The following is a 144,179-nucleotide window of genomic DNA, read 5'->3' on the forward strand; positions in this document are numbered from 1 at the left end:
CTGTGATCGGTGTAAATGGTGCACTTGGTACCGTACAGGTAATGTCTCCATATCTTAAGCGCGAAAACAACAGCTCCCAGCTCCAGATCGTGTGTAGTGTAGTTCCTTTCGTGAACTTTAAGTTGGCGTGAGGCGTACGCAATGACTTTATCCCGTTGCATCAACACACACCCAAGACCTTGAATTGACGCGTCACAATAAACCACGAAATCGTCTGTGCCCTCTGGCAATGAAAGAATTGGTGCGCTACATAGTCTATCCTTTAGGTGCTGAAATGCAGATTCTTGTGCATCACCCCAACGGTAGGTGACGCCCTTCTGAGTTAGTGAAGTGAGAGGTTGCGCAATCCTGGAGAAATCCTTGATGAACCTTCTGTAGTAACCTGCTAAACCCAAGAATTGGCGAATTTATGTTGGTGTCCGAGGTGCAGGCCAGTTCTTGATTGAGTCTACCTTGGATGGATCAACATGAATCCCATCCTTGTTTACCACGTGGCCTAGAAAGTGGACTTCACGAAGCTAAAAGTCGCATTTCGAAAACTTGGCGTACAACTGTTCTGTTTGAAGGAGTTCCAAAACAAGCCGTAGATGGTGCTCGTGTTCCTCCTGACTCTTATAATAGATTAGGATGTCGTCGATGAATACAATAACAAAATTGTCCAGGTAAGGCTTGCACACTCTGTTCATATGATCCATGAAGACTGCAGGTGCGTTCGTTAACCCAAAAGGCATAACTAGGAACTCGTAATGCCCATAACGAGTTCTGAACGCTGTCTTAGAGATGTCCTCGTCTCGGACTCTCAGTTGATGGTAACCTGACCTCAGGTCAATCTTTGAATAGTAGCTCGACCCTTGCAGCTGATCGAACAAGTCATCAATGCGTGGAAGTGGATAACGGTTCTTCACAGTCACCTTGTTGAGTTCACGGTAATCGATACACATTCTGAAGGTACCATCTTTCTTCTTCACAAATAATACTGGAGCTCCCCAAGGCAAAGAGCTAGGACGAATAAAACCCTTATCCAAGAGTTCTTGTAGTTGCGTGGACAGTTCTTCTAGTTCCGATGGAGCTAAGCGATACGGTGCACGAGCTATTGGTGCTGCTCCAGGAGCTAGCTCGATTTGGAATTCGACCTGGCGATGAGGTGGGAGACCAGGTAATTCCTCAGGGAATACCTCAGGAAAATCACGCACAATCGGGATATCTTCAATCTTCTTCTCTTTCTTCGAGGTGTCAGTAACGAGTGCTAAAATAGCAGTGTGGCCCTTTCGCAAACACTTCTGGGCCTTGAGAAAAGATATGATGCCCACCACGGTACCACTCTTGTCGCCATGAATCACTAAAGGTTCTCCATTTGAACGAGGAATGCGGATGATCTTCTCCTGACAGAGGATCTCTGCTCGATGTTGCGATAACCAATCCATACAAATAACAATGTCGAAACTACCCAGAACAATAGGAATGAGGTCGATAGAGAAGGTCTGACGAGCTAAGATGAGATTACAACCCTTAACTACGTGTGTGGCCTCTAAACTTTTACCATTTGCTAGCTCTACTATGTGCTTGGTGTTCAAAAGTGTTGGGACACGCTTTATCATTTGACTAACTTTTAGAGACACATAACTGGTATCGGCACCCGAATCAAATAAAAGATTAACATAAAAATCATCCAGTAGAAACTTACCCATCATGACGTTGGGATCATTCCTAGCATCACCCTAAGCAATCACGAATGCACGGCCCCGGGCGCCATTGTTCCCATTGTTTCCCCCGTTGTTATTTCTGTTGTTGTTCCCGTTTCCCTGATTGTTGTTGTTGTTCTGATTCTGGTTTAACTGAGGATAATTTCTCTTGAAGTGACCTTCAGCACCACACTGAAAGCATCCCCTGTTACCCTGCTGCTGCTGCGGCTGATTCTGTGGTGTTTGCTGTTGCTGTTGACGATTCTGATTCACAGGTCGTGCGCCCCTACAATCCTTCGCTTCATGACCAAACTTGTTACACCTCAGACAATGACCCTTGTTGCACTGCCCACTGTGATGCCTGTTGCATCGGTTGCACTTGGGGTGGTTTCCGCTGTATCCACCCTGCCCTTGACTACCAAACGATTGCTGACCAGGACTCTTGTAGTCGTCAGTCTTTCGCTGCTAAGACTGAGACTGAGCCGATGTTGAACCCTTGCTTGAGACTCCATCCCATTTGCGCTTGTTATCGCTGGGGGCATCAGAAGTAGCTGTGACTGTAGCAGTAGTACCAATACGCTTGGGCAGTTTGTTCTGTTCCACCGCCTGATCAGTGAGACGATGAGCAAGTCGAGTGACTTGCTGGATGGTGCAAAGATTAGTCGCGGTTACATGACTCTGAATTTCTGGCACAAGACCCATGAGATACAGCTCGATGCGCTTGATGGGAGGATCTACCATAGTAGGACACAAGATTGCCAGCTCATTTGACCTTTTCGTATACGCTTCGATTTCTGACCCCGTCATCTTTAAGTTGAAGAACTCGACTTCCAACTTGTGGATGTCGTCGCGACTAGAATACTCTTCCTTGATCAGTTCCTTGAAATCATTCCATGGGGTGGCGTTAGCAGCAATAATCCCCAGCATTTGAACCTGAGCATTCCACCACGTGAGCGCTAGACCTTCAAGAGTACCAGTAGCATACTTCACCCTACGTGCCTCAGGGCATTCACACATCTCAAAAACGGATTCGAGCTTCTCGAACCAGTGGAGGAGGCCTACAGCTCCTTCAGTGCCGTTGAAAGTAGTTGGTCGACAGTCCATAAAAGTTTTGAAGGTACATGCAGGAGGCTGAGCATGTTGACCTGTCGTGTGTGCAAGAAGTGACAAAGTTAAGCACAAGTGTTTGTTTACGAGAGTAGGATCTGAAGATCCTAGAGTAAGTTGCAATGGCAGGTTATACCTCCAGCCTGAGCGGCTGCTAGTGCTGCAGTAACTTGTTCATTGATTAGAGTCGTTAGCTGGGCTTGAGTTAGGTTAACGCGTCCACTCATGATCTTCATACCAAAGGAAACATGAGTGAGAGATGTTCGCGAAAGTATTTGATGAAGTTGAGAAGACTCAAGATGAAGAATCTCTTTCTTCAGATGATAGTTCAGAAAAGACAACAGTATTTGATCAATCATCATCTGATAGAAGTGATGATGAAGAAGAAAATCAAATAAATATTGGAAAATATGTATTATCTCCTGAAAGTTTTCAATTTTATTTTGCAGATAGAGTGAAGAAACTAAAGGAGAGGCGAGCAGCAAAGATTGAGAAAAAGGTTAGTTGCAAGAATGTAAGTCTGGAAAAGAAGCATGAACAGTGTGAAGAAGTTCAAGTTGCTGAAAAAGTGATTGAAGTTGAAAAGATAGTCGAAGTAGAAAAGATTGTTGAAATCACTAAACCTTGTTTAAAGTGTTTGGAGTCATGCAAGCGGTGTGAAGAAATAGATGAGAAGTTGGATGAGCAAGATATGATGAAAGAAAAATTATTGTTCGATCTCAATTATGTGAAAGAATCATATGATGTGTTGAACAGAACAGTGACTGGTCTACAAAAGACAAATTCTGAAAGAGAAGATGCTTTGAAAATGATGTGATGATGTCTAAGCAGAAGGCAATCAATCACTACATTGAAGAGTGTGCTAAGTTGAAGCAGGAGTTGGAGACAGAAAAGATTGAAAATGAAAGAATTAGATGTTTATTGCAAAGTTATTCTAGTTCTGATTATTTGATTGATCGAATTTATCCAACTGTTGCAGGTTTTGAAGTATTTAAAGATGAGAAGTCGGAGAAGAAGGATACTGGAACAAGTTCAGAGGCAGAAGCAAAGAGCTCATTCTGGAAGCAGTCGAATAAAGAGTTTATTGCTGAAAAACAAAAGTTTGCAAAGAATGGAGCCTATCAAAAAAAGGAGACAAGAACCTGTTACAGATGCAATGAAGTTGGACATATCGCTTGGAATTGTTCAATGGCAACCAACACAAAACAGGGAGTCTCTAAAAAACTCAAAGAAAAGGTTGTTGATGTTAAACCACCAACTGAACAATTTAAGGTTTTCAAAAACTCAAAATATGAAGTTGGTGAATGTTCAAAACGATTTTACAAGAGAAGGGTAAATCTTGACAACCAAAAGTGGGTTGTTAAGAAATCAGATGTGAATTCTGGTGATGAATCTGATTCCACAAAGTCAGAGGAGCCACAAGTTGTTCAAAAAGAAGAAAAATCAGTTCCACCAATGGATGATGAGAATTTTCCACCATTGCGGGCTGAAAATTTTAAACAAAAAGTTGGTAAAATTGAGATTTCAAATCAATTCTATTCTGAAAAGAAAGAATTTGATGTTGAAAAAGTGTTTAATGGAAATGTTAAAAAGATTTTTGGAAAGATGATTGATGGAAAAGTGAAAGGGGTAAAAGATTTTTATGAAACAAAGAAGGCAACTCACACCCCTAGTGAAAATGAAGAGGTCACATCCAAGTTTGGTCAGGCTTGGATGGCAGTTTTTCATAAGTAAAGTCCTGACTTGCCGGAACTCCCAGGTTGGTAATTGGGGAGTAGGAATCGGCATCTTTCTTGAGAAATTCACAGGTTGATAACTGCGATATTTCGATCTTAAAGTGGTTAATCAGGGACATTAAGTTGTACTTGATTTTCTACAAGTGGTATTTTTTTAGATATTGTCATATCATATCTTACAAGTGGTATGATTGTTGGAAATTGTTTCTGTGATAAACCTACAAGTGGTTGAAAACAAGGTGATGAAGTAACCCCTATTCTACAAGTGGTTTGTGAAATTCAACATAACTATTTTTCCGGAAAAAACCAATTTGATTAAAACAAACTTAAGTGTTTTGAAATCATAATGGGAAAATAGTTGGTTGTAAGGGGGAGTTCTGATTGTTTATGCTAAATGGATGGCGAATTGAAGCAATTCACAACAGTTGTCAAATTACTTGTACAGTTTGTCAAATTTTCTTTACATGATTTTGAATTTTAGGGGGAGTAAGAAATTTCAGAAAATCCAAGAACATTAGAAAATTTGAAAAAGCCAAAAACATGATAAAACAAAAACGAGTTTTGTTGTGAAAAAGAGGAAAGTGGACTATCACAACACGCTAAAGAATTGGAAAGTCAAATGTGATAAACAATCTCACTGCAGATATGCCAGTAGGTTTTTATACATTTAGTTGATTGTTTTCGGGATATAAACCTAAATTCAAATACTTATTTCGTGGTGAACATCTCTCGGATATATAGGTAACCCCTGAAATCTTGTTTGAAGGGCTTTCTATTTCTGACATACTAGGTCTTTGTGCGTGATGATATCTGGGGCATTATACCTGGACTTCTGATTTTGCGGAAGCAATAGCCTAGTCCTCGTATAATGCTTTGCATAGCTTTAATCATAAAGCCCACCCTCAGTACAAAAAATGATGAAACATTGAAAAATGCTAATCATGTGCTGTTGAAGAAAAGATCCCTAAACGGGACACATCTAAAGACGAGCCATCATCTCTCTGCACGAACGGAAGTTCTGAACATAGCTCTCATGGTCTCGCATTACCCGTTTACAGATATCATTAGTGAACATTCACCTGTAAGACTGAATATAGAGGTCTGGATAAGGGAGTATATTCTGAGGTGGGACACGCGAATAAGTTTAAGTGCTTAAAACATTAATCTCGTATCTCGGAACAGTTGAACTTTGTGTAAAAATTTAAGTGGATCAGAATACTAACAATCTAAGTGAATTGTTTAGAACTTAAAATGCCTAAAGCTTAACGATGTTAGTGATCTATCTCATATGATCCTCTTACACAAACTCTAAAAATTATTGTCTGTATATATTTCTTTACTGCTTTCCATTTATATCAAAAATCCAAAAAGATTTTAGTGAGTTTTAGCATAAAGTTTTGAAAATTCAAAAAGATTTTATTTCATTTTATTTTCGACAACTGATGTTGAAAAGCTGATTTTCAAAATTCCTAGTGCTAAACTTGATGGACAGCAAGTGAGGGGGAGTTTGTTTGAAAAAGATTTGAAAGAAATGCTATTTTTACAAGGGGTTCATCAGAGAGTATCACTCTAAAATCATTTATTAATTGATTGATACCTGCAAGTGATATATAAATTTGTCAAATTTTAAATTTGTGAAATTTATTATGAGGTAGAGATGTGTGCAGGTTATCTAAGCTCCGATACCTAAGAAGAGAGCCAGGTTTCGATCCTGAGCAGAATGTGAGCCAGTAGATCAACATCCGAGGGGGAGAATAGTTGATGATGCCGATGAACTTAAGGAATCAAGAGATCTGATCAAGAGAATTAGAGTGAGATAAGAGCCAGGTCGATATCCTGGAAGATGAAAGAGACTGGAGATTGAGGATGCTTTACATTGTTAGATACTTCAAAAGAGTTCGGGAGGACTGATAAAGACTGAAGATTGAAGACTCGACACTGAAGACTTCGTCAACATCCGAAGGGGAGTCTGTTGGTGCATACGTCTGTCGACTTCGTCTTGTATCGAGTCTTGTTTTAAAATAGATAGATCAGGCTACGTAGTACGAGAAAACAGATTTTGTAGGTTATGAAGTGATTTCGCACGAAATTACTTTTAGGGTATTTCGCACAAAATAGCAGTTGTCTGTTTCGCACGAAATGACACCTGGTCATTTCGCATGAAACACCCACATCTATAAATACCTGTCATGCCTTGTCATTTGTAACTTTCCGGTTTCAGTACCGAACTGTTGCCGAAGTGTCTACTCGCTGTAATTTGTTGTCAAATCGATCAAAAGACAGTTTAAAGTGTATATCTAGCTGAATTACCTTGATGCGTCTGTTTCCGCCTTTCGTATCAAGCAAAAACTCTTCTTAATGACTCGTTCGGGTCAGCAAACAATCCTACTGATGGAGAGTGTGAAATCTGGTTTTTAAAGTGCTTATCATGTGTGTTTTATTACATTTTAGGCGGTTAAGTGTTTCGAATGTGATAACTACACGTTTTTGTGGTTTTACAGATTAACCGTCTAATTTGGTAAAGTTGGAGAGTTTAAAGATGATGTGGAACACCCGTGGATGATAAACATAGCAAAAGACGTTATTCGGGACTGGTGCGGATCGGAAAGGTTGGTTGAATATATAAGAGATGCATGAGAATGAAGTCCAGGGGTTGATTGATAATTAAATGGAAGTTCATATTCAGCTAAATGAGTTCCAGCATAATTAAAACATAGTCTACGGTTTCAAAACATAAGTTACGTTGGGAATATATGCATTCACAACAGGTTTAAACCGTAAGCTACAGTCCGAAACCGTAGCCTACGGTAGAAAGAGACGGGTGCTACATGTTAACTTGTGGATGACATTTAAAAGAAAAAAATAAATAAATAAAAGAAAGGAATTAAATGGAGTTCAAGTGAACGAGAAGTCAACAACATCATCATTGGGGACTTGACTTTTGAGAATTGACGGCAACACTAGAGTTTTGTTTGGGGACTCTTCATTAAAAACATCACAACATCATCACATCTTTAATGGAGAAGACTTTTTGATGGATGGGTTGTTTTGGTAGCCAACATCAAAACAACAAATATCACAATTGAGAAAAGGCATCACGTGCACAAGGAGTTAACCTCATCATTTTTTTAATATAAATCATCCACCAACTTGAGACCTTGGACTACGAGTGACTGTGATGAAAAGAAAACAACATCACGTACACTTGGGCCGAGAGATGCCCATGTTGGCGGCCATATTCACAAGGGGTTTTTTGGGCAGCCACTTTATTATATTTTTGGGCTCTTATACCCACAAAACATCATCATTGCCACGATTTGGGGGACAGCCGTAGAACAATTTTGAACGCTCAAACTCATCATCACCTAACATCATCCTTCATCATTCATCACACATCTTCCGCACGTACCGGTTCGATCATGTTTTCAACTTTCTACAAGGTCCTTGAAGATCGTACGAGTATCATGAGCGGCTAAATCTCTCGTGAACACTTCGGGTGAATGATTCTTGTGAGACACTTTTAATTCTAGTTTCTGTTTTGTATTAAGATTTGGATTTGTAGTCGGGTGACAGCCGGCTATTTGCGTGATTATATAATTTGTGTGACAGACAAATCCTGAGTGACAGTCAGAGTTATAATTATGTTTTGAATCCAATTATGCTTTTGTTGATTGAATAATTCCTATGTATGTTTTTTTAATATTTATCTGATCAATTAATATTAGGATTTTGAACTGCATAGGTAATTGGTAGATGTGACAGATTTACTATTCAATCAATAGCATCCAATAAAATCAGAACTAGGTTATTAGTAATTACAGAATCTGAATCCCGGAGTGATCACCTTTTCTCATCATTGTTTATTACAACTCAATCTTTTTCTTAATTGCAACTTGTTTCATGTGTTTTTAATTTCATATCAGTTTTATAATCATCAGTTAGTTTAGTAAAATTTACAAACAAAACGTGTAACACTAACCACATGCTCCTCGTGGATTCGACACCCGACTTACCCTGTCTATAGGTAAAGTTAGGTTATTATTTTTTAGTGGCCCACGACAGCCTCATCAAAATGGTGCCGTTGCCGGGGAGCTAGTGCACTTAGTGGTGCTTTACTTTTGTTTGTTTTCGTTTTGCATAAAAAATAAATTAAAAAAAAATCCAAGAATATTTGTTTTTTTTCTTTCTAGTTAGTTTTTATTTTATTTTATTTTTTTTGTTCAGTACTACTGTTAGTTTGTTATTTGTGCAGAAATGATGGCATCGAAATATGATTATGACCCATGCTCATGTTGCGGGAGCTATTATCACTGGGCTCAAGATTGTCCACATTCTGAACAAGGGTATTACCAACCGGATTATGGCTCCAGAGGATATCCAAACTACAATCAATCCGATAAAGGCAGGGACAGGCACAATCGTAACCCAAATTCAGATTTCTTGGAAGAGTATGGTTACGAGGGCAGTGATTATTTTCAAGAACGTGATCAAGTAGCTTTCGCTAAAAACTCTCCAAATGAGGTAGATAAGATATTAGAAGTAATCAACACCATCGTCAAGCGTTTAAAGGAAATCTACCAGTCTTTCGATGAGCAACAGAAGATCAATGAATCACTTGCCCAACAAATTGGATAGCTAACTGACCAATTTAATGAATTTTTAGAAAGAAAATCTGAGAGGTTGGAGACATTAGGATAAATGCCAGTTGAGGAAGTAACTCCGGTAAAAGTAATGGTTGATGATGTTGCTTCAGGGTTCAAAGAGAATATTTCCATTGCTACAGTTGGTATGGTTGAGGATGTTAGAGTGGAGAATGATGGAAAGTTAGGAGAACCGCTTATCCCAATCCAACTTGGGGATTTCAAGACGGATAACGCTTTATTGGATTTTGGAGCTAGAGTGAGTATTCTTCCAGGGTATGTTTATGACAGGTATGAATTGGGTCCATTGCAACAGGTTAATGCTTCTATGGTGTTAGCTGAATATTTACGAAAGAGGCCCTAGGGGATTTTGAAGGGATTGACTGTCAAGGTGGGTGATTTTTATTACCCATAAGATTTTGTTGTGTTAGATGTTGAGCCGTATATAGAGAAGGAACAACCGAGAGTGATACTTGGTAGACCGTTCTTGGCCACTGCAGCTGCTCAAATCAGTTGCAGGAATGGTACGGTTGATATGACCTACGGGAGCCGTAAGCTTTCTTTTGATTTTCTTTCACATTGTTTTGATTATTCTCTTACAAATACTTGTCCATGGGCTTTTGTTACTTACAAGAGCCATTCTCTAATGTGTGACGATATCCCGAAAGAGAGTGTTGTTATGATTGACAGGTCGAAGGAGGAAAAGGTCGTGAAGGATAAAGTGGTCAAATCACTGTGGTGGCTCAAGATGAGAAACAAAAAGCGTTCGGTCAAGTTAGAAAAGGAGTCACCAAAGGATGCAACCAAATCCAAGAAGAGTCCACTTGAGGTGAATATGGGTGAATTCTCACAGTCGATAGATTTCGATAACCCGGATCATTTGGATGCCATATGGAATGAAGGATGGCAGTGGGATACTAACCATTCACCAGCATAAGTGTTCTTTGCACGAGAGATGCCATTTAAACCACCTTGAGCATATCAGGTATGGTTTGGCTGAAGACCTATAAACTTAGCGCTCTCGGGAGGCAGCCCAAGGATGTAGAGTAGTGCATATTTGTTTTGTTTTGCGTGAGTATTTTTTGCAGGTTAACAGGTTATTAATCTCTACAGATGCAACGATCCAAGTGTGGGGATGTTTGGTGAAGTCCTCGTTCGTTCTAGTTGCAATTGCGGACAATGCATGGATTAGAGTTCAGTCAGAACTGTCCATACTCAATCTCCATTTGGACAGGGATGATTTGCATACTAATTGTAGAGATTGACCCGAGTAATTGTTGGACACGGCCGCGAATGAAATGCTATACGGTCCTGGTGGAACATGACGTATGATGCTTCTATGCTTTAAATCAGGGGAGTCTGTTCCACTTTTATTATTACATTTCTATTGGTGTTTTTGGTGGTGTTAAACTCTATGTGTTAGGGAATGTGTTTTAGTTATTTGTGTTAGGGATTGGCCGCTTATGGGATGGTTTGGTTGTTATTCCCAGGTTTCTTTTAAAAGCATTATACATTGGGGACAATGTCGCCCAAGTGTGGGGATACGGAAACCCGGGAAGGGAAAGGCTTGGGTCAAGAGTTTGAAAGAGGTTGAAGGTGATTGAAAACAATGAAAAGCGAAAAAATTGAAAACTTTGAAAACTTTTGTCTCAAGTATGCCTGAACTTCATGAAAACCAACATTTTCAATAGCTAAAGGGTTCCTACTGATATTAAACTAACTTAGATCCCTAGTCATGGTTGTCCCTTTAAGTTTCATGAGAGTATTTCTGACAGGTTTTATGAAATAGTTGAGAAGAGATGCCTAACTAGGGGTAACATGCTTTAGGAATTACACATGCTACGTGTCGGTAACCCATATTCCTTTTGCTTTAGGAATTACACATGCTACGTGTCGGTAACCCATATTCCTTTTGTTCAGTGAGATATTTGAGCCTACTTCATTATTAGTTGAATTGCAATAAATGTTCATTTGCTGAGAGTAGGCCATATGTTGCTTTGTGTTAGAACTTGTGTGGTTTGATACATGCTGAGACTGTGGTTTGGCGTATGCACATAAATGATAAAGGCATTAGGATTCCTTCATTGTTTCATATGTTGATTGTGATTTCACCCACCTTAGTTAACCATGTTGAGGCTTATACCTTTCGTTTGCTACACCTTGTTTGACACGTTTGATTACCAATTATGAATGACAATTGTGTGTTACACGTTTGTTGAAAAAAAAAAGAAGAGAAAAAAAATGAAAAGAGAAAAAAAAAAGAAAAGAAAGAAAAAGAAAAAAAATCATTATTATATTCGTGTTAAGTAAATGGGTGAAAATAACCCAAAGTGTTGGTAGTTTTGTGAATAAAGTCGTCATGGTTTGGTATTCATTTGTGTTCACCAATAAATATAAAAAAAAGCCAAAAATAATTCCTTACCTTTACCCTTAACCCAAAACCCGTAAGTTCTTTTGATATGTGTGATGTTATTTGATAAAGTGGAGGTGTGATTGCTATACAAGCTTATAATTGCAAGGTAACATAGTTGGTTTTGAGTGAAATATATACTAGCACATTACACGCTAGTCTTGATTGAACCGAGGGGAGTGATTATTGTGAGGGGCCTGTGGCATGTGTGTAGTATCATGAGCATGTTAGTTTTAGTTAGGCAAGTCTTAAGTTGTTTTAAATGCGTATCATTTATCTGTCAGATTGTCAATCTCGATTGTGTCAGTCTATGGGACGGGTATGACTTAGGATCTTAAATTGTTAATTCAGTAAGGGATTTAATGGTGATTTGTTAACACGGTGAGTAATGTTTGTAATGGTTGCTTGAGGACAATCAATGTTAAGTGTGGGGATGTGATGGAGAGTGTGAAATCTGGTTGTTAAAGTGCTTATCATGTGTGTTTTATTACATTTTAGGCGGTTAAGTGTCTCGAATGTGATAACTACGTGTTTTTGTGGTTTTACAGGTTAACCGTCTAGTTTGGTAAAGTTGGAGAGTTTAAAGGTGATGTGGAACACCCGTGGATGATAAACATAGCAAAAGAGGTTATTCGGGACTGGTGCGGATCGGAAAGGTTGGTTGAATATATAAGAGATGCATGAGAATGAAGTCCAGGGGTTGATTGATAATTAAATGGAAGTTCATATTCAGCCAAATGAGTTCCAGCATAATTAAAACATAGTCTACGGTTTCAAAGCATAAGTTACGGTGGAAATATATGCATTCACAGCAGGTTTGAACCGGAAGCTACGGTCCGAAACCGTAGCCTACGGTAGAAAGAGATGGGTGCTACATGTTAACTTGTGGATGACATTTAAAAGAAAAAATAAATAAATAAAAGAAAGGAATTAAATGGAGTTCAAGTGAACAAGAAGTCAACAACATTATCATTGGGGACTTACTTTTGAGAATTGACGGCAACACTAGAGTTTTGTTTGGAGACTCTTCATTAAAAACATCACAACATCATCACATCTTTAATGGAGAAGACTTTTTGATGGATGGGTTGTTTTGGTAGCCAACATCAAAACAACAAATATCACAATTGAGAAAAGGCATCACGTGCACAAGGAGTTAACCTCATCATTTTTTTAATATAAATCATCCACCAACTTGAGACCTTGGACTACGAGTGACTGTGATGAAAAGAAAACAACATCACGTACACTTGGGCCGAGAGATGCCCATGTTGGCGGCCATATTCACAAGGGGTTTTTTGGGCAGCCACTTTATTATATTTTTGGGCTCTTATACCCACAAAACATCATCATTGCCATCATTTTGGGGGACAGCCGTAGAACAATTTTGAACGCTCAAACTCATCATCACCTAACATCATCCTTCATCGTACGAGCATCATGACCGGCTAAATCTCTCGTGAACACTTCGGGTGAATGATTCTTGTGAGACACTTTTAAATCTAGTTTTTGTTTTGTATTGAGATTCTGATTTGTAGTCGGGTGACAGCCGGCTATTTGCGTGATTATATAATTTGTGTGACAGACAGACAAATCCTGAGTGACAATCAGAGTTATAATTATGTTTTGAATCCAATTATGCTTTTGTTGATTGAATGATTCCTATGTATGTTTGTTTTAGATCAATTAATATTAAGATTTTGAGCTGCATAGGTAATTGGTAGATGTGACAGATTTACTATTCAATCAATAGCATCCAATAAAATCAGAACTAGGTTATTAGTAATTACAGAATCTGAATCCCGGATTGATCACCTTTTCTCATCATTGTTTATTACAACTCAATCTTTTTCTTAATTGCAACTTGTTTCATGTGTTTTTAATTTCATATCAGTTTTATAATCATCAGTTAGTTTAGTAAAATTTACAAACAAAACGTGTAACACTAACCACATGCTCCTCGTGGATTCGACACCCGACTTACCCTGTCTATAGGTAAAGTTAGGTTATTATTTTTTAGTGGCCCACGACAGCCTCATCACCTACACATATTCCTTACCATTGTTGCACTGAAACTGTTTAATTTTTCGCTCAAATTAGGTATTTGTATAATTATAAAAATGAGTAAAAGTTGCAAAGACTTGTGACTTGTTACTTATTGGATATGTCCACAAAAAATTGGTGTAATAATCAAGGAACAGTATGTAGTAACGATGCCCACCGGTACTAAGAACCGGTGCGGTCCATAAGTCACTACGAATAATATCAAAAGGTAATGATGTTTTATTAAATGAATCATAAAATGGAAGTTTAACACCTTTGCCAAAAATGCAAGGTTGACAAATAACATTACTAGGTTTTCCAAAATCAATACATGAAGAAGATTTTAACGAATGCAATAAATGTTGTCTCGGGTGCCCAAGTCGTTAATGCCAATGGTCCCGGGATATGGCAGCAAAAGTAGAAGGCTGGGAGGAGAGACCCTGGAGGGGAGTGGTGAGAGGATGAAGATCACTCGAGCTATTGCATCGTAGGATAGGAGCCTTGGTCTTGAGGTCCTTCACAAGAAAACCGAAAGGATCAAATTCAATAGAAATTAAATTATAAGTAGTTAGGTGACGAACAAAGATTAGGTTCTTAATTAGTTGTGGTGCATAGAGGACATTATTTAATTTTAGGGGTGGGAATGAGGGCGGTAAGGTGGGGTTGCCCTGTCCAAGAACGGGAATGGTCACGCCATTTCCAACTGTAATATTTTTAGAGGTGCAAGAATTAAAAATTGGGAAATGTTACCTCGCTGGTTTGTCATGTGCCAATGGCTCCCGTGTCCATAATGCCAATCGGGTCCGGTGTATTTAGTGATAAGGTGTAAAGGGACTGGGCAATGTCAGTAGGAACAGGGCCTACAGTGTAGGCTTGAGATGGGGATGAACCAGGAACTCTGGCTTCTGGATTAGGTCTGGGTGTCGACGGGTATGGGCAGGGTGGACTCGGGTTACCTGCAGGCCACTGTGAAGGCTGATGCTGCTGATTTTGCAAGAGAGAACTCCACCGGTGTGATGCCCATGACTGTGGAAAGACTATGTAGGGATGCTGAATCGAGGGGGAGTGGCCTCGTCCTCGCGGTTGATGTTTCCATGACCTCTACCCCTCCCCCAGAAGCAGCCACGGTTGCGTTCTGAGTGGCTACTAAGTGATTCGTTTGGGGGAGACGGGGCTGTTACAACTGCTGCCAGGGCTGTACCAGAGGAGGTAACCCTGTATTTTCTTTTGGATTCTTCCATTATCAAAAAATAACGTGCCTCATTGAAGTCGGGTAGTAGTTCTCTGTTTTGTAGGATAGTAGAGATGCCACCATATTGCTCAGTAAGACCGGTGAGCAGCTGTAAAACAGGGCGTTGGTTGTCGATAGGAGCATTGACACTTGCAAGTTGGTCTGACAGGAGTTTAACCTGTTGACAGTAGGTTGACATGTTTGGAAAATTTTCCAAACGAATATTGGAAAACTCCTATTGAAGAAAAACATATCTGGTTCTTTTGTTGTCCTGGAAAAGGTTAGCCAAGGTGGTCCAGGCATCATAGGCTGTTTGACCCAGAGTAAGGATGATGTGAAGAAGGTCAATCGATATTGTGCCATATATCCATTGTTTGACAATGGCATCCAGGCAAGTCCAAATCTTTAGAAGTAGTAGAAACAACAGCCTTAGCCGCTTCAGTATCAAAGAAGGTAGCAACCAGTGCTTTCTGTTTGGGGTTTATAAAACAACTCTCCTAAAACCCTTAAAACACCGCAATACATCCTAAAAGAGTTAACTGCCATTTTCGTCCCTGTGGTTTGGTCACTTTGGCCATTTCAGTCCATTTTTCAAAAATGCGCCATTTTCGTCCCCCACGTTCTGGAAATGTGCCATTTCAGTCCAAAAATCATAACCCAGTTAAGTCAGTGTAACACCAGTTCTTATAAATCAAGCTTTAACGTATATTTTGCGAAAACATTCATGTAATTAATGATTACATACATTGGAAATACGGGATTAAAGAAAACTTTTACAAATTATAGTAATACCACATAAAGTGGTTTAATTCGCCGTTTTAAAATAACGACGAAACAACATTGCGGAAGTTTATTTAACGCGTGTTCGGTTCTTGCTCGAAGCTTGATCTTCATCCGGGACTCTTGACATTCACCTGTGATCAAAACCAACTTAAAAGTTAGTTTTGATAATTAAACGATTAGTGCAACAAGGATGATTGAGTCGAATAATCGAATTAAACAAGGAAATCGAGAAATTCCAACATGGATGTCTTGATCCAAAAACAAGGATATAAAACTGGCCTCCACCGTAAGTAACTTACGGTGGCACCGTAAGTTACGGTGGCCCCTGGTATAAAGTGCCCCTACCGTAATTCAGTAGGAAGCTACCGTAAAGCTTTCAGCTCCACCGTAACTTACGGTGGGTACCGTAAGTTACGGTGGCCCCTGTATCAGAACTCCCATTTTTGCCGCTTTTGACACGAAAACTTCCGTATCTTTTAATCCGCTTGTCCGATTGACCTACCGTTTCTTCCTACATGATTGTAATTTGATTCTCCACATCATGGAGTTAAAATCTGACATCCGGCTTAATAAATTTTGAGACTTTTATATCTTCGGCTTATTACCTTTTTACAAAATTTTGACCCGTTTATGCATTTATCAAACAAGCATATTTGTTTGATCATTATTTCACATGAACCACTTCAATTCAATATTTTCTACCAAGTTAGATTCTAATTTCGGGTTTCTTATATATTCTAACCCGTTATCGCTCGTATGCTTATTGACCCGTTAAGGGTATTTAAGTACATCTTTAGACTTAAATCATGCTTCTATTGGGTTACATCATATCCTCTTTTTTTATACGAATTCCAAGGACTAAATTTAAACAAGACGCTTATTTCAAAACAACTTTTTAAAAGTTGTTTGCCCTACTTACCCCTCAAGGGCTTTTTGGCCAATTTTAGCCCTTCATTTATACGACGAAGGACTTCTACTATTATTTGACCAAAATGTCGCTTTTAGCTATAATTCTAAGCATGCGTACCTGGCTCGGGTCGTAAGATTGACCCGTTTGAATACCTTTCGCTATTACTTTCTAGTTAATAGCCATACGAACCATGTGTTAATTCCTGTGATCACAAACTCAACAAGCGATCATCAAATATTGTTAATAAATGGTGTTAACAACACCATTTGACCCGTTTAGTCGAAGTGACTAATTATAGTTATGAGATGGTATTTAATTACCATTTCATCCCTTTAACCTATTCCGATTTATTCTTTAAATTCATCTTGCTTAAAAGCCGTTTCTTGCTTTGTTTGACCCATTTTGACTTGTGTCAAATGATGTTCTTTCAAATCCTTTTTATTTATACGTTAACTCATGTCCGGATTACCATTCTATCGTTTTTGCCCTTTTTACCATAACTTATGGCTTCTTGACATTCCCACTTATTACGACATGCATTATAAGTAATTGGTAGTAAGAATAAAAAGGTGTAAGCTTAACTTACCTTGCATCCGTTACACGCTTTTTCCTTCACACTTGATTCGTTTGACCCGTTTCCTTTCCAAGCCTCCACCTAGCTTGTCAAGCGTCAAACTATCATTATAGTTCGTAAGACGGTCAAATTAGTCATTATTACCTACGACTATTCCACCTAATGAACTCCGTGTTGATTCTACCATTCGACTTCACCATTGATTAGTTTGACTTTTAGAAGTCAACTAGCTTTAATCATACTGTAGGCGTAATTAAGTTAAATCATCGTTATGATTAGAATCCGTTTTAACCCAAATTTCACGTAATTAGTCAAACTAGCCAATTACATATTTCTCTCATGAAATCTTCTTTTTAATATTCATTCAGGCATTTTAACAAACATCTTGTAGGCGAGATTTTGTACACATATTTTCTCTAATTATGGTCATCATTTTAACCAAGTTTTAGTATCAAAATCATGCCTCTATGTCTTGTGTACATGAACTACACCTAGAACTAGTATCACAACATCTATGTTCATCCATCTAACACCTTAATTCAAGTGTTTATCATATTTCTACAAAACCCATTTAACACATGATAGGGTAATTATCAAATCCCTAGTTTCGGCCTCAATTCATCAAGTTTTCAACTAGGGCTTGTTTCTAAACGAAGATTTCATCATAATAACACTTATATACATCAACATTCATTCCAGATTTTTGATTATGATTGTTCATCATAATCTCAAAGTATCACCAAATTACAAAATTTGACATACCTTTCGATCCTCTTGACTTGGTGATCGTTTATACGCGTTCATGCATTGATTTGGTCTTGAATTGATCCTTCAATTTGAAGATATTGTTTGAGCTAGGGTTTCTAACCCTCTTGTCCTGCTCCTGTCGTTTCCCACGCACACACACACACACACTCTATGTTTGTGTAGTGTTTTATGTTTTGTTTTTAATAAAACAAGTTTCTTTGTTAGCAACTTTAGTCCCGCATGTTTTGTAACTTTATAAAAGGGTTATTACCCATATTTTCTTCATTGTTTTAAGACACCTTTTTAACTAGGTTAATGTTCCTAGCTTCTTGGTGAATTCGGGAAAGTTATGACTTAGTTTATTTTAAGTCCCGTTAACTCGGGCCTCTTATAAACTCTACTTCCTTAAAAGCTCTTATTCACTTTTAATTAATATTAGGATTGTTCACTTGATTCCTAATATTTTCCGGTTTACTTTTACCGCTAACGGTACTTTCCCCGTCTTTAGTATTAACGGGGTTCAATTACCAAACCTGTTTTCAGGGTGTTACAGTCAGTTAGTAAATAAGGACTGACTGTGTAAATTTGTAACATAAAGGACCATTTAAGTAAATATTAAACACCACCACCACTAGCCCTGCCACCACCACCACTCCGCTGCCACCACCACCGCCACCACAGCCCTGCCACCACCACCACTCCGCTGCCACCACCACCACCACCGCCACCACAGCCCTGCCACCACCACCACAGCCCTGCCACCACCGCCACCACAGCCGGTTCATCATCATATCAGACGAGAGAGGGAGATGCGGGAGAGAGAACCGGCGACGGTGGGGCTGCCTTCCCCAGATGATGACGATGATGACGTTGATGGTGGTGGTTCCGGCGGCGGCGGTGGTGACCATGCTACTGTTCATCGTCTTCCCCAAAACGGTCAACAGAAGTCAAACGGCCTAATTCTCGATCAATACCGGATAATATTCAAATTAAACTTGCAGAAACATTGTACAAGTATAAACATACCGATTGGGTGATTAAAACCGATCCGGTATCGCGTGCAACGGCGTGGCGACAGTCTCCGGCGACGGGTATTCCGGCGAGACTTGCAGACGATGAACAGAGGGTATTTTCGAAGGGGTAAAGGATTTTGAAGGGTGTGAGAGTTTCGTATGGGTTCAGGGACTCTAAATAACACAACAATTTGACACTTAATCGACAAACTTCTATGGATTAATTCCACTTTGAATTTTTTATAAAAACTCCGATTTCACGTGGTGTCAGGCATGCTTATTGAACAATTACAAAGCGTGGGGAGTTGTTTACGATCTGTGAGAGTGGTGGTGGCAGCGGAGTGGTGGTGGTGGCAGGGCTGTGGTGGCGGTGGTGGCAGGGCTGTGGTGGTGGTGGCAGGGCTGTGGTGGCGGTGGTGGTGGTGGCAGCGGAGTGGTGGTGGTGGCAGGGCTGTGGTGGCGGTGGTGGTGGTGGTGGCAGTGGAGTGGTGGTGGTGGCAGGGCTATGGTGGCGGTGGTGGCGGTGGTGGTGGCAGCGGAGTGGTGGTGGTGGCAGGGCTAGTGGTGGTGGTGTTTAATATTTACTTAAATGGTCCTTTATGTTACAAATTTACACAATCAGTCCTTATTTACTAACTGACTTAACTGGGTTATGATTTTTGGACTGAAATGGCACCTTTCCAGAACGTGGGGGACGAAAATGGCGCATTTTTGAAAAATGGACTGAAATGGCCAAAGTGACCAAACCACAGGGACGAAAATGGCAGTTAACTCCATCCTAAAATACACCCCGTATATGAAAAGTGGGCCCGAAATACTTTCATTTTAATAAAAATCAAATAAAACGAAAATCAGGGATCGCTCGCGGGGCTCGACCATGATGGTGGTGTGCTTCGCGGGGCGCGACAAGCTGGCCACCAGGCTCAGCCCGGTTCCGAAACGTGGCTATTGCTCGACGTGGCTAGATCCCTGACTCAGCCAAGCTAGAACCTAGTCTAGATGGCTCGCGGGCCGCGAAACCCCTTCGTGTATCTCTCGCGGGGCGCGAGGAAGGGTCGACCAGGCCCTATAAATAGAGGCCATCGGCTTCAGTTGAGAATTCGTTCAAAATCAAAAACTCTCTCTCAAATTTCTGATAGTAATTATAGTATCGGGTATAATACCCCCTAAATAGCGAAACTCTGCCTCGTTGTAAGTATTATAACCCCCGTTTACGTATTAGTTACTCTGCCCGATTGATCTAGAGCTCCGTAACGCATGTCTAGGCTCTGCCCGACTCAGTCGTTGGAGTTCTGTCTCGGGGGGAAGGTAGAGCTAATGTAAATTTGGGTTATTATCCTAACGCGTGTGCATTGTTTAATTTAATAGATTATAAACCAGGAAGTCACAAGGAAATACCTAAATTAGCAAAGTGAGTGATTCCTCTTTTCATAAATTGTTGAGAAAAATGCCCGGATAGTCCCTGTGCTTTCACCTTTTTTCACCTATAGTCCCCAGCTTTTTAAAATTACCTGAATAGTCCCCAACTTTTCATTTTTTGTTCCCGGATAGTCCCTGGCGCAGAAGAAGGTTAGTTTTTTCAGTTAAGTGAGTGTAAAATTACTAAAATACCCTTAATAATTAATAAAAAACCTAATCCTTTTACCCACCCCCACCCCTCTTTCCTTTTCTTCCCACTTTCCCCTCTTCTTCTGATCTTGAACGACCAAATCACCATCACCACCTTCACACCTTCAGACCTCCACTCCGGCACCTGCTCCGACACTGCCGTCACACCGCCTTCATCGCTGCCATCACGACCTCCACTCCGGCACCTGCTCAGTGTAGTGCTTTGTTGAAGAAGTGAAGTTGGTGGTTGTCGGAAGTTGTACTAATAAAGCTGTGATTTCACTGTTTTGAGTGGTGAAATACTCTGTTTTGTAATTGTGGTTTTAAGATGAAAGAATAGAGGGGAGAAAATGGTTGCCTAAGTAGAGTTGATGCTCATAAATGGCAACTTTTGACATTAATTATTGATTTTTAAACATCATTTGATACTCACTCAATACTGTTGCTGCCTTATTTCTCCTATTCTGTTACCTTTTCTATACATTTCGAATTATTTTTTTCTAGCCTTCTGCAACATAGTTTTCTTGCATCTTGACCATTGATCTTGGCCCCTCATAACCATCTCTCTTTATCGTTCATCTTCTTCTTCCCTTGATTTCTTAACTCTGGTTTCCAGTCAGCTTTAACAAGCGATTCGCCTAATAACTCAGCAATATCTGTGGCTATTGCTTTGGCTTTCATAATATATGGAAAAGTTTCCTCCTTGAAATGATTCGACAGCCATAGATACATAGACATGACTTGCTGCTTACACTCAAGATCCCACAACTCTGTATCGTTTCTAGCAGAACACTTTGGCATCCCCATAGCTAAACTAACAGACACGTGAGCAAATCTTAATAAATGATACGTCGCTTTTCGATTCCTGATATTAATCCGAGCAAAACAAAAGGTATCGTCTTCCAGAGTCATATTAGCAACCTTTTTAATATGATCATGTTTACACAAGAAGTAAGATCCGTATTGTAAGCCCGTCGATAACTACTAGAAATTCTCCTTATCTAAAGGTTCGATTGCCAAAAGCCAAATAGGACTTCAACAAATACCCATTTTTGGTTTCTGTGAATCTTTGTAAAGCATTACATATAATATAACCAATTACAGGTGGATAATAAGTTACAAAACATGTTACCAATCAATTGTCCTTAACAACGTGTAAAAAATAAAGCTGTGAAGGTGGTGATGGTGATTTGGTCATTCAAGATCAGAAGAAGAGAGGAAAGTGGGAAGAAAAGGAAAGAGGGGTGGGGTGGGGTGGGTAAAAGGATAGGTTTTTTATTAATTATTAAGGGTATTTTAGTAATTTTATACTCACTTAACTGAAAAAACTAACATCCTTCTGCGCCAGGGACTATCCGGGAACAAAAAATGAAAAGTTGGGGACTATTCAGGTAATTTTAAAAAGTTGGAGACTATAGGTGAAAAAAGATGAAACCACAGGGACTATCCGGGCATTTTTCTCTAAATTGTTTTTACAAAATCTCAATTGTTTTAACTTATATTTAACAGTGATTGAGTATTTGTATTCTACAATTATCGTCAGTATGTTGGGGTTTTGTATACAAAATTTATTACTACACTGTGAGTAGTAACATTACCACAAGTCAGGATTGGCAGTACCGTGGGTGGTAATTAAAATAGATATAAACAAATGTAATTGTTGGATTGCCCTCAATGCTGTCAAATGATAAACCTGTTTTGATTAATCTGGGATTCACTCGCCAGCATTTCTTGCTGATAAAATGTTTTTAAACGCGTTTCAGGTAACAAAATGTGAAAGCCAAATAGAAGCTAGCTGGAGAGCACTAAAGGCTTGGAAAAGTGGCTATAAAAGTTACCTAAATAAAGAAGAAGTTTTATTTCAATAAATTTAGGGTTTATCCCTAAAAATATGTTTGTAATAGAAACTTGGGTTTTTCCCATACATTTATTAATTATAAAATGTGGTGTTTTACTCTGATAACATATTTCCTAACTAGGGTCCTGATGAAATTTTCCGCTGCCAAATTAATAAACACCGATACCACCGGCTCTGAGTAGCTCGCGGTCGCCCGCCTCCCGGGGCAGGGGTCGGGGGTTGCGATAGTTTAGATGGTCATAGATGGTAACCTCTGCAAAAATTCTGGAAAAGTTCTGCCCAAGTGGGGTAATGGGCTGGGCGGCTTCAACCTCTAGGGTTATAGTTACAAGATTTTTAATGTTGGAGACGGTCATAACAAGATGAAGTTTGCTATGCATAACAGAGAATGGGATGAAAGAGAAGATCAGAAGTAAAGGAAGAGGCAGTGACGGAGGCAGGGTTAGGGTTAGGATCGAATGATGATACCATGTAAGATACGTGAATTCTCTGTTGCCTTTCATTGATTGAGACTCACAATATATACAAGAGGCTAAGAGATATTCTCTCAATCCATATTAAATGCATATGATACTATACAATCATTTATATACATATACACTATCTATTATACATCTCCGAAAAGTTTGCGAGTTACCTAATGATAACAAAATGTTACAAAGTATTATAAAAAGTACTATCAAGCATTACATAATGAAGGGAAAAGATGAAATAGGAAGGTTAGTTTGGGTAGGAAGGATAGGAATCAATAAGAGGAGGACATGTGGCAAAGATGAAAAAACATAATGAGAGACATTTTTGTCAAAACTCACCATCTTCAAAAAAACCCAGCATCTACAATTCATTTCTCTTCCCCGTATACTCAAATCTACCATTTTCAAAACCATAAACTACCACATCACAACCAACACCACCACCTCCACCACTACCTACGATCACCGCCATCTTGCCGGAAACTAGATCTGAAACCACCACCACCATCTTCAACCACCTGTTGGGTTTTTCAGATCTGAAACCACCATTCCACCATCCACCGCCACTGCTCCACCACCCACCGCCTCCGTAACAAGTTCGGCCACGGTGTATCGAAGTTCTTTCTCCGTCCACTGTCGTTAATCGGAGTTCTTTTGTAAGTTGTGTTATTTTTTATTTTCATTGCATTTTAGGTTATCAAACCCCAATTTCGTTTTTCACCTCATTATGTTTTAGTTAGAGTTCTTTTCATTTTTGTTCTTCTGGATGATAAAGCAGAGGTATGACCATGCTAAAATAGAAGCATGATCATGTTGGAACAAAGGCATGACCACGTTAAAACCCATTGCGTTTTAGAACCTGCAGTGTAAAGAACATGATCATGCTAAGACAGAGGCATGATCACGTTGGAACTAAGGCATACCCATGTTAAAACTACATTGCTTTTTAGAACCTATGTTAAAACTCCATTGTTTTTTAGAACCTGCAGTGCAAAATATTGATTTTGGGTTTCATTACGTCTTACACCTGGAGTGTAAAGAACATGATCATGCTAAAATAGAAGCATGGTAATGTTCGAACAAAAGCATGGCCATGTTAAAACATTAACATGGCCATGTTAACACTCCATTGCTTTTTAGAACCTACAATGCAAAATATTGATTTTTGGTTTCATTGCGTTTTACAAGAAAAGAACATGATCATCCTAAAATAGAAGCATGGTCATGTTGGAACAAAAGCATGACCATGTTAAAACATAAACATAGCCATGTTAAAACTCCATTGCTTTTTAGAATCTGTAGTGTAAAATCTTGATTTTGGGTTTCATTGCATTTTAGAACTGGAGTGTAAAAGAACATCAAAGAACATGATCATGTTAAAAGGGAAGCATGATCATATTGGAACAAAGACATGACCATGTTAAAACATAAACATTACCATGTTAAAACCAATTACGTTTTAGAACCTGGATGTTGGAACAGAGGCATGACCATGTTAAAACAAAGGCATGGCTATGTTAAAACAGAAGCATGACCATGTTAAAACAAAGGCATGGCCATATTAAAAGAGAAACATCACCATGTGAAACCCATTGTGTTTTAGACCTGGAGTGTACGTTTTCAGAATTTGTGTGCAAAGAACATGATCCTGCTAAAACATAAACATGATCATGTTAGAATAGAGACATGACCATGTTAAAACATAAACACGACCACATGAAACCCGATTGCGTTTTAAAACCTGGGTTATAGTGTGTTGTTCTATCCATTGCGTTTTACGCATCTGGGTTTTCGAAAAAAATTCAAAAGTATAGCATTAGTGTGCTCATTTTAAAGATAAAAAACGTTCGTTTTTATAGTGCAATTTTTATAAAAAGATATTGTTGTATGAAAAAGTTATTAACGTTTTAAAAACGATGGGGAATTGGAGGAGAGAGAAACTATTACTTGGATGGACTAGAATCTCAAACTAACTCACGCGCCTAGGTCATTGATTATTTAACAGGTAGTCAAGATTACTTTTTAGGCTTATTACCAAAATAAACTTTCTAGTTTATCCTGACCCATGTAATGAATATTAAAAATATCACCGCCATCATTTGAAACATATGGATGGGGATGTTTTGAAAAAATACATACATAAGGGGACTGGGGGTGGGAACTTTTGTTCCCGTGATAAAACTCCATAACGCGTGATACAATGAATTAAGCCACCGCCACTCCTCAACTTCAACGCGTGGAATTCAATTTCCGTGATATATTTCACGCGTGATGGAAGGTATGATGTGAGGGGGTGTGAGGGTTTATTGTTGGGTGTTGTGAGTGATGACTGACGACCATTGCCACTAAAAAAGGTTGTGAGTGATGGAAAAATAGCTGATGACATGGCGGAACTTGATTGGGTGTTGTACGTGTTGAGTGAGTGATGAGTGATGACCACCCCCACCCCTAATAACGTGACTTTCATCTTCTGAAAGGGACGCCGTTCTAATGAAATAAATTATAGAAATAATGCAAGAGGATTGGAAAAATTGTCAAAAGCAAGATATCGATAGCCGTTGACTTGGAAAGACTTGGAAAAAGTGAGCATAGAGTAAGCCATTTCAACACTGTTTTGATTTATTATATCAGAACCTTTCAAAGACTATGAGATATATTACAAAAGGTTTGGTTGTAGTATTTCTGATCAAAACTTCTGAAATAAAAAAACAACCCACCAAGATTCAAATGAAACATATACAAACATATTCTGAGCTTTCTTTATTCTTAATTCTCATCTTTTCCAATGGTAAATCATTGTCTTTTTAGTCTGTATCACCAACACACACACTAAACTAAACTATTTTTGTTCTGACTTCTGAATGCAATTTTCATTCACATTTGTAGGAACTTCAGGGGCTACTATTTCGGTTATCAATGACTGTGGCTTCACTGTTTGGCCTGGGATTTCTGGCATCCATGGTAGGCCTGAAATCTCTAGCAGCCCTGCTCTCAATATCACTGGATTCGAGCTCGCACAGGGGAAGAGTCAGACCTTACAAACTCCAGAAGAATGGGACGGCCAAATCTGGGGTAGGACCGGTTGCACCTTCAATGAGTTGGGTCATCTGTCATGTAAAACAGGCGACTGTGGCTCTGGTGAAATGGAGTGCAACGGAAGATCAGCAACCTCGCCTGTAACGCTTGCAGAGTTCAAAGGCACAAGATTTAAAGATTATTATTATGATGTCAGTCTTGTCAATGGCTATAATTTACCAATGACTATGGAGGCCACTGGTGGGTCAGTTAACAGTTTACTTAGTTGCATGAAGACAGGTTGTGTCGATGATTTGAATAAACGTTGCCCAACGGAGCTGATGTTGGAGGGTGGGGGAGGGTGTCAAAGTCCATGCCAGGTATCTGACAAGCTGGAGTATTGCTGCAATTCGCCGTTTTCTTGCAAGCCGACGCCATACAGTCGGTTGTTTAACTCAGCGTGCCCAAGATCCTATAGTGCTGGGTTCTTCCATACTTCCTATTGGTGTGATAGTGCCAATTACACGGTCCGATTTTGTCCCCCTTCTGACACATTTTCAACTATCAAAGTTGGCGGCCAACTCAATTACTACGACCAACTTGTCTCCATCCGCGGGAATTTCACATTAGGATTCTTCGATAGCGATGGTAGTTACTTGGGAATTTGGTACACCAATGATGCTGAAGCCCGAAAAGTATGGGTAGCCAACCCAAACAAACCAATAATATCATCATCAGCAGGCATCATTGCTCTCTCCATCGACCCCAACACCGGAAACTTGATCATCACTTCTGAAGGGACTACTCTGATGAATATTACTGATGTTCAAGCTGGTCCAAACCCAAACGTGACTGCAATACTTGAAGACACAGGTAACTTCCGGCTGATCAACGAAATTGACAAGAGGGTTTTGTGGCAGAGTTTTGATCACCCAACTAACGTGCTTTTACCGGGTATGAAGCTTGGGTTTAATAAGACTACAGGGCAGAACTGGACCCTGACTTCCTGGTTGAGTAAAGAATTCCCTCGTTCGGGAGCATTTACTTTAAGCGTGGAAGTTGACGAAGAAGGATATCACTCATTAATGATTCGTCGACAAGGCCAACCCTACTGGGTGAGTAGTCTAACTTTTCAAAGATCATTTGATGATCTGTTTGCATTAAATCACCCAGGTAGGCAACCTTACTATACGATAACTTCTGTTAACAGCAAGGAAGAAACGTACTTGAGTTATGAGAGTAGTTATCTTGAGTTTCCAATGTGGATTTTGACACCAGAAGGGCGAATTACTGATGATGATAGTTCTGTGTTTTGGACTCCTGAATTTTGTTATGGGGACGATTCAAGTAATGGTTGTGTAGAGTCCAGTTTCCCCCAATGCAGGAATTTGACAGTTGTTACCTATAACTTTGATGAGAGAAATGGAGAGTTTGATCCTCGCACTGCAAGTGCTACTGATAGCAACTCAAGCCTAAGTATCAGTGATTGTTTTGCTAAATGCTGGAATGATTGCAGTTGTGTGGGGTTTAAAAGCCATACCATCAATGGAACCGGCTGTGATTTTTGGAGTGGAAGCAATAGTTTTTTGGTGTACCCGATTGAATCTTCTGGGTCAAATTCAAGATCAAAGTATGTGATCAGTTCCCTGAATCTGGTTAGTTCAAGTACAGGTAAAAATGTTGGATTCCAGTGGTCAATGTTATTATTTTAGGATTTAGCATCTAAAGAAGTCATTTTGCAGGAAAGAAAACCAAAAGAAATATGAAATGGATATGGATATGGACACCCATTGGTGTTTCTATTCCTTCAATTTTTCTCTGTTTTGCACTTCTATGGTATATGAAGAAAAGAAGACGAACACGAGAAGGCATGGAACTATAAGTGACATTAAATCTATCTTTTGATTGCGCGTCATAGTTGCTTCTGTTATTGAGTCATTGATACTGATTGCAGAAAACCAGAGACGGAAAAGAGATGAGTATTTCCTTGAGCTAACAGCTTCAGAAAGCTTCACGGATGTGCATCAACTTGAAAGCAATACCAGGAATGGAAAGGATCTGTTATTGTTTAGCTTTGCCTCCATCATGTCTGCCACTGGTGACTTCGCTGTTGAAAATAAGCTCGGACAAGGTGGTTTTGGACCTGTTTACAAGGTTCTGTTACTTTCTCTGGCAACCCAATGTCATATAATTATTTTCGTTTCTCTGATCTAACGGAAAACGCACAAGTTGATGTTACAATAACAGGGAAAACTAAGCGATGGGCGAGAAGTTGCAATCAAAAGGCTTTCAAGAACATCAGGGCAAGGGCTTGTGGAGTTCAAGAATGAACTAATACTCATAGCCAAGCTCCAGCACACAAATCTTGTTCAGGTTCTTGGGTGTTGCATTCACGAGGAAGAAAAGATGTTAATATATGAGTATATGCCTAACAAAAGCTTGGATTTCTTCCTCTTTGGTATGCATGTTTGTAACATATGTGCATATGACTGTTTTACTGGTTGATTTTCATATAATTAATTGCCTCTTTCTTACTATATCTGCATAAGTACTCAAGAATGCGAGTTATTCACAGAGACCTAAAAGCTAATAACATTCTGTTAGATGAGAATATGAACCCAAAGATTTCTGATTTTGGTATGGCTAGAATGGTCAAGGATAACGAGACTGAGGCAATGACTAACCGGGTTGTAGGAACATAGTAAGTTAGCTCTTTCTGTTACTTCATAATATCAGTTCAATATTTGTTTGTCAGATTTCATTGTATTTGTTTCTTGAAACATAACTAGACCGATTTGCTATGCGTAGTGGTTATATGTCTCCGGAGTATGCAATGGAAGGGACATTCTCCATGAAGTCTGATATCTTCAGCTTTGGAGTCCTAATCCTGGAAATTATCAGTGGCAGAAGAAACAGCAGTTTCATTCATCTTGATCGCACATACAATCTTATTGGATACGTAAGTTTTACTAAACTCACTTTTGACATCTTTTACATAATATAGCACATCTTAAAAAAGCAACAGATTCACAAAAGGGGGAGTGGGTTAAAATTATATTATTTATACCAGTTCACTTAAATAACCCCTAGTATCTGTTGGTCAGAACCCTTACAAACACAAACACGAACACAATGATAAACTATGAACAATCGAATGAATAACTATATTGAATGTGAAAGTATAAGATTCTGATGATTACAAATGAAACGTACAAACTCTATATATACTAAACTAAAAGGTGCGATTGTAGAGACGTGTCTCTTCACGAACGGTTGTGACTCTAGAATATGTGGATGAGATTTAACTTGAATGGTTATGTCTTCTTGTCCAAGAGTCGCGTATCCTTGTTCCTTTCTTTGCAACCGATCGCGAATAGTGTGTCCATGGAGACACATCCTTTCCTTTAGTGAGCGGTTATCATCTTCTGTCTTGACACTTTCAGCCCCTATACTTTGTAACCGCCATATAACTACCTTTAAACTAATACTAATCCAACTCCTTGCACTTGGGATGTGTAAAGATTCAGGATTTCATTCACCCCCTAATCTTGAACATCCTTGAGTTGTTGTAGGTCTTCAACTTGCTTGACTTGCAATAGCATTGGTTCTTCTTCCAACGCAAGATGAACCTGATGTAGTGCGTGGTACGATAAATGAAGATCAAACACGTTGATTCTACGAATACCCGTGTAGTTCTTCCCCAACCCCCAAATTGCAACCCAAAGGGCACAAAATTTGAAGTGAAAATTCAGTTTTCTCAAAATTCAAGTCTGAACTTTTCATTAACTTTAGCAACATATAAATAGAGACTGAAATTCGAAAATGGGCCTAAAACACACTTGGGCCAAAAACTAGAACAAAATAAAAGTCCAAAAAACCCACTAAAAACATAAAACATAAAATAACTCATGGAAATAAGCGTTTTTTGGCCCGGACCCAAACCGCCGTAGGCGTTTGCAGCAAGATGGAGCTCGTTCTCACGGTCGTTTCGCCTGGTCGCACGCCCAAAACGGACCCTTGTAGCCCAAGTTAGAGCCATTTTAGTGAAGCCCCTTTTGTTACACGATCTTGGGCCTCCAAATACAAAATAGCCCGTTCCCCCGTACTTGGGCCCGCATCAGAACCTCTTTGTCCTTTTCTTTTTCTTCATCTTTTCGCTTGCTACACTCGTATGCGAAGTGACCGAATTCACCGCATCCGTAACACTTTAACTCGCTCTTGTCTCTATTTCCTCGATCCATATATCGTCCACGTCCTCTTCCTCCTCTAAACGAACTTCCTCTATGTCCTCTACCATGATTTTGATCGCCACGTCGTTTTCCATGATGCCAATTTCCATAATGACTGTCTGAGCTTGCCATTAACAGATTATTGTTCTCCGGTTCGTTTTGGCTCTTGATGCATTCTTCAAATGGTGTAATCCTACCCACTGTTTCTTCAAACGTCATTTTATCTATTTCTGAATACTGCTCGATGGATGCTATGATTGGTAGAACTTCTTCGGAACAGAGATAAGTAATTTTCTTACAATCTTCTTATCTTTAATGGCGGTACCGAGGCTTTTAAACTTGGATTTTATACCACCCAACTTGCTTGCGAAGCTACTTCTTGTTTCGTTTTCTCCCATCTTTAAGGCTTCTAGTTCGCTTCTCAAAGTTTGCAGACGCGCTTTCTGAACCATATCGGCTCCAAGATATCGAACTTTGATTGCATCCCAAACTTCCTTTGCACTCTCATATTGCGCAACTTGCATTAGAATATCTCCCGGTAACGTTTGGAAGATCATTGCTTTCGTTGTATGCTCCTTTTTCTCATCTACCCCTTCCTTTAAAACAACCGTATCCCAAAGACTATATGCCTTTAAGATCGTTTCCATCAGGATTGCCCACTGAGTGTAATTCGATTCAGTTAACTTTGGGCATTGAAGGGATATATTTCCTTGCTCGCGGATTGACGTTGACGTGCTTTCCTTGTCGTCTCTTCCTGACATACTTCCTTTCTGATTTGCTTTCTTAGACTTTTTCTTTCCTATCTTCCTTGCTTTACTTCAATCTTTCTTCTTGCTTGCATTACACAGGTTTTGTTTGCCACACAGGTCTTGATTTGCCACACAGGTCTTTCTTTCTTGCTATGCCACACAGGTCTTCATTTGCCACACAGGTCTTGTCACCACGAAGGTTCTTGTACCACGAAGGAATTTCTACCACGAAGGTCTTGCACCACGAGGGTTATGTACCACGAAGGATTTTGTACCACACAGGATTTTCGTACCACACAGGATTTCGTACCACACAGGATTTAGTACCACACAGGATTTCGTACCACACGGGATTTTCTCGAATTTCTAACTTGCTATTGGTTTTGAATTTCGTTCCTTTCTAAACCATACTTTATGTTCTTTTGAAAAACATATTTGATCCGAGATTGAATTTCAAGAAAATGGATTCAAACGAACGAAATTTTTATTGAGATCAATCAATTAATCAAATTGCAATTCAAATTTGAAACGAATACAAAACCTAAAAAATAAATTCGAGAGAACCTGGTTATGATGTTCCAATCGGTTTATTCTTTTCCCAGACTTGAAACATGCGCTTGATACCACTGCTGGTCAGAACCCTTACGAACACAAACACAAACACAATGATAAACTATGAACAATCGAATGAATAACTATATTGAATGTGAAAGTATAAGATTCTGATGATTACAAATGAAACATACAAACTCTATATATACTAAACTAAAAGGTGCGATTGTAGAGACGTGTCTCTTCACGAACGGTTGTGACTCTAGAATATGTGGATGAGATTTAACTTGAATGGTTATGTCTTCTTGTCCAAGAGTCACGTCTCCTTGTTCCTTTCTTTGCAACGGATCGCGAATGGGTGTGTCCATGGAGACACATCCTTTCCTTTAGTGAGCGGTTATCATCTTCTGTCTTGACACTTTCAGCCCCTATACTTTGTAACCGCCAAATAACTACCTTTTAACCGCCATATAACTACCTTTAAACTAATACTAATCCAACCGCTTGCACTTGGGATGTGTAAAGATTAAGGATTTCAGTATCTAAATAGTTTGTTATCATGTTAGTATATGGCATTTTAGTCATTTCATTCGAATTTAACTGGAATTAGTCTTAGACCTCAAACTCGTAACAAAAATTAAACCATGAAACCCAACTTTTAAAAGTTAATCCCCATAGGTGTTACGTGGGCCAAACCACAAGGACCATCTGTGTAATTAACGTGACCACTTAACTAGAAAACAATAATAAAATAGTTCAGTCAACTCTAATGATCTAGGCATGGGAGCTATGGCAACAAGAGGATGCATTGGAGTTGGAGGATCCAACATTTGGAAATACTTTTGTTGTACAACAATTCTTGAGGACTCTTCATGTGGCCCTTCTCTGTGTACAAGAAAGTGCAGTGGATAGACCAACAACTTCAGATGTGATCTCCATGCTTCTCAACGACACCATATCGTTACCTGCTCCAAAAAGACCAGCATTCTTTAATGGAAGAGTCGAGTCAAATTCAACTCCAGAAGAAAGCAAACCGAACCATTACTCTGTGAACGGTATGACCATCACTGTTATGGAGGGTCGATGGTAGCTAGCTGCTTTTCTTAATTATGTTTATAATTCTTTGTTTGTGTAATATTGGCTGGTACATACTCTCATGCATGTATGTAACTCCATTGTGATTGTTGATTCTGATATTCCTATAATAAGCCTTTGTGACTTGTTAAAGATATGTTTGTATTTACGACCCAACTTTCCAGTAGTCGGGCCCTGATGGCGCTGATGTGACAGTTTAATGTATATTGTATACTTCTAATATTCAATATGTTGATAATGGAAGAACCGTAACAGTTTTTTAAAGTATGGATGGGGATATTTTTGTAAAAAGCATCATTGCATGACCTTGACTTCCATTATCTCAATGGGACCTTTTTCTAGAATCCATACTCAAAATTAATTAATAAGGCAAGAGGATTAAATAGTATTCATCTTGGCAAAGAACCGCTAGCTGTTGACTTAGAAAAGGTAAGCATAGAGTCATACATTCACTCTGTGACATGATTTATTCTTTCAAATACTGGATATATTGCAAAAGGTTTGGTTGTACTATTTCTGATCAAAGATACTATACTTCTGAAATAGCAAAGGCTGGATTTATTCACACACCCGGCTTGGCTATTTGGACACTTTTGGTGCTCTAGACGTTTCGTCTAGGCCTATACGGGGGCATCTAGGCACTGAAATCAAGGAGCTCTGAGTGGGATGTCGGGCACAAAGTTTAAGGGGTCTAGACGCCTCGTCTAGGCCTAGACGAGGCATCTAGAAGGTTGGTGTTTTTTTGAGTTGAAAAATGGGTGTTTTGGTGGGGTAATTTGATTGTTTTTGGAGGGTGCTGTTTTTTTGAGTGAAAAAATGTGTGTTTTTGAAGAAAAGTTTTATTTTTTTGTATAAATATATTTTACCGTTTTCAAGATTGGCCCTTTAAATATATTCGATCGTTTAAATATTACATTGTTTTTAACATTTCACTTTTTCAAATATTACCCTACCATTAAAATATCCGGTTGGCAGTTCCGCACCACAACCATGGTCAAATGTGTTTTAACGGAATTCTACATCAAATAAAAAAAACACCTAGAGTATGTAAATGAAAAGTTTCATCAAGATTTACCTACGCAAATTGGGTTCTGATCTGAAAATCATCTTCACTTAGTCAACAATTTTGTGTTGATCTGAAAATCATCTTTAATGAGTCGACATTCTTTGGGTGGAATTGGCACTCTCGGGTATACGGTATATACCCCTATGAGTAATGTAAAAAAAATGACTCCACAATAGCATTTGAATAAGGAAATAGAAGCCTGACATGTTTTCCAAGTTGACGAGGTTGATATAATTAACGTACTAGATTTCACTTTATTACATAAAAAGATCGGGTTTAGCATTTGTGCAACACGCTCATTGGCATTGGAGGGGAAGTGAAGATTTGGGTTTGAGGCCATAGGTCTCAAGTTCGAATCCGATCCCCATTGGGTCCGTAGTGGGCCTTCGGCGGCGGGTTTCCCCGGAACCAGTGATGGTGGGCTTGGGCTACCCAATGTTGTCTGGTGTCGCGGGCGTATGGGGTCGCCTTTTGCCATTGGGTTACCCCGGATAGCCGGACATTTATTTCGTTGGCTGTCTAAAAAAAGTATTCATGCAACACATTTTTTTCTTAATAATAGGAACAGATGATACACTAACAACAAGAGCAAATGAGATATTACCCCTATTGAATACTTGTTTGAGTATACGTTACGAGGATAGGTGAGAGGTGGCACTCATGTTCATGTACCGACTAACATCTTTGTGGTCTTGCGAAGAGAGAGTATTACAAGTTTGAGGGATGGTAGTTGCATGATCAACTGAAGTGATATGCAACTTATGCAGAGTTGGTGAACTCATATTCGGACCAACTAGATACAGGGTAAGTAGGATAGAAAATGGCAATTTTTGTTTTGTTTGGAGTCACGGGCCATAAGCAATGAACAAAAACGTCTCAAAAGGGCCAGTGGTTAAACAATACGCGTAGGCGGTTTCCCAGCTCTAGTCGGGTCGCAATTTCATTGAGCTTGGACATCGTATTTCAAGAACTTTCCCCAGTTTTTTAACAACTTTTTATTAAGTTCTCAATGTAAAAATGCGTAATCACTGAATGTTGCCCCCGATGGATCTTTGATCTCTAGACAATCGAATAACTTGAATATATATAAACTGAGAATTTGAATACAATACAATGGATTGTTACCAACGAATTACAAATGAAACTATCTATCCCTATTTATACTAATCTAATGGGTACGAGTGTAGAGACATGTCCCTTCGTGAACGGGTGTGTCTCTTGGATTGTGTGGATGAGAATGAACTTGAAAGGTTGTGTCCGTTGATCCAAAAGTTGCGTCCCCCTTTGTCTTCCTTGTGACCGATCGAACAGACATGTCTCTTAGGAGATATGTCTTTTCCTTTAGTGAAGCGGTTATAATCTTTCAGTTTTACACCTTCAGTCCCTGAACTTTGTAACCACCATATAACTACCTTTTAACCGCCATATAACTACCTTTTAAGGATGTGTAGAGATTAAGGATTTCATTCACCCCCCTAATCTTGAACATCCTTGAGTTGTTGCAGATCTTGAACTCCGAGTGGTTTTATCTTCTCGAATCTCCTCTGTATTCAACACTTCACATGGAATCTTCTTATTCACCAATCCTTGCTCCTCACGAACCTTGTTTCACTGGAACTCGCTTCACACGAACTTGCTTCACACTTGTCTTGACCGCACTTGATTTGTATCACCCGAACCTTTTCTTGTGTAGTTGTCTCAACACGAACTCCACCGGTCTTGATTAACTTGCCCACCATCATATCACATGATCGGAACCCATTTCTCATAGATTTTGATAAACTGACTCACTCAGATCTCTCTTGTGATTGTATCACACAACAATTTTTTTTCTTCTGACCCAGTCACAGGATACGCGTGTCTTCTTCTTGATATATCACAGATTAAATATCCTCTTCACGGTTGTCTCTCACAACTTCTTCATCATTGATTTCTTCCCTCACGGATTCTTCACTTTTTCCTTATTAAGTCACTAACTGTTTTATTGAACCTTTCACAGGTTATCCCCGCATCACACGATTCTTCTTTCCTTCGACTCCTCACAAATTGACTACACTTTTCAACACAGGTCCGAATCACACAAACCTTTTTTTTGATGTTTCACCAGTCGTATTTAGTGTTTCAATAACTTCAACTTTTTCTGCATTCAATGTTTCCAATTTTGCATTCACTATATGTATTTTCCAACATTCACTACTTCATTTTCCTCTACATTCGCTGCATTTTATCTGCACTCACTGCAACAATTTCTCTTCTTGTTTCCTGCATTCACCTCATCATTTTCTCTTTTCTGCATTCGCTGCATCACCGTGTTTCTTTGCATTCACTGCATCTACAATTGTCTATTCCGCATAGCACTTTGTTTCTGATTGAAAGAAAAAACTTCGAGCCTTCACTTGGTAATTCTAGATTCTTGAATCACTCAAATGATTCCGTCTTTACTCGCTTCTTCTTCACGATCGACTCACTCGATTTTCTTTTTTCCAATTGATTCGCTCAATTTTCTTTTCTATACTATGAATTTGGCCTTCAAGCCTTCACCCGCGAATAAAACTAATCGCGTATAACTACCGAATTAAATTCTGATTCTTCCTGGCACTCCAAACAAAACAATGCAACCCTGTTCTGCGCTCCTTTACTCGGTTTGATACACTCACGAACCCTAGTCTGATTGCTAACTTAGAATTCTCACAACCCTTACTTCTTGTTTCTAAATTTCTTGGCCACCAATACGAATCACTGAATCACTGTACCGGTAAATTCAATTTCCTTGAATTCAACAAACTCTCAAATCTTTAACCCGCGTATAACCCGAAACGGGTAATAATCAAAACAATCTAATTCGCATTAAACCCCGGAATCAAAACCCTAGATTCCTAACCCCTGGTTCGACCCTGAATCGAAAATAAAAACTAACTTGCGAATTGAGAGAATAATAAAACCTGATCGCGAATTCCCTGCGATGCCTAGAGCCTGATGCAGTGATACCAATTGTTGGCCCCAATGGATCTTTGATCTCTAGAAAATCGAATAACTTGAATATATATAAACTGAGAATTTGAATACAATACAATAGATTGTTACCAACGAATTACAAATGAAAATATCTATCCCTATTTATACTAATCTAACGGGTACGAGTGTAGAGACATGTCCCTTCGTGAACGGGTGTGTCTCTTGGATTGTGTGGATGAGAATGAACTTGAAAGGTTGTGTCCCTTGATCCAAAAGTTGCGTCCCCCTTTGTCTTTCTTGTGACCGATCGAACAGGCATGTCTCTTAGGAGACATTTCTTTTCCTTTAGTGAAGCGGTTATAATCTTTCAGTTTTACACCTTCAGTCCCTGAACTTTGTAACCGCCATATAACTACCTTTTAACCGCCATATAACTACCTTTTAAGGATGTGTAGAGATTAAGGATTTCACTGAATGTATTAATTTACGCGTTTATTTATTTTGAATTTTAAGATTTGGCAATACCTGTCAACCTTAAAATTGGCAATACTTGTCAACTTTAAAATTTACTTACAAAAGAGAGTTTGATGCATACTTTTGAAAAAGTATTATTGCAAGACCTTGACTTCCATTTTCTGAATGGGACCTTTCACTAGAAATCTATATGTAAAAGAACCGCTAGTCGTTGACTTGGAAAAAGTGAGCTTAGAGTCAGTCATACATTCAACACTATTTTGATTTGTTGTATCCAAACCATTCAAAGACTTGGATATATTACAAAAAGGTTAGATTGTAGTATTCCTGATCAAAGATACTTCACTTCTGAAATACAAAATCTGTAACCAACAACATTCAAATGAGTCATAAACAAACATGTGTTTTGAGCTTTCTTTTCTTCTTCGTTCTCATCTTATCCTGTGGTAAAGAACTGTCTTTTGAAGTTGGTATTACTAACACATACAAGCACACGTTAGTAAGTTATGATTTTTATTCTGAATGCAATTTTCTTTCATATTTGTAGGAGCTTCAGGGGCTACTATTTCGGTTATCAATGATTGTGGCTTCACTGTTTGGCCTGGAATCTCTGGCAGCCCTGTTCTCCATATCACCGGATTCGAGCTCGCCAAGGGGAAGAGTCAGACCTTACAAATTCCTGAAGTATGGCATGGTCAAATCTGGGGTAGGACCGGTTGCACCTTCAATGCGTCAGGTCATCTGTCATGTAAAACAGGCGACTGTGGCTCCGGTGAAATGGGGTGCAACGGAAGAGCAGCAACCCTACCTGTTACACTTGCGGAGTTTGAAGCCACAGGGTTCAAAGGTTATTATTATAATATCAGTCTTATCAATGGCTATAATTTACCAATGACTATGGAGGCTGGTGGGTCAAGTTTAAAGGTACTTAATTGCACGATAACAGGCTGCAGTGATGGTTTGAACCAGCTCTATTGCACAAAAACAGGCTGCGTTGATGATTTGAACCAACGCTGCCCGATAGAGCTGCAGTTGGAGAGTGGAGGAGGGTGTAAGAGTGCATGTCAGACCTTTGGCACGCAGGAGTATTGTTGCGACAACTCTTTAACATTAGGGATGTGCGAGCCGACAGCATCCACTCAGTTCTTTAGATCAGCGTGCCCAAGATCTTCTTATGTAACCGGGTTTATAAGTGGTGTCAGATTTTGTGATGATGTGAATTACACTGTCAGATTTTGTCCCTCTGTTGACACATTTTCAACGATCAAACTTGGCGGCCAACTCAACTACTATGACCGGCTTGTCTCCATCCGGGGAAATTTCACGCTAGGATTCTTCAATAGCAATGGTTTTTACTTGGGAATTTGGTACAGCGATGACGCCGAAGCCCGAAAAGTATGGGTCGCCAATCCTAACAAGCCAATCAAATCCATATCAGCAGGCATCATGAGCCTCTCCATCGACCCCAAAACAGGAAACTTGATCATCACTACTGGAGGGACGACTCTGATGAATATTACTGATGTTCAAGCAGGTCCAAACCCAAACGTGACTGCAACACTTGAAGACACAGGTAACTTCCAACTGATTAACGAAATCGACAAGAGGGTTTTGTGGCAGAGTTTTGATCACCCAACGGACGTGCTTTTACCGGGTATGAAGCTTGGTTTTAACATGAAAACAGGGCAGAACTGGACCCTGGCTTCTTGGCTGACTAAAGAAGTCCCTCCTCCTGGTGCTTTTACTTTGAGCGTCGAACCTAATTATAAAGGAGTTCGGACACTAATGATTCGTCGACGAGGCCAACCCTACTGGACGAGAAGTCTATCCAATCACATATCATTTGAAGATCTGTTTGCATTAGATCACCGAGGTAGACAACCTTATTATAATCTAACATCTGTTTACAACGCAGAAGGATGGTACTTGAGCAATGAAAGTAGTTATCTTGAGTTTCCAATGTGGATTTTGACACCAGAAGCGCGAATTACTGATGATGATAGTTCTGTGTTTTGGACTCCTGAATTTTGTTATGGGGACGATTCAAGTAATGGTTGTGTAGAGTCCAGTTTCCCCCAATGCAGGAATTTGACAGTTGTTACCTATAACTTTGATGAGAAAAATGGAGAGTTTGATCCTTGCACTGCAAGTGCTACTGATAGCAACTCAAGCCTAAGTATCAGTGATTGTTTTGCTAAATGCTGGAATGATTGCAGTTGTGTGGGGTTTGAAAAGCCATACCGTCAATGGAACCGGCTGTCATTTTTGGAGTGGAAGCAATAGTTTTTTGGTGTACCCGATTGAATCTTCTGGGTCAAATTCAAGATCAAAGTATGTGATCAGTTCCCTTAATCAGGTTAGTTCAAGTACAGGTAAAAATGTTGCAGGAAATAAAACCAAAAGAAATATGAAATGGATATGGATATGGACACCCATTGGTGTTTCTATTCCTTTGATTTTTCTCTGTTTTGCACTTCTATGGTATATGAAGAAAAGAAGACGAACACGAGGGCATGGAACTATAAGTGACGTTAAATCTATCTGTAAGGCCTCCTAATCCAAGATCTCACTCAGCTAAAGCAACCAACAGGTGTGCGGAATCCACCTGATGATCAACCACTGTAGATGAAACACAAGAATGCAAGGATTTGAGAGAGAAATCAAGAATACACTGAGTATTCTTGATGAAGATGAATGACGTCACTCACACAAAGCAGCCGCCAGACAAAACACAATGATTAGGGCACATGTAGGTCCCTCTCGGAGGATCGAGAATAAACCTAAACCTTGTTATACTAACCCACTAGCGAGTGCGGAATCCAAGCTAGCAAGCAAACCGGGATGAAGCAAGTATCAACACAAACACACAAGGGTTCACCGATTAACACAACTTGTATTAATGCAAATGAAGGTTTCGGTTACAAGCACAATGTTTACAAATCTAACTTGCAAACTCTCAAAGTGTGTGTGTGTTTTCTGGACAGAATGCTCTCAAGCTCTCTCGAAAGTCTCTGAGTGAATCTGTCTAAGTGTCTATCTAACACATACACTGCATGGGTATTTATACCCAGCCCGTGATGTCCAGTCCGAAGGATCCGATAGATGGTCCGAAGGATCATCTATCGATGACAAGTCACTCGAAAGATCAGCAGGGACCTCGAAAGATCACCTTTCGAGGTCTAATCATTCGAAGCATATCTTTCGATGAGATCGAAGGATCCACATCATCCTTCGATCTCTTATCCTTCGAGACAGAACATCTTTCAACATTTACCAACTGTTGTCCAAGTCAAACCGGAGGATGGTTGACTTGGTCAACTTACAAGACCGACAAGGACATCGTTTACATCGTGACCGAATACAGACAAAGTACAGACACAAGTGCACCAACAAACTCCCCCTTGGCTGTAGCTTTGTCTTTATCTTCTATAGTTGTAGACTCGTCTCGAACTTCGATGGTCTTTGGTCTTCGAGTTCCCAAAACTCTGATATCCTTTCAAGTCTTCAAAGTCGGAGGATCTTCAAAGTCTTCACGTCTTGAAAGCAGAGAGTGTATCAACAAACTACCCGTATCGTGTAGGAAGTGTGTTGACAAACTCCCCCTTAACATAAGCTCCCCCTTGAGTTATGCTCGTGAATAACTTGATCTTTATGAAGTGAGATCCTTGTGGTGTTGATGATGGCCAGCGGCAACTCGATCATCTTCATCTTTTGAGCGCCTTCTCGTCGTGTCTTCATTCCAAAGCTTGTCATCGACCATGTTCTCCTAGCCTTTAGAATCTGCACATGCAAGAAATCTAAGCGCGTAATGAGAACAACTGCTTGGAATAGTATAAACAGATGACACACGAATGACCATGTCATAATCAAACACCGTCCGACAGTTTGAAAGTTTTCCAGATTTATCAATTTCAATTTCTAACTTTCAAAACATGCAAATTTCGACCGTTTATGAAGATTTTAGTCAATTCGGTTTTCGTTCAGGTTTCAGGCAACGAAGACTCGAGCTCCAACATCGTACGATCGAAAATAAAATAGAAGTAAAATCTTTTTGGCTTTTATAAAGTTTATATTAAAACACGCCTAAAATCTTTTTGGTATTTTTGAAATTAAAGGACAACAATTTAAAATCCTTTGAGTGTTATCAAACGACATCACCGCTAATGTCGTGCTGATATGCACCAAACGACGAAACTGTTTAAAAGAAAACAATAAAAGTTAAGCAGTAAATAAATATATACAGACAATCTTTTTGCGAGTTTCGAGGGTAAGAGAATCATATCAGTGTACGGTCATGCCAAAACACTCTTGTTGTTCAGTTAGTTAACATTAAGATAAGCATCCTATAACAATTATCGGTATTGTTGTCCACTTAAGCTCAACTTATCAGATGTAATCATGGCGAGGGGATACGTTAAGGTATGATTTATACTTACCGACCGGTGTTTATCCACATCACGACACATTCCCGTATCAAGGTATGCACGAGTGTTCATCTTACCGGTGAGTATACCGATTATCATCTGTTTGACCGTATAAGCTGTGAGATACTCACTTATTTAGATTTGAAAACAAGCCCTATGTGATATAATCACTTATTGATGAGGAACTTGATTTTCGTATGCATGAAGGCACAGGTGCAAGTCCGTGAACAGGTCAGTACTTCCGTACAGCAGAGAGACGAACTTGACACCCGGATAGATGTGATATTTTTATCACTTATTTGTTTGGACATGTGATTGTTTATCACTTATTGAGGTCGAATGCAGTATGTAATATGTACACGTATGTATAGTATCATGGAAGATCTAGACTTGCGTCCCCGTTATTTTTCGGTAAAGGATACAACCATGATACCCAGATGATAAGCAGCATAAAGACCGAATATCTCAGAACCTCGACAATCTATCAAACGAAATTTCGGTACTAAGACCATATGCCAATGAATGGTTCCCACCTGATCTTCAGTCGATTAAGATTTATATCACCCTACACACTTTAAAATGATTGTGAGCCTACCGATACATCTTATATAGAGCTGCTTATCGTTTTTCATTTAAGGTTTAAAGAGGTTTGGATAGACCACTGATGTACTATCATTTTCTCTTTTGCTCGCCAGGAAACTCATTTTTGTTTTTTCTATTGTTTTTGTGTTTTTGAAATTTTTCGATGTTTTTGGATTTTCAGATTTTTTTGGATTTACTCCCCCTAAAATCAATAAACTAAGAGAAATTTAAAAACACACAAAGATATTTACAAAAATGATTTTCCGATGTTGGTCTTACTCTTGCTTAACCTTAATGCCGTTTACCAATAATAAGAAGTCAAATCTAGATTTGTCAAAAGCTTTGGTAAATAAGTCGGCACGTTGGTCATCGGTGTGGACCTTAACAACATCGATTAGCCTTTTCTCAAAGCAATCACGTATGAAGTGATATTTGATTTCGATGTGTTTGGTCTTTGAATGCTGCACAGGATTTTTAGTGATATCTAAAGCAGCAGAATTATCAACGTAAATAGGAGTAGTTAGGAATTCAAAACCGTAGTCCCGCAATTGTTGTTGGATCCAAAGAACTTGGGAGCAACAACTTGAGGCAGCAATGTATTCAGCTTCGCATGTTGATGTAGCTACACACGTCTGCTTCTTGCACTGCCATGTGACTAGGCGATTTCCTAAAAACTGACATCCAGCCGTTGTGGATTTCCCGTCGATTTTGCATCCGCCAAAATCAGAATCACTGAAAGCGACCAAGTCAAAGTTATTATCCCTAGGATACCACAGACCGGTGTCGGGGTAAGCCTTCAAATAACGAAAAATCCTTTTGACAGCTGCAAGATGTGAGGCCTTCGGGTTAACTTGATATCTGGCAAGCAAGCACGTTGGGTACATTATATCTGGCCTTGATGCTGTGAGGTACATAAGGGATCCGATCATCGCGCGATAGTATGAAGGGCTAACAGGTTCACCCTTCAAGTCAGGAGTAATTCCATGATTAGTTGGCAATGGGGTACCAATGGGCGTTGCATCGGACATCTGGAACCGGCTCAAGATGTCACCAACATATTTAGTCTGATGGATGAATATCCCAGACTCCGTTTGTTGCACTTGTAGGCCTAAGAAGAAAATCATTTCCCCCATAGCACTCATCTCGAACTTATCCTGCATGATGCGCTCGAAATTCCTACACAAAACATCATTAGTAGAACCAAAAATAATATCATCAACATATACCTGTACCAGAAGAAGATCTCCATCTTGTTCTTTGACGAAGAGAGTACAATCGATAAGACCTCTTCGAAAACCGTTCTCCAGCAGATATGTAGATAAGGTTGCATACCAAGCTCGTGGCGCTTGATGAAGACCATAGAGAGCTTTGTTGAGCAACCAAACCCGATCAGGATGGACAGGATCTTCAAAACCTGGAGGTTGTTCGACATATACCTCTTCTTCAACCACACCATGTAGAAATGCACTCTTCACGTCCATCTGATAAACCTTGAATCCTTTGAATGAGGCATAAGCCAGAAAGATCCGAATAGCTTCCAGACGTGCAACTGGTGCATAGACTTCGTTGTAGTCGATCCCTTCTATCTGACGAAAACCTTGAACGACTAAACGAGCTTTGTTTCGAATAACCACTCCACGGTCGTCTTTCTTGCATTTGAAGACCCATCGAGTGCCAATCTTCTTGTAGTTCTCAGGCTTTTCAACAAGCTTCCAAACACCAAGCTTGTGAAATTGCTGTAATTCTTCCTGCATGGCTTCAACCCAAGCACTGTCTTTCAATGCTTCTTTCCACGACTTTGGTTCTTCTTGTGACACGTAACACGCGAAGGACCAGTCATTTTGTTGACCAGATTCTCTTATGGCTGAATACAAACCAGCATTCCGGTTGTTTCTCAGCTGATTACGCGTCTGCACACCGCGATGGACATCTCCTATTATGTTCTGCTGGGGATGGGTATCATGAATTCTCATTTCAGGATTATCTGGCACACGAGCATTGATACCCAAATTATTCAGATTAAGATCAACAACCAGCTCCACACCAGGAATGTGGGTAGAGGTGGATGCATTCCCTTCAGCAATATCTATATTCTGCGTATGAGGTGTATCACCAGAGGCACCTTGAACAGGAGCAGCTGGAGCTGAAGATCCTTCGGCTGCATCATGATATTCATCATCTTCAGAAGAGTCATTATAATCAGCAGCATCTTCATAAACCTCATTTTGAACCATATTGTTGACTGACGAAGAAGCTTAAGGGTCAACAACAATAGGTCTAACCAATGGCGAGACAGCAGCGTTGTCACTTTCCAACAACATCCGAGCCGCTGCTGATTCTTCGTCAAAGGTTGGCAGATTGAAGGAGTCAAATAGCCCATCATAATCGAACATCCACGGATCACCCGGAGCCCTAACAGGACTCGTGTACCTTTGAACCCTAACTTCGCTCCATAGCTCAATCTTTTTGGTAGCTAGATTCCAAACACGAAAATTCGGAGTGGCATATCCAAGGAAGAAACCCTCGATAGCTCTTGCACCAAACTTTCCATCCGGCTCAATCATAGTACATGGAGCACCAAACGGTTCAAGGTAAGAAAGATCCGGTTTCCTTTTCTGAAGGAGTTCGAAGCAAGTCTTGCCATGTCTCTTTACTGTAAGAACTCTGTTCAACGTGTAGCATGCAGCCGATACAGCCTCCCCCCAGAATTGAATAGGGAGTTCCGACTCTACTAACATTGTTCTTGCAGTTTCAATAATCATTCGATTCTTCCTCTCAGCGACACCATTTTGTTGTGGAGTATAACGAGAACTGTACTCATGAAGAATGCCTTTAGAAGTACAAAACTCATCCATAACTTGATTCTTGAATTCGGTTCCATTGTCGCTTCGGATCCTTTTTACTTTCAACGAATAGAGATTCTCCAACATTGTAAGAAGATCCTTGAGGATGCCAGGAGTTTGACTCTTGTGTGCCATGAAGGATACCCAAGAAAATCTAGAGTAGTCATCAGTAACTACTAAACAATAGGCATCACCAAACGTTGTCTTGTGCTTCATAGGTCCAAAAAGGTCCATATGTAGACGTTCGAGAGGCATGCTGACAGTGTTGATTTTCTTCAAAGGGTGAGACTTCTTTGCTTGCTTCCCCTTTTGGCACGAGACACAGATATCTTGTAGATGAAAACTTCTCACAGGCACACCATTCACAAGATTATTTTTCACCAAATGGTTCATTTTTCTCAAGTGAATGTGTCCCATTCTTCTGTGCCAAGATATAGACTCCTTTTCCGTGGCTTTTGAGACAAAGCAAGTGACTTGTGCAGATGTTGTAATCGCCTGGCTCATGTCGAGAATATAAAGATCATTAACTCTCGGAGCCGATAAGAGAATCCATTCTTGTGGAATTTTGAATCCAGGTTTAAGCACATAGCAGCCGGCATCATCAAAATGCACGGTGAATTTCTTATCGCAGATTTGTGACACACTGAGAAGATTGTGATCAATTTGCTTCACATAATTGATCTTATCAAAGCACACGATGCCGTTGGAGATACTTCCCTCTCCAGTGATAAAACCGCCTTTGTCACCCGCAAAAGCAACATACCCTCCTCTAATATTTCTCACGTCGTATAGGAGCCGTAAGTCGCCAGTCATGTGCCTGGATGCTCCACTATCAACAATCCAATGACTATTAATAGTTCCTCCTAGAACATCCTGCACATGTCATAAAAACATCAGTTGAGAATGGGGACCCAAGCCTTAGTGGTCTTGGGTCGTCCCTTAGCATCACGAAACGTGAGCTCGATCTCTTGATGGTTTTCAAGAACAACTGCTCCCCCTGAATTGTCACCCGACTTAGGTAACCAAGTTCGTTTTTGCCTACCAGTTTTTGAAGATTCTGGTTTTATAGGTTGTGACACACTTGGTTCCGTTTGAACTGTTTTAACTTCAGATTTTAAAGCTTTTTCAACAGTTTTTATGTTCTTACGTCGTTGTTTAGTTTCTTGTTCTTTTACAGTTCGTTTATCATGTTTAGGTGAAACTGACTGACGTTGAGGGTGAACTGTTTCAGGTGGAGCTTTCTCAACAAATTTCTTCTTTGGAGCATTTGGGCAGTTTCTGATGATGTGCCCAATTTCTCCACATTTGAAACAAGTTCTCCTTTCAACCAACTTAGGAGAACTTGATCGACTAGCAGATGTCGAACCTGTAGAACCTGAGGTACTTGCTCTTTCATCACACCCGTTTGTGTGTTGGGTGTAATTGTTATCACTGTTACGTTTCAAAATCTTGACTTGTTGTACAAAATCAGTGTTTGATTTGTTTTCAAAAGTCTCAATTTTATCTGTACCTTTTGATGCTACAAATTTAACATCTTTTCCTTTCTTCGTGTAACGAGCTCCTTTTGATTCAACCTTAGCCTTTGGCTTTGGAGCTCGTTGTTGTTGTTTACCCTTAGAAGCAGTAGGTTGTTGAGTGGTTGGAGATTTTTGATTACCAAACCGTTTTCTAATCTCAGCCTTAGGAATTGGATCACATTGTGTTACCACAATTCTCGGAAGTGTTTTTCCCAAAAACTTGTTTGTGTTGTCTTCAAAGACTTTATCAATCAAAGATTGATTCACATTTTTAATTGGAAAAACTTGATCTGAGTAGATTTTATTATCTCCAACCAGTGTATACAACACATTACTGCTTTTAACAGTAGACATACATGTCTTATCAACTTTGACAGGATCAATCACTTGCTTCTTAACAGATGGAACCTCAGGAGTATCAGGATCACAAAGGATGTGATTCTCTCGTGGAATATCTACTCCTTTCATCTTGCTAAGTGATTTATCCTGATCACTTACAGCCACTTCTGATTCATCATCCGATGTCTCATAGTCCTCGATAATTGGAGGACTTTGCTTCATGGATGGTGAAGTTTCTTGTTCCTTAGAGGCTGTGTTTGAAGAATTGTCCGATTTGAACCCAAGGCCAGTAGCAAACTCCTCAACATCAAGAGGCACACTGGGTTCATACCGAGGCATTTCTTCCTCATCAGGCATCTTGGTATAGTTGTTCATCAAGGGGGGCGGACATTTATTGTACCCTATGCCTTTCTGATTTCCCTTTAGTTGTTGAACATCGATGATGTGATCAAGCACAAATTGGGAGTTAGAATAACTATCCAATTTCTGTTTGATCGCATCATGTTCGCATTGGGCAATGGCTAATTGCTTTTTAGTTTCTTCCACAATGTTAATATATTCATTTATACTCACTTGCTTGTGGTAAACTACTTTGTTAACCTCGGACACATTTTTCTTTAATGTTTCTATTACAGATTTAAATTCTTTTTCATTCTGGGTTAAAGCCATGTTTGCCTCTTTGCATTCCGACAGTTCAATAACCAAATTCTGGTTATGACTATGAAGCTTTTCTGATTCAAGCTTCATCTCAGCACATGAGCTACAAATACTAGGAGCAGGAGGTTCAGAATTTACCTGACTAGTAGAGGCTGAACCATTTGCCATGAAGGCAGTTTGAAAAGAAAAAGCTCCATCTTCAGAAAATAGCTTCTCCATTTCTTTTGATGCAGTAGCAGCCTTCCTAATCAGAATTGATTTCTGACATTTAAGCTCATCAGCTTCATTCAGAAGATCCTGAATATCATCATCTCCTTCTTCCTTCTCATCAGGCTCTGAGTGATTATCCCCAGAAACAGAGCCTTCTTCATCCGAACTTCCAGAATAACCAGAACTGTCATCGCTCCCAGAAGATTCTTCTTTATGAACCTGCTCGATGACCTTAGCATACAAAGCTGTTCCACTTCCCTGATCACCTTCACCAAACTGCACTGACCAGTCACATCCTTCATCAGCTTGAACAGCCAAAGCCCGATTGTGATTTGTAGTTCCAGGCTGTCCCTGATTGTTATTCACTGCCACCATCCTCTGTTCACGGTTCTCTTGTTGGGCATTCACATTCGTCTGGTTTCTGAAGGGGTTGTGATTGCCGTGTTTTGTTGGTCGAGTGCACTCACGTTTAAAGTGCCCTTTCTCGCCACAGTTAAAGCATGTGCCAGCATTAATATCAAACCCATACTTCGTGTTTTTCTTTCCTTCCAACGAAGTTCTTCCAGTTCGAGCCATAAAATCTTTCGCCCTTCTAACCGCACTAGCAAAAGCCCATTTAATATCCATCAACTCCATTTCTTCCTTGTCGATCTGATCATAATCTTCATTGGTCATGTTGATGTTTCCAAGCTGACCTGCTACCAAACCACAGTAAGCACTGATCATGGTGTTGATAATTTCCATGTGTTCCTTAGCAACTTCAATGCTAAGGTGTGAAAGATTTGAGTTGTCGACTCGGATTGTGTTAGGATTTTGGGGTTGAGGTTTAGGTTTGCTTGCATAATGAGCTTGCTGTTGTTGAGGTTGTGGTTGTGGCTGTGTTGGAACAGGAATGTAAGACCTCGGATCAAATTGAGGTTGTGGTGGAGCAGCTGTTGATTGAGGAAATGGAAAGGAACTTGTATTGGAGACAAATGCAGTCTGCAGTTTAGGTTGCTGGGCTGCAGCTGCTCTAGCTAGAGCATCGAAACCCGGAAGATACATTTCGGTATTTTGAGGGGCGGGAGCTCTCTTGGCTTTCCTGATTTCTTCATCATTTTTATGTTCCAACTTCTGAATGAACTCGTAGATATTAACCGTGTCTAGAGTTCCAGTATGCTTCAACAGCTCAATGAAAGAGCTCCACTTTGGAGGTAAGGCGTCAGCAAACCTACTCACCATGTCTTGTTGAGTAGAGACAACTCCATAAGCACACATTTCACTAATCAAATGATAGAAACGTGTGATCATATCATTTAGAGTCTCGTTTTCCAAAAACTGAAAAGATTCAAACTCTTTCTTTAACAAATCATGCCGAGACTTTCGGGCAGCTGCATTGCCTTCTCCTCTAGCTACTAAACAATCCCACAATGCTTTCGTAGACTTGCAGTATGAGAACTGATGGTAGATGTCTTTGTTGAGTGCTTGAGTAAGTGTGGCAAAGGCCTTTTTCTCCAATTCATAAGCCTTCTTGTCTTTTTCAAGCATATTGGCATAACCCTCAGAAGTGGACGCAGCAGTCTCCAGATTTTCATTGAATGCATTTATGAAACACGTCCAAAGATCGGTGCTTTGCCCTTGGACATACGTGTGAAAACGGTTTTTCCATGATGGAAACTCATTCATATGATTTAGCTTTGGTGGACGATTGTTACTGCCCGTTTCGCTTTCACTGATCAAAAGGTTTTGAATGCTTTGACTTTGATTGGATACCAAAGCCCATTGACTTGGACTGATTGATGGAGAAGGTATCATACTCTTTGCCCAATCTGCAGCAGTGACTAACTCTTGATTGGATCGTGAGTCCAAACTCCAATCCCAGGGACTTGTACAGCTCATTTTGATCAAAAATTAATTGAGAATCTACACAAGCACAAACTGTTAAGTGTACACAGACACAAATCGAAAGATACAACCTTGTTCGAAAGGTCAAGACTAGTTCGAAGGATCAACAGTGATCGAAAGATTACTGTTGAGTTTCGAGCAAAGTCTTCGAAAGATTCACAATGAAGGATCCTTATCTTTCGACCAATTATCACGAAAGATTCACAGTTCGACAGATCTTTATCTTTCGAATACTGATCTCGAAAGATTCACACTGAAAGATCCTTATCTTTCGAGATGAATCCTTATCTTTCGGACAACCAATCTTTCGAAAAGATTCCAAACACGAAAGATAATGCTTAGACTTCGAAAGACTACTCGAAGGATGATAATCTTTCGAGCTGTCTTTGATCGATAGATGATCTTTCGAAGTCGAAAGATATCTTTCGGAAGCTCACTGACACACTGACACTGACGTGACAGGTTGGTGAAAAGGTGATGGGTTGGTGAAGTACTTTTCGGCAGAAAGGATATGGTCTGCCCTTGCCTTTCCCACCAACTTTTTGACTTTCGAAAAGTTTACCCAAATAAGCAAACCTTATCCTCAACCAGTCACCGGAGATATGATCGGAAAAATGGCCGGAAAATACAAAGTTTCACAAAAACAAATTTTATGTTACCCAAACCGACCTTGAACACTCCCGAAAGGTTTAGAACACGTTTTTCAGTTTCAAAATGTAAGGAAACTACCAAAAACGAGTGCTAAACCAAGTGTCCAAACACACCAAAGAACTCGAACAACCCGGTTTTAAACAAGGTAAAGAGCCAAGCTCTGATACCACTTGTAGGTCCCTCTCGGAGGATCGAGAATAAACCTAAACCTTGTTATACTAACCCACTAGCGAGTGCGGAATCCAAGCTAGCAAGCAAACCGGGATGAAGCAAGTATCAACACAAACACACAAGGGTTCACCGATTAACACAACTTGTATTAATGCAAATGAAGGTTTCGGTTACAAGCACAATGTTTACAAATCTAACTTGCAAACTCTCAAAGTGTGTGTGTGTTTTCTGGACAGAATGCTCTCAAGCTCTCTCGAAAGTCTCTGAGTGAATCTGTCTAAGTGTCTATCTAACACATACACTGCATGGGTATTTATACCCAGCCCGTGATGTCCAGTCCGAAGGATCCGATAGATGGTCCGAAGGATCATCTATCGATGACAAGTCACTCGAAAGATCAGCAGGGACCTCGAAAGATCACCTTTCGAGGTCTAATCATTCGAAGCATATCTTTCGATGAGATCGAAGGATCCACATCATCCTTCGATCTCTTATCCTTCGAGACAGAACATCTTTCAACATTTACCAACTGTTGTCCAAGTCAAACCGGAGGATGGTTGACTTGGTCAACTTACAAGACCGACAAGGACATCGTTTACATCGTGACCGAATACAGACAAAGTACAGACACAAGTGCACCAACAGCACAGAAATTCACACAGAAATCGTTACCTTGTCTATTCCATATTAAAGTATATATACAAGGTGAAACCCGGACCTTCAAGACTAACTAGAAAGCCCGGACAAACATAAAGCACAAAGCTCAGAGCTTTTGCCACAAAACTCAGACAAAAGCTATAACTATACAAAACTCTGACTAAACAAAATCCTTCCAAAACTTGGACAAATTGTCCCTAGGAACTTCTTGGGACTAACTTTGGACACTTGTACAATAAAGACCCTAAATATTGGAAGACTTGCACTTATCACCAAAAGTGCATTAACACTATCTTTTGATTGCGCGTCGTAGTTGCTTCTGTTATTGAGTCATTGATACTGATTGCAGAAAACCAGAGACGGAAAAGAGATGAGTATTTCCTTGAGCTAACAGCTTCAGAAAGCTTCAAGGATGTGCATCAACTTGGGTGTTGCATTCACGAGGAAGAAAAGATGTGAATATACGAGTATATGCCTAACAAAAGCTTGGATTTCTTCCTCTTTGGTATGCTTGTTTGTAACATATATATGACTGTTTTACTTGTTGATTTTCATATAAATAATTGCCTCTTTCTTACTTTAGACGAAAGAAGAAAGGCTGAGCTGGATTGGCCTAGACGGTTTAACATCATTGAAGGAATTGCTCAAGGGTTGCTATACCTGCACAGGTACTCAAGAATGCGAGTTATTCACAGAGACCTAAAAGCTAATAACATTCTGTTAGATGAGAATATGAACCCAAAGATTTCTGATTTTGGTATGGCGAGAATGGTCAAGGATAACGAGACTGAGGCAATGACTAACAGGGTTGTAGGAACATAGTAAGTTAGCTCTTTCTGTTACTTCATAATATCAGTTCAATATTTGTTTGTCAGATTTCATTGTATTTGTTTCTTGAAACATAACTAGACCGATTTGCTATGCGTAGTGGTTATATGTCTCCAGAGTATGCAATGGAAGGGACATTCTCCATGAAGTCTGATATCTTCAGCTTTGGAGTCCTAATCCTGGAAATTATCAGTGGCAGAAGAAACAGCAGTTTCGTTCATCTTGATCGCACATACAATCTTATCGGATACGTAAGTTTTACTAAACTCACTTTTTGGCATCTATTACATACTATAGCATCTTAAAAAAAACCAGGCGGGTAAGGTCGGGGTTGTTGGGGGCGAGCAACAGATTCACAAAAGTTTAAATAGTTTGTCATCATGTTAGTGTATGGCATTTTAGTCATTTCATCCAAATTTAACTGAAATTAGTCTTAGACCTCAAACTGGTAACCAAAATTAAACCATGAAACCCAACTTTTATAAAAGTTAATCCCCATAGGTGTTACGTGGGCCAAACCACAAGGACTATCTGTGTAATTTGTTGGTTTAACCTCTCAAACTTAACTCACGAAAGATTGAAAATGAAGTTTGATTTGTAAAATACAAGAAACAATATTTAATTTGCAGAGAGAAAAGTAATATGGAGAAGAAGACTTGCTTTTATTCAACAATATTAGTGGCTATAAATAGCCTTACAGTGACCTATGATCAACACGAAAATAGCTAATAAAAAAACTACCTACTAACCCATTCTACCTTAAGAACCGGTACAAAGTCAAGACCACAACGTACACCTCCATGTAAATAGGTCAAACCCTATACCAAACTCTTACTTATTCAAAGTTAAAAACATGCAGAAATAAATCGACCCATGACCCATTAACTACTAAACCATAACCTGACTTGACCCATGAACAAACCCGAATAACCCAACATAATTAACTTGACCACTTAACTAGAAAACAATAATAAACTAGTTCAGTCAACTCTAATGATCTAGGCATGGGAGCTGTGGCAACAAGAGGATGCATTGGAGTTGGACGATTCAACATTTGGAAATACTTTTGTTGTACAACAATTCTTGAGGACTCTTCGTGTTGCCCTTCTCTGTGTACAAGAAAGTGCAGTGGATAGACCAACAACTTCGGATCTGATCTCCATGCTTCTCAACGACACCATATCGTTACCTGGTCCAAAAAGACCAACATTCTTTAATGGAAGAGTCGAGTCTAATTCAACTCCAGAAGAAAGCAAACCGAACCATTACTCTGTGAACGGTATGACCATTACTGTTATGGAGGGTCGATGGTAGCTAGCCGCTTTTGTAAAAACAATGGTATGATGGTGGATTAACAGAAAAACAACAATCACAAACAAAGAAATAGCGACAAAACGTGACCAAAACTCTTATTAACCCAAACCAGAAAAAGTGCCCCCCAAACCCTAAGATCTTACAATCGTAAGATCAGTACAAAGAGGAACGATACAACCAGAGTTGATGATCATCCACTGATGATCACCTATACCAACAACACACAGGAATCTCTCTAACAGATGAGAGATTCAAAGATACAACGGTGAATCTTCAACAAACCCTAACTATTACAGAGAAAATGAAAGAGAACAAATGAGAGATCTAGATCTCTCTAATCTGACACAAGCCCTTTTATATCCTCGCACATAGCAACTTGCAACGAGATCCACAACTTTCACACAAAGGCAGCAATAGCCCCCAATGTTACAAATCACCCCTTAGATATTTTATATCCTGTTACAAGTCACTAATAACAACCATAACAGATTAGTAACAAACCAACAACCTCAGGCCCAAAGCCCAAATACGATATAAGCTCAATGAACACAATAAGCCCAATGAACACAATAAATAACCTGAAGCCCAAATTGTTGGTGCACTTGTGTCTGTACTTTGTCTGTATTCGGTCACGTTATAAACAATGTCCTTGTTAGTCATGTAAGTTTGACCAAGTCAACTGTCCTCCTAGTTTGACTTGGCCAAACAGTTAGAAATATGGTTGTAACATGTCTGGCTCGTAGGATGACCCATCGAAGGATAGTGAGATCTTTCGATGAGATCGAAAGTTGAACCTTCGATGGATGGACCTCGACAGATCAACCTTCGAGGTCACTGTGAACCCTTCGATGGAATCTTTCGATCAGTATTCCTGATCCTTCGACAGGTTTAACATCGATAGATGATCCTTCGTGACATGTATCGGATCCTTCGGTCAGACCTGCTGTGTATGGGTATAAATACCCATGCAGTGTGTTCATTTCAGTTTAGACAAGAGAGATAGAAAGTTGAGAGCATTCTGTCCGAAACACACACACACCTTGAGAGTTTGCAAAACTGATTTGTAAACATTGTGCTTGTAACCGGAACCTTCATTCGTATTAATACAAGTGGTGTTAATCGGTGAACCTTTGTGTGTTTGTGTTTATACTTGTTTCATCTCGGTTTGCTTGCTAGCTTGGATTCCGCACTCGCTAGTGGGTTTGTATAACAAGGTTTAGGTCCGTCATCCTCCGAGAGGGACCTACAAGTGGTATCAGAGCCGTGGCTCTTTACCTTGTTTAAAACCGGGTTTGTTCAAGTTCTTGGTGTGTTTGGACACTTGGTTTAGCACCCGTTTTTGGTGGTTTTCTTGTATTTTTAAACTGAAAAACGCGTTCTAAACCTTTCGGGAGTGTTCAAGGTTGGGTTTGGTAACTTAAAAACTTGTTTTTAAGGAACTTTGTAATTTCCGGCCAAATTCCGGTCATTATTCCGGTGACTGTTTTCTGGATAGGGTTGTCCATTTTGGGTAACATTTTCAAAGTTGGTGAAAAGTTGTGTCTGCACATACCTTCTGCCGAAAGTTGTGCACCAACCCATCACCTTTCCCACCTACCCGTCAACTTCGTGTCAGTGTGTCAGAAGCATTCGAAAGATATCCTTCGACATCGAAAGACCATCTTTCGATCAAAGACAGCTCGATAGATAAGCATCTTTCGAGTAGTCTTTCGAAGTCTAAACATTATCTTTCGTTCTTGGAATCTTTTCGAAGGATACAATCGTTCGAGCCACTGTTACTCTTCGAAAGATAAGGATTTATCTCGAAAGATAAGGATCTTTCACTGTGAATCTTTCGAGATTAGTGAATCTTTCGAGACCAGTGTTCGAAAGATAAGAATCTTTCATTGTGAATCTTTCAAGATCAGAGTCGAAAGATAAGGATCTTTCATTGTGAATCTTTCGAAATAATTGCTCGAAAGATAAGGATCTTTCAAACTGTGAATCTTTCGAAGTCTTTCGAAGTCTTTGCTCGAAACTCAACAGTGATCGTTCGAACACTGTTGATCATTCGAACAAGTCTTGATCTTTTTATTCTTGTCTGTTTGAATTTAACAGTTTGTGTTTGTGTAGATCTTCAATTAGTATTTCACCAAAATGAGTTGTACAAGTCCTTGGGATTGGAGTTTGGACTCACAATCTAGTCAAGAACTAACTTCTGCTGCAGCTTGGGCGAAAAGTATGTTTCCTCCGCCATCAATCAGTCCAAGTCAATGGGCTTTGGTATCCAATCAGAGTCAAAGCATTCAAAATCTTTTAATTAGTGAAAGCGAAACGGGAAGCAACAATCGTCCACCAAAGTTGAACCATATGAACGACTTTCCATCATGGAAAAACCGCTTTCACACGTATGTTCAAGGGCAAAGCACCGATCTTTGGACATGTTTCATCAATGCATTCAATGCCAATCTTGAAGTTGTAGCGTCCACTTCAGAAGGTTATGCTAACATGCTCGAAAATGACAAGAAGGCTTATGAATTGGAGAAAAAGGCATTTGCTACACTTACACAAGCACTCAACAAAGATATCTATCATCAGTTCTCCTACTGCAAGACCACGAAAACATTGTGGGATGCCTTAGTTGCTAGAGGAGAAGGCAATGCAGCTACTCGAAAGTCTCGTCATGATTTGTTGAAGAAAGAGTTTGAATCGTTTCAATTTTTGGAAAACGAAACTCTAAATGATATGACAACACGGTTCTATCATCTGATTAGTGAAATATGTGCTTATGGGGTTGTATCTACTCAACAAGACATGGTGAATAGGTTTGCTGACGCTTTACCTCCAAAATGGAGTTCTTTTATTGAGTTGTTGAAGCACACTGGAACTCTAGACACGGTTAACATCTATGAGTTCATTCAGAAGAAATCAGGAAAGCAAAGCGTGCTCCCGCTCCTCAGAATACAGAAATGTACCTTCCAGGCTTCGATGCTTTAGCAAGATCCGCTGCAGCTCAGCAACAGCAACCTAAACTGCAGACTGCATTTGTGTCCAACACAAGTTCTGTTCCGTTTCCTCAATCAACGGCTGCTCCGGCTTTTGATCCAAGGTCTTACATTCCCGTCCCAACAAAGCCACAAGTCCAACCTCCACAACAACAACAACAACAGGCTCATTATACAAACAATCCTCAACCTCAAAACCCTAACACAATCCGAGTCGATAATTCAAACCTTTCACACCTCAGCATTGAAGTTGCTAAGGAGCACATGGAAATTATTAATACAATGGTCAGTGCTTACTGTGGTTTGGTAGCAGGTCAGCTTGGAAACATCAACATGACCAATGAAGATTATCAACAGATCGACAAGGAAGAAATGGAGTTGATGGATATTAAGTGGGCTTTTGCAAGTGCGGTTAGAAGGGCCAAAGACTTCATGGCTCGTACTGGTAGAACTTCGTTGGAAGGAAAGAAAGATACGAAGTATGGGTTTGATATCAACGCCGTTACATGCTTCAATTGTGGTAATAAAGGGCACTTCAAACGTGAGTGCACTCTACCAACAAAACATGGCAATCACAACCCTTTCAGAAACCAGACGAGTACTACAAATGTGAATGCCCAGCAAGAAAACCGTGAAAGGAGGATGGTGGCAGTGAATAACAATCAGGGCCAGCCTGGAACTTCAAATCCCAATCGGGCTTTGGCTGTTCAAGCTGATGAGGGATGTGACTGGTCAGTGCAGTTTGGTGAAGATGATCAGAGAAGTGGAACAGCTTGTTATGCAAAGATCATCGAGCATGTTCATAAAGAAGAGTCCTCTGGAAGTGATGATAGTTCTGGTTATTCTGGAAGTTCTGATGAAGAAGGCTCTGTTTCTGGGGATAATCACTCAGAGTCTGATGTGAAGGAGGAAGGAGGTGATGATATTCAAGATCTACTGAATGAAGCTGATGAGCTTAAATGTCAGAAATCAATTCTGATTAGGAAGGCTGCTACTACATCAAAGGAAATGGAGAAGTTGTTTTCTGAAGATGGAGCTTTTTCTTTTCAAACTGCCTTTATGGCAAACGGTTCAGCCTCTTCTAGTCAGGTAAATTCTGAACCTCCTGCTCCTAGTGTTTGTAAATCATGTGCTGATATGAAGCTTGAATCAGAAAAGCTTCATAGTCATAATCAGAATTTGGTTATTGAACTGTCGAAATGCAAAGAGGCGAACATGGCTTTAACTCGGAATGAAAAAGAATTTAAATCTGTAATAGAAACATTAAAGAAAAATGTGTCCGAGGTTAACAAAGTAGTTTACCACAAGCAAGTGAGTATAAATGAATACATTAATATTGTGGAAGAAACTAAGAAGCAATTAGCCATTGCCCAATGCGAGCATGATGCGATCAAACAAAAATTGGAGAGTTATTCTAACTCCCAATTTGTGCTTGATCACATCATCGATGTTCAGCAACCGAAGGGAAATCAGAAAGGTATAGGGTATAAGAAATGTCCGCCCCCCTTGATGAACAATTATACCAAGATGCCTGATGAGGAGGAAATGCCTCGGTATGAACCCAGTGTGCCTCTTGATGTTGAGGAATTTGCTACTGGCCTAGGGTTCAAACTGGACAATTCTTCAGACACATCCTCTAAGGAACAAGAAACTTCATCATCCATGAAGCAAAGTCCTCCAATTATCGAGGACTATGAGACATCAGATGATGAACCAGAAGTGGATGTAGGTGATCAGGATAAATCACTTAACAAGATGAAAGGAGTAGTTATTCCGCGAGAGAATCACATTCTTTGTGATCCTGATACTCCTGATGTCCCATCTGTTAAGAAGCAAGTGATTGATCCTGTCAAAGTTGATAAGACATGTGTGTGTACTGTTAAAAGCAGTAACGTGTTGTATACATTGGTTGGAGATAATAAAATCTACTCAGATCACGTTTTTCCAATTAAAAATGTAAATCAATCTCTGATTGATAAAGTCTTTGAAGACAACACAAACAAATTTTTGGGAAAAACACTTCCGGGAATTGTTGTAACACAATGTGATCCAATTCCTAAGGCTGAGATTAGAAAACAGTTTGGTAATCAAAAATCTTCAACCACTCAACAACCTACTGCTTCTAAGGGTAAACAACCAGTCAAACGAGCTCAAAAGCATAAAGTCTCTCAGATGAAATCTGAAACAAAAGGAGCTCGATTTCAAAAGAAAGCAAAAGATGTCAAGTTCGTGTCATCCAAGGGTACTGATAAGATTGAAACTTTTGAGAACAAATCTAACACTGATTTTGTAAAACAAGTCACAATCTTAAAACGTAACAGTGATAACAATTACACTCAACGCACAAATGGGTGTGATGAAAAGGCTAGTACCTCGGGTTCCACGAGTTCGACATCTAGTGGTCAATCAAGTTCTCCTAAGTTTGTTGAAAGGAGAACATGTTTTAAATGTGGAGAAATTGGGCACATCATCAAAAACTGCCCAAATGCTCCAAAGAATAAATTTGTTGAGAAAGCTCCACCTGAAACAGTTCATCCTCAACGTCGGTCAGTTTCACCTAAACATGATAAACGAACTATAAAAGAACAAGAAACTAAACAACGACGTAAGAACATGAAAACTGTTGAAAAAGCTTTAAAATCTGAAGTTAAAACAGTTCAAAAGGAACCAAGTGTGTCACAACCTGTAAAACCAGAATCTTCAAAAACTGGTAGGCAAAAACGAACTTGGTTACCTAAGGCGGGTGACAATTCAGGGGGAGCAATTGTTCTTGAAAACCATCAAGAGATTGATATCACGTTTCGTGATGCTCAGGGACGACCCAAGACCACTAAGGCTTGGGTCCCCATTCTCAACTGATGTTTTTAAATGACATGTGCAGGATGTTCTAGGAGGAACTATTAATAGTCACTGGATTGTTGATAGTGGAGCATCCAGGCACATGACTGGCGACTTACGGCTCCTATACGACGTGAGAAACATTAGAGGAGGGTATGTTGCTTTTGCGGGAGACAAAGGCGGATTCATCACTGGAGAGGGAAGTATCTCCAATGGCATCGTGTGCTTCGATAAGATCAATTATGTTAAGCAAATTGATCATAATCTTCTCAGTGTGTCGCAAATCTGCGATAAGAAATTCACCGTGCATTTTGATGATGCCGGCTGCTATGTGCTGAAACCTGGATTCAAAATTCCACAAGAATGGATTCTCTTATCGGCTCCGAGAGTTAATGATCTTTATATTCTCGACATGAGCCAAGCGATTACAACATCTGCACAAGTCACTTGCTTTGTCTCGAAAGCCACGGAAAAGGAGTCTATATCTTGGCACAGAAGAATGGGACACATTCACTTGAGAAAGATGAACCATTTGGTGAAAAATAATCTTGTGAATGGTGTGCATGTGAGAAGTTTTCACTTACAAGATATATGTGTCTCGTGCCAAAAGGGGAAGCAAACGAAGAAGTCTCACCCTTTGAAGAAAATCAACACTGTCAGCATGCCTCTGGAACGTCTTCATATGGATCTTTTTGGACCTATGAAGCACAAGACAACATTCGGAGATACTTATTGTCTAGTTGTTACTGATGATTATTCTAGATTTTCTTGGGTATCCTTCATGGCACACAAAAGTCAAACTCCTGGCATCCTCAAGGATCTTCTTACAATGTTGGAGAATCTCTATTCGTTGAAAGTGAAGAGGATCCGAAGCGACAATGGAACCGAATTCAAGAATCAAGTTATGGATGAGTTTTGTACTTCTAAAGGCATTCTTCATGAGTACAGTTCTCGTTATACTCCACAACAAAATGGTGTCGCGAAGAGGAAGAATCGGACGATTATCGAAACTGCAAGAACAATGTTAGTAGAGTCGGAACTCCCTACTCAATTCTGGGGGGAGGCTGTATCGGCTGCATGCTACACGTTAAACAGAGTTCTTACAGTAAAGAGACATGGCAAGACTTGCTTCGAACTCCTTCAGAAAAGGAAACCGGATCTTTCTTACCTAGAACCGTTTGGTGCTCCATGTACTATGATTGAGCCAGATGGAAAGTTTGGAGCAAGAGCTATCGAGGGTTTCTTCCTTGGATATGCTACTCCAAATTTTCGTGTTTGGAATCTGGCTACCAAAAAGATTGAGCTATGGAGTGAAGTGAGGGTTCAAAGGTACACGAGTCCTGTTAGGGCTCCGGGTGATCCGTGGATGTTCGATTATGATGGACTATTTAACCTTTGACGAAGAGTCAGCAGCGGCTAGGATGTTGTTGGAAAGTGACAACGCTGCTGTCTCGCCATTGGTTAGACCTATTGTTGTTGACCCTCAAGCTTCTTCGTCTGTCAACAATATGGTTCAAAATGAGGTTTATGAAGATGCTGCTGATTATAATGAATCTTCTGAAGATGATGAATATCATGATGCAGCTGAAGGATCTTCGGCTCCAGCTGCTCCTGTTCAAGGTGCTTCTGGTGATACACCTCATATGCAGAATGTAGACACTGCTGAAGGGAATGCATCCACCTCTACACACATTCCTGGTGTGGAGTTGGTTGTTGATCTTAATCTTACCAATTTGGGTATCAATGCACGTGTACCAGAAAATCCTGAAATGAGGATTCATGATACCCACCCCCAGCAGAATATTATAGGAGATGTCCATCGTGGTGTGCAGACGCGCAATCAGCTGAGAAACAACCGGAATGCTGGTTTGTATTCAGCTATAAGAGAATCTGGTCAACAAAATGACTGGTCCTTTGCGTGTTACGTGTCACAAGAAGAACCAAAATCGTGGAAAGAAGCGTTGAAAGACAGTGCTTGGGTTGAAGCCATGCAGGAAGAATTGCAGCAATTTCAAAAGCTTGGTGTTTGGAAGCTTGTTGAAAGACCTGAGAACTACAAGAAAATTGGCACTCGATGGGTCTTCAAATGCAAGAAAGACGACCGTGGAGTGGTTATTCGGAACAAAGCACGTTTAGTCATTCAAGGTTTTCGTCAGATAGAAGGGATCGACTACAACGAAGTCTATGCACCTGTTGCACGTCTGGAAGCAATTCGGATCTTTCTGGCTTATGCCTCATTCAAAGGATTCAAGGTTTACCAGATGGACGTCAAAAGTGCATTTATACATGGTGTGGTTGAAGAAGAGGTATATGTCGAACAGCCTCCAGGTTTTGAAGATCCTGTCCATCCCGATCGGGTTTGGTTGCTCAACAAAGCTCTCTATGGTCTTCATCAAGCGCCACGAGCTTGGTATGCAACCTTATCCACCTATCTGCTGGAGAACGGTTTTCAAAGGGGTCTTATCGATTGTACTCTCTTCATCAAAGAACAAGATGGAGATCTTCTTCTGGTTCAGGTATACGTTGATGATATTATTTTTGGTTCTACTAATGATGTATTGTGTAGGAATTTCGAGCGCATTATGCAGGATAAGTTCGAGATGAGTGCTATGGGGGAAATGACCTTCTTCTTGGGCCTACAAGTGCAACAAACTGAGTCTGGGATTTTCATCCATCAGACTAAATATGTTGGTGACATCTTGAGCCGGTTCCAGATGTCCGATGCAACGCCCATTGGTACCCCACTGCCACAAAATCACGGAATTACTCCAGACTTGAAGGGTGAAGCTGTTAGCCCCTCATATTATCGCGCAATGATCGGATCTCTTATGTACCTCACAGCATCAAGACCAGACATAATGTACCCAACGTGCCTGCTTGCCAGATATCAAGTCAACCCGAAGGCCTCACATCTTGCAGCTGTAAAAAGGATTTTTCGTTATTTGAAGGGTTACCCTGACACCGGTCTATGGTACCCTAGGGATGATAACTTTGACTTGATCGCATTCAGTGATTCTGATCATGGCGGATGCAAAATCGACGGCAAATCCACAACGGCTGGATGTCAGTTTTTAGGAAATCGCCTAGTCACATGGCAGTGCAAGAAGCAGACGTGCGTCGCTACATCAACATGCGAAGCTGAATACATTGCTGCCTCAAGTTGTTGCTCTCAAGTTCTTTGGATCCAACAACAATTGCGGGACTACGGTTTTGAATTCCTAACTACACCTATTTACGTTGATAATTCTGCTGCTTTACAGATCACTAGAAATCCTGTGCAGCACTCAAAGACCAAACACATCGAAATCAAATATCACTTTATACGTGATTGCTTTGAGAAAAGGCTAATCGATGTTGTTAAGGTCCACACCGATGACCAACGTGCCGTCCTTTTTACCAAAGCATTTGACAAATCAAGATTTGACTTTCTATTATTGGTAAACGGCATTAAGGTCAAGCAAGAGTAAAACCAACATCGGAAAATCATTTTTGTAAATATCTTTGTGTTTTAAATTTGTCTTAGTTTATTGATTTTAGGGGGAGTAAATCCAAAAATCTGAAAATCCAAAAACATCGAAAAATTTCAAAAACACAAAAACAATAGAAAAACAAAAATGAGTTTCCTGGCGAGCAAAAGAGAAAATGATAGTACATCAGTGGTCTATCCAAACCTCTTTAAACCTTAAATGAAAAACGATAAGCAACTCTATATAAGATGTATCGGTAGGCTCACAATCATTTTAAAGTGTGCAGGGTGATATAAATCTTAAACCGACTGAAGACCAGGTGGGAACCATTCATTGGCATATGGTCTTAGTACCGAAATTTCGTTTGATAGATTGCCGAGGTTCTGAGATATTCGGTCTTTATGCTGCTTATCATCTGGGTATCATGGTTGTATCTTTTACCGAAAAATAACGGGGACGCAAGTCTAGATCTTCCATGATAATATACATACGTGTACATATTACATACTGCATTCGACCTCAATAAGTGATAAACAATCACATGTCCAAACAAATAAGTGATAAAATATCACATTTTTCCGGGAGTCAAGTTCGTCTCTCTACTGTACGAAAGTACTGACCTGTTCACGGACTTGCTCCTGTGCCCTCATGCATATGAAAATCAAGTTCCTCATCAATAAGTGATTATATCACATAGGGCTTGTTTTCAAATCAAAATAAGTGAGTATCTCACAGCTTATACGGTCAAACAGATGATAATCAGTATACTCACCGGTAAGATGAACTCTCGTGCATACCTTGATACGGGAATGTGTCGTGATGTGGATGAACACCGGTCGGTAAGTATAAATCATACCTTAACGTATCCCCTCGCCATGATTACATCTGATAAGTTGAGCTTAAGTGGACAACAATACCGATAATTGTTATAGGATGCTTATTTTAATGTTAACTAACTGAACAACAAGAGTGTTTTGACATGACCGTACACTGATATGATTCTCTTACCCTCGAAACTCGCAAAAAGAATGTCTGTATATATTTATTTACTGCGTAACTTTTATTGTTTTATTTTTAAACAGTTTCGTCGTTTGGTGCATATCAGCACGACATTAGCGGTGATGTCGTTTGATAACACTCAAAGGATATTAAAATTGTTGTCTTTTTATTTATTCAAAAATAACAAAAAGATTTTAGGTGTGTTTTAATATAAACTTTATAAAAGCCAAAAAGATTTTATTTCTACTTTATTTTCGATCGTACGATGTTGGAGCTCTAGTCTTCGTTACCTGAAACCTGAACGAAAACCGAATTGACTAAATCTTCATATACGGTCGAAATTTGCAAGTTTTGAAAGTTAAATCTAAAATTGATAAATTTGAAAAACTTTCAAACTGTCGGACGGTGTTTGATTGTGACATGGTCATCCGTGTGTCATTTGTTTATGTTAACTATACTCCAAGCAGTTGTTCTCATTACGCGTTTAGATTTCTTGCATGTGCAGATTCTAAAGGCTAGGAGAACATGGTCGATGACAAGCTTTGGAATGAAGACACAACGTGAAGGCACTCAAAGGATGAAGATGATCGAGTTGCCGCGGACCATCATCAACACCACAAGGATCTCACCTCATAAAGATCAAGCTTTTCACGAGCATAACTCAAGGGGGAGCTTATGTTAAGGGGGAGTTTGTCAACACACTTCCTACATGATACGGGTAGTTTGTTGATACACTTTCTACTTTCAAGACGTGAAGACTTTAAAGATCCTCCGACATTGAAGACTTGAAAGGACATCAGAGTCTTGAAGACATGAAGATCAAGGATGATCAAGGTCAAGACAAATCTGCAAACATCGAAGATCGAGACAAAGCTACAGCCAAGGGGGGGTTTGTTGGTGCACTTGTGTCTGTACTTTGTCTGTATTCGGTCACGTTATAAACAATGTCCTTGTTAGTCATGTAAGTTTGACCAAGTCAACTGTCCTCCTAGTTTGACTTGGCCAAACAGTTAGAAATATGGTTGTAACATGTCTGGCTCGTAGGATGACCCATCGAAGGATAGTGAGATCTTTCGATGAGATCGAAAGTTGAACCTTCGATGGATGGACCTCGACAGATCAACCTTCGAGGTCACTGTGAACCCTTCGATGGAAGTCTGATCGAAAGATGATCTTTCGATCAGTATTCCTGATCCTTCGACAGGTTTAACATCGATAGATGATCCTTCGTGACATCTATCGGATCCTTCGGTCAGACCTGCTGTGTATGGGTATAAATACCCATGCAGTGTGTTCATTTCAGTTTAGACAAGAGAGATAGAAAGTTGAGAGCATTCTGTCCGAAACACACACACACCTTGAGAGTTTGCAAAACTGATTTGTAAACATTGTGCTTGTAACCGGAACCTTCATTCGTATTAATACAAGTGGTGTTAATCGGTGAACCTTTGTGTGTTTGTGTTTATACTTGTTTCATCTCGGTTTGCTTGCTAGCTTGGATTCCGCACTCGCTAGTGGGTTTGTATAACAAGGTTTAGGTTCGTCATCCTCCGAGAGGGACCTACACAAATGGATGACATTAGACATAATATTTCAACATCCCCCCTTCATCCAATTGGTTTAAACCAATCAACCAGCCCAAGCTTTTCACAAAAATAACTATGAAGATTAACACTTAACCTTTAGTGAAAACATCAGCCAATTGACCTTCAGCATCAATCTTCTCAGTTTTTACAAACCCAGAAGAAATTTTCTCTCTTAGAAAATACAGATCAATCTCAAAATGCTTTGTCCTTTCATGAAAGACAGGATTTGCAGCTATAGAAATAGCTGCATTACTGTCACAAAACAATTGAATAGGTAACTTACAATTTATTTGCAACTCACTTAGAATATTAACAAGCCAAATAAGCTCACACGTAGCTGAACACATAGACCTGTATTCAGCCTCACCTGAAGACCTAGAAACTGTACTCTGTTTTTTGCTTTTCCAGGATATCAAATTTGACCCTAAGAAAACACAAAACCCAGTCACAGATTTCCTGCTGACCAGACACTTTGCCCAGTCAGAATCAGCATAACATGTTAACGAAAAATCTGCACTTTTCTTAAACATGATGCCCTTCCCAGGACTGGACTTTAAATACCTCAACAATCTCAAAGCAATTCTAAGATGTCCTTCTGTAGGACTATGCATAAACTGACTAAGAAACTGAACAGCATAGCTAATATCAGGGCGAGTCAACGACAAATAGATCAGTTTTCCAATTAACTTTTGGTAGTTAGTAACATCAATAACACAACCAGTATTATTTTCAGTTTTGGAATTAACTAAACTACTCAACTCTATAGGAGTAGACACAGGCTTACATCCTAAATAACCAAATTCACTTAGTAATTCCAAACAATACTTCCGTTGACTTAAACACAACCCATGTTCACCATACAAAACCTCAATGCCCAGGAAATATTTAAGTATTCCCAGGTCTTTAATATGAAAAGTATCACTAAGCATCTGTTTCACCTTTTCAATTTCAACATTATTATTTCCTGTTATCACAATGTCATCTACATACACTAACAAAATGATAAACACAGAATTTTTTGACAACGTGTACAAAGAATGATCGCAAACACTTTGCACAAAACCAACATTTAACAACACATTAGTAAGTTTTTCATTACATTTTCTAGGTGCTTGCTTTAAACCATAAAGTGATTTAATTAACTTACACACTTTATTTTTACCTTCTGTAAAATATCCCTCAGGAAGGGACATATAAACATCCTCAGAAATAGCACCATATAAAAAGGCATTATTCACATCAAGTTGGAACAAAGTCCATCCATTTTGAACAGCTATACTCAAGACACATCTAACTGTTACCATTTTGACAACTGGTGAAAACGTTTCACCAAAATCAAGACCCTCACGTTGACTATAACCTTTTGCCACTAAACGGGCCTTGTATCTCTCAACCTCACCGTTTGCTTTATACTTTATTTTATATATCCATTTACAACCTATCGGTTTTCTATCCTTAGGTAAATCAACGATTTCCCACGTATTGTTTCTAAGTAAAGCTTCCATCTCAAGATTCATGGCATCAACCCACCTTGAATCTTTGGATGCTTCACCAAAAGAACATGGTTCACTCAACTTATTCAACTTACTAGCAAAACAATAATTCTCAGCAGACAAGCAAGTGTAACTCACAACTTTCCCTATATCATACTTAGCATTATTATTAAGAACAAAATCATCAAATCTTTTTGGCAAAACAGTGTTTCTAGACGATCTCCTAAGATCAGAAACAGTCCCCTCAGATGGGTGGATCTCATCAGTTGGTACCACAGTGCCCTCTGCCCTCCCAGGCTCCATTCTAACACTACTTTCTACACTAGAACCTAAGCCATGACTCGACTCAACTGGACTAGGAGTGGCAGACGTAGAAGGAACTGGTTGCTGATCATCACTGATGGTACCATGAGACTCAGCAATACCCTTTTCATCATCGGGAGTTTGAGAAAATTAAGTTGTTAACATTTCATATGAGTCAAAAAAGTTTATATGATTTAATTCTTTATCAAAAACTGATTTATCTGTTACAAGTTTAGATTTAAACGGATAAACATGTTCATAAAACTTCACATCTCTAGAGAAAAACACCTTTTTCTCATCTAAACTCCAAAGTTTATAACCCTTTTTTGTATTAGAATATCCAATTAACACACACTTATCAGCATGATAAGCAAACTTATCTGACTCATTTAGAATGGTACTAAAACATAAACAACCAAAATTTCTCAGATGTTCTAAAGAGGGTTTAAAACCAAACATACACTCATACGGACTCTTACCATCTAAAACCAACGTAGGAAGCCTGTTAATCAAGTAAACAGCAGTCAGAACACAGTCACTCCAAAATCTCAAAGGTAAGCCACCCTGGAACATCAAAGCTCTGGCTATGTTTAAAAGGTGTCGATGTTTACGTTCAACAATACCGTTTTGCTGCGGTGTATATGAACAAGATGTTTGGTGTATAATACCTTTACCATTACAAAAACTGACCATCTGATTATTTACAAATTCAGTACCATTATCACTACGAAAAACTTTAATTTTACTCTTAAACTGAGTAAGTACAAGTTCATAAAAATCTTTAACATTTTCAAAGACCTCTGTTTTGTTTTTCAAAAGATAACACCAAACAGCTCTTGAATAATCATCCACCACAGTTAGAAAATATTTATAACCTTCATAACTACTAATTTTATATGGACCCCACAAGTCCAAATGAACTAAATTACCAACAGTTTTAGACTTATGTTCACTAAGAGGAAAAGGAACCCTAACTTGTTTAGACTTGTGACATATTTCACATGGTCCATGTTGAATTGACTTAATACCTAAACTACCTTTTAAACCAGCCAGAACTTGATCTGAAGGGTGACCTAGCCTACTGTGCCACATATTAGACATTAACACACTATTAAAACAAGTATTCACAGAATTACCATTTCTACCAATCATGTAAAGACCATTTTCTTGTTTACCAATCACCAGGATTTTCTTTGATTTCAAATCCTGTAACATACAGTTGTCCTCATTAAACAACACAGCTATTCCATTATCTTTAGCAAGCTTATGCACAGATAGCAAATTTACACTATAATCAGGCACATAAAAAACATCTCTTAACACAACACCATTAATCAATTTTAAATCACCAATCTTTATAACTCTCACACTAGTACCATTAGGATGACCAACAGTTAAACCACATTCAGAAACATCCACACAATTAAACATGTCTTTATCAGTTCTAATCATGTGTTGATTAGCCCCAGAATCAACAATCCAGTTATATTGAGTTTCAAAACTTGAACTACTTGAACAGCACATATAACTACCAAGAGACTTAGACATGTTAACCAACTCACCTCCCATATTTGCCTTTAACTGCTCTCCCCCAGACTTTTCACTCACAAGATCTAACAGTTTTGCTATCTGCTCAGAAGTAAATGGCATTGCAGATCCAACAGAACTAGAAGAATTAACAAACACACCAGACTTATTACTACCAACATTATTAGAATTACTATTACTATTATTATTTTTAGCAAACTGTCCTGTATTTCTTTTTCTCATACCAGGGGGATAACCTATGATCTCAAAGCAACGATCAACAGTATGACCAATCATATTGCAATGAGTACATTTTAGACTTGAATTAGGACCTTTAAAGTTTCTCCTAGATGTATTTTGATTTGAAGGATTAGACCTAGCCACATATGACACAGACTGACCCTTAGACCCACTACTAGTGAGTCTATGTGACTCCTCTCTAGATATCAAGGCAAAAGCAGCCTTAACAGAAGGAAATGGTTCTCTTGTCAACAAGTTAGTTCTCACAGGTTGATATACATCATCAAGACCCATGAGAAACTGCATTAGTTTGATTAAAGTTGTAAAATCATTGTAGTCTTTGGCAGCCTGACAAGAACATGAAGGCAGTTGCACCATTGCATCAAACTGCTTCCACATAGTTGTCAGTTTATTATAATACTCAGCCACAGAACTACCGTTTTGAGAAATACAATTAATTCTTTTGTACAAGTCATAGACAACAGAACCATCTACTTTATCATAGGTCTCTTTTAGATATGTCCAAACTTCAGAAGCAAGTTTGGAAAAGACCTGTCCTAAAAACAACTCATCAGATACAGAATTCAGCAACCAAGTTAGAACCACAGAATTACACCTATCCCATTGTGCAGCAAGAACCTCATTATCTTTAGGTTTTTCACACTTACCATTTATAAAACCAAATTTATTCTTTGCTTCCAGTGCAAGTTTCATTGCACTGGACCACACAGAATAATTTTCAGTACCTTTCATGTAACAACTCTCACTAAAATTAATAATTTAAAATGATAATTAGGCTATAAGAAAACCCTAATTGAGATTCCCAAGTAATTCTGCACTAACCCTAAAATTTTCGTAACAATCGGAATCAGGATCAGGACCCCTAAAATTCAGGGGGGCTAAACCCTAAATCATAATTATCTTCGAAATTCGTTGTCTGAAATAGGAATTCGTTGAACGACGACTCAGCAGGCCTATACCCACAACAAGGCTACCCTAGGCCATAGGGGTGTGCCCCGCGACACGCGACAGGCACGGGCAAACCTGTCGCGACACGCGGGTGGGTCACATTTTCAGTATAAATAGAGGGGTTCGGGACTTGATTTCAGACGTTAATTCGACGCAAAAACTCATAACACACACTGAGTTAGACGTAAATTACTATTAAACACACACTATTATCGAGGTGCTGCCGCGGAACAGGGTAATTACTCGATCGCTATTACGATTCAGTTTCCGGGATCAATATACCCAAAGAATGCCTAAGTGCCGCCCACATTGGGCTATGCTTTATCGTTGTCGATAATTCGATAATGAGCCAAAGCATTGTACTTTGTCGTTGTCGATAATTCGATATACGAGTTGAAGTACTATACTTTATCGTTTGTCATTTTGATAAATGAGCCGAAGTATTGCACTTGGACATTCATTGTCAAAATTGATCTCGGGGAATTATCGTAATCGTTGTATTGATCACTAATCCTGTTTTGTGTGCTTTATTGTGAAATTAGGTTAACAGGGATTAAATCTAATTCTATCAATACTAAATCTGCAATGTGAGTTATTCTCTTTTTATAAATTCTTTTATCACAGTTTGTGATTAATTTACAATACTCCAAATTCATTTTCCGGGATTATAATACCAGTGATTAAGTTGATGTAATCACCAAATTGCAGCCAGTATGTGGGGTATTGTGCACAATATTACAGTTTAAATCATTTTAGGTGGGCGTACCTAATTTAATTGATTTACGTCATTCATTGGGGCAGCCAATGGTGATATGACCACTGTCATAGATTCGGTCGAGTGACAAATACTGTGGGTAATTGGTTGATATCAGAAACATGCGTAAAAGATCTTAACACTGTGAATAATCATAAAATGTGTCATTTTCATTAACTAGAATAATTCACTCAGTATTTCCCCGCTGACAAAATCTTTTTCAAACATGTTTCAGGTAATCTGCTGTAATTCAGTAAAAATGCAGGGGAAGCATTTCAAGCTTAAGATAGTGGCTCGATATAAAATAAAGAAATGTGTTTTATTACTAAAAACTTGTTATTGTAAATTACCCGGGGTTTTATCCCGAATTGTGAAATAAAAATAATCGGGAAAAGTTTTAACTTAGCCGATCCTGTGAAATAAATTTTCCGCTGCTAAACTCACAATAAATAGATTACCGCAGACTTTCTGTTCCGCGGGTCCTGAAATGGGTCAAACCAGGTCGGGGGCCGTGACAGAAATAAAGGTGGTATCAGAGCCACTAAGTTAAGCTAATTAAGTATTTAAACGATACTTAATTTTTCCTGATTACTATATGTGATTATGTGTTTATATGCTTCTAACTGATTATTTGTTAGTTACAGTATGGGTAAATAGAAGTTGCAAGATATCTATCTTAAATTAGATAAGATCAATTTACGAAAAGGGTAGTTCTTCTAAAATTAAAATTTCAAAGCTCCCTACGATTCCTGAGGAAGGAATATTTGTGCAAAAAGCGAATTACGAAAATCCGCTTTCTCCTAGAAAAAGGAGTATGATTATTAAGAAAAGTAAGGAGCAAATCAGGGAAAAGAAAATTAAAAAGGAAACCCTGGAATTACTTAAGAAATCCCCTTGGGAGGATAAACTTGATGAAAAATGGGCTAATTTATATATGTTAGCTACTGTAGCAGAAAATGCTAATCTTTAAAAAGTATCTTGAATACAGTACTAGTAATTCTCAGTAAGTAGATAAATAAAACTGAGTGTTTCCTGTATTTTGTACAAATAAGTATGCAATAAAACTTCTGTGTTTATTTGGTAAACTTTGTTCCAAAGTTTTAACTTGATATTTTGTGCATTTTGCATATATGCTACACAGCATGAACGAGATCTCTGAAGCTTTTCAGAACCTCAATCTGTACCCAGTAAATATTGAAGTTTCTCATGAATTTACGGGATACGTTGCTGATGTGGATGAACCTGTAAAACTCCCTACTCCACCAGTGACTAAACCAAAAAGAAAGCCAAAGAAAAATTATGTTTGGGGAAGCCGTATACGTAAGAGAAAGACAGTTACAAAAACCCCTAAAACTAGTAAACCCTTAGACAAAGGAAAAGCAATTATAATTCAGGAAAACCCTAATCCACAAGAACAGGAAACTGAAGCTAATAATGAGTCTAGGCAAATGGAGGAACAGTTTGATCAGTATTCTCAGGAAATAGAACTAGAAATAGGAAAAGATTCTAACCCAACTCAGGTAGAAGTCGGAGAGAGTTCTAATCAAACCAGGAGAGTTACTTTTCAGGATCAAATAGATATTTTACTAGAAAAGTGTGAAACTATGCAACCTATTAACTCAGGTATCTTTACCTATCCTGTCGGAAACCCAATACCAATGAACCTTACACCAACAATCACTGAACCAATAGTCCATGACCAACCTATAGAACCAGAAGAATGGTGGACTAACGATTGGCAATTCCAAAACATTGTCAACAGTCCTTACTCGTTTCTTCCACAATTCGACCCAGAACCCCTACCTAATCCACCGATGAGCAATGAAAACCTGGCTGAACTTCGCCACTTTGGTGAAGAGTTAATGGATGCAGGGAATAGAATTAGGGAAATAGGGGGACAGATTGCCTGGAAATACGACGAGAGGGAATTCCGTTTCTGAGATGACGAATAGGAGGGTGGTGGAATTATCCTTGTATAATAGTAAAAGAACGTAGAAAACCCAGTTGTACATAATGAATAAAACGTTGTAAGATATCTGTGTGTACTGATGCATATTATACGGATATAACATGAAATCGAGAAATCGATAATTTTGGCTTTATGTGTTGCAAATTGTTCAAATTACTTGTATAAATTGCTAATTGCTAATTATTCATAATTAATTATCATCAAATGGCAAATAACGATAACGAACCAGTAAATGAAGTTAACCAGTCAGAAGCAACATCCAGAGGATCAATATATGACTAAACAAGATATCGAAAATATGGTTGCCCAAGGAATAGCCAACGCAATTCCAATGTTCGTTGCTGCTATGAAAAATCCAAGTAATCCGCAACATATTGTACCTAGCAAACATACTACTGAAGATAATTTCAGTAATAGCATCAACAGGGGCAATGACCATATAAATCATGACAATGAATCTCAGCACACCCAGCGCCCTAAGAAGCGAAAGTCTGCAACGCCTGGTTGCACTTTCAAAGAATTTCTTGCTTGTAAACCCGCTGAATTTGCAGGCAACGAAGGAGCAACTGCAACGCTGCGATGGTTGGAGAAAACCGAAGCAGTAATTGCAATAAGTAAATGTGCTGAAGAAGATCAAGTCATGTATGCCTCAAACTTGTTTAAAGAAGGAGCACTAGAGTGGTGGAACACAGTGCTACAGGCAAAAGGCAGACGGGTAGCATATGCTATGACTTGGGACGAATTTAAAAGTCTGGTCGAAAGAAAATTCTGTCCTGAGTATGAAAAGGAACAAATGGCAAATAAATTCCTAAATCATCGAATGACCGGGGTGGATTGTCGTGGTTATACTTCGACATTCTTCGAATATGCGAGAGTGGTACCTAACTTGGCTTCGCCAGAACCGTTACTCATTTCTCGATATATTTGGGGATTAATTAGCGAAATTCGCAATATCGTTAAAGCTGCGAGACCTCGCACTATTGACGATGCAGTCGAATTAGCTAACACCTTAACTGATGAGCTGATACGCACACGAGATGAAGATAGAAAGAAGGAATTAGCTCAGAAAATTACCCAAGGATTCAGGATGGGTAATAGTAATAATTTCAAGAAAAGAGGGACAGGGCGATCTGCAACTTTGCCATTCTGCAAAGTTTGCCGTAAGAACCATTTTGGAAGATGCAACAGAATTTGCAATTATTGCAAAACAGCAGGACATAGTGAAGAAAACTGTAAGAAGAAAACTGTAACTTGTTTTCACTGTGAAGAAACGGGACATTACAAAACCGAATGTCCTAAACTGAACAAAGTCACTGATAACAAACCCAAGACGGCTGAAGGAACTACTAAGAAGAATGTTAGAGCATTTCAGCTAACTACTCAAGAAGCAGAACTCATTCCAGATGTGATCGCCGGTACGTTTTTAGTTCACAACGTTTATGCCAAAGTATTGTTTGACTCTGGTGCAAACCAAAGTTTTATCAATACTTCGTTCTGTCAAGCTCTTAAGTTACCATTATCTACCGTTAGACAGATCTTTATAGTCGAAACTGCAGACGGGAAATCAGTAGAAATCAATCAGGTTTTGCAGAAAGTAGACATAGAATTTTTAGGTCATAAATTTACTGCAAACCTATTTCCTATGAAATTAGCTGAATTCGATGTGGTGTTAGGAATGGATTGGTTAATAGCCAACCATGCGCAAATCATTTGTGATAAGAATTCTATAGAAATTCAAACACCTACAGGAGAGATAATTAAGATTTTAGGAGATAAACCTCGGAAACCATTGAAGTTCATATCAGTAATGAAAGTTGCTAGTTATGAACGAAACCAAGGAATAGTATATATGATTTCTGTAATCATCTGTACTAAGGACAAGGAACTCAAGGAAATTCCTGTAGTTTCAGAATACCCAGATGTCTTTCCCGAAGAATTACCTGGGTTACCACCTGATAGAGAGGTAGAATTTAGAATTCATCTAATTCCAGGAACTACACCAATAGCCAAAGCACCTTATCGATTAGCTCCTACCGAAATGTTAGAATTGAAAAAGCAATTAGATGAATTACTAAGCAAAGGATTTATACAACCTAGTTCATCCCCTTGGGATGCACCAGTGTTGTTTGTAAAAAAGAAAGATGGATCAATGAGAATGTGTATTGATTATAGAGAATTGAATAAAGTCACAATTAAGAATCGATACCCATTACCTAGGATTGATGATCTTTTCGATCAATTGCAAGGAGCTAGGTATTTCTCTAAGATAGACTTAAGGTCCGGATACCATCAATTGAAAGTACAAGAGGAAGACATACCTAAAACTGCTTTCAGAACTAGGTATGGGCACTATGAGTTTACAGTCATGCCCTTCGGGTTAACCAATGCCCCAGCTGCATTCATGGACATGATGAACAGAATCTGTAAACCCTATTTGGATAAATTTGTAATCGTGTTCATTGACGATATACTTATTTACTCCAAAAGTCAAGCCGAGCATTGTCAACATTTGCATGCACTCTTAACTTTGTTAAGAAAAGAAAAGTTGTATGCTAAATTCTCAAAGTGTGAATTTTGGTTACAAGAAGTGCAATTCTTAGGCCACATGGTGAATCACGAAGGTATTCATGTAGATCCTGCTAAGATCGAAGCAATTATCAACTGGAAGGTTCCACAAACTGCGATGGAAATTAGAAGTTTTATAGGTTTAGCCGGTTATTATAGACGGTTTATTAAGGATTTTTCCAAAATAGCTGTACCATTAACTAAGCTAACCTGTAAAGCCACTAAGTTTGAGTGGGGTCCAAAGCAAGAAGAAGCCTTTAGAATCTTAAAGCAGAAATTAACCAATGCACCAATCTTAGCCTTACCAGAAGGAACAGAAGATTTTGAAGTATATTGTGATGCTTCAAAATTAGGATACGGATGTGTATTGATGCAACGCAAAAAGGTAATCGCATATGCTTCAAGACAATTGAAAAAGCACGAAGAAAACTATACGACTCATGATTTAGAATTAGGAGCTATAGTTTTTGCCCTTAAGATTTGGAGACATTATCTGTATGGAAGTAAGTTTACTGTTTATACAGATCATAAGAGTTTAAGGTATATATTCGGGCAAAAAGAGTTAAACATGAGGCAAAGAAGATGGATGGAAGTTTTGAGTGATTACAACTGTGATATTCAATATCACGAAGGAAAAACTAACGTAGTAGCAGATGCCTTAAGTCGTAAGTATAATGAAAAACAAAAGCGAGTCCGTACTCTTAGAATAAATCTACAAGTAGATTTAAGAGAACAAGTGAAAGAAATTCAGAAAACAGCAATCAAGGACGATGCCGAAGGAATGAAAGGTTACCTAAAAGAATTAGAACAAGGAAATGATGGAATTTGGAAATTCCACAAAAGCAGAATTTGGGTACCTAAACGAGGAAATTTAAGATCAAAAATCTTAGAAGAAGCTCATAAATCTAGGTATACTGTGCACCCAGGAAATAACAAAATGTACCAAGATTTAAAGAAGAATTTCTGGTGGATCGGAATGAAAAAGGACATAGCTGAATATGTATCTAAGTGTTTAACTTGTTCACAAGTTAAAGCCGAACACCAGAAACCCTCAGGCTTACTGCAACAATTAGAAATGCCTGTATGGAAATGGGAACTTATAACAATGGACTTTGTTACTAAGTTACCCAAAACCAGAAAAGGTAATGATGCTATTTGGGTAATCGTGGACCGATTAACCAAATCAGCTCATTTTCTACCAATCAAGGAAACCTTTAGCATGGAAAGATTAGCCAAGCTATATGTGGATGAAATAGTATCCTTACATGGAGTCCCGCTCTCCATTGTATCGGATAGAGATAGTCGTTTCACTTCCCGATTTTGGACAAGTTTCCAAGAATCCATGGGAACTCGACTTAATCTCAGTACTGCATATCATCCACAGACCGACGGACAAAGTGAAAGGACAATTCAAACTCTGGAAGACATGCTCAGAGCATGTGTAATTGACTTTGGAGGTAATTGGGATAACCATTTACCATTAATTGAATTCTCCTATAACAATAGTTATCATTCAAGCATTGAAACCGCTCCATTTGAAGCACTATACGGACGTAAGTGCAGAACTCCAGTATGTTGGGCAGAAATCGGAGAAAGTCAATTATCAGGTCCAGACATTGTACAAGAAACTACAGATAAGATCACTCAAATCAAAGAAAGATTGAAAACAGCTAGAGATCGTCAGAAGAGCTATGCAGACAATCGACGCAAACCTCTCGAATTTCAAGTAGGAGACAAAGTATTATTGAAAGTATCTCCTTGGAAAGGAATAGTCAGATTCGGTAAGAAAGGGAAACTGAGTCCCCGATATGTTGGGCCATTCCCAGTGATTCAACGAATCGGACCAGTTGCTTATCGATTACAACTACCAGAAGAACTTGCTGAAGTACATGATGTATTTCATGTATCCAACCTCAAGAAATGTTTATCAGATGAATCTCTGGTAGTACCTCTTCAAGACATAGAAGTGAATGAAAAGCTGAAATTCATAGAAAAACCTCTACAGATAGAAGATAGGAAAATCAAGTTTCTCAAACACAAACGACTAGTACTGGTAAAAGTCAAATGGAATTCCAAAAGAGGACCAGAATATACGTGGGAACTGGAGTCAGAAATGAAGCGCAAATATCCTCATTTATTCCAGTAAATCTCGAGGACGAGATTTTTCTTAAGGTGGGGAGGATGTAACAACTCTCACTAAAATTAATAATTTAAAATGATAATTAGGCTATAAGAAAACCCTAATTGAGATTCCCAAGTAATTCTGCACTAACCCTAAAATTTTCGTAACAATCGGAATCAGGATCAGGACCCCTAAAATTCAGGGGGGCTAAACCCTAAATCATAATTATCTTCGAAATTCGTTGTCTGAAATAGGAATTCGTTGAACGACGACTCAGCAGGCCTATACCCACAACAAGGCTACCCTAGGCCATAGGGGTGTGCCCCGCGACACGCGACAGGCACGGGCAAACCTGTCGCGACACGCGGGTGGGTCCCATTTTCAGTATAAATAGAGGGGTTCGGGACTTGATTTCAGACGTTAATTCGACGCAAAAACTCATAACACACACTGAGTTAGACGTAAATTACTATTAAACACACACTATTATCGTGGTGCTGCCGCGGAACAGGGTAATTACTCGATCGCTATTACGATTCAGTTTCCGGGATCAATATACCCAAAGAATGCCTAAGTGCCGCCCACATTGGGCTATGCTTTATCGTTGTCGATAATTCGATAATGAGCCGAAGCATTGTACTTTGTCGTTGTCGATAATTCGATATACGAGTTGAAGTACTATACTTTATCGTTTGTCATTTTGATAAATGAGCCGAAGTATTGCACTTGGACATTCATTGTCAAAATTGATCTCGGGGAATTATCGTAATCGTTGTATTGATCACTAATCCTGTTTTGTGTGCTTTATTGTGAAATTAGGTTAACAGGGATTAAATCTAATTCTATCAATACTAAATCTGCAATGTGAGTTATTCTCTTTTTATAAATTCTTTTATCACAGTTTGTGATTAATTTACAATACTCCAAATTCATTTTCCGGGATTATAATACCAGTGATTAAGTTGATGTAATCACCAAATTGCAGCCAGTATGTGGGGTATTGTGCACAATATTACAGTTTAAATCATTTTAGGTGGGCGTACCTAATTTAATTGATTTACGTCATTCATTGGGGCAGCCAATGGTGATATGACCACTGTCATAGATTCGGTCGAGTGACAAATACTGCGGGTAATTGGTTGATATCAGAAACATGCGTAAAAGATCTTAACACTGTGAATAATCATAAAATGTGTCATTTTCATTAACTAGAATAATTCACTCAGTATTTCCCCGCTGACAAAATCTTTTTCAAACATGTTTCAGGTAAGTAATCTGCTGTAATTCAGTAAAAATGCAGGGGAAGCATTTCAAGCTTAAGATAGTGGCTCGATATAAAATAAAGAAATGTGTTTTATTACTAAAAACTTGTTATTGTAAATTACCCGGGGTTTTATCCCGAATTGTGAAATAAAAATAATCGGGAAAAGTTTTAACTTAGCCGATCCTGTGAAATAAATTTTCCGCTACTAAACTCACAATAAATAGATTACCGCAGACTTTCTGTTCCGCGGGTCCTGAAACGGGTCAAACCAGGTCGGGGGCCGTGACATTTCAATTTCATATTAACAATGGTTAAAGCACTTGAGTCACTAGGATGTAAATAAAGAGGATCTCCTATGTCAAGCTTACTGATCAGGGTAACAGAAGTTCCCTCACCACCAGCCATGATGCAAACAAATAAACACCAAGAATGAACAACAGGCAAATAGACACAACCAACAAACAATACAGATAATCACAACCAATCAAACAACCAAGGGCGAAACTGAGTCAGGGACCAGATTCCAGGTTCATCACTCAAAAGGTGCCTGGACAAGCCTTTACTCAGGAGCCACACACTAACCCTAGAAACCAACCAATAACAAAAATACAGAACAAATATATGTGCCGGTCCTCACTACCCCGACTTCAACTAATCCAACAAAAGGAAAAACAAGGGATAAGAACGATCTTACAGAGGGTGCAAATATCTTCAACAACACCAGATCTGTAGTTTTCAAGAACCACAGGATCTGGTTAAGAAAATACCAGCAGAACAAGAACTCTTCTGGTTAGTTTGCCCTGAAACAATAAAGTTTCAGAGACTAACGCAGGAGTTTCACAAGAAGCACACCAAACCCTAACTTAGGGTTATAACCAGCAAGAGCAGATAAAGCACCAAAAACACAGATCTGAGATGATCTGCCTTCAATCACCAGTTTCCAAGACAGAAACCCTAAATCAAAAATATTCAAACATTAGACAAGAAAGCAGCGGAAAAATCAAGACTCAACAACACCAGGAGCTGAATAGCTCTGATACCATGTAAAATCAATGGTATGATGGTGGATTAACAGAAAAACAACAATCACAAACAAAGAAATAGCGACAAAACGTGACCAAAACTCTTATTAACCCAAACCAGAAAAAGTGCCCCCCAAACCCTAAGATCTTACAATCGTAAGATCAGTACAAAGAGGAACGATACAACCAGAGTTGATGATCATCCACTGATGATCACCTATACCAACAACACACAGGAATCTCTCTAACAGATGAGAGATTCAAAGATACAACGGTGAATCTTCAACAAACCCTAACTATTACAGAGAAAATGAAAGAGAACAAATGAGAGATCTAGATCTCTCTAATCTGACACAAGCCCTTTTATATCCTCGCACATAGCAACTTGCAACGAGATCCACAACTTTCACACAAAGGCAGCAATAGCCCCCAATGTTACAAATCACCCCTTAGATATTTTATATCCTGTTACAAGTCACTAATAACAACCATAACAGATTAGTAACAAACCAACAACCTCAGGCGATGAACACAATAAGCCCAATGAACACAATAAATAACCTGAAGCCCAAATGGATGACATTAGACATAATATTTCAACAGCTTTTCTTTAGTTATGTTTATCATTCTTTGTTTGTGTAATATTGGTTGGTACAAACTCTCATGCATGTATGTAACTCCATTGTGATTGTTGATTCTGATATTCCTATAATAAGCCTTTGTGACTTGTTAAAGATTTGTTTGTATTTACGACCCAACTATCCAGTAGTCGGGCCCTGATGGCACTAATGTGACAGTTTAATTAATAAGGCAAGAGGAGTAAATAGTATTCATCTTGGCAAAGAACCTCTAGACTTTGACTTAGAAAAGGCGAGGGCATAGAGTCATACATTCACTCTGTGACATGATTTATTCTTTCAAGTACTGGATATATTACAAAGGGTTTGGTTGTACTATTTCTGATCAAAGATACTATACTTCTGAAATAGCAAATCTGTAATCAACGAACATTCAAATGAGACATAAACAAACATGTGTTCTGAGCGTACTTTTTATCTTTCTTCTCATCTTTTCCAATGGTAAATAATTGTCTTTTGTAGTATGAATCAATCTTGTATTGTATTGTGTTATACTATTGAGTACATTAGGAGGTCCTTATATAGGACAATACAAGACATAATAAGAAGGAAACATAAATCAATTACAATAAATATGAAATCTCTAAAATCTCGGATCTAATATTGACTAACATTTCCCCGCAAGTTGAGGGCAGGGAACGACCTGAAACTTGGACCGTAGAGAATCAAATCTTTGTGAGGACAAGGGCTTTGTAAATACATCAGCAATTTGGTCATTGGTGGAGATAAACTTGACATTCAGAGACCTAAAAGCTAGTAACATTCTCTTAGATGAGAATATGAGCCCGAAGATTTCAGATATTGGTGTGGCAAGAATATTCAAGGAAAACGAGACCGAAGCAATTACTAACAGGGTTGTTGGAACATAGTAAGTTAGTTCTTTTCTTTACAACATCAAAGGTGGTCCTTTTATATGACATTTTTGTTTGCCATATGTGATTGTAATATACATCTTGAAACATAATTAGATCGATTTGCTATGCGTAGTGGTTATATGTCTCCGGAGTATGCAATAGAAGGGACGTTCTCTGTGAAGTCTGATATCTTGAGCTTTGGAGTCCTAATCCTGGAAATTATTAGTGGAAGAAGAAACATCGGTTTCGTTCAGTTCATTCTGATCGCACATACAATCTTATGATTCTACGTAAGTGTTAGTGAAGTCACCTTTTGACATCTTTCACATAGTATAGCATCTTATAAATTTAACTCTAAATGTAGTCTTTGTAACAACTTGGTGTTGTTTTGAGTATAATTGTCCAAGTTTAAAGTTTCAAGATGAAATGGGGAACTTGTAGTTACAAGTGCATGGAGTCTTATTGAGTGAGTACCTCAAGATATGCCATAGGACGATATCGTTGAGAAGTTTTCGGTCAGATTATAAAGTGTTGAGGATCAAAGAACTTTGATATTTGATGTCTACATATCGTCTATACTTCCGTTTAAATTTCAAAAGTGTTCGGCACTTATGATTTAGTTTCCAATGTATTTTATTGTTTTGTGTTCAATATCTTCGGATAACACATGCAATTTTTTTACAAAGAAATAAATCACTAATATTTGTGACGTAAAAATTATCTTTGTGAAAATAATTATAACGCCAATTATACATTGTCTAACAGAATATGCTTTTAAACGGATAGTACATGAAAATTATTGGACATAAACCACTTAAGAGTTCTTGCATTAACTAAATGTCAAAGATGAGACATCAAATGTGTAACCACATCATGAGAGAATAATGAAAGAACGTACTAAGTGTATTGAGATGAAATACACAAACGAGATTCATGTCAACATACTTCGTTAGAAGTCATTGAGTGTGAATAATAAATCTTGCGAGATTTGTTCCAAGTGATCTACGCGTAGATGCGTCTACCACTTGATTATTGTTAGAACGATATGGAGATTTTACCTTCGTTTGGGGGAGCATCCTATATATACATATCTCCTAATGAATAACAATAATTGTGTGCAAATCACTTATGGCAAAATTATGAATGTCATGTTGTTGAGTGTCAATCTAGTTGACTCTATGTCACACATAATAGCGATTGTAGACGATGAACATTCATCTTGTTGGTGATGAATGTGCTCACCAAGTGACATCGATTAAGACTTATGTTTAAGTCCTTATGAGCCAATGGTAAAGTGTCGGAGATCAAAGGTAAACAAGTAATGTTCCTTAAATGAATGATAAATTTAGCTATGTGTTATATACAATAATTTGTGAGACCTTCCTAAATATTGATGTTTTAGGATTATGAATAAGTCTCATTATTTTGTCTTAACAAGGGATGAATGTTGCAAAGTGATATTATGATATCCTTAGGGTTGTGAAGAATCAGAATGATGCATCTTCCGTTCACAAGCTAAAGTATTGTAGTCTAAAGCATGCTAGAACAGTACTTGGTTAATTATGGGTCTTGACAAAGACTAATTAACTCTAAACATTCAAATATGTATGAACACAAAAAGAATTTGTGTATAGACAAAGTTGAGGGAGAATTTTCATTCATTATAAGAAAAAGATATGTAACTTTTTAAGAGTTTGTTCGAAAAGCTAATGAGGAGAACTCATTCTCTAAGCTTATTCTAGATGTTAAATTAGAATTATTCTAAGTTGTTGACAAACTTATGACAATGGCATGTGTTGCTTTGGTCAGCTCAGAAGCTTATGTAAGCTAATGCAATATGAGATAAATTCACTGATACAATGAGGTTGATCTTGTTCAATCATATGTGTATAAATGTCGCCATAAGTGGTGTTACGGAAATGTTGATCAAATAGCAAGAAATGTGGGGGAGGATCCGTTTAAGAAAAAACCCTATAAGGGTATGTAGAAATGGTTCTCATTAACCCATCTAGATGTTATCCAATGACACTTCAATGTCGGGGTGTCTTGCATTTGTTTTTGGCAATAAGGATTTTATAATCCAACCTAACATTGCAAATAGACGACTAAGTGGAGGACACAAATGTCGTAGTGTATAATGGAGATGTGTTTGCCTTAAATGATAAATGTATCATTCTAAGACAAATATTATCCCTAGATTCAGGTGGCCACTGAGGTTATAGTCTTAGAAGTTGATAATAGGTAATGTTAACTTTCGAGTTACAAACACGTCATGACAATTGATCTCAACTGCAAAGTTATCTTTAGTGACTTGTCAAAGACAAAGATAGTATTATGGATCCAACATCCTAAGGGTTTATTAGAGATCAAATTGTGGAATGAGACTAAAGTCCATGGAAAAAGGGTGTGTGAAGGAAACCTACCTTAGTTGACTGGAGATCCCAAGATCTAAGTTCAATAGGACAACTAATTCATATGCCTAAGGGTGGTCACTATGGGGACATAACTGATATGCATAAGCTAGTATATATGGTTATATATACTCCCTAAATGATAAAAGGGTGTTTAAATACGTCCTAGTTCATTCCTATGAAATTCAGTGACAAATTGTGAGGCTAAGCATATTATGTGGTAAATGATTTTGTGTAATCATGATAACCACGATGCTTTTAATGGTTTAAGGAGAATCACCTATGTAAGAGAGAAGTGGGGTCGCTTCGAATGGAATTGGGGGCACAATTCCTAGAGCTCTCGCAGAACCAGGAAAGTGTTCCACGACCATTATTGGACACGACTATGAGGGGATGACCCGGCTAAGGAGAGTATTTTGTGAAGTGTATTGTCGTTTACACAAATGGGGGTTTGTTCAAGGACATCGTGTCTACAAACCGCTAGGAGGCTAAGTATGCTTCATAACGGAAAGTTCAAAGGGACACCTACTTATCCGACAATACTCAACTGTCGAGGTTCCACGGGAAACTTTGTGTGTTTTGATCAATCTCCATTCATGTGGGGGGATTGTTGGAAATTTAGATATTATGAATGGATATTAATTTAGTGATATTATAATTTATTGAAATTATAATTATTTACTAAACTATTCATAAACATAAACTCTTAAGTAGAGTTTTTATGTCAATTTATTAGTTTTTATTAGATTTTATGTCTCTAATAAATCTCTAATTAAGTATTAGACTCTTCATATGGAACATAAACTCTTAAGTAGAGTTTTTATGTCAATTTATTAGTTTTTTTTATCAGAGTTTATGTCTGTAATAAATCTCTAATTAAGTGAGACTTTTTTCTACCTCTTGTCTTTTGTATTAAAAAGTAGGCTATGTGCCTAACTTGATGGGTTTTCATATATAAAACTACAAGAGTAAGAATACAAGTAGGTGACATAAAGTTATGCATGAAGAGTACTTGAATAAGAAGTACTTGATGACCCATATGTTGGGAACATATAGAGATAAGTTTCTCTACATGATTCAACTACAATTCTATTCTTAATTTCCAAAAGGTCTAACACTATGTTTTTATCTGGTGTAACCTCGGGCGCGTGGCCTTCTCCGGCAGTACAAACTGCTTCGGCTGTTGTACCATAGGAGACAGACGCGTCGTCTTTAGTAGAGGCGCGAAATCTGTTTTAAGGGAAGCGTGTTGAACACGTGCCTGAGCCACAACCGTCAACATTTGTTTGTTCTTTTTGTAGGAAATTATTATACAAGAAGACGTGGTTCAAGACCTCGTTGAAGCCTACACAACAGACTGAAAACACAACGAACCATACAAGTAGACGCGATTAAAGATCAAGTTGAAGACTTTATCTTTTGAAGATATTGGTTTAAATCGATTGTTTTATTAAATGTGTTGTAGTTCATATTTAATTTTGTTTGAATTTGTACACGGTTCATGTACTACAATTTCCCAAATGTTTAAAGAGAGTATTTTTATTTATTTTTTTAATTTTATTAATAAAATTGTGACTCATTTCCTACCATGTTGACCACAGAAAAGATTCAAATAAACTGCTTTGAGATGGGACATGGACTCCTTTGATGAAGTTCTGATTGAGCAGACACCACACTCACAACCATCCAATTGGCAGTTCCGCACAACCACCATGGTCAACTGTTTTAACGGAATTCTACATCAAATCCAAAAAAAAAACACCTAGAGTACGTCAATGTAAAATGAAAAGTTTCATTAAGATTTACCTACGCAAATTGGGCTCTGATCTGAAAATCATCTTCACTTAGTCAACATTTTTGTGTTGATCTGAAAATCATCTTTACCGAGTCGACATTCTTTGGGTGGAATTGGTACTCTCGGGTATACGGTATACCCCTATGAGTAATGTAAAAAAAATAACTCCACAATAGCATTTGACCAAGGAAATAGAAGCCTGACATGTTTTCCAAGTTGACGAGGTTGATATAACGTACTAGATTTCACTTTATTACATGAAAAGATCGGGTTTCGCATTTGTGCAACACGCTCATTGGCATTGGAGGGGAAATGAAGATTTGGGTTTTAGTCAAGTTCGAAACAAATATTACCCCTGTTTAATACTTGTTTCAGTATACGTTACGAGGATAGGTGAGAGGTGGCACTCATGTTCATGTACCGCCTAACATCTTTGTGGTCTTGTGAAGAGAGAGTATTACAAGTTTGAGGGATGGTAGTTGCATGATCAACTGAAGTGATATGCAACTTATGCAGAGTTGGTGAACTCATATTCGGACCAACTAGATACAGGGTAAGTAGGATAGAAACTGGCAATTTTTGTTTTGTTTGGAGTCACGGGCCATAAGCAATGTACAAAACGTCTCAAAAGGGCCAGTGGTTAAACAATACGTGTAGGCGGTTTCCCAACTCTAGTCGGGTCGCAATTTCATTGAGCTTGGACATCGTATTTCAAGAACTTTCCCCAGTTTTTTAACAACTTTTTATAAAGTTCTCAATGTAAAAATGCGTAATCACTGAATGTATTAATTTACACGTTTATTTATTTTGAATTTTAAGATTTGGCAATACCTGTCAACTTTAAAATTAGCAATACTTGTCAACTTTAAAATTTACTTACAAAAGAGAGTTTGATGCCAGTGGCGGAACTAGAACATTAACTCAGAGGTATCCTAAAAAAAATTCACCATGCAATCATACAATATTAAAAACCGACAATAAATAAATAAATTAAACAAATACCTAATAGATTTGTCCTATTCTTTTTTCATGGCTTAAAATCGTTCAATCACATCGTTATCTTGGATTACCATAACTTTTTGTCATGTCCAACATTGTAATGTTGTATTTTTACAAAAGAAAGTTACTTTTTCCAACATCGACTCAAACCCATTTGTCTTAAGTGCTTTATTTTTTTAATTATAACTGCTAAAATGTTTGAGGCTTTTTATTAATAATTCATCACGAACTTTAATTTAGTACAACTGCTAAAATGTTTGAGGTTTTTTATTAACTAAATAATCTCGACAATAAAGCATTTTTATATGGGGAAAGTGCTATCTATTTTTTACATAGTTTAAAAATAATATTATTATAAGTAGTAAGCTCCGAATAAAATAAAAGAAATTAATAAATTAATTGATAATAAGTTGATTAAATACTATACATGTAATACAAGTATATAAGTTTTGACTAGTTAATACATATAATACAAGTATACAACAACAATATGAGAGTTAACTTGAAAAAGTATGATTGCAAGACCTTGACTTCCATTTTCTGAATGGGACCTTTCACTAGAAATCTAAATGTAAAAGAACCCCTAGTCGTTGACTTGGAAAAAGTGAGCATAGAGTCAGTCTTACATTCACACTATTTTGATTTGTTGTATCCAAACCATTCAAAGACTTGGATATAGTACAAAAAGGTTAGATACAAAATCTGTAACCAACAACATTCAAATGAGTCATAAACAAACATGTGTTTTGAGCTTTCTTTTCTTCTTCGTTCTCATCTTATCCTGTGGTAAAGAACTGTCTTTTGAAGTTGGTATTACTAACACATACAAGCACACGTTAGTAAGTTATGATTTTTATTCTGAATGCAATTTTCTTTCATATTTGTAGGAGCTTCAGGGGTTACTATTTCGGTTATCAATGATTGTGGCTTCACTGTTTGGCCTGGAATCTCTGGCAGCCCTGTTCTCGATATCACCGGATTCGAGCTCGCAAAGGGGAAGAGTCAGACCTTACAAATTCCTGAAGTATGGCATGGTCAAATCTGGGGTAGGACCGGTTGCACCTTCAATGCGTCAGGTCATCTGTCATGTAAAACAGGCGAATGTGGCTCCGGTGAAATGGGGTGCAACGGAAGAGCAGCAACCCCACCTGTTACACTTGCGGAGTTTGAGGCCACAGGGTTCAAAGATTATTATTATAATATCAGTCTTATCAATGGCTATAATTTACCAATGACTATGGAGGCTGGTGGGTCAAGTTTAAAGGTACTTAATTGCACGATAACAGGCTGCAGTGATGGTTTGAACCAGCTCTATTGCACAAAAACAGGCTGCGTTGATGATTTGAACCAACGCTGCCCGATAGAGCTGCAGTTGGAGAGTGGAGGAGGGTGTAAGAGTGCATGTCAGACCTTTGGCACGCAGGAGTATTGTTGCGACAACTCTTTAACATTAGGGATGTGCGAGCCGACAGCATACACTCAGTTCTTTAGATCAGCGTGCCCAAGATCTTCTTATGTAACCGGGTTTATAAGTGGTGTCAGATTTTGTGATGATGTGAATTACACTGTCAGATTTTGTCCCTTTGTTGACACATTTTCAACGATCAAACTTGGCGGCCAACTCAATTACTATGACCAGCTTGTCTCCATCCGGGGAAATTTCACGCTAGGATTCTTCAATAGCAATGGTTTTTACTTGGGAATTTGGTACACCGATGATGCTGAAGCCCGAAAAGTATGGGTCGCCAATCCTAACAAGCCAATCAAATCCATATCAGCAGGCATCATGAGCCTCTCCATCGACCCCAACACAGGAAACTTGATCATCACTACTGGAGGGACGACTCTGATGAATATTACTGATGTTCAAGCAGGTCCAAACCCAAACGTGACTGCAACACTTGAAGACACAGGTAACTTCCAACTGATTAACGAAATCGACAAGAGGGTTTTGTGGCAGAGTTTTGATCACCCAACGGACGTGCTTTTACCGGGTATGAAGCTTGGTTTTAACATGAAAACAGGGCAGAACTGGACCCTGGCTTCTTGGCTGACTAAAGAAGTCCCTCCTCCAGGTGCTTTTACTTTGAGCGTCGAACCTAATTATAAAGGAGTTCGGACACTAATGATTCGTCGACGAGGCAAACCCTACTGGACGAGAAGTCTATCCAATCACATATCATTCGAAGATCTGTTTACATTAGATCACCGAGGTAGGCAACCTTATTATAATCTAACATCTGTTTACAACGCAGAAGCATGGTACTTGAGCTATGAAAGTAGTTATCTTGAGTTTCCAATGTGGATTTTGACACCAGAAGGGCGAATTACTGATGATGATAGTTTTGTGCTTTGGACTCCTGAATTTTGTTATGGGGACGATTCAAGTAATGGTTGTGTCGAGTCCAGTTTTCCCCAATGCAGGAATTTGACAGGTGTTACTGATAACTTCGATGAGAAAAATGGAGAGTTTGATCCTCGCACTGCAAGTGCTACTGATAGCAACTCAAGCCTAAGTATCAGTGATTGTTTTGCTAAATGCTGGAATGATTGCAGTTGTGTGGGGTTTAAAAGCCATACGATCGATGGAACCGGGTGTGATTTTTGGAGTGGAAGCAAAAGCAATAGTTTTTTGGTGTACCCGATTGAATCTTGGTCAAATTCTAGATCAAAGTATGTGATCAGTTCCCTTAATCTGGTTAGTTCAAGTACAGGTTCCCTTAATCTGGTTAGTTCAAGTACAGGTAAAAATGTTGGATTCCAGTGGTTAAATGCTATTATTCTAGTTGTTTTGCATCTAAACAAGTCATTTTGCAGGAAAGAAAACCAAAAGAAATATGACATGGATATGGATATGGACTTCCATTGGTGTTTCTATTCCTTCGATTTTTCTCTGTTTTGCACTTCCATGGTATATGAAGAAAAGAAGACAAACACGAGAAGGCATGGAACTATAAGTCACATTAAATCTATCTTTTGATTGTGCGTCATAGTTGCTTCTGTTATTGAGTCATTGATACTGATTGCAGAAAACCAGAGACGGAAAAGAGATGAATATTTCCTTGAGCTAATAGCCTCAGAAAGCTTCAAGGATGTGCATCAACTTGAAAGCAATACCAGGAATGGAAAGGATCTGTTATTGTTTAGCTTTGCCTCCATCATGTCTGCCACTGGTGATTTCGCTCTTGAAAATAAGCTCGGACAAGGTGGTTTTGGACCTGTTTACAAGGTTCTGTTACTTTCTCTGGCAACCCAATGTCATATAATTATTTTCGTTTCTCTGATCTAACGGAAAACGCATAAGTTGATATTACAATAACAGGGAAAACTAAGCGATGGGCGAGAAGTTGCAATCAAAAGGCTTTCAAGAACATCAGGGCAAGGGCTTGTGGAGTTCAAGAATGAACTAATACTCATAGCCAAGCTCCAGCACACAAATCTTGTTCAGGTTCTTGGGTGTTGCATTCACGAGGAAGAAAAGATGTTAATATACGAGTATATGCCTAACAAAAGCTTGGATTTCTTCCTCTTTGGTATGCATGTTTGTAACATATGTGCATATGATTGTTTTACTTGTTGGTTTTCATATAAATAATTGCCTCTTTCTTACTTTAGATGAAAGAAGAAAGGCTGAGCTGGATTGGCCTAGACGGTTTAACATCATTGAAGGAATTGCTCAAGGGTTGCTATACCTGCATAAGTACTCAAGAATGCGAGTTATTCACAGAGACCTAAAAGCTAATAACATTCTGTTAGATGAGAATATGAACCCAAAGATTTCTGATTTTGGTATGGCAAGAATGGTCAAGGATAACGAGACTGAGGCGATGACTAACAGGGTTGTAGGAACATAGTAAGTTAGGTCTTTCTGTTACTTCATAATGTCAGTTCAATATTTGTTTGTCAGATTTCACTGTATTTGTTTCTTGAAACATAACTAGATCGATTTGCTATGCGTAGTGGTTATATGTCTCCGGAGTATGCAATGGAAGGGACATTCTCCATGAAGTCTGATATCTTCAGCTTTGGAGTCCTAATCCTGGAAATTATCAGTGGCAGAAGAAACAGCAGTTTCATTCATCTTGATCGCACATACAATCTTATCGGATACGTAAGTTTTACTAAACTCACTTTTTTGACATCGTTTACATACTATAGCATTTTAAAAGTTAATCCCTATAGGTGTTACGTGGGTCAAACCACAAGGACCATCTGTGTAATTAACTTGACCACTTAACTAGAAAACAATAATAAACTAGTTCAGTCAACTCTAATGATCTAGGCATGGGAGCTGTGGCAACAAGAGGATGCATTGGAGTTGGAGGATCCAACATTTGGAAATACTTTTGTTGTACAACAATTCTTGAGGACTCTTCATGTGGCCCTTCTCTGTGTACAAGAAAGTGCAGTGGATAGACCAACAACTTCAGATATGATCTCCATGCTTCTCAACGATACCATATCGTTACCTGCTCCAAAAAGACCAGCATTCTTTAATGGAAGAGTCGAGTCAAATTCAACTCCAGAAGAAAGCAAACCGAACCATTACTCTGTGAACGGTATGACCATCACTGTTATGGAGGGTAGAAGGTAGCCGCGTTTCTTTAGTTATGTTGATCATTATTTGTGTAACATACTAACGTTATTGGATAGTGGACATACTCTCATTAATGTAAAGTGTGAACTCGATGTTGATCGAATCTAGTTAATAATTTGGGCATTTTAATTATCTTACTGTCTGCACAAAACCTGTATTATTTCACCATCAACCACATAGTCTGAGTTTCTTTGATTTTTTGGTATGGGTGAGCATATTATGGGTAACCCGAAAACTCGGACCGATAAGACCCAAAAACAGTCTGAATTGCAGTTGCTCCGGTGGTCTTCGGCTCCAGTTATGATCTGGATTCGGTCTCTGTCTCGTCCTAAGTCTTTACCCAAGGAAACCAACATTATAAAGCTCGACCTGAATTTTTTTTTTGAACGGCCAACTAAATCACCGGATAAGCATCCTGGGATGCCCTCAATCGAGCAAATACATCCCCTCCTCCATAACGGTCAGAGTTGGATGCATACCCGAGCCACCAGGCCACCAGTTCCGGGGAAAACCCGCCGCGCGAAGGCCCACTGCGGTAAAACCCGGTTCGGCTCGGTTTCAAACTGACGACCTCTAGAGAGGCCTAGTTCTAAACTTCATTGCCACTACCAATGTCCTTCAAAGTGATGCTAGCGGGAGTTGAACTTGGGACCTCAAGGAGAGAAACCAAGTGACTGACCACTAGACCAACTTATCATGACTAGGACCTGAATTGAATTACTAATTAACAATCATTCTTTAGTATTAAATTTACATGAATTTGGGTTATGGATCCATGTTTCTCTAACATAATTGTCAATTGGTCCTTTATGACCCCATGGATTATGTTTCTATAGTTGCCAACATTGGTTCGTTGCTAACAAGTATTAATTAAACTTAGCAACAAGTATTAATTAAACTGTTACCGATGTCCATTGCATTTAATGCAAGGTTTAAATAAAAGTTATCACCACTGGTATGTAAGTCCTTTTGCATTCATGGGGAGCTTTAATGTCATTTAATATGATTAAAAGAAAAAACTAAAATATGTTGAGTTAATAAGTTGGTGACTCATTTCATGATAAGGAAGAAATTAGTCATTTTATATCTATGATATGATGGTTACATGTCTGATTTCTATTTTAGAGGTGGGGGTTTGAAATCCTGTATGATACAAGTTGATAATAGGATTATTTAGCACTAGGCTAGTTTGCCATCAAAAGAAAGTGACCCAGAGTTATCGTTCTCGTTGGTAGTATATTGTTTAATTCTTATAAACTCGGTCATTAATAAATCTAGGGTAATGCTAGACAAAAAACCCTAAAATTCTTAGAAAACTCTGGAAACCCAAATCTCCCCCCAATTTTACCCAACCTCCCGACATTTTTTTTTTGAAAAAAATTACACATGTAACATACATGTTTTAGAGTGTTTTGGGCCAAAAAAAACAAAAAAAGCGCTGAAGGGATTTTTTTAAAAAAAATAAACAAAATTCAGTGCCTAACATGTGTTAGACAAAAATGCTGAAAGTTGCTGAATTTTTTTTTTTTTAAATTATCCATTCGGCGCTTTTTTAATTTTTTTGGCCCAAAACTCTTAAAAACATGTATATTACATGTGTTATTTTTTTCAAAAAAAAAATGTCGGGAGGTTGGGTTTTCTAGGGTTTTTTATATAGATAGAGTTTTCTATCTAGCCCTACCCAATAAATCTATATCTATCTATTCATTATAATAAAACAAAATAGTTTTGTCCATATAGCAAGCTCCTGAGACCGAGCGTTCTCGATTAACGACCGAAGGTTTAACATGACACGGTGGATCGTTAACGGGCGGGCCATACCGGGCCTGCCCGTTAATGGATCCCGCTAACAACCACCAACAATCGCTTTTGTTAATACGTTAACGGGTTTCCTTGTGCGTGGATCAAGAATTTATAGTAGTTGTGGGGGGGGGGAGCGTTGGGGGGCTGGTTATTTAAAAAAAAATATTTTGGTATTTAATTTTTGTATAAATACCACTCAATCAACCTAAAAAAATACATCTTTTATTCTCTACACCTTCTACTACCACAAAGCAAACATGAACCTTTGGGATCCCAGGCACCCGTTTTATGCCAACGCTCAACCGAACACGTTTGGTTCAAACACACTACCAAACCCACCTCCTTCCAATAACGCGAGCAATACTTCAAACCTTTTCAACCCTCGGTTTTATGATCAAAATAATGTGCCGTCACACACTAGATAGCCAACCGACTCCAAACACTACTAGAAAAGTGGTCATTTTGCTACGGAATTTTCCTACGCAAAAAAATGTGTCACGGATTCTAACACATTTACTACGCATTTCCTACAGAAACAAAAACTTAAATTTTTGGTATGTTTTTAGCTTTTTTTTACGTTTTTTTAGTTAGTTTTCTAGTTTTCTTATTTATATGTAGTTTTCTCATGATCCTCTCCCTACATGTATATGTGTCTATGTATATATGTATGTATTCATATCTATGTGTGCACTATAGAATTACCCATACCGAATTCGGTCCCCACTATTTGGCGTTTTTGGTATCGGTACTTTCGGTTCGGTATAGTACCAATATTTTACCAAATTTTACTTTCAAATACCAGGACGGTACTGTACAATACCATACCGAATATTTTCGGTACCGACACCCATATTAGCGATTTTTGGTACCGGTACGTTCGATACCGAGCTCATATGTAATCATATATTTGTTAATGGATCATATCATGTCTTAATGGATCACAATAATCAATAGTAGATCATACATGTCTAGGTGGAACATGTTGGTCCTTAACGGATGACAATGGCCAATAGTGGATCACACATGTCTAAATGAACCATATTGGGCCTTAATTGATCATAATGGCGACTCCCGCCCTCCCTCTGCCTCACTGCCAACGACTTCGACGACACCCAGCCCTACTGAACAGTCGAAGATCATTGTTTATTTTGTATGTGATAGGCACAATGTATATGTTATATAGAGAAAAAACTTGCTTAAGAAAGTACCTCTGAATGATGTTTTGGATAGATTTCAAAAAATGAAAACCCGTAGGGCGAAAAAGTTTTTCTTAATAGTTTGGAGTCATCTATTTTTTAGTTTTCTCGTCTCTCTCTCCTACTTAATTATAGATAATTAATATTAATTAAAAGATAATTATTAAATTAAATTTAACATAAAATTTACTCAACCCGTACAATACACGGGTTTATATGAGGTTCTTAAAGATATAACAAGATATAACTTTTTATTGATTGATATATAAAATTACATGTGCTCAACCCATACAATATATGAGGTTCTTAAAAATGTAACTTTTTTTATTATTTAATATATAAAATTAAATTTACTCAACCCGTACAATACACGGGATTCTTAAAGATATAACTTTTTTATTATTTAATATATAAAATTACATTTATTCAACCCATGTAATAAACGAGATTTTTAAAGATAGAGTGTTTAATTGTTTGGTGTATAAAATTACATTTATTCAACTCATGTAACAAACGAGGATTTTAAAGATATTTTTTTATTTGGTATAAAAAATTACATTTATTCAACCCGTGTATTACACGAGGTTCTAACCTAGTATATTTTATAAAAAAAAAAATAAACATAATTGAGGCATGTGGTAAATAAATATAAACATTCACAATTTATGAAAATCAAATGTTAGCAAATAATCAAATAAGTATAAATCTGTTCTACTTTTAAAAAGTAAATACCTTTAAAAAGTAAAAAAACAAAGTGATCCAATCAAAACCTTACTTTCCCATCACACGGATCATGATCGTACGATATTCTATGCTCTTAGCCTCTTCATCCAATGGATGAAAACACACCTCTAGAAACACACAATCTTATACCCCGTGTATAAAAATTAAATTTACTCAACCCGTACAATACACGGGATTCTTAAAGATATAACTTTTTTATTATTTAATATATAAAATTACATTTATTCAACCCATGTAATAAACGAGATTTTTAAAGATAGAGTGTTTAATTGTTTGGTGTATAAAATTACATTTATTCAACTCGTGTAACAAACGAGGATTTTAAAGATATTTTTTATTTGGTATAAAAAATTACATTTATTCAACCCGTGTATTACACGAAGTTCTAACCTAGTATATTTTATAAAAAAAAAATAAACATAATTGAGGCATGTGGTAAATAAATATAAACATTCACAATTTATGAAAATCAAATGTTAGCAAATAATCAAATAAGTATAAATCTGTTCTACTTTTAAAAAGTAAATACCTTTAAAAAGTAAAAAACAAAGTGATCCAATCAAAACCTTACTTTCCCATCACACGGATCATGATCGTACGATATTCTATGCTCTTAGCCTCTTCATCCAATGGATGAAAACACACCTCTAGAAACACACAATCTTATACCCCGTGTATAAAAACATCACTGAAGTTAAAATTCAAAATCAATTTTAGCCATGGAAAGGGGAGCAAGCTGAGAAGAAATCACTAAACTTAAAAGGCTAAATTGCACTTTTCGTCCTTTATGTTTCAACGTTTCGACAGGCGTTGTCCTTTAACTTTAAAAATTACACTGTATGTCCTTTATGTTTGTAATCATTAGCAGGCGGTGTCCTTTCAGCTAAACCCAGTTAACTTTTTTATGTTAAAACCCCTATTTGTAAACTCCTTAACGGCAGGGGCCATATGTGCAATATTCAAATTCTTTTAAATCAAACCTGCCATGCCATGAGAGAAGTGGGAAGCCGGCACTTCACCGGTGAGTCACGAGCTCCGGCGTCAACCACCGATGAATAGGTATAAAATAAACATTTAGATTGACTGCAAGACTATTACAAACACATATACACTTCTAATTCCGCAAATCAGTCTTGAGCGCACGTTGATCCTTCTCCGGAAACTCTATCTCCGATCGCATCTGCTCCTTGTCGATTTATCATCATCTCCCGAGGTAACTTTTAAATGCTTTCTTATCGGATTTGGATGCTTGACAAAAGCCCTCTGCCAAATTTATTATGGTAGAGGCATAATCCATTCCAATTTCAGATTCTTTAGTCTAGGGCTCATACGTGTTCTTGTTGATTTAGGAATTAGAACATTCATCATTTAATGTTTAAGTAAAATTCAAATCACCTGATTAACAGGCCAGAACTCCGGTAAGCCTCCATGAACTCCGGTGATTAGACTTGACAACCCCCGAACTCCGGTAAGCCTCCATGAAACTCCCGTGGTAGATCTGAGTTAGGATAGAGGTGGTGACGTCTGGCTGCCAGACAATTGGCAGATAGAGGTGGTTAGTGGCAGTGGTTGTTCGAGTACTGGTTTTAGGAGGAGATGGATTATCGACTGTAATATATGGGAGCCAAGATGTGTATCTAGGTGATGTTTTTGGTTCCGGTCAACTGCAGTCAAAGCTCGAGTCAACAGTCGGCGGGTCAGACTTGGTCAATCCATAGTTTGAAGCATTTGTGTTTTTTTTTAAATAGAATTTGAATATTGCACATATGGTCCCTGCTGTTAAGGAGTTTTACAAAGAGGGGTTTTAACATAAAAAGTTAACTGGGTTTAGCTGAAAGGACACCACCTGTTAATGATTACAAACTTAAAGGACATACATTGTAATTTTTAAAGTTAAAGGACGGCGGCTGACAAAACGTTGAAACATAAAGGACGAAAAGTGCAATTTAGCCAACTTAAAATTCAAAATCAATTTATACAAACATCACTGAACTACCGCCACCACAGCGCGCCACCGCACCGCCATCAATGCACAACCACTGAACCACCGCCACTACAGCATAACCACCGGGCGATTGGTGGGTGTGGTGGTACAGTGGTTGTTAGTCTGCCGCTTCTTCCGCCGCAATGGCGGTTTACGGTGAATAAATCGTACATATGCGAACCCAAGTGGTACTACTGTTCGATGCATAAACATTCATGATAAATAACTTTAATAAACCTTTGAAGTATAAAGTTTTGTTCCTTTCTTTCTAGTGTTTTTAATAAACCTTCATTCCACATCGTTCATTCACCAAATACTCTATCATTGTCCCATCTTGGAATCTCCTCATCTTGTTTTATGACATGTTTCTTAGTTGTGTTAAATTGTATTAGTTTTGTTATTTGATCATTTTAGAACTCGCATCGTAATGTATAATTCTTAAATTTATGTTATTGCATTTGGAGTGAATTTTGTAAAACAAGTTTTGTAATTATTAGATTTAGTTTTTGTAATTGTTTTAGCAGAAAAATCTGGATTTTATTAATATTATTTATTTGCTTAAAATATTAATTTGTCAGAAATGTGTCACAAACAAAAACTAGGTTTTTTTTTTAGTTTGTCAGAAAAATGTGACAAAAATTATGAAGTTTTCATCTTTTTTTTTAATTTTTCTGTCAGTAAAGAATGCGTCACAAACAAAAAAAATTGACTTTTTTAGTTTTTCAATTCGTCAGAAATTTGTAGCTACGTTAAAAAAATTAAAAATTAGAAAACAAAATTTTGTCACAAAGGTGTCACTAATTAATAAAATTTAAAAAAAATGTTTGTATTATCATAATATTATTACAAATAATAATGATAATTAGAAAGAGTTATAAGAAATGTGTCACAATTTCCGACGTTTCTTTTCTGTCAGAAATGGGTAGGAAAATGCATAGGAAATGCGTTAGAAAACAGTTTCCTACGAGGTGTTTTCCTACATACCATTTTTGTCACAACTTCGTAACGAAGCGTGGTTTGTGACGCATTTTCGACGGAAAACGGTGTCAAAATTTTCAAATTTTCTAGTAGTGAAACTTGGAGTCTGACTTTGGGCCAAGCTCCATTATGGAAACTCAATTTCTTGCCGACACACACACTTACAACCGACGTTGCCTAAGAAGAAGAAACGAGGCGGTACGAAGCGTGGCTCTAAGCAAGCCGAAGACGAGCCGGTCGACAAGGTTGAAGAGTGGACTAGTGATAAGGAGTACGCATTAGCGCAAGCGTAGCTCCATGTTTCCGAAGACCCGATAGTTGGTAATAATTTTTTAAATTATGTCAAAAAAATACATTAATTTTGCTTGTGCATTTTTTATATATTATCTTTTTGAGTAAAATGCCCGGATAGTCCCTATGGTTTTGTAAAATAACACCTATAGTCCCCAACTTTTGGAAATTACACCGGTGCTCCGTGTGGTTTGACCGTTTGTTACTCGGATAGTCCCTAGAGTGGATGTCCGTTAGTTTTCTCAGTTAACTCCATGTAAAATGACAAAATTACCCTTTGCTTTTATTAAAATATAAGAAAAAACTAATTAATCATTTAAAATATCAATTGGGCCCCACAATTAAGTATTAATTATTAAGGTGGTGTTTGTTTTTTGGGCAAAAGCTCTTCTGAGCACTTATGTCTGCGTCGCGCAGACGCGCGCAGACCTTTGGGTCCTGCAGCTTGTTTGTTTTCTCGCAGACCTTTCATTAAAAAAGGTCTGCGAGACATCTTCTTGATGCAGACATCAACCCATGTCTTCTAACCTCTTCAAACCTCTTCTCTCTTCTCCTCTTCAACCTCCACCACCTAGCAATTCAGCAATAACAGTTCATTATCATCCTCATCAGCAACAACAGTTCATTATCATCGTCACAATCAGCAACAACAACAGTTCATTATCATCCTCACAATCAGCAATTCATCATCATCATCATTAATCTTCTTCAGAAAAGTGAAAGAAATCGGGGAAACAGAGACGCGTGCTTACCGGAAACTTGTCGAACAGAAAAGCTCCACCACCGACGCCGCGGCTCCGCCGCACGGCGGTGGATCATTACTGGAAAACGGCGTCTCCGCCATTCCTCTTCGCCATCGTTCTCCCTCCCTCCATCCCCCTCTCTCTCTCTCCCGTGTCTTCCTCTCTCATCGATCTCTCTAGCCTCTCCCTCTCTCTACCCCCGCTCTAAGCTTCGCCGGAGAACCGTCGTGATAATCCCCTGCCACCGCCGTAAACCGTAGCCGGCTCCACCGTCATGAGCTTCGCCGGTCGGAGTCTGGTCGGTCGTTTCTTGACAGAGTGATTAACCGAAAGGGGGTAGAGGTGGTGTAGGTAGGATGGATCTTGTGTGTGTATGTGAAAGATGGAGGAGATGATGAAATTATAAGTTTTCAATTCTATTTGTATGTGTTTGGATTAGATTGCAGAGAGAAGATGGGGGAGAAGGTAGACGTTCATGGTGTGCGTGTTTGGATGGGAGTAGGGTTTCTAAAGAAACTGGTAAAGATGAAGGCAGAGAGAGAGAGAGGAGTGGTTTGTGTTTGTGTGATAAATGAGAAGAGAAGAGGTTTTTGTTGAATTAAAAAAAGACTCTTCTTCTTGCAGACTACAGACATTTGGTTGGTCCGTAGACTGCAGACCTTTTACCTCTTTAAAAACAAACAGCACCTAAATAATGCACAAAACCCTTTCTTCTCTGAATCCCTCTCGTTCTTCTCTGACATAGCCAACGTCTACGCCGACAACTCCTTAAACCAAACACACACACACACCATCTGATTAGCTTCTGATGGACTTAGAGTTCAGTGATCGATTTTCCGGCGATGGGGGTCACAAAACCCTCTTTCTCTCTCGATCAACCACAAAATCCATCCTTTTCCCGCGGCCATAAAATGATTTACCGTCAATGTGGTAATGATAGTCACACAAGCCAATCCTTTCTATCTGGATCTACCCTAAAACGATTGTTCGGTGGTGTGGTGGTGGTGGTGGTCACATGACCGATTTACAGGTGGTTTTCAAGAGAATTTCAATTTGTTTACAAATCGTCTCAGGTCTGATTTGCAGGTGCTTAAATGGCTGATATCGAAGTGTTGGAGGTGAACTGGAGATAGCAAAATGAGAAAATTGTAAGACCCTTAGTTGATTTATATGATTACATATAGATTTCAATCATAAAAGTGTAATTTAGCGTCACTCATACACTTTAAAATACGAGTTAGTTAAACATTTTATGAAATAAAACGTTTCAACAGTTTATATCTATAATCGTCGTTTATAATGTAACGACGAACATAACGCGAAAGCTTGAATCTTGATTGTGTTCGGTTCCTCGTTGAGCTTGATCGTCCTCCGATAAATAAAATCATACCTACATTTCATATAAACATGAAATGAGTTAGTTATATGAGTTTAGAGCATGTTTAAATGAGTTCCTATGACCCAAAAGAACAAACAACAAAAAATTTCCATATAATAATGCCGTTGCGTGCCGCGACAACATGCACCAAAGCCTGTCACGTGCCGTGACAATGAGTAGCCTCCTCCGTCGCATGACGCGAGGGTGGCATTTCGACAGCAGGTTTGTTATGCAGACCTGCATATTTCAGCGAAACCAATTTCCACGGAAACGAACATAACTTGCTCATTTTTTATCCGATTTACGTCACGTGTCTTCCTACGTGATCGTAATTCGACTCTCAATCACATGAAGTTAAAATCCGACATCCGGATTAATAAAATTCGAGATTTTTAAGCCTTCGGCTAAATATATAGTCACGAGCTTTTGACCCGTTCATGATTTTATCAAACTAAAACTAGTTGTTACATACAAATTATCATGAACCTCATTTTATATCATTTCCTATTATTCAAGGTCCAAACCACGGGTTTCTTACATGTTCTTAACCCGTTTTCGCTCATATGCTTATTTTGACCCGTTAAGGGTATTTGAGCATATTTTAAGCACGGATCGCTTTCATTCGTTTCTAGCTTCATATTTCCACATTTCTTATCAAATGATTTTCCACCACAACTATATTTGTGGTGGATTTAATGTGGTGATCTATATATTCCGAGTTTTATCCCCCTCGGATTATCATTTTACGGCAAAGACTCATATAGAGTCATTTGACCCCAAAGATTCACGTCTTTAGTTTTGTATACTTATTCTAAGTATTTATTTGATCATAAACTCGTTTCCAAGCAACCTTTAAGAGTCGTTTGCTCAATTTAGCTTACAAGGGCATTTTGGTCACTTTTAATCCTTCTTTTATGACGAAGGACTTTTAAAGCCATGTTTGACCAAAATTCCACTTTTAAAACTATGATTTCATTTCGGAATCATTATGTTTTCTAAAAACAAAATGACTATAGCTTAATTTATTTGGTTTACCTATTAAGGTAACCAAATGTCCATTTTTGACTTCTTTAACTCTCATTGAACCTTAAGTTCTAAATGAGTAGTTAACTTATTACGCGTACCTGGCTCGGATCAATATATTGACCCGTTTCAATACCCTGCTTCAATAACTGTTAATTATTAACGATGCAAATATCCATTAGATATTTACTCCTGTAAGCATATAACTCGACAAATAGTCATTAGTCAATATTGTCAAAGGGTGATATCTTCACCTTTTGACCCGTTTGTTCTAAGTGACCGTTTATCTTTGCGAGATGACATTTACATGACTCGCTCCGGTTTACACCGTACGGTCATTTTATTTATAAACCATTTCTTAATTCTTTTGACTCATTATGGCTTACGCCGTAAAGAGTGTTTTCAAAACTAACAGTTATTGTCAACGTGTGACTAAATTACCGTTTTGCCCTTAATACTCGTTTTGGTTTACCATATAAGGTAACCATTAAAGGTTCATTTTCTATTCATCATAGTATATCCGAATTACTGGTTTACTCCTATTTAACCATCGATATGGTTTCGTATCATTTCGCTTATCTTGTTCCGTACGACTACATGTTGGAACATCATACTTCAATTGCGTATTTATCTTATTCGTATTTAATATGATAGGAGATTATTCTACAAATTAAGAATAGTGTAAGCTATACTTACCTTGCATTAAAATTAGCATTTTCTTCATACTTGATTCATTTGACCTGCTTCATTCCCAAGCTTCCACCTAGCTTGTCAGGCATCAAACTATCATCATAATTCGTAAGATGGTTAGATTAGTCATTATCAATCTCGACTGCTCCATCTTACGGGTTTTATGTCGAAATTATCATTCGATCATATTTTTGGTCATTTTGACTTTTAAAAGTCAAACTGCCTATTGACGAAAATAATTACATGATGTAGATCAACTACTCGTTTTATTACTTTGTCAATATCCGATAAGCATCATTCTTATGCTACCGGTTTAATCACTTATTTAATCAAGTTCATGTAATCGAATTTCACCGAATTAACACAACTTTAATCATTTTAACACATAATGATATCATACATCATTCAATATGAATATATCATCGATTTTCATCTTATCATACAAAACTTACTTCTTAGCAAATATGATTTATATACTTAAACACCTAAATCGTTCAAGTATCATCTTATTAATAACAGATATGATGATTCTAATCATAATTATATCATCACTTTCATCATATGATTAAAACCCACTTATCCTAGTGTGGTAAATCATCTAAACATTCAATTCATAGCATCATATGTATAATTTTCACTTAGAGTTTTGTTCCTAAGCAGTTATACATCATAATTCAGCCATAGCTTCAATAATTCATTCATAATTCGCGATTATGATGTTTATTCAAAATTCACAACTTCACAAATCATCAAAATGTTACGTACCTTATGATCCCTTAGCTTGGGCGATCATTAATTCACGTTCAATTGTGAATTTGGACTACGTTTAAGCCTTCAATTTGATGGTTTTTATGAAATTAGGGTTTTTGGCTCCTGGGGAGCTCTTCTGGTCGAACAGGAGTCTAGAACACACATACTGTGTGTTTAATTTTTATTTAATTCATTTTTATAATACAACTTTCAATTTATCCGAATATGCCCCCTCTTGTTTGGTTAGTTATTAAGTAAGCCACAACTTACTTATGTCTAACAATATTCCCACTTATAAACTAGGTTGAACATTCCTAGTTAATTTGGTGGGTTCGGGGAAATTATGACTAAGTTTATTTTAAGTCCTGTTAACTCGGGCCTTCTATAAACTTTATTTCTCAAAAGCATTCTTTTCCCTTTTTATTAAATATTAGGTTTAGTTATATAAATCCTAATATTTTCCGGGTTAATTTTACCACTAACGATACTTTACCCGTCTTTTAGTATTAACGTGGTTTGATTACCAAACCCGTTTTCGGTGTGTTACGAAAATAGTTGGTAATAAGATGAGAGGTGATATCGCCGGTCAAAGGGTAACGACATAGGAGACGGGACCTCGTTTTTTCAGTGACTTAGTGTTGTTGCCCGTCTTTTATCATCGTCTCGTCTCAGTGTTTGGAACGCACACACAATCTAACTTTTTTAAGCTATCACACACATGTACGATGCCTTCAGGCGGTGCTTGTAGATTGTAATGAGAAAAAATGGAGACTTGTGTTGTCACACCCCAACCGATGGCGGAATCATCGGGGCACGGCACTGAGCGAAACAGATTGTCCAGAAGTTTCCATAACAATTATCATTACTATTCAATTTAAAGTAACATGTCCCATACCATGTCTCAAACAGTAAACAAATTATTACAGACAAAATCTAGGCAATTAATTCCGTTCCGACAACTCAGATTTAAATATAGTAATTGCTTATCTGCTTCTAGAGACCCTTGATTCAATTACTACAGACAACTATTTGTTGGACTCTAGAGCTTTATTCTAGCCTCGCTTTCCTAGCAGATAAGCATCCTAAACACCTGTCACATACGTTAAAATAAAAGTCAATACACATAGTGTAAAGGCGAGTATACAAGTTTGATAATAGCATATAGACTTCGAAATAGTTTACGCATAACCAGCACGTACACAGCGGAAAACAAAGTATGTTAATTATAGACACGGATCTATCGATACCAATGACTGCGGGTTGACTGCCCGAGGCAGTTCGTAATACATGATCACCACTGTAATCCATGCAAATAATTGTCCTTAACAACCCCCGCATGAGCGGGTGCTGAGTCCAAACTATAGTACTATCGTCGTTAAGGCAGGTGGACAACATTCCATGTGTAAACATAACAAACAGGCATTCATTAAGTCACGTATAACATGCGGTAACAGTTAGCGTTTAAAAGTATTGCGTAGTGTGTTCGATGTGTTTTAGTATAAGTAACGTATGTAACACCTAAAAGTGCATAAAGCAAAAAGGGATCGAGTATACTCACAGCGGTTGATGGATTAAAGGGAGCGCTTGAGAGTAAGGTTAGCCTGAACAATTCGATAGTATAACGATAAGCAATGCGTAAAACGGAAACAAGTGTCGATGGATCGGACAGCTGGTCGATCAGACGGCTGACCGTTCGGTTGACAGTCCGTTCGGACAGTTGTCCGGACAGACGGGAGTCCGATCAGATGGCTGTTCGAGTGGATTGTTTCTTCCTTTGAGTAGGATGTGTTTGTGTATGATGGTTGACTTTTGAAGTTTTTGTTGTAGTATTTGAAAACCTTGAAGTATCCTTACCTTTCAGGTCGGTTGATCGGACGATCGTTCGATCGGTCGGCAACCCGTCGGCTGGTACTTCAGTGAAGAACATGTCCTCAGTAAGAGGTCACTCGATCGGACAGTAGTTACATCTAAGTTGTTCTTGGTGGATTGAGGTCAAAACATGAAGCTCTTCAAGAACACCATGATGACATCATCCTAGAACACCTTGGATCTTGATGATTTCACGGTTAAAAGTTAAGATTTAAAAGATAGAAAGGTGTAGGAGTGCGTGTAGATCCAGAAAGTACAAGATTTAGGACGAGATCATACCGGGATTGAGAGAAATCGAAGAAAAGGTGAGCTGAGCATGCTGGTCGGACAGAGGTTTCCAAAAGTGGAAATGATGACAATGACAGGGGTATTTATAGAGTTCCAAAAGAGGAAAGTGCTGACCGATCGGCCAGGCAGCTCGATCGGACAGCCTGTCCGATCGGACAGCAGTCCGATCGGCCGGCTGGTCGATCGGCTGGTAGCCTGGTCGATCAGTTGCCTGATTCGAGTGTTCGGCGCGTCGATTTTTGATATTTCGATTTCGACTGCGATTGATACGAATGCGATAGAGTTCCCTATTCAAATTACTTTTAATTCCATCCACTCATATCACGCACTATCCTTTCTCCACTAATTATCATGATTCAATTGCGATTGAGTTACTATTGCGATTCGATTGATTACCACATATAACATAAATAAACACGCACAAGTAACACATAAGGCACACACACACGTATAACTGTAACCCAAAATGCGTATATTCGAGTTTGCGAGCGCGATGATGATTAGATTAGTTCGATTTTCGTTTAATTAACTTTATCGCATTGTTACTTCCTATTATTCACAATCGTAAAGCGGTTCGTATTGAGAAATATACTTCGATTGTAATTAATTACTCCACATAATACAACTAACATAAAAACATAAAATAGACTAATCTACAGTCAAAGAAGTCAAAACAGGGATTGAGCAAGGAGAGTCAGATTGCAAGTTAGCGATCTTTTCCTCCTTTGACTTCAATCTTGACTTTGACTTTGACTTTCGAAACACTAGGGTGTTACAGCCTCCCCTTGTTTAGGGAATTTTGTCCCGAAATTAGGCCGAAGCTGTAACAAACAACTGCGGGTACTTTGCCTTCATGTCACTTTCGAGTTCCCAAGTGAACTCTGCGCCTCGTTTGCCTTCCCATCAGAATTTCACGATAGGAATGCGCGAGCGCCTGAGCTGCTTGGTTTGGCGATCCATGATTTCAACAGGCTTTTCCACGAAGTGCAGTGTTTCGTTTATTTGGAGGTCATCGAGCGGAACAATTAAATCATGCTCAGCAAGGCACTTTCGGAGGTTTGACACATGGAATGTCGGGTGGACGTTACTAAGTTCCTCCGATAGTTCGAGTCTGTAGGCGACTTTTCCGATCCTTTCCAGAATCTTAAAAGGTCCAACATATCGAGGTGCTAGTTTCCCTTTCTTGCCGAATCTGACCACACCCTTCCAAGGTGACCTTTAGGAGTACGTAGTCGCCAACTTCAAATTCAAGGGGCTTGAGTCGTCTATCGGCATAATTTTTCTGTCTACTCCGAGCTTTCAACAAGTTGTCTCGAATTTGGAGGACTTTGTCAGTCGTTTCTTGCAATAGCTCAGGACCGGTTAATTTCGAGTGATCAATCTCGTGCCACACAATAGGTGATTGTAACACCTCGTAAAATCACGTCCAATGATGTATTGACACGTGTAATAAACCCTAATGAAGTCAAACAGTGAAATTTAGGGACTAATTTTTCGAAAAATCGAAAACTTTGATTATAAAAGGACTGAACATGTTAGCATACCTAAAATAAGTTTTTAAATAACCTCTTACGATGTTTACATTCACAAATGTGCCACTTGATGATTAAGTGTAGCCGTTTGCGTAATTAATTGAAAGTTTGCGCAATAAAGGGTTAAAAGCGTCAATATGTTAATTCTTACCTCTGAGTGACCTTTTAACCAACCGGGAGTTTCATGGTATTTTATTATACTCTCGGGAATGCCAATTATTGGCCATCTAAGGTTTTTATGCCTACAAGTAAAGTTACGCGCAACTTTGCAAGTTAGAGGGACTAAAAGTGTCAATATGTTTAATTATACCTCTGAATGACCTTTTAGAGAACCCGAAGCATCGTAATGTTTTATAATACTTTCAAGGATGCCTAATATGGATTAGATGAGGCTTCAATGCTAATAAATGATGAAATGCGCAAGTTTGCGCAATAGAGGGGCCTAAAGCGTCAACATTTGAATCTACGCCATTCGGGGACCATTTAAGCGAACGAGAGCGTAGTAATATTTAAGTATATGCTTGGGAATGATTATTATGGGCCATGGAAGGCTTAGATATCATTAAACGGCATTTCGCACTACTTTACGCAATTAAGGGACTAATTGCGTCAAACTGCAATCAATTCGTAGGGTATCGGACCTTCCGGAATATGTCCATAAGTTAAACATACCCTATTTATCCCTTATATAGCTTAGATATAGGCTTAGAAGTGTTTGGTGCGCAAAAATAAACTTTTATGTCATGCAGGGACTAAAAGTGTCAAAAAGTGCACAAGTTTGCACTTTTGCGCATATCTCGCATTCTGAATATCCCCGGACACCCAAAAATTTATGTAAGCACTAAAATATTTTATTTTAGTGTGTGGAATGATAAAATTCCACTCGTCGCGTGTTTTGGACCGTTTTTAGCGTTCGTCCGTGTTTCGTCGTAATTCGACGCACATCGCGACCGTACGGCCAAACGAATCGACATCCGAGATGTTTTTGAGCATGTTTCATGTCCCCTACACTTTGTCATCATTGTAGAGCCTTGAAAATGGCTTAACGGGACTTAACCGTGTTAAAGAGGGCCTTACAAGCTTGTAGGGACTAAAACCGTAACTTCTGAAAGTTAAACAGGGATTTCAAGGAATGCAGGGATAGATCTGGTCGTTTCTGGAACTTAAAACCTGCACACATGAGAAACAGGGACCAAATATGTCAACTGCAGAAACTTGTTGTTGGTTTGGGGTTGGCTCGCGAGCCGCGTAGGCCTGGGCCTGTCTTGTCGCGGGCCGCTAAGGCCCAAATAGCAGCAGAACGTTAGTTTCAAGCTGCTGTTTTGAAAACCCAGTTTGTACACCTCTCATATTTTGAATCTATGGGCTGTTAATATGCAGTTACTTAAGGACAAGGACCGAAAACAACATTTCAGCAAACTATTTTCGCTGGGCCAGACATCTAGACGGGCCGCATAAGCCCTCTTGGGCCTGCTACGCGGGCCGCGACCCACAAACAGCAACAGCAGGCTGTTTATTCTTGTTGCTGGTTTTGTTTTCTTTATTGAACACTCACATTAAACCATCAAACTAAATCCTTGGGCTGCACATTGTTTATAAACAGTTGTAATAACTAGGGGTGTGCACGGTTCGGTTCGGTTCGGTTATTAGCATTATCCGTAACCGTAACCGAAGTCATCGGTTAATCGGTTCGGTTAATTCGGTTAATTTGTCGGTTTTCGGGTCGGTTCGGTTAATTTTCGGTTAATAACCAATTCAAACAAGGGCTAGTATTTTTGCTTAGAAATACATGTAATGAAGGTATAAGTACATGAAATAGATGTATAAATACATGAAATGAGTATATAAATAAATGAAATGGAGGTATAAATGCATGAACAGATATTTAAGGTATAAATGCATGAACAGATGTTTAAATACATTAAACGGAGGTATAAATAAACGAAATGAAGGTATAAATAAATGAAATGAAGGCATAAATAAATGAAATAGATGTATTATTACATGAAATAAAAGTATAAAATATGAAATACATGAAATAGAGGTATAAAAGCTAGAAATATATAAAGAAAATAAATAATTCGGTTCGGTTCGGTTAATTTCGGTTAACCGATGGTAAAAAAAATATCCGTTAACCGACTTTCGGTTAATTCGGTTTCGGTTAATTTCGGTTCGGTTTTGTCGGTTTTCGGTTCGGTTTCGGTTAACGGTTCGGTTATTGCACACCCCTAGTAATAACACATGTTTTGATCCTAGAACACCCTAGGACACTTGGCATTCATCTATGGCCTTCCGTAAATCTATAAATAGAGGATGGTTCCATTTGATTCATGTCACACCATCTATTAAAATCTGTCTCTCACTCAAAATCAGAGGATCTTGAATTTTTGAGAACCTCCTTCAGTCCATTGGACCCTTCGTAAGTGTCCTTTCGTTACTAGTTAATTTTATTTAGCTTTAAAAGCCGAAAAGTCAAGCGTTTACGATAAACGCTTTGACTTTTAAACGGCTGAGCCATTGTTCGCAACGAACATGGCTACGTGACCGTAATTAGGTAGGTATTAAACCCTCAAAAGGGCACCTCCTAATTACCACGTTTACATAGTTAAATTGTCGGGTCAAATAAAAGTCAAACGGGTTAGTTTTAAATAAATTCATAACTATTAATATAAAAGCCATAAAATCAGTTTTCTCACTTTAATAACTTGGTAAATATTAGTTGAACATGCCTAAGCATGATTCAACCCGACAATTCTAAGTATAGGCTCGGTTCGGAACCGAAAGTCGCAAAAGTTGACTTTTGCTTTGACTTTCAGTTCTGACCCGATTTAGCTTAGTTTAGATATGCCTTATGATTCCATTAGGACCATATTATAAGTTAGTATAACTCTCTAAAGTTATACAACTTGGTTCCATAGAAATCCTAGTTCATGCATGTTTCCGTTAAATGCCTAAATGTTGACCGTTATGCCCTTTTGACCATAAAACGATATTCTTGAAAATGTGAAAGGATAGAACCATTCACTACTGAATTATAAACTTGTCACTAAAAGTTGACATCAGTTTGAGGTCTAGATTAGAAGTTATGCTCAATAGCGTAATTAGAAAGCCTTTTATTAATTAAACGGCGTAATTAGCATATATCCTATCTAAACCCAATTTTTGATACCAAACTTTTTACCTACTGATATAAAATAATATTTTGGGATTTTTAAATATTTTTATTTATTTTTAGGCTGAGCATAACATAGGGTTATAGGCTTGATTCGGTAATTGCCGGTTTTGCCCTTTTGGGCTATAAAACGAGTTTTACAAATCCTTTTGACCCCAAACCTTTTTCTACTGATCCAATATGTTAAATAAATTATTCTGAGCCTTCTGGAATATTAAAAATATCAGCTTTTTATACAAAACCCGGAAATGGCTCCAAATCGCCTTTTTAAGCGTTTTTAACGCATAGTATGTATCAAAACTATTATAAACATATAAGGGCTGATGCCTACCGATATATTTAGTAAATCCTTATATTTTAACAGTAAGGAGAAGTTTTAAACTCAGGTTTTCAGTTTTGACCTTTTAAGCCTATGTGAAATTACCAAAATGCCCCTGCGGTGCATGGTATGGTTATAATTAATAAATTTCACATATATATGATACCCTACTGTTAAAACTTATGAAATTAAGTATATTTACTGATTTAATCAGACCTGTACCTCAGGTTATTATTTAAACTCTTTTATAAACCTTAAAATGACCAAAATACCCCTATGGGGCATAGTTTGAGTTTAATTTAGTTTTGGGCATAACGGAAGGTATCCTGCTGATATCACAACACATTTAGGGCATACTAACTTAGGAAACCTGTTCATGATTCATTTGGTTACTCGTTACGCACTTTTCGCGTTCGGATCGGCGTATGTAACTAGTTTGCATATATTAGCCAAAACGGGTCAAACCATATCGTTTTTATCTCAAATTCCAGAATGTGTTTAAGTTACCCATATTAAACAAGCATGCAAGCTTGTCGGGTCAAAACCGCATTCTAAATCGGTCTTCGCTTTGTCATGCGTTTGAACCGTATTCTTCTGATTAAAACTAACCGGTCTGAGCTTAGGCTTAATTAAAGACCCGTTAGAAATCTAATAGGTTATTAAAAACCTTCGTTCCAGATTTAGGAGCCCAGTAAAAGCTATCTGTACTTGCTTGGTGGTATACGGCTGGGATAAATTGTATAAATTTGCTCAGGTAAATACGTTTAACTTATTTTCCCTATACGGGCTTGGGGTACGGTATATAAAATACCGCTTGGTTGGGGAATTGACCTTAACCAGTTGATGGCTAAGTGTTGTCAAATTAACCCGTTTAAAAATGCTGTTTTGTTTGTTTAACGCCTTTGGGGGTTTAATGACCATGTCCCGGATATCCTTGGCATCACTCAAAGAATGGCCACGACCTTAGCACACGGGTGTAGGCGTACACCCGTTGTGCATTTCATTATTGTATAATCGTCGGCCGAGAGAAGTCTTGCGACGGAATTATATTAAGTGGTGTGTCTATTGAACTTTAACCCGGCACGACCCGGGCCACTGAACGCATAACGAACATGTAATTCTTTTACAAGATTATTAAGCAAATAATTATCCCAAGTTATAAAAAGTTTTGTGCCGCGGGCATTCAAATCAATTTTTAAAATCTTTTCAAAATGAGTCAGTTAAATTGTATTTACCAGTGAAAACTGACGTATTTTCCCAAAAAGACTAAGTGCAGGTACTACGCGTAATAGGCTGGTTTCTCCTAGCATCAAATAAAAGTCTCGCAAGCTTAGGTGCCTGAAGTCTGTTGAACAATGTTTTATTTTATTTTGTGATCCGCCTGTGGATCTTTTACTTTCCGTTTGTAATACTTGGATATTACTATATATCGGATTGTAATATAATCATCTTTTGCTTCCGCTGTGCATTTAAATATTGTATTGTTTGACTATGACGATATCAACTACGTCACGGTACCCCCACCGGGCCCACCGGTGACACGTGGAAAATAGGGGTGTGACAGTGATCGACATCTTCTTCCTTATAAAGCCTCGAATGGTGCCATTTGGATGTTGGTATGATAACTGTTGTTATATGAGAATTCTACTAACGGCAGATATTTGTCCCAATTACCACCGAAGTCTATGACACACGAACGGAGCATATCTTCAAGAGTACGAATCGTTCTCTCAGTCTGGCCGTCGGTTTGAGGATGGAATGCGGTACTCAGGTTAAGCGTAGTACCAAGAGCAGCTTGAAACGTTTCCCACAATCGCGAGGTAAACCGAGCATCACGGTCAGAGATGATGTCACGAGGCGTCCCATGATTACAAATGATCTCGTCGGTGTAGATTCGGGCTAATCGTTCCACCTTGTAGTCTTCTCGTATTGGCAGAAAGTGGGCTGATTTGGTTAAACGATCAACGACAACCCAAATGCTGTCGTGACCTGATGACGTGTGCGGAAGCTTTGTTATGAAGTCCATAGCTATACTCTCCCATTTCCATATAGGGATTGGGGGTTGCTCGAGTAAGCCAGAGGACCTTTGATGTTCAGCCTTGACCCTTGCACAAGTCAGGCACTTCCCAACGTAGAGAGCGATATCCCTGTTCATTCCCGGCCACCAGTACTTGTAACGAAGATCCTGGTACATTTTATCGGCACCGGGATGAATAGAATACCGAGATTTGTGGGCTTCGTCCATCAAAATCTTTCGCAGTTCGGTCCGCTTAGGGATCCAAATTCGGTTCAGAAAATGGAAAATCCCATTGGATTTACTTACAAGCTGAGCTCCATCGTGATAGATTTTCTCCCTCTTCAAGGTGCGTTCATTAAAACAGACGTGGTGGGCTTCGCGGATGAGATTTTCGAGATCGTATTGGGCTTGGGTATTATGAATGCTGAGTAAATAACTCCGTCTGCTGAGCGCGTCGGCAAAGACATTTGCTTTGCCTGGGTGATAACGAATCTCACAGTCTTAATCGTTGAGAAGTTCTACCCATCGGCGTTGACGCATATTGGGTTCCTTCTGATCAAAGATATGTTGGAGGCTCCTATGATCGGTGAAGATCGTACACTTGGTACCATACAAGTAGTGTCGCCAAATCTTTAACGCAAAAACAACTGTGCCTAGCTCGAGATCATGGGTTGTATAGTTCTTCTCGTGGATTTTGAGCTGTCGAGATGCGTAAGCTATAACCTTGTCCCGTTGCATGAGTACACAACCAAGACCAAGGTTGGAAGCATCACAATAGACAATGAAACCATCGTTTCCATCGGGCAATGTGAGAACAGGAGCATTGCAAAGCATGTGCTTGAGGGTTTGGAAAGCAGACTCTTGTTCAGTTCCCCAAACAAAAGACCTGTCTTTATGCGTAAGAGCGGTAAGCGGCACATCGATCTTTGAGAATCCTTTGATAAATCGTCGATAATAGCCCGCTAGTCCGAGAAAAGAACGAACTTCAGACGGGTTCTTTGGCGTAATCCAACTCTTAACTGCTTCAATCTTCGCAGGATCTACGTGGATACCCTGACTATTAACTATGTGACCCAGAAACTGAACCTTCTCTAACCAGAATTCACACTTTGAGAACTTGGCATAGAGTTGATTCCCCTGGAGTAGTTCGAGAACCAAACGTAGATGTTGCGCGTGTTCGACTTTGATTTGGAATAAATCAAGACATCGTCGATGAACACGATGACGAAACGGTCATGATATGGTTTACACACGCGATTCATCAGGTCCATGAAGACCGCGGGTGCGTTGGTTAAGCCAAAAGGTATAACAATGAACTCGTAGTGGCCGTAGCGGGTGCGAAAAGCGGTTTTGGGTATATCCTCCTCTTGAATACGTAGCTGGTGATAGCCTGAATGGAGATGGATCTTTGAGAAACACGTAGCACCTTGTAGCTGATCCAACAAATCGTCGATGCGAGGTAGGGGATAGCGGTTCTTGATGGTTAGCTTATTCAATTCCCGGTAGTCGATGCACATCCTGAACGACCCATCCTTCTTTTTAACGAAGAGGACTGGCACACCCCAAGGAGAGGTGCTTGGGCGAATAAAGCCTTTCTCAAGTAATTCCTGGAGTTGATTCAAGAGTTCACGCATTTCGGACGGCGCGAGTCGGTAAGGAGCTTTGGCAACAGGGTTCGCTCCAGGAATGAGGTCGATACGGAAGTCGATATCACGACTTGGCGGTAGTCCAGGAAGATCATCAGGGAACACCTGAGGAAATTCACGGACCACCGGGACATCTCTGACTTCTGTCTTCCTTTTCTTTTCCTTCTCCGCTACTACAATGTTGGCCAAGAAAGCTCTGTATTCTTTGCGGAGATACTTGCTAGCTTGAACACACGACATGAGTTTGAGACACTTCGAAGGTGTTTCGCCATAAACACACAGTAAATCACCATTCGCGAGCGAGAATCGAATCATCTTGTCGAAGCACACAACTTCAGTATGGTTTTCGCGAAGAAAGTCCATGCCTATTATGACGTCGAAACTTCCGAGCTGCATCGGAATAAGGTCGATCGGGAAGATGTGATTGTTGAGCTCAAGAGTACAATCACGGAGAACAAAATTGACGGCGACGGTTCTTCCAGTAGCGACTTCAACATCGAATGACGAGGGCAGATAAGAGCGCTTACAACTAAGGAGCTTTTCAAATTTGAACGACACAAAGCAATTATCGGCTCCAGTATCAAACAAACACGATGCATAAATACCATTCACAAGGAACGTACCATTGACCACGTTGTTGTCGGTCTGAGCCTGACGTGCGTTGATGTTGAAGGTTCTGGCGCATGCGGCTTGCTGCTGCTGATGGTGTTGCTGGGGCTCCTGCTTCACGACCCTGTTGGGGCACATGTTCGCAAAGTGGTTGGGGTCACCACATGCGAAGCAAACTCGGGCGTTGACCGCGGTGCCTGAATTGCTTGATGGTCTTGCGGAGCCGGAAGCAGAGCTTGATGAGCAGTGGCTTGAGCTGGGGTGTTGCGAGGACCAGTACGGCAGTTAGCAGTAAAGTGGCCGTACATGTTGCAGTGAGCGTAGAAACGACAGGCAAGACCCACCGGATGGTGATAAGAGCATGTTGAGCAAACCAGGTGGGGGCCTGTGTATGCACGCTTTGCTGGTGGTGCATAAGTAGTTGGAGCTGGACGGTGATGGGGCTGCTGCTGGGTCGGTACGGCCTGGAGAGGAGCAGCAGTGGTAGTGACTGCGCAGTTCTTGTTGCTAGAGCTGCTGTTGTTGTTCTTCTTCTTTTGGCGTGAGGACTTTGACGGTTGAGCAGCGGCGGTTTCGGCAGTTGGAGCGGCGGTAGCTTGATGCAGGTGCTTCGAGATTTTATCCCAGACACCAGCCTTGACCCGCTTGTCGTTGATTTCAGCGGCCAGTAGGTAACTCTCCTCGATCGTCTTAGTCTTAGCCGCTTGCACGAAATCTGCAACACAGTCAGGCAGGGCTCGGATATACTTCTTGATTGCCATGTCAGAAGTCTTCACCTGATCAGGGCAGATGATACTGAGCTGCTTGAATCGAGCAGTTAAAGCAGCGTTTTCACCATCCTTCTGCTTTATGTGCCAGAATTCATCTTCCAACTTCTGGCATTCATGAGGAGGGCAGAATTTTTCCAGCATGACCTCCTTGAGTTCGTCCCACGATAGACCGTAAGCTGTATCGTTTCCTCGCTTGTTTCTCTCGGTCGTCCACCAGTCTAGTGCGCGGGACTGGAAGACGCCAGTAACATTGAGAGTGCGAAGATCGTCGAGGCAACCGCTCTGTTGTAGAGTAACCTTAATGGAATCAAACCATTGGAACAACGCTGTAGGGCCTTCCTCGCCAGTGAATTCTTTTGGCCCACAAGCCTTAAACTGCTTGAAATTGAAGGCGGCTTTGGGAGTAGCTTTAGGAGCTTCGGTTCTCGACTCCTCAGATGATTTTCTGGCGTTCTCATAGACATTACTGACAGCTTTTGCTACTTGTTTGGCGATGATAGCAGCAAGATGTTTGTCTCTCTTTTCTTGGCGAGAAAGTGGGTGACGGTGTCCTGATGACGACATTGTCTGCAATAGACATCGTCGTAGGTCTCAGACACATCATAATTGAATCTCACCTCACACGTCGAATACTTACTAAAGCTTAGGAATACAGTCGCATAATTGCATAAACACATAGTCACGAAATCACATATTCACAGAGGAACACATAAGCACATAAGCACATAAGCACGTAAGCACATAGGGCACAGAAACACAGAAACACAAAAGCACGTACGTATTTAGTCATAGAGGCATATAGAGACACATAGAGCACACAAAGACTTCTGACTGCCTCAGAATACGGAACCCTATCATTCGAGAATAGCGATCTCGTTTAACATAGCGGTTAATATAGCATAAGCGTGTAGTATAGCGAGCATCATGGCGTACGACGTTTCCTTGTGGCAGTAACAATTTGTTAGCGTTTTGAGATAGAGAAGCAACGCGGGTTATGTGAAAAAATCGAGTAAATCTCGAAAATTTAAACACATAAACAGTTAAACACATATAAACAAATAAAATCAATGAGTCATCAGAGTCAGCAGTTGCGGGTTCAGAATTGAAACACATAAAAATCGAGAAATAGATTGTCTACGGCTATTTAGACATTGACTATCCAAAGTGATTCGACTATTCTCAAGGACTTGGCTTGCACATTTTGACCTTCAGGATTGGGCCTCTGCCTCGATTCCTGGGCATCCGGCGCACATCCCTCTTGTCCTACTGTGAGTTCAAGTCGTTGGAGTCCGTCGAGACTTTGGTGAGAGTTTTGGTAAAACCATGGACAAGCCGTCAAGGTTAGGGTTTCACCCCTGGCTTGACAACTTCCCCTTGATTTTAGTAAAATAGAGGAGATTATTCATCAAAATATGGATTTCACTCCTGGTTTGGTATAATTCTCCTCGTTAAACAAGCGTTCGTTATTGAAAAAGAATTTGATTTGCTTGCTTGTATGAAAGGTGAAACTGTTCCACAAGTGATTGAAAGATTTTGCCACCTCAAACTTGAAATGGAGAGAGTTGGTGTGTCAAAAATAATGAAGAGATCATTGATAAGTTGATAGAATCTGTTCCAAGTGAAGACGACTGGTCATACTATGTCATGATTCTCAAAAACAGCAATGATGTGAACAAGGTGAATAGTGAAAATACGGGTTGATCAAGCAATTTAGTCGAGAATTTGTGGCTTTCACACCTAATCTTGACTTAATCGCTTGTCTTTATTTGAAAACTCGAGTGCAATGATAGTGTAGCGTAGGCGAGAATAGTGAAGAATAGTAATACGCTCATACATAGTCCCTAATGGACATGCACGAGTTGGTCTATTGGGTCCTGACTATAGTCTAGGTCTCTAAGACATCGACCTGGACTAGGTCGAGTCTTGCCTAATTCCCTATAGTTATGACTCTGATACCAATCTGTCACACCCCAACCGATGGCGGAATCATCGGGCGCGACACTGAGCGAAACAGATTGTCCAGAAGTTTCCATAACAATTATCATTACTATTCAATTTAAAGTAACTTGTCCCATACCATGTCTCAAACAGTAAACAAATTATTACAGACAAAATCTAGGCAATTAATTCCGTTCCGACAACTCAGATTTAAATATAGCAATTGCTTATCTGCTTCTAGAGACCCTTGATTCAATTACTACAGACAACTATTTGTTGGACTCTAAAGCTTTATTCTAGCCTCGCTTTCCTAGCAGATAAGCATCCTAAACACCTGTCACATACGTTAAAATAAAAGTCAATACACATAGTGTAAAGGCGAGTATACAAGTTTGATAATAGCATATAGACTTCAAAATAGTTTACGCATAACCAGCACGTACACAGCGGAAAACAAAGCATGTTAATTATAGACACGGATCTATCGATACCAATGACTGCGGGTTGACTGCCCGAGGCAGTTTGTAATACATGATCACCACTGTAATCCATGCAAATAATTGTCCTTAACAACCCCCGCATGAGCGGGTGCTGAGTCCAAACTATAGTACTATCGTCGTTAAGGCAGGTGGACAGCATTCCATGTGTAAACATAACAAACAGGCATTCATTAAGTCACGTATAACATGCGGTAACAGTTAGCGTTTAAAAGTATTGCGTAGTGTGTTCGGTGTGTTTTAGTATCAGTAACGTATGTAACACCCAAAAGTGCATAAAGCAAAAAGGGATCGAGTATACTCACAGCGGTTGATGGATTAAAGGGAGCGCTTTAGAGTAAGGTTAGCCTAAACAGTTCGATAGTATAACGATAAGCAATGCGTAAAACGTAAACAAGTGTCGATGGATCGGACAGCTGGTCGATCGGACGGTAGTCCGATCGGACGGCTGGCCGTTCGGTTGACAGTCCGTTCGGACAGTTGTCCGGTTGGACGGGAGTCCGATCGGATGGCTGTTCGAGTGGATTGTTTCTTCCTTTGAGTAGGATGTGTTTGTGTATGATGGTTGACTTTTGAAGTTTTTGTTGTAGTATTTGAAAACCTTGAAGTATCCTTACCTTTCAGGTCGGTCGATAGGACGATCGGTCGGCAACCCGATCGGCTGGTACTTCAGTGAAGAACATGTCCTCAGCAAGAGGTCACTTGATCGGACAGTAGTTCGATCGGGTGGCATTTCCGTGCATCGAACATGTTGAAAAATCGATTAAGTATTTAAAGTCAAGTATCTCATGATCCGAAGAGTAATCCGATCGGATGGCAGTCCGATCGGACAGCAGTTCGCTCAATACTCAATCTTCAAGACAGGTTGGTTAAGTGTGGGACCCATGTGCTAGCCGATCGGCTGGCCAGTCGTTCGGCTGTCTGTCCGTTCAGACAACAGCCCGATCGGGCAGTGCCTTGTCCTAGTCGGCCTGTTCGTCTAACACTTGGTTGTTTTGATTGTTTGTCGTTTTATCGAGGTATTTGATAACGAGTCAAGCAACAGAATTCGCGTCATTACTTAGTTCCCCTAATCTGACAGGAATCACCCAAATCCGATTAGTGAACGGTTCGGGACGATGTTTCATGTTTAACCCGAAATCGATGAACCTCGTGGTTAGAATCCGGATCTTGAGCCACACAATCACAAGAATGAGTAGTGTGTTGACACGAGGTCCGATTCCACCGGTTTTGAGTGCATTGAGTGTAAAAGAGTTGAAAGAAAGTTGGAAAACCATCTTTCAATCCTTTCTTTGGTGAAAATGTTTAGATCTACGAGAGATCTTTGTTTGTTTATGTGGAAATCGGTTAGATCTAAGTTGTTCTTGGTGGATTGAGGTCAAAACAAGAAGTTCTTCAAGAACACCATGATGACATCATCCTAGAACACATTGGATCTTGATGATTTCACGGTTAAGAGTTAAGATTTAAAAGATAGAAAGGTGTAGGAGTGCGTGTAGATCAAGAAAGTATAAGATTTAGGACGAGATCTTACCGGGATTGAGAGAAATCGAAGAAAAGGTGAGCTGAGCGTGCTGGTCGGACAGAGGTCTCCAAAAGTGGAAATGATGACAATGACAGGGGTATTTATAGAGTTCCAAAAGAGGAAAGTGCTGACCGATGGGCCAGGCAGCTCGATCGGACAGCCTGTCCGATCGGACAGCAGTCCGATCGGCCGGCTGGTCGATCGGCTGGTAGCCTGATCGATCAGTTGCCTGATTCGAGTGTTCGGCGCGTCGATTTTTGATATTTCGATTTCGATTGCGATTGATGCGAATGCGATAGTGTTCCCTATTCAAATTACTTTTAATTCCATCCACTCATATCGCGCACTATCCTTTCTCCACTAATTATCATGATTCAATTGCGATTGAGTTTCGATTGCTATTTGATTGATTACCACATATAACATAAATAAACACGCACAGGTAACACATAAGGCACACATACGCGTATAACTGTAACCCAAAATGCGTATATTCGAGTTTGCGAGCGCGATGATGATTAGATTAGTTCGATTTTCGTTTAATTAACTTTATCGCATTGTTACTTCCTATTATTCACAGTCATAAAGCGGTTCGTACTGAGAAATATACTTCGATTACTTCGATTGTAATTAATTACTCCACATAATATAACTAACGTAAAAACATAAAATAGACTAATCTACAGTCAAAGAAGTCAAAACAGGGATTGAGCAAGGAGAGTCAGATTGCAAGTTAGCGATCTTTTCCTCCTTTGACTTCAATCTTGACTTTGACTTTGACTTTCGAAACACTGGGGTGTTACATGTGTGATTGGCTCACCGAAGAAGTAGAAGACGTGGCCGGAAAATGGAGAAGAAATGTGGGGTTGTTTATAGTGGAGAAGATGAAGTTGTTGGTGGGTCCCACTCTTTTTATGTTTTAGTTGTTTTTCAATAGGAGTGGTAATTTGGTCAATTTACAACAACTTACTTGACTAACTAACATCCATCCACTATAGGGTTCATCCGAATAACAACTTGTCAAACCATAGGGAGCAAGAGTGTAATTTTAGAAAGTTGGGACTCAAGTTGAAATTTTGACAAACCACAGGGACTATCCGTGCATTTTACTCTATGTTTTTTTAACTATTGTGTTCTCTCTCTATATATATAGGGACAGGATATGGAGGAAAACGCCTAAAAGTGTGAACACAGTGAGAACGATTTTGGTGTTGACGTTTGGCGTTGGTGCTAACTTACACTAAGGGTAATATTGTCAAAAAGCCCATGCACATGCCACTCACATGACAAAAACCATGCACTTGCAAGTCACATGCATATTCCACCATCTTTTTAAACTCCCGTAACTTTTTTATACCTGATTATTTTTTTAAAAAATATACCATAAAATAGAGTGTTTTATGATCTTTCCAACGAGTATACGATTGCTATAACTTTGAAATAAAAAATGGCATAAACTGCGTGTTAAAATAAAAACGCCATAAAAACACACACAGTTTCATAAAAACGCCATTAAAATACCCAGTTGAAAACGCCATAAAACACTCATTTTAGGGAAAAGAAAAGAATGGAAGGACATAAAAAGAATCTAATATTTATTGCCTTTCCCTCTTCACATGCAAAGCACATGCCAATTCCCTCCATCAGTTTAAAATGTTCATAACTTTTTCATACGACATTTGTTTTAAAAAAAAAAATCATCATAATAACGAGCGTTGTATATCTTAAATATGAGTATGATATTGTTATATAAAAATAAAATAAAAAATTTCATTTTTACTGATTTTCTTTGTATTTTGTTAAAGGTTCTGGTCATTGTGTCTTTCAACTGGGTTTTGGTCTTTACGTTTTTACTAAGGTTTCTATACATTGTGTTATTATCATAATTATATATAACACAATGTTAGTTTGGCTTATGTCCATTGCGTTCTTATCAGAACCTATAACACTATGTATGACACAATGAAGATAGTGTTATATTTGGGTTTTTTATACATTGTGTTATAGTTTCTAGTCATTGTGTTTATTATGCTATCGATTGTGTTTTAATTTGTGTTCCATTGTGTTTTTTTGTTTTGTTGCACATTGTGTTTTAGTCTGCTGTCCATTATGTCTTTTATCTGTTGTCATTAATTGTGTTTTTAGTTTGATACTCATTGTGTTTAGTCTGCTATCTATTATGTCTTTTATCTGTTGTTATCGATTGTGTTTTTTGGTATACTTTCCATTGTGTTTTTAGTTTGATTGTGTTTTAGTCTGCTGTCCATTGTGTCTTTTATTTGTTGTCATCAATTGTGTTTTTAGTTTGATACTCATTGTGTTTAGTCTGCTATGCATTGTGTCTTTTATCTGTTGTCATCGATTGTGTTTTTGGTCTACTTTCCACTGTATTTTTAGTTTGATACTCATTGTGTTGTATGTTATGTACATTGTGTAATATGCAACTGGGTTTTCGATTTTTTTTCTTAGATATAACAATATGGTACTCATATTAAAGATAAAAAGATGCTCGTTTTATGGTATAATTTTTTTAAAAACAAATGTCGCATAAAAAAGTTATGGACGTTTAAAAAATAGGGGGAAATAGCATGTGACTTGCATGTGCATAATCTTTTTATTCTTTTTGACAAAATTACCTTTCTCACTTGATTTATTTCGAGACACTTGTCACTCTATAGTGGCTTCTTACACTTTTTATTTTTATACTCTTTTGTAGAATAACTCAACCTTTATATGTATGATGTGATGGTTACATGTCTGATTTCTATTTTAGAGGTGGAGGTTTGAAATCTTGTAAGATATATGTAGATATAATAGGATTATTTAGCATTAGGCTGGTTTGCCATCAAAAGGAAGTGACCCAGAGTTATCGTTCTAACTGGTAGTATATTGTTTAATCCTTATAATCTCGCTCATTAATAAATCTATATCTATACATTATAAAAAAACAAAATAGTTTTGTCTATATAGCAAGCTCCTAAGACCGAGCATTCTCGATTAACGACCAGAGGTTAAACATGACACGGTGGATCGTTAACGGGCGGCATACCGGGCCGGCCCGTTAACGGATCCCGCTAACAACCACCAACAACCGCTTTTGTTAATGCGTTAACGGGTTTCCGTGTGCGTGGATCAAGAATTTATAGTAGTTGGGGGGGGGAGCGTTGGGGGCTGGTTATTTAAAAAAGATTTTGGTATTTAATTTTGTATAAATACCACTCAAACAACCTAAAAAAATACACCTCTCATTCTCTACACCTTCTACTACCACAAAGCAAACATGAACCTTTGGGATCCAAGGCACCCATTTTATGCCAACGTTAAACCGAACTCGTTTGGTTCAAACGCACTACAAAACCCACCTCCTTCCAATAACGATTTTGCCCCCAGTTCAAAATAAAATATGGTTTTGCCCTAGCTTAAAATTACGATTTGCCAAGGTTCAAAAATTTGCTTTTGCCCCCATTTCAAAAATTACGATTTTGCCCTAGTTTAAGATTAAATTTTGCTTTTGCCCCAACTTAAAATTACGATTTTGCTCTTATTTCATATTCCAGACTGCTGCTTGGCACTCCCCCATTGGTCTGGGTATATTATGATTTTACCCCAAGTTCAAAATTAATAATTTGCTCCTGTGCAAAATTATGATTTTGTCCCTGGTTCAAATTTACAGTATTGCCATCACTTTAGCTTTTGACATATTGCGATTTTACCCAAGTAAAAAAATACAATTTTGCCCTCAATTCAAAATTACAATATTGCCATCGTTTTAGTTTTTTTTTTCAAAACTATAGAAGTGTTCTCTTTTTATTGGTTGACTCGATTTAATTTTTTTCCCGTGTCAAGGAGGTACCTAACACTCGCTCATTAGTACCGACAAATTACAGTTTTATCCCGAGCTCAAAATTACGATCTTGTTATCGTTTTAGTTTTTCTTTTATCAAAACTATGGTAATGTTTTTTAAGGCATATCTTATGAGTTAATTACATAGTTAGTCCATGTGGTTTGCACAAAATAAAATACTTAGGTACTAATAGTTTAAAATCACCTTCTAGGGTATTAACCTTTCATTTTGTAACGTTTGGAGGTATTGACTTCTAGGGTATTAACATAGTTAGTCTCTGTGGTTTGCACAAAATAACATACTTAGGTACTAATAGAATGTGATTTTAAACCTACAAATAACGTTAATACCTCCAAACGTTACAAAATGAAAAGTTAATACCCTAGAAGGGTAGGGATATGGTAAAAAGTGTCTAAAATGTAAGAAGGGTAAGAAGTGTTTTAAACCATTGGATATTTGATCTAATGGTTGAGATCAATAGGGTATAAAAATGTAAATTGTGTTTTAATTAGAGGGACCTTATGTAAAATTGAAGGGCAAGAGTGTCTTTTTCAATGTTTGAAATATGGTAACCATATCATACACGACCAAAACCTCCTACATTCACTCCTTTTTCCTTAAATATAGGAATTAATGATTCACCTTAATTGTAGGAGGTCTTTGGTTACATATTCGTCATACATTATCATAAAGAGAACTGTAATCAGATTCATGGCGTGGTGTTTTAAAACAACTGGATAATGATTCAAGTCATGGTGTTTTATCTGGAGACATTGTTCATGGCGTGGTGTTTTAAACATCTATGATTCAAGTCATGGTGTTTTATCTGGAGACATTGTTCATGGCGTGGTGTTTTATCAAAACAAAACATTCCCAGATTTTAAAACACCATGACTATGATTCAAGTCATGGTGTTTTATCTGGAGACATTGTTCATGGCGTGGTGTTTTAAACATCTATGATTCAAGTCATAGATAAAACACCACGCCATGAACAATGTCTCCAGATAAAACACCATGACTTGAATCATAGTCAATGTCTCCAGTTTTTTAAAACATCACGCCATGAACAATGTATGATTCAAGTCATAGATAAAACACCACGCCATGAACAATGTCTCCAGATAAAACACCATGACTTGAATCATAGTCAATGTCTCCAGTTTTTTAAAACACCACGCCATGAACAATGTATGATTAAAAGATGTTGCGATTAAAAGATGATGAAGAATATAAAACAATCAGATGTATAATGTTTCCTAAAATTTCTCCTAATTCAAAATTCGATTCAAACCTTAAAAAACTCATCGGCAGTTTTTTTTTTTTTTTTGGCAGTTATTCTTGGAAATCAATTAAATGATAAAAATGTCAAATTACTAATATACCCTTTTGAATTAATTAGGATAAATGACACTTGTCATTCCCAAATTATTTCTCACACTTCTCACAAAAGTCCAACTTTTTACAGGATCCTCTACCTACCCTAGAATGTGATTTTAAACTATTAGTACCTAAGTATGTTATTTTGTGCAAACCATATGAACTAACTATGTAATTAATTCCTTATCTTATTCTCACATCTTTAAATATTATTCCTACACCTTTTTCCACTTTATCTTTTTATAGAGTAGGAGTTGGGTGAAAAGTCTATTTTTCCTAGAAAGTCTAGGAAGGAATAAGAATTGGACATGTGTCATTGAGAGATTTTAAGTAGAAGGGCTATCATGTAATTTCACATTTTAATTTTATTTTTGGAATGTATCTTCATTAACTAAAAATCCATGATTTTCGGAATTTTTGTTATTTTCGAATTCGAATCTGGAAGTCAATGTGTTCATTAACTAAAATTCCATGTCACATTACATCGCATATTCCATTGTTCAGAAGATTACTGGAATTTATCAGCATATTCTTAGTGCTGTGTTTTAACAGTTTACAGGGCTAAAGTCAATTTTTTTTATAGATCCCACAATATAAAGATGGTAAAACACAGTGTATGAATCTGATTGTTGTTAAAACACAACTGTATGAATCTGAATGCTAAAACACAAATGTATGAATCTGATTGCTGTTAAAACACAACTGTATGAATCTGAATGCTAAAACACAACTGTATGAATCTGCTTGCTGTTAAAACACAACTGTATGAATCTGTTTGCTGTTAAAACACAACTGTATGAATCTGAATGCTAAAACACAACTGTATGAATCTGCTTGCTGTTAAAACACATCTGTATGAATCTGGATGCTAAAACACAACTGTATGAATCTGTATGCTAAAACACAACTGTATGAATCTGCTTGCTGTTAAAACACATCTGTATGAATCTGCTTGTTGTTAAAACACAACTGTATGAATCTGTTTGCTGTTAAAACACATCTGTATGAATCTGCTTGCTAAAACACAACTGTATGAATCTGCTTGCTGTTAAAACACATCTGTATGAATCTGTTTGCTGTTAAAACACATCTGTATGAATCTGAATGCTAAAACACAACTGTATGAATCTGTTTGCTGTTAAAATATATCTGTATGAATCTGAATGCTAAAACACAACTGTATGAATCTGCTTGCTGTTAAAACACAACTGTATGAATCTGTTTGCTGTTAAAACACATCTGTATGAATCTGAATGCTAAAACACAACTGTATGAATCTGCTTGCTGTTAAAACACATCGTCAAGAAAACGGAGATGATAAGAACAATATTTGAATGGTAATGATGAACTCGGAGATGGTGGAGATGGAGAAGTGTTTTAATTTGATCCGGTGCTCTCCATCGTTTCTAAAGTTATCTTCTTCCATGATTGTAGTTATTTTTGGTAGGGATTGAGGTTTCCAAGATGGGTTTGGAGAGAGAGGGGGGAAAATCGCTTGAATTTAGGAACTGGGCGGTTATCTAATTGATTTAAAACACGGTCATTGACAAAATTGCCCCTACTCATTTAAAACAATCAATTAATTAAACTCAAATATTACAAGATTGCCATTGATTTAATCTCAACCCTTAAACACACCAATCGGATGGACCAGATCGCTTACTAGACTTTCTAGGAAAAACACACTTTCCGTGCGAACCCTACTCTCTTTTTATATATATCTATGTATGTATATAAAGAGATAGAAGGGATGAGTGTGAGAATATTATACAACTTTTTAATTGGTTAAGAATTATTTGTCATATTGCCCGTAACGCGAACAGACATCAACTAGTAAATTATAAAAGTGGACTTTTTTTCTCGTGACCTTTTGGGTGGAGTGCGTTCCACTTGTGGGGCTAATAATTGCGGATTCGTCTCATTTCTTGCTTGTGGATCCCTCCATGAAATAATTTTCCTTTGTTTATTTAATAAATGATTGTTTACAAGAATTACGATCCGTCGCAATGCGACAAGATTCTTTAGTTATAACTAAGTCGATTTAGTATTCGCATGTTATGTTGAACCTGTCAAACGGGAAAAAATAGACGATATAAAAACGTTCACCCACACACGCACGTTGCGTCGTGTTAACTCGCAAAATTTAGAACGAAACGTAAAACCGTTAAACCAAAGATGCACATTGCGATGTGTTAAGTCACAAAATTTAGAACAAAGCACAAAGCGAAAAATTTGCGTAAAATGAAAAATATAAAGGACCAAAGTTGAAAGTAAAAAAAAGTTGTGAGAATAGATTGCAAAAGATAAAAAGTTTTGGGTTAAAAGTAAAAAAAAACAAATAATTTTGGGTTAAAAATAATTTATGAAATACTTTTGGGTGAAAAGTAAAAAAAAAAATCTATTTTTTTAAAACCCCCAAAGCCAAGGTTACAACAACCATATGCATAACCATTTTTTCTTTGGAAAACCCACAGGGGCGTAAAACTGTGCCAAATAGCATCAATGCCACATTACCGCAGCGACCACCAACACTGAAGTTGCGACGTGTTTATGTGAAGAAATTAGACCGAAACGCTAAACATGGAAATTAATAACTAAGTCGATCTAGGACCCGCACGTTATGTCGAACTTGTCAAGCGGGGAAATAATAAACGATGTAAAAACGTTGAACCACAAACGCACGTTGCGTCGTGTTAACTCGCAAAGTTTAAGAAAAGTAAAAACGTTACACCACGCACGCACGTTGCGATGTGTTAACCCACAAAATTTAGAACGAAGCATAAAGCGAAAAATTTCGAAAATGAACTATAAAGGACTGAAGTTGAAAGTAAAAAAAGTTGTGAGGATAGATAGTAAAAGATAAAAAGTTTTGGGTTAAAAGTAAAAAAACAAATAATTTTGGGTTAAAAGCAATTTAGCAAATACCTTTGGGTGAAAAGTAAAAAAAAAAGTCAATTTTTTTATTTTTTTGAAAAACTGTGAAAATATTGGGTACAAGACATATATGCACAAAAAGGTTGCTAATTTATAGTGTTTTAATTTAATTTTAATGAGGTAGTGGTGGAGTGGTTGGGAAAAAGACTTGATATTCCTTGTAACCCAGGTTCGACTCCCACTCTTCCCATTATTTTCTGCGGCATCCAGGTGAAGGGCGAATACGGGTGGCGCCAGTTCGTTTTGGATGGGAGGCGAGGTTTTAATGATTATTCCTCTGTCATGCATTCGGATGGGTGGAGGTCGGGTTTCCGCACATCTGAGAAAGCCAAAGGGCTGACGGCGATCAAGTAGTCGACTTTGTCTACAACGTCCGGTGGTGACGATAGTTCGGATGCTATTTCTTGCCCTTCAAAAAGAATTTAATAAATGATTAAAGTGTCTAAAGAGGTACCACTTTCGGTCTAATTGATAATGCAATTTGATGTTGCCTACAATCTATTTATATATACTATTTTTAATTTAGAGTTTAATATTACATTTTGCTCACTTAAAAGCAACTTTAATAGAGTTTATCGGTAATTTTACTCTTTTATTCAAAAAAAAAAATCGATAAATATTGCAATACAAATATTTTTCTTTATTAATCACATTTTTTAAATTATTATTCTAATTGCAATACAAGTATTTGTCTTTATTAATCACATTTTTAAATTATTTTTCTAATAAATATATAAACTTTTATTTAATAATATTTAACTACATTTATGATGTATGAGAGAATAAAAGAAAATAAAGAAGTAGGTGCGAATACAAAAAGGTAAGTTGAGATAGCGCATGTGAATCCATGATTAAGTTGGTGCCACAAGAGTCAAGACAAACCATTACCTATATAGATCCAAATGTAAAAGGATACAAAAATGCTTACAAAACTAATCCACATAGGTTGCAAACTGCGACTGTGAAATGTATATAAATGGAAACTCAATTTGATCAATATATTTTATTAAATAAAAATGAAAAAATATTTCAAATCCTTTTTTAAAAAAAGGGTTTCTGTATAAAAAAGAAACATATCATACCCTAATTTCAATTTTCATGAAATAACTACCAAAATTATCCATTAGAGAAATTAACTACTACAAGAATAATGGATAATAGCGGCGACACCAATAGCGACGGTATGTGTCGCCGCTATTACTACGTTTTCTTGTAGTGTTATAATATACCGTATAAATAAAAATTACCTAATAACAAAGAATAAAAAGATGTGATGTTTTCCCTTTTTTTACTTTATCTATAACATATTAAAATATAAAAATTTACGATTTTTTTATCTATACCAGAAAATAAAATAAATTAATATTAGTATTAAATAATGATAATTTTAATCAAACACCCTTCTTGAGAGTTGTGACACATCTTCGACCATCCCAATCCACCTTCTTGCACCGTCGTCCTTTGCCTTTGATGCAATTGCTTTGCCTTCCCTCCTTTTGATTCGTGCATTTTCGTTCTTTGAATATGGGATCAGAGTTTAGATTTTGGAGTTTGGATTTCTACTTGAACTTATGGATGTTCAACCTATAATACAAGAACATGAGTACATGGACACTTGTGAAATTTTCGGCACTTCTTTTTATCTTCAATCACCCATAACGATTTAATATATGATTATATCCACATACATCAATAATTTTATTTTACCACAGTTTGGAATTTTGGATATATAAAATAAAATGTGGTCCATATTGCCAAAATCATGCCGACAAGTTAGCAAATCCCTCACATGGGTTATTCACGAGACGAACAAAAAGCTAAATAGAAAACAATGAATAATTATATATCTATACTAGGTTATCACCCGCGAACTTCGCGGGTAGGAAAATTTACTTTATACAGTATTAATCAAACTATGTTGGAAACTTGTTTTATAATTGTTTTGAATTGAAAGTTGTAGTCATTAGGGTTGCGAGTAGGGTCAGAAACTTTGGGCAAGAACCGGAGGCAGAAACTTGCCTCACTGAATGACCCACGACACAAAAAAAAACTTTTATTTATTATAACAGATAGGTTATCACCCGTGAATACTCACGGGTCGGATATTTAAATTTTATTAAACACAATTTTTTATATATTTTAAAAAAATAATAACACGTGACGAATAAAGCGTCACAAAGCATAAGTCTATGTCTCGCAAAATATTGACATGAAAGCACCCTCAATTTAGTTATCGATATTTGGCAAAGTGTAAAAAGTGAGCAATATTTTTTAATCGACTAAATGTCCAAAACATAGTCACACAAATATAACCGAAAAATAAATTATGAAGTTGAAATATGGTGTTTACTACATACATACTTGTCAACAATGTCCTACCAGCTCCTCCTCATTACCTCCATCCATGGCATCATATTACCTGTGAACTTTACGGGCTGGACAATTTAAATGATGTAAACAATAAATGTAAACATGTATTTAAAATATACGATGTGTGATATTTGAAATCATTATAATATATTAAAGCCTTTAATACAATTAATTTTTTCATGAGTTATAGATCTATTACAAAATTATATACAAATCAAATAACAAACAAATTAAATATAATAAAATAAAAACAAACAAAGGTGCAAGCAAGTGAAGTACGCTTACAAGAGTATATTTTCCAAAGCAAGTGAAATATCACCAGGAGCATAATTTTTATCAGCAATAACTATAGAATGCACATTGATTAGTGAATTAAGGATATTTAAGACATTGGTTTTGAGGAGATTACCTCTAACACTTGTTTAAAGTCATCACTCGAGTCATCTGTTTCTAAGTTAGCATCATGGTTATAGAAATCTGCAAAAGGAATCTAAAAAGTGTTTATTCACTGAAGAGCTTCTACAAGACGACTATTTAAAAAAAATAGAGCTTCGAAAGAAATTACAGACAGTTATAAAATCTAAAAGAATCAAATTATGCAAGGATATATGGTTATCAACTATCAAGTGTGTGACTTATCCAAAAGGAAAGAGAAAAATACTGTGCTATGCATATCTTCGACACGTGGCAAACAACTGATGTAAGGGGCCTATTCAGAAGCCTGCTAAAAGATATACAAAGAACCACTTAGAACATGTCCCCAAACACTTTCATCAGAAGCGTAATAGCATGCTACATATAAATAAAAAAAACATGTGATACTAAAAAGCCAATTGCAAACAATAAGTAGTGTAAAGTATATCACACACAAGATCTCATAAGAGTAAGATGGAATTTGTACCTCACCAAGTCTTTGGTGCAGTAGGATGACCAAAGCAAGCTTCGCAACATTGCCGACGTCCTCACCCAACAAAGAATTTATTGAAGGATGCAGATTATCTAGGGCTAATTGCTGCAAAAAGAAAAGAAAACTCACAGACTACATGGCATTGGGATACTAAAAGATCATAAATTTCCATTAAAGGATACCACACTGTAAGGAACCTTCAATATGCAATCACCAGCTTGTATCGGTTTACAAGCAAACAATGACCTGAATTTAGGACATAGAAGAGTGAGCAAAATTTGGAAAATTAAAAGATCATGACAGGCTAATGCCATTTAATTCCATTTGCAGGGTCTGTCAAAGAATAAACTAAACACTAAATTCCACTAAATCAAAATACAACAACTTAAAGTTCAAAAAGAACCTGGTGTAATAGGCGAATGGTAAAACCTCAATTGCGCCGTTACAAAGATTGGTTTGATTCAATCTGATTCAAAACAAAGCAAATAACCAAATCATTTTAGAATCATCGAATCATCAAAATCGTTTTAAATTCATCATAATCAGTCATTTCAGAACTATTTGGCAACATAAAAGTCATTCAACACTACCATAAGTAATACCAGTAATTTCTATCACAAGAATATTCTTTAAACACACCTGTATAATATCTTGAACATGCCACATACTTTCCCAAAACACATTAGGCCACTTTAAAGCTGCACCATCAGATGTAGTTTCGAGATAAACCAACTTCCACAAACAATTCCCAAAATGCCCTTGTTTCCATTTATTCCTAGTACATAACATATTTGTAAATTTCACAATAATGCCACAATCTCTAATCAAACTCAGAACTTTCTAAACAAACACTATACCATCTTTATCATAATAGCATATCCCATTTTTTGTTTAGTGTCCATAGTCCTGAAAAAATACCCTTAATCCCCATGTCTCATCTTGCTCCAATTTTTAACTGCCCAAAATACCCCTGCCAGAGAATGAGCTAGATTACCCACGGGGTTGACCATTTAAATTACGTAAACAACAAACATAAAAAAATAATTTTAAATGAATGATTATGAGAATGGAAAATGTGAAAAAAACCATTTACGTGAAACTGTAATATACCTCTATTTGTAATGATGCAATTTCCATACAAAATTAAATTCCTCCTAAGAGTAGACCATGTAATGATCGGTTCAGGCCAGTTTATAGAAGACCAGTTTTATATGAATAGCTAAAAACATTATCTTTTTCGAGTTTGTGGTTTCAGTTTCAAATGTCAGAAAAATAACCCAATTCATTAACTGATTCATAATGTAGAACTGAATAGTGGTTGCAGCGTTTATAACCAACCAGTTGGAGATTAAAACCCAATTGACCAAGATTAACCGGTTCTATTCAATTAAACTAAACCTGATAAATTATCATTTAGTTGTTATGTTAAATCTCAGTCAAGAGGGAACATCTGTACACAACATCCTACATTTGACCTAAACTAACATCTGTGTATTGGAAAAAAATAAGTTTATACATAAACCCACATAAATGATGATTTTAGTAAAAGGTATATAACAACAATTCAACCCAATAGCCTAAAATAGACGAAACAGCCGCCTATATCGCAAAGAAAAATAGAGAATCAACGACAACCATAATGGAGAATCAACCATAAAAAGAAAAAAAACACAGACCTGTTAACAAAACTGGCTCTAGATCAACTTGTTGGAACCCTAGCATGATTGCTGGGGCGGTGGCTAGAGCATTCTGTCGTCAAACTGATTAACAAAAGCAGCAGTGATACAATAGATAACGAAAAGGATTAAGAGTCTGGAAAAAAAATTCTTACCTGATGCTTGAATCCATGGATCGTACATGACTGAACCAGAAGAACACGAGGCGAGATTCAAAATTGAATACGGAAGAAAAATAACTGTTCATTGAAACAATAAAAAGAGTCATCAAATCTAAAAACAGAACTTATTTGAAAATAGAAAACATTAGGGTTTCGATTGAGACCTCAAATCTATAGAATCGGTGGTGAAAAAGTAACATGAGAATCACCATCGTCGATTTGCTGAAGAACATGTGTGGATTTGCTGACGATTTTGCATATGCGCCGCTAGGGTTTTGAGAGTGATGATAGAGACGAAGGAGATCTGATGGAATTGTGTGAAGGAAGAAAGCGTTCAAAAAATATAAGGGATCCAAATCAAACTGATCCGACCCGATACCTTGGCGGATCCCGCATCCAAAATAGAGAACAAAATAGAGAATGGAACATTGAGATTGCTTCCCACCTAAATCTTTCACCATAACATGCCACATCAGCAAATTGTTCCACCATCACATGCCACATAGACCAAATCCTTTTCATTTATTAATATATATAGATTCTACAAAGTTACCCCTATTAAATGCAATAAAAAGGAATACATGAGGGGGGTTCGATTTAGCCGCACCCCGGTTTTCATCCGGCTGTTACTTCAGCGAGGCAACTCGTGTGGAGGCAGTACGGTTTCCGGGGGAACGCCGTAACCAAGTCTGGTCAACCCAGTGCGGGCCCGGTTAAGACAACGTAAGTCTGAGCAGACTTGGCTAGGGTCGCCGATTAGACGGGTCGCCGATTAGACGGTGTGACATTGGGTCACTAAAAAAGAAAGTCACAATTAAAAAAACATAAAATTATCAACATATGTACACATTTTTATATCAATCTTTAGGTCCGAGTCGAGCTCGAGCTCGGATTTCAAATCGAGCTCGACTCGATTAAATTTCGAGCTAGCTTGGCTCGGCTCGATCTAGCTCGAACTAACAAAGGACCGCAAAATTTACTACTTAAAAAGCCCTGAAAAATAATCTTTTCATAGACTAAGGGCCATAATTGCATTTTAATTTAACCAAATGGCTAAATATGCAAGTATAAACAATTAGCTCACTTTGTACATTGTTTTTACCTTCTTTATAAGGGAGATACTCCATTAGTTTTTATCTTCTGAGCGATGTAGGACAAAAAAAATGAAGGATGTAAATCTTATCGAGCGGCTCACGAGCCGAGCCAGGCCAAGCTCGAGCTCGACTCGTTTACAAACGAACCGAGTCGCGCTGGCTCGTTTACAACCGAGCCAATTTCGAGCTGAGCTTTTTTTAAACTTTTTTCGAGCGAGCTGCGAGGCACAAGTTTTTTTAACACCCCTAATCAATCTACACTAAATAGTAAATAGATTATTGGAGATAAATTAAATTCATCGCGTAAAAAACAAGAAAAACAAACTATATAAGAATCTCATGACCTCTTTTGGTAAAAAAAAAAAAAGGGTTTACCACTACGCCAGCTTTCTTTTTCTTTCTAAGGTGTCCACCTAATTGTATTTATGAGGTCCTTATAAATTTAATATACCGAATTTACTAATTTTTTTAAAACATTGGGGTCCGGCGATCCCGACCCACTCTATATGGGTCGGCCCATGTCACTAGCTATGATTGGTAAAGAAAATAGAAGTATGCTATTATGGTTGATAAATTTTATTCTACATAGTTTGTTACAAAACTTTAACAATATGTTGGCATATAAAAAGCTAAAAAAAAGACATTTTAGTGTTTTACTTTTAAGAGAAAATAGTTGGAAATCCAAATATGTCCCTCTCAAATTTATTAATCGTTTCAACTTTTTATTTTATATTTTCCCTTTATTTTACATCACACGGAATTAACATAAAATATATCTAAAAGGTAAATATAAAATATAAAAATATATATAAAGAATTAAAGATTAGACACAAAATATTAAAGTTCATGCAATGGACATATAAATGCATTTAAAAAATCTTCATTTGTGCACAATCAGATTAACACACAAAAACAAATAAAAATTATTCGAAAAAAGAGTATAAAAATCAGAAAAAAAAATAATTTGAAAGAGTTATATGAGAAAATGTAAGTTAAATAAAGAAAACACACCCGAGATTCAAGAATGCTGCAAAAATTCTGTTCTTTTGTCAACTCGATAGTTTCCCAAAAACATAAGCAAATCAAACCACAGAATAAATCCAGCATATCATCTTTAAACTTTTCCCAATAATACAAACATTAAAATATAAAATAACAACAAATAAAAAACAATATATAATTCTCATATCCATACTCCCACATGACACCAAAACCAGAGAAGATCACTTAAAACTTAAAAAAAAAAAAAAAAAAAAAAAAAAACTATTCTGTTTCTGTTTCTAATCCCAATAAAAAGAAGACTTTTTAACTTCACATTCTCTATCCATTTTCTCATTCTTTTTACCACCTTTTCAATGGCAAGTCTTGGAGACATTGGTGTGTCTGCTTTGATCAATATTATCAGTGCTTTTGCATTCTTGTTGGCTTTTGCAATTCTCAGAATTCAACCAGTTAATGACAGAGTTTACTTCCCCAAATGGTACATTAATGGTGCTAGAACCAGCCCAAGACACACCAGGAATTTTGTTGGGAATATTGTTAATCTCAATTTCTTTACTTATCTTACTTTCCTTAATTGGATGCCTCAAGCTATGAAGATGAAGGAGCCTGAGATCATTGAACATGCTGGCCTTGATTCTGCTGTTTTCTTGAGGATTTATGTTCTTGGGTACCTTAGTTCTTGATTGGATGCTTCTTTTTTTCATATAAGTTTTCTTGATTTGCTAGATTTATTTTTATTTTTATTTTTAATTTTGAGAATTTACATTATCTGGAGTTTTAGATACTTTTCTGTACATGGGTTTTGGTTGATTTGGTGGAATTGTTCATAATTTGAGGTTCATTAGTCATATAGTCATGTTTAGTTGTTAGTTTGTTGAAAAAGATTGTAAGTATTGGGATTTTTACTGCTCTTTTATTTACTGTTATTGGGAATTCTTGTTGAGAAAAGATTGTGAAAGTTGGGATTTTTATGTAATTTTTTGAGAATTTTCATTCTTGAATACTCTTGAATCTGTTTTTCTACATAGGGTTTGGTTAATACTCTTAAATTTGTGGAATTTTTAATGTCTCCTATCTCCTAGATGCCAGTTTCCATTGTTATTAGTGATTGATTCTAGCCTGCAGTATTATCTTCTTTTATCAATATCGGATGGCGAATGATATATTTGATTAATAGTCAAACAAACTACTTTTGAGTCTAGTTAAAAGATTCAATAATCGGTTACTAACATCGTTTTATGATATTTACAGGTTAAAGATTTTCGGACCAATCACTCTTGTCGCACTCTTGTTTCTAGTTCCAGTCAACGTCTCGGGTGGGACTTTGTTTTTTCTCAGCAAAGAATTGGTGGTCAGTGACATTGACAAGCTTTCAATATCAAACATTCAACCTAAATCTCTGAAGTAAGTTTTTATTCTTTGTGATTTATATAAAAATTTACGCGTGCAAGAAATGTGCATGATTCAAGGCCATATCTTCCGATTTCAGATTTTTTGCACATATTTCAATGATGTATGCTTTCACATGTTGGATCTGCTACATGCTGTACAAGGAGTATGATACGGTTTCATCGATGAGAATGAGCTTTATAGCGTCAAAACATAGGCGAGCAGAGCAATTTACGGTGAGTGGCAGGCACAATTGATTACCCTTGTGTTACAAAAAGGTTAACGGATCAAAATTGCCATGACTAAAAGTCAAATGGGTCGATCAGGTCCAGGTCAAATGTCTCCCAAGTTGTATTTTTAAACCATGATGCCTCCTTAATTGCTTGTTACTTTTTTTTAATTCTTATTGTAATTATATAGTTAATATTTAACACAGAAGTTATTTATAAATTGGTTTAATAGTTTGCACATGAAGCTTTTTCGGTTCACTCCACAAACACAAACTACCTGTTTTGACCGGCCCGTTTTGCAACCTTTAATTCTTTAATTTAACATTCTGAAATTTGTTTGGAAGGTTCTGGTCCGGAACATGCCTCATGGGTCGAGCCAGTCTGTATCCGAAAGTGTGGACAGCTTCTTTAAAAAGAATCACGCAAATCACTACTTGTGTCACCAGGTAATACAGAGACATACATTCACCAACTTCCTGATATCATATTGTCCTTTTCCCAATTCTTTTTTTCTCAACTGTTATAATATTATGTAACCGTCATACTGTATTCCTGTTATTTAGGTTGTCTACAATGCAAACAGGTTTGGTAGGCTCGTTAACAGAAGACATCGACTGCAAAATTGGTTAGACTACAACCAGCTTAAGTTTGAAAGACATCCTGAAAAACGGCCAACCTTAAGGGTAGCTCCTTTTTCTATAAACTTGTATACATTATACAACGAAGTCTCAATATATCACAAGTCTCGTGTATGTGTGTGTGCGTGTGTATATGTTGTAAGATACTAATTTTCATAATCTTTTCGACCCTCAGACGGGATTTCTTGGACTTTGGGGGAAAAAGGTTGATTCCATTGAATACTACAAACAACAAGTTAAAGAGTTTGACCAATATGTGAGTTGACTTCTGTTCATACTAGTGTATGGTTTTTTCCTTATAATTTCTAGTCCATTTGTAAACATATGTACACTTTTGTTTCTTACGGTGAAAAAGTTCGGATCCCGATTCGTGTAAAGGTGACAAAAGATGGGTGGGTCAGTGGTTTAGGTAACTTGTCAAAGGTCAAAACGGGTTCAGTTTGAAACGGGACTTACTACTAGTACCTGTTGGGTCGGCATGTAAACACTTTTTTGTCGTTTTTTCTGGTTTAAAACTAATAATGCATTAATTGTGAATAATATAAGGTTTTGAATAAAACCGACTTGAAAGGTTGAATTCATCAAAAATAAACTTCGGTCAACTTTCAACCCGTTTGACTTGTTTCCTTTGATATCTTGATTTACATTTACATCTAATTTTTTTAACGAAGAAGAACTTCTCGTTACTTATATGTTTGTTTCTCTTATTTTACATTATTGAAACAATAGTTGTCAATGGAGCGCCAGAAAGTCCTAAAAGATCCAAAATGTATAATGCCAGCTGCATTTGTATCATTCAACTCTCGTTGGGGGGCGGCTGTGTGCGCACAAACACAACAAAGCAAGAACCCGACTCTTTGGTTAACAAACTGGGCCCCGGAACCTCGTGATGTTTACTGGAAAAATCTAGCTATACCCTTTTTTTCTTTAAGCATCAGAAAACTAGTTATATCATTAACGGTCTTTGCACTAGTATTCTTCTACATGATACCAATCGCATTCGTTCAATCGCTTGCAAATCTTGAAGGTCTTGAAAGAGTAGCTCCTTTTCTCAGGCCTGTAATTGAGTTGTAAGTAAAGTTTAAAAACTTTTTGGTTAATACATTTTCGGTTTATATATTTTTTTAAATAATTGGATTTTAATTATTGTTTGTAGGAAATTTATAAAGTCTTTCCTTCAGGGTTTTCTTCCTGGTTTTGCTTTGAAGTTTTTTCTGTACATTCTTCCTTCTGTTCTTATGGTTATGTCAAAAGTCGAAGGGCATGTGGCGTTTTCGGTTTTGGAGAGGCGAACGGCTGCAAAATACTATTATTTCATGCTGGTGAATGTGTTTTTAGGGAGTATTATAACCGGAACCGCGTTTGAACAACTTGATTCTTTCCTTCACCAATCCCCTACACAGTAATGTTTCCAAACACTTTCTTTGTTTTATCTTGACTAATAGGCAGTTTAAACATTTGACTAATAGTCAAACACCGAAACTATATGACAAACAATCGTTGATATTTATGCAGGATACCAAGGACCATTGGTGTATCCATTCCTATGAAAGCTACTTTCTTTATTACTTATATAATGGTTGATGGGTGGGCTGGAATTGCTGCTGAGATTCTTCGGTTAAAGCCATTGGTGATATATCATCTCAAGAATATGTTTATTGTAAAAACGGAACGTGATAGAGAAAAGGCGATGGACCCTGGGAGTGTGGATCTTCCTGAAACTATCCCTTCTCTTCAGTTATACTTCTTAATGGGGATCGTGTATGCTGTTGTTACTCCGATTCTTCTTCCTTTTATCCTCGGCTTTTTTGCTTTTGCTTACTTCGTTTACCGCCATCAGGTACATTTTATCGTGCCGTTGTTCTTGATTCTACAATAACATAGTTCATTTATACAGTTTCTAGTTGTACCAATTTGCAGGCTTTTGTTTGAGCAGCTTTTTTTTTTTTTTTTTTTTTTTTTTTGATTTTTACACGTATGACCGGTCAGAAAAATAAATGGGTTGAAATTGCAACCTCTTTAACGTTTTCTTATTCTTTTACAGATAATCAATGTGTATAATCAACGATACGAGAGCGCTGCTGCATTTTGGCCACATGTTCATAGCCGAATAATTGCAAGCTTATTGATATCTCAGTTGCTTTTGCTGGGACTGCTCAGCACAAAAAAGGCTGCAAATTCGACTCCACTGCTTGTCGCGTTACCCATTTTGACCCTAACATTCCACAAATATTGCAAAAACCGATTTGAGCCTGCTTTCCGAGAATACCCTCTCGAGGTAAGACGAGTCAGCCTGGAAATTTAGGTAGCAGGTCAAAACGGATATTTTTTTTTGTTCATTTTTTGAAAAAATCTTTGTGAATAAGATCAGAAAAACTTATTATTACTGGTGTTTCTTTTTTTAGGAAGCCATGGAAAAGGATACACAAGACAAAACTTCCGAACCCGAACTCAACCTCAGGTCTTACTTGGCCGACGCGTACTTGCACCCGATATTTCATTCTTTTGAAGAAGTGGATTTGGTAGAGGTCAAAGTCGACAAGAACCCGGATACCATCCCAAGTCAACCAACAACCCCAGATCATATCCCAAGTCAACCCGCAACACCAGATCGCATCCCGAGCCAACCAGAAACCAAGCCCGCTTCTCGTTCCCATTCCCCTTCTCCTTCACATGACTTACATCAACAAGAACATGAAGAATCTGCAACAGTTCAGCACTATGAATTCGGACCTCCGGCTAATGTTTATCATTATGGATATGAACACCATGAGAACATATTTCACTATAATATGGATCTCTATGAAGCAACACAACACGATGCGCAGGACTATGTTGTGGAGTCACCACGCGGTTACTATCATTATTGAGTTCAAGCTCGAGCTCGAGCCTGAGGCCCGGTCAACTTGGGTATGTTTACTTGCATTAAATGCTAACCAGTTTTACAAGATAGTGCTGTGAATATTAATGGTTGATAGATTTAATTGATGTATGGGTTTGTTCATATGACCTGTCTTGGTTCATCTTGTTGGAGTGAAATCAAAACAACAAATATTAGACAAAACAAACTCAACACTTGATTATGTATTAAACTTATATGCTATAGGGTATGCTCCATTTATGTTAAAGCATTGAAACATCTAAAAGGATCACAAATGCATGCACTTTCCACCTATATTTCAAACACACTCATTTTCTCTCAAATGCTACGTCCACTTTCAAACACTGATTAAAAAAAACTAAAATAATGTATATATCAAATATATTGTTAGTGTGTGTGAGAGGTTAAGTCCCAATTGATAATCAAACAAAGAACACACAATGAATTTGGATTGTATAACTCTCAATCTTATTAACCAGAAAAAATATAACTCTAAAACTGATTAGAAAGTCATAACCAAAATCACAAATTTGATTAGGTTATATAGACAATGACTCGGTGTAATTAGAGACTAACTCGAACTCCTAATTATTATACATATTAATATCAAGTGCTGATGAATAGTGTGTTCAAAGAGATTTTTTAGTATTATTTGAATATTATTATTTTATATATATTAGATATAGCTTTTATTTTAATTATATTTCTTTATATTAGATTAAATAATATTTTTTTAACAAATTAGATTTGTAATTTCTCACATACTGTAATGATATTTTACTGCTACTGTATTATATCCAATTAATACCAACTAGGGATGAGCATTTGGTACCGGGTACCGGCACCAAACCGGTACCGTACCGGGTATATTCGGTATTGGTACCTACTTTCTCCGTTTTTTGGTACCGATACCGATGTAGCGCGTGATACGGCAACGAAGATCGAACACGTTGATTATAAGAATACCGGCGAAGATCTTTTCCCAAACCCCCAAATTCGTCCCCCAAAAGACAAGAATTTGAAAAGAAGTCAAACAATTATTTTTTAAAACTTCAAAACTATCCCCCAATACAAATTACATGAGAACTTATATAGAATTTTTATGATCAGCTCAATGGACATAAATTAAAACAAAACTTAATGAACACTAAATGTGGATTTATTTCATTACATAATTGAGTCGACACTTGATATTCCCGCATCATTCTCCCCACCTTTGGAAAAACTCGACCTCGAGTTTTGTCCCAGGCTAAAGCCACCTGGATCGAAAGGAACATCAGTCCGATTCTTTTCGATTATTATCAAGGCCCGCCCAAGTAGTTCTACTTCACGGGTTATCTCATTTGACTCTGAACCTGTACCACCTGGGTCGAACGGAGCATAGGACCATTTCTTGTTCACTATTGTCTTGACCCTCTCAATTAATATAGTTCCAACTAAATAACCATATAGTCGTAAACCATGGACCTCATTGTTTTTTTTTTACAAAATACCCATCAAGTTTAACAACTTTTTCTTCATTTTGATCAATATGAGGGGCATCTTTTGACGACATAGCTTCTCCAACCTCCACAATCTGGCCATCAACCAAATTTTCAAATAGAACCTCGTACCAGATTTTTACAGCATGAGAATTTTGTATACCATGGTTTTCATCATCCAAAATAATTTCCTCAAAACTATTTGTTGGAAAATTACCTTTTAAAATTGTACAAAAGTAAATTTGAGAAGCACCAAAATCTATTGTGTTTCTTAATGCCTTCGACTTCATTGCTTTGCTCATGAAATTTTTTTGCAAGCCCCCCATGCTAACAGGTTGAGTTCCAAATGTAGCCGATGGACCACCTGTTACCATAGTAGGACCATCACCCTTAACGCTATGACTTTTGAAACTTGATTCGTCATCACCGGCTCCCATGATCGTCGACTCTTTTTTGTGGTCATGTCTAATGGTGAGCACACTATTGGTACCACCCGAATCATCGTCGCATGCCCAAGAATACCATTGCTCATCCTCGTATACATCAAAACATGGTAGAGTGTGGTACAAGCGATAATCCTTCTCACAAGCCATTTTGAGCCAGGAATTTAGCTCTGATACCAACTGATGTAGCGCGTGATACGGACAACGAAGATCGAACATGTTGATTCTAAGAATACCCGCGAAGATCTTTTCCCAAACCCCCAAATTCGTCCCCCAAAAGACAAGAATTTGAAAAGAAGTCAAACAATTATTTTTTAAAACTTCAAAACTATCCCCCAATACAAATTACATGAGAACTTATATAGAATTTTTATGATCAGCTCAATGGACATAAATTAAAACAAAACTTAATGAACACTAAATGTGGATTTATTTCATTACATAATTGAGTCGACACTTGATATTCCCGCATCAGATACGATACCGGTATTTACGGGCAAAACATATTTATTTTTATTTTATTTTTTAGCATTTATATTTTTAGTAATCCCTTTTAATGAAATTTTATTCATTATTTAATTTGTTTTTTTCAATAAGTTGTGTTAGTTAGCTTATTTTAAAAATCTAACTCCGCGACTATGTTTATTTGATATAATTTTATTATGTATTTGTTTATTTTTTTATTCTAATTTTAGACACGTTTTGTTTTTCTTTTATAACATTTAAGATACGATGTTTTATAAATTAATGTCGTTTACCTTCTTTCGTTATTCTGATAATATAGTATAATGCTTTATAATTCCCTTAATATACTGTTGCGACATGCTTATTTTATCCGTGTTTTGATAAAAGCGTTGTTCAAAATTGATTGAGTCAATTATAATTGATTATTTTTTGTTATCACTATGACAAACCGAATCAAAACTATCTCAACGCCTTTGATGACAGTATAGAGTACCTTTTACACATAAGATATAGCAAGTGTCGGTGACGAACAAAACTGATAATGTCCGAACAACATTGATACCACGTTAATTTTGAAAGAACATCGGTACCAATATTATACTTTTGAAACCTTTATCGATCTTTATTTTTATATTTTTTTAATCGATGTAAAACATGTGTCGATATGTTTTTGAGCATATCATGACTTTATTGTTAGTGGTTTATCTTCTGGTCGCTATACAAAGTGTCGATTATGGTATTGATATTTTATTGAATCGAACCGCTACCAACTAACTTCCCGCCGCAACGCGCGAGAAAATCCACTAGTTAATTATTAATTAAATACTAATAGTAAAATAACCTTATGTGGGTCCAAATTATACTAGTTAGACATAAAAAAAACCCACATGTTTATATATAATCTAACTAGTTGTCATAAACAAAATACAACTCATTTGATTTAATCTCTAACTAATTGATTAATTAAGTACTTGAACCCAATATCCATATGCTTAGAATTCGGCCCAACCCGTCACTGCCTTGTGATAGGGAATTACGTCCAACAATCAGCCCCTAATTTCCGACTCAAAATAGGCGGGTCTTCAACTCCAAGCATGTCGTCTTTATCTTGATTCACTCGAGGCTCTTCATGATCTCTTCAGTGTGTTCTTTGGGCACCACATAGCTTGAACAAACACCTGCTTCTTGTGATCATTTCACGTACTTCCTTGGTCTTGAATCTCTTGCTTGACATTTTCTTTGAATTTCTAACATTTTTCTTTAGACTTCGAATTTTGGGTTCAATAGTTGAACTTGGATCTTTTAGTGGATTCTGACTCATACTTGGCTTATCATCTTTCAGTCCAACTCGTTGTAAATCCCCACCCGCAAAATTCTTCACTCCAATCATACTAGCTAGTGTATCGGGGCGTGCTATCTTGATGCTAATCTTGTACAAACGTTTCTTGGTCCTTGTTACCTTCATCATAAGCTTATTTGAATCATCATGAATGCTTAGCAAATCGCGTTTCATGTGAATGTCATGTCCACCTTTCGTTGCTTGACCAAGACTTATAATATTGCTTTGTAGACTAGGTATGTAGTAAACATCGGTCAACAAGCGACGCTTCCCTGTTTTCCCTCCAAGTAATACCGATCCCTTTCCCAATATATCAATACAGAATCCATCTCCGAATTTCACCTTTCCCGTGACTCATTTATTAAGTCCAAATAAGTAAGCTTGATTACGCGTCATGTGATTCGATGCTTTGTTGTTGAGATACCTAGTGTCTTTCTCTATTGGCTTGGTTTCAAATCGTTTTGGAATCTTCCTTTCATTGAGGAAAACCGTCTCTTAATCATGTCACATCCCGACCCATAGCAGATTATCGGTTGGAACGAGATGATTGTACAAAGCTTATAGCACTATTAAATGTTCCAATATTTATTCATGTCGCAGTTTAAAATGTCACATTAAACATAACAAATTTCAAATAATTCTTTAACTTATTTAATTTTATGCTTTTTTTATTTTATAAACACTTAACTATACATTTGTTGATTACGTGTAAGTAATGTAACTTACAGATGACTTGCACATTTGATTTTGTATTTTAATATTAGAAAAAAAAAATAACGATTAATTAATCTAGCATATGAGTAGAACCAGATTTTTCGAGTAAAACAAGTCAAACATAGAATAAACTTTTTCAACGGGTATAAATAGAAATTCTTTTTTTTTTTTTGAAAGGTAATAAATAGAAATTCTTAGTTTTAAAAACTTAATTGTTACATTTTTAGAATATTGTATAACACATTAAAAATACACCAATGGGGTGGTCTATTGTCAAAATTAAAGCCTATGTTTGAGAGGGGATGAGGTCTTGATTTAAATCATATAGACGACAAAAAAAAAACACATTAAAAATACATATTTATTTTTATATTAAAAAATACACGTTTGTCATGAGTTTCGAGTAATCGGGTTAAATATCTTCTAAGGCTACTCGGTATGGTGACCGGAGGAACGCCGGCGACGGGATGAGGACGGAGGGGGCGGCGTGGGAGGACGGCGTCGCCGAGGGGGAGGCCCACATGTTTGGTCCGTCTCAAACGGCTAAACTCGGACGGCGACGACGGGACGGAGGGGGACGGAGGGGGGGCGGCGTGGGAGAACGGCGGTGATGTAGCGGCGCCGGGGGTGGAGACGGAACCATACCGAGGAGCCTAACACCATCTAATCTACAAAATAAATTTTATAATATAACAATTCATGTTGTTTCTTATGAACAGTATTAGAATTGGACAAATTTAAGATACTATTTACGATAATGTCACAACAAGTAATGAGCTTCTGAATATATTAACTTAAGTTTTAAATTACAACTCCTTGATACCTTAAATAATTTAGTATTTAACCTTATGAATAATAAATTTACTTTATGAATAATAAATCTAAAGTTTTAATATTATATTTATTTGGATTTTTTTTCTAATTTGATTTTTGTTGAAAATGGATATCATGTCACTTTCGTACAATATCAAACTAAACCGACAATGAATAGTAGTTTATTTTTTTTATCGTAAACTATATGAGTGTTGATAATAATATTAAGAAAA

General features: G+C 38.0%; 2 protein-coding genes across 4 annotated transcripts; both read left to right on the plus strand.

Moving 5' to 3' along the window:
• The first annotated feature begins 25,475 nt into the window (after positions 1-25,475).
• Positions 25,476-90,621, plus strand: LOC110930083 (G-type lectin S-receptor-like serine/threonine-protein kinase At1g11300). 3 transcript variants are annotated; one of them, XM_035987599.1, is made up of 9 exons: positions 25,476-25,603; positions 25,702-27,501; positions 88,541-88,570; positions 88,644-88,769; positions 88,856-89,055; positions 89,149-89,359; positions 89,442-89,679; positions 89,787-89,937; positions 90,109-90,621. In XM_035987599.1, exons 1-9 carry the CDS (start codon positions 25,543-25,545, stop codon positions 90,418-90,420), a joined length of 3,129 nt encoding a protein of 1,042 aa, XP_035843492.1. In that variant the 5' UTR covers positions 25,476-25,542; the 3' UTR covers positions 90,421-90,621. The 3 variants fall into 3 exon arrangements, with proteins under 3 accessions (XP_035843492.1, XP_035843493.1, XP_022029006.1); XM_035987600.1 differs by lacking the exons at positions 25,476-25,603; positions 25,702-27,501; positions 88,541-88,570 and adding exons at positions 86,496-86,612; positions 86,714-88,540; XM_022173314.2 differs by lacking the exons at positions 25,476-25,603; positions 25,702-27,501 and adding an exon at positions 86,497-86,612 and having other exon boundaries at positions 86,714-88,570.
• Positions 90,622-133,759: 43,138 nt separating this feature from the next.
• LOC110930085 (CSC1-like protein At1g32090) lies at positions 133,760-138,938 on the plus strand. Its single transcript, XM_022173316.2, has 11 exons — positions 133,760-134,220; positions 134,805-134,957; positions 135,043-135,178; positions 135,517-135,618; positions 135,736-135,855; positions 135,986-136,066; positions 136,540-136,880; positions 136,967-137,212; positions 137,326-137,650; positions 137,855-138,088; positions 138,216-138,938. Exons 1-11 carry the CDS (start codon positions 133,907-133,909, stop codon positions 138,678-138,680), a joined length of 2,517 nt encoding a protein of 838 aa, XP_022029008.1. The 5' UTR covers positions 133,760-133,906; the 3' UTR covers positions 138,681-138,938.
• The last annotated feature ends 5,241 nt before the right edge of the window (positions 138,939-144,179 follow it).

Source organism: Helianthus annuus, chromosome 3 (assembly GCF_002127325.2).
Source record: "Helianthus annuus cultivar XRQ/B chromosome 3, HanXRQr2.0-SUNRISE, whole genome shotgun sequence".
Lineage (NCBI taxonomy): Eukaryota > Viridiplantae > Streptophyta > Magnoliopsida > Asterales > Asteraceae > Helianthus > Helianthus annuus.

Excerpts from the sequence above, each read along its gene's own strand:
- LOC110930083 (XM_022173314.2), top strand. The coding sequence starts at position 86,549 with ATGAGTCATAAACAAACATGTGTTTTGAGCTTTCTTTTCTTCTTCGTT. Across the intron at positions 86,613-86,713 it reads CGTTCTCATCTTATCCTGTG|GAGCTTCAGGGGTTACTATT; the intron begins GTAAAGAACTGT and ends TCATATTTGTAG. Across the intron at positions 89,360-89,441 it reads CTTGGATTTCTTCCTCTTTG|ATGAAAGAAGAAAGGCTGAG; the intron begins GTATGCATGTTT and ends TTCTTACTTTAG.
- LOC110930085 (XM_022173316.2), top strand. The coding sequence starts at position 133,907 with ATGGCAAGTCTTGGAGACATTGGTGTGTCTGCTTTGATCAATATTATC. Across the intron at positions 137,213-137,325 it reads CTTCACCAATCCCCTACACA|GATACCAAGGACCATTGGTG; the intron begins GTAATGTTTCCA and ends ATATTTATGCAG. Across the intron at positions 138,089-138,215 it reads TCCGAGAATACCCTCTCGAG|GAAGCCATGGAAAAGGATAC; the intron begins GTAAGACGAGTC and ends TTCTTTTTTTAG.